Source organism: Silurus meridionalis, chromosome 12 (assembly GCF_014805685.1).
Source record: "Silurus meridionalis isolate SWU-2019-XX chromosome 12, ASM1480568v1, whole genome shotgun sequence".
In the NCBI taxonomy this organism is placed as follows: domain Eukaryota; kingdom Metazoa; phylum Chordata; class Actinopteri; order Siluriformes; family Siluridae; genus Silurus; species Silurus meridionalis.
The window spans coordinates 5438702-5552935 of NC_060895.1; the positions used below are offsets into that span (position 1 = coordinate 5438702).

The 114234-nt window shown below is 37.0% G+C and overlaps 6 protein-coding genes and 1 long non-coding RNA gene across 10 annotated transcripts; 4 read left to right on the forward strand and 3 right to left on the reverse strand.

Moving 5' to 3' along the window:
• Positions 1-11375: 11375 nt before the first annotated feature.
• diabloa (diablo, IAP-binding mitochondrial protein a) lies at positions 11376-13684 on the reverse strand. The gene is made up of 6 exons (XM_046863666.1): positions 13408-13684; positions 13003-13132; positions 12738-12863; positions 12485-12595; positions 12165-12261; positions 11376-12079 (listed from the first exon to the last, which is right to left on the reverse strand). Exons 1-6 carry the CDS (start codon positions 13533-13535, stop codon positions 11874-11876), a joined length of 798 nt encoding a protein of 265 aa, XP_046719622.1. The 5' UTR covers positions 13536-13684; the 3' UTR covers positions 11376-11873.
• A 9605-nt stretch (positions 13685-23289) lies between these two features.
• LOC124394834 (odorant receptor 131-2-like) lies at positions 23290-24546 on the reverse strand. Its single transcript, XM_046863313.1, has one exon. It carries the CDS (start codon positions 24544-24546, stop codon positions 23572-23574), a length of 975 nt encoding a protein of 324 aa, XP_046719269.1. The 3' UTR covers positions 23290-23571.
• A 14056-nt stretch (positions 24547-38602) lies between these two features.
• or95a1 (odorant receptor, family 95, subfamily A, member 1) lies at positions 38603-39553 on the forward strand. Its single transcript, XM_046863319.1, has one exon. The coding sequence runs from the start codon at positions 38603-38605 to the stop codon at positions 39551-39553; it is 951 nt and encodes a 316-aa protein (XP_046719275.1).
• Positions 39554-50481: 10928 nt separating this feature from the next.
• p4ha3 (prolyl 4-hydroxylase, alpha polypeptide III) lies at positions 50482-67535 on the forward strand. 4 transcript variants are annotated; one of them, XM_046862171.1, is made up of 14 exons: positions 50482-50670; positions 50822-50973; positions 53566-53789; positions 54305-54448; positions 54549-54600; positions 54811-54974; positions 55617-55793; positions 61204-61268; positions 61594-61753; positions 63690-63752; positions 64359-64427; positions 64639-64735; positions 65509-65618; positions 66931-67535. In XM_046862171.1, exons 1-13 carry the CDS (start codon positions 50495-50497, stop codon positions 65577-65579), a joined length of 1614 nt encoding a protein of 537 aa, XP_046718127.1. In that variant the 5' UTR covers positions 50482-50494; the 3' UTR covers positions 65580-65618; positions 66931-67535. The 4 variants fall into 4 exon arrangements, with proteins under 4 accessions (XP_046718127.1, XP_046718126.1, XP_046718128.1 ...); XM_046862170.1 differs by having other exon boundaries at positions 66947-67535; XM_046862172.1 differs by lacking the exon at positions 65509-65618 and having other exon boundaries at positions 66947-67535.
• A 2690-nt stretch (positions 67536-70225) lies between these two features.
• Positions 70226-94614, forward strand: c2cd3 (C2 domain containing 3 centriole elongation regulator). The gene is given in 34 exon segments (XM_046863308.1): positions 70226-70371; positions 73129-73398; positions 73633-73790; positions 76638-76828; positions 76992-77140; positions 77609-77744; positions 78440-78568; positions 79213-79360; positions 79652-79722; positions 79827-80030; positions 80135-80244; positions 80338-80456; positions 80550-80681; positions 80945-81406; positions 81535-81686; positions 81880-82123; positions 82634-82817; positions 84172-84355; positions 86371-86543; positions 87087-87222; positions 87467-87720; positions 88034-88114; positions 88193-88483; positions 88486-88812; positions 89954-90283; positions 90651-90777; positions 90868-90932; positions 91060-91259; positions 91572-91702; positions 92309-92452; positions 92578-92771; positions 92846-93632; positions 94065-94173; positions 94307-94614. Coding segments are annotated over 34 exon segments (6573 nt in total). The 5' UTR covers positions 70226-70319; the 3' UTR covers positions 94436-94614.
• Positions 94615-97971: 3357 nt separating this feature from the next.
• LOC124394991 lies at positions 97972-104288 on the forward strand. The gene is made up of 4 exons (XR_006927584.1): positions 97972-98098; positions 102080-102165; positions 102263-102414; positions 102467-104288. It is a non-coding gene; the product is annotated as an uncharacterized LOC124394991 (long non-coding RNA).
• On the reverse strand, positions 103351-113447 carry ywhag2 (3-monooxygenase/tryptophan 5-monooxygenase activation protein, gamma polypeptide 2). The gene is made up of 2 exons (XM_046863521.1): positions 113210-113447; positions 103351-105460 (listed from the first exon to the last, which is right to left on the reverse strand). Exons 1-2 carry the CDS (start codon positions 113294-113296, stop codon positions 104804-104806), a joined length of 744 nt encoding a protein of 247 aa, XP_046719477.1. The 5' UTR covers positions 113297-113447; the 3' UTR covers positions 103351-104803.
• Between the last annotated feature and the right edge of the window lie 787 nt (positions 113448-114234).

Below are 114234 nucleotides of genomic sequence, written 5' to 3' on the forward strand. Positions count from 1 at the left end.
TTCATGTTCAATCATTTTTAGCCAAACAATACTGCAAGCTGCCTATGATGCTTTTGTTGCTATACAATGTTAATCATTAGTAATTAATATTGTTGTTTATAATTACAATAGAATCTATAACACACATAAATCCTTGTCTGCTTGCCATGATTTTGGACTCTGCTGAGCTTGTCTTCTGAACAAAACCTGAAAACCACTGAACATGAAAACAGCACTTTCATTAAAGTGGATGAAAAGGTGACCAGTCTGTATCAGTGAGTTGGGTGCTGCTAAATAATTGTACTTATCTACACTGCCTCTTGTAACCATAGCAGTGGCACGAGATCTCAGTATGGGCGGGATTATTTCTGCTCAAGCGTTTGGAGCTCACCCTCGTGGCAAAAAAGTATTTAGTCAGCCACCAATTGTGCAAGTTCTCCCACTTAAAAAGATGAGAGGCCTGTAATTTTGATCATAGGTACACTTCAACTATGAGAGACAAAATGAGAAAAAAAATCCAGAAAATCACATTGTCTGATTTTTAAAGAATTTATTTACAAATTATGGCGGAAAATAAGTATTTGGTCACCTACAAAAAAGCAAGATTTCTGGCTCTCACATACCTGTAACTTCTTTGTCCTGCACTTGTTACCTGTATTAATGGCACCTGTTTGAACTCGTTATCAGTATAGAAGACGCCTGTCCACAACCTCAAACAGTCAGACTCCAAACGTCACTATGGCCAAGACCAAAGCTTGTCAAAGGACACCAGAAACAAAATTATAGACCTGCACCAGGCTGGGAAGACTGAATCTGCAATAGATAAGCAGCTTGGTGTGAAGAATTCAACTGTGGAAGCAATTATTAGAAAATGGAAGACATACAAGACCACTGATAATCTCCCTCGATCTGGGGCTCCACGCAAGGTCTCACCACATAGGTTCAAAATAATCACAAGAACGGTGAGCAAAAATCCCAGATCCACACGAGGGGACCTAGTGAATGACCTGCAGAGAGCTGGGACCAAAATAACAAGGGCTACCATCAGTAACACACTACGCTGCCAGGGACTCAAATCCTGCAGTGCCAGACGTGTCCCCCTGCTTAAACCAGTACACGTCCGGGCCCATCTGAAGTTTGCTAGAGAGCATTTGGATGATCCAGAAGAGGACTGGGAGAATGTCATATAGTCAGATGAAACCAAAATAGAACGTCTTGGTAAAAATTTAACTTGTCGTGTTTGGAGGAGAAAGAATGCTGAGTTGCATCCAAAGAACACCATACCTACTGTGAAGCATGGGGGTGGAAACATCTTGCTTTGGGGCTGTTTTTCTGCAAAGGGACCAGGACGACTGATCCGTGTAAAGGAAAGGATAAATGGGGCTATGTATCGTGAGATTTTGAGTGAAAACCTCTTTCCATCAGCAAGGGCATTGAAGATGAAACGTGGCTGGATCTTTTTAGCATGACAATGATCCCAAACACACTGCCCAGGCAACAAAGGAGTGGCTCGTAAGAAGCATTTCATGGTCCTGGAGTGGCCTAGCCAGTCTCCAGATCTCAACCCCATAGAACATCTTTGGAGGGAGTTGAAAATCCGTGTTGCCCAGCGACAGCCCCAAAACATCACTGCTCTAGAGGAGATCTGCATGGAGGAATGGGCCAAACTACCAGCAACAGTGTGTAAAAACCTTGTGTGTAAAAACCTTGAGACTTACAGAAAACGTTTGATCTCTGTCATTGCCAACAGAGGGTATACAACAAAGTATTGAGATGAACTTTTGTTATTGACCAAATACTTATTTTCCACCATAATTTGCAAATAAATTCTTTAAAAATCAGACAATGTGATTTTCTGGATTTTTTTTCTCTTTTTGTCTCTTATAGTTGAAGTGTACCTATGATGAAAAGTACAGGTCTCTCTCATCTTCTTAAGTGGGAGAACTTGCACAATTGGTTAGGACTTATGTTTTGCATCATAGGTAAATATATTCAAGAGGAACCCAGCACAAAGTGGAATGTCTAGAAAACATAAAGATTTGTCTGAGCATTTAACAATGTAGTGTATAGTATTAAATCCAGGTTATAGGAAATTCTTTCTCTTAGTATTCCACTAACTGATTATGGGACTTTAAGTAATACAGTAGGATTTAAGTGAGAATACCGTTAACAAGTTGCATTGCAATGAAGCTTGTAATGTTCAGTGCTGAGTGGAGACCATGGGGAACAATAAAGCACTATACAAACTTCAATCCACTCCTTGTAGTAGATATACACCATCTTTCAAGCATCTGCGATAAGATTGTCCAATAATACAAAAATTGGTAATTTTGGTCATCACTTATCACCATTTAATACAATCAGTCTATTTAATGCATTCCCGAAATCATTAATAGGGAGCTACACCACAAGCCCATGATTAAAAAATCTATAGATTCAAAAATTCTATAAACATTAATATATAAAATATTAGATACCAGCAACACCAGGATACCACTGCCTATATATCATACATGTGACACAATGAAATAAGCGATGGCAAATGCTTTTAATTTGAAAAACATTCTGAAAAAAATCTGAATCTGAAAAAAAAAATACTAAATACTAATAAACTATGCAGCAGAATGTTCTTAATATTTTCTTTAATTGCTTTTATTTTGGTGTTGTTTTGTATGTTAATTTTCAGTAGACTGTTTTGTGATGTTCAGGGTTGATTTTTTTTTCTCCCAAATTTTGATTGCCACCAATGTTGAGATTAATATGTAAACTTTTGATGTCTGTGTGCATTGAAGTTTGCTCAGAATTCTATTCTTTTTAATGTTTAAAACATTAAGTAATAATTGATTGCTGTTGTATCAGTGGTAGAAATGTATTAACCATTGATCACACATTCACAAGAGATTACATTTCCTTTCAGGTATTTATGTAACAACTAATGACAACAACCAAAGCAAAACTAAAATGAATATGTCAAGGTTCAAGAGCCCAACTGAAGCAATCACTGATTGCTATTATGGTGACTTAAAATTCAACAGCTAAAATCTCAATATGACAGATTAAGACACACCGGTTAGTAATAAGTGTAATAAGTAATAAGGTAACAGTAGTAAGTGTATTATAAATTGTAGAAATGGTGAAGTTAATTAAGAGGAGAATAGGAATGACAAGCCAAGCTAGCTAATATTGTAGATTGTAGGTTAGCTAGTTACATTTATCTCAGAAATTGTGGTAAACTTACTAATGTAAAACTACTACAAATTTATACACAAATTACAGAAATACAGACACACCAGTTAGAAATAAGTAAAGCTGGTACTGGTATGTTTGGAGTTATTTAATCATCCTCTGCTGATTTCTCAAGAGATTTATTGTTTTATTTTTAGTTGATTTTTAACTCTTGGTGTTTGTATGCAGCGAATTTAACTAACAAAAGTCTGTCAAGTTGTTGTATGTTTAAAAAATGGATTATTTGTTGTTGCGGAAGGGCTGGCCTGAGTATTCCAGAAACTGCTGAAGAGTAAAAAAAATAGCTGCAAACAAACAGCCACATTCTGCCAGTAACATGCTGGTTTAATTTATTATTTTTTTTATTTTTATTATTAAAACAGTAAAATCTCCTATAAAATAATGTTTTATGAGTAATTCTGTTTTTTTGGAGAAAGTATAAACAGTATACTGTGAATTGCAAAACTTTTGAGACGTAATTACAAATGTTTTGTTTGACCTCACCATTTTGTAGTGGTTGCTTTAGTTGGGCTTGTGATCCGTGACTATTTGCTGTTAGTTTTATGTATTATAACAGTTTTTTTTTTTTGTAAAAGTTAAGTCATATAACTATACACTTTTGAATTGATTTATTTGTTATAATTGGTATTTAAACTTTTATTTTCTGTTAAATCTAATTAGTTTCATAGTGTTTGTGGTAAGTATTACAATTGAACAAAAAAGCTTTGGGGACATTAACGAATATTAAAAGATTTCAAAAACGTTTGGGGGCACATCAAACTTTCATGCCGCAATGCATGTTGGATGCAAGAACAGTATAAAACTCCCAGCATGCATTGCAGAATGAATAAATTATGCAGCTGAATGTGCCTACTATGTGCTTTATTTGCTTGTGCTTTACTGGAGCTATTTTGTGTTTTGTGTTTTGTGTATTGTCTTGCACTGTCTTGTGTTGTCTTTTGCACTGTTTGCACCAGGTTGCACACATGCACTTTATGTGGCGAGGATCTTTCCACTAGTTCTTGGCCCTGTGTTTTTCTGTTTCTGTGACTATTGTTTTATGTTGTTTTATGCAGCACCTGGGTTCTGGAGGAACGTTGTTTAATTTCACTGTGTAGTGCATCAGCTATATATGGTTGAAATGACAATAAAAGCTTCTTGACTTGACTTGACTTGACTTGACTTGACTTGACTTCTCTGCTGAGATCATAAAAGATTTAATGTGTTTTATTTTCAGTTTATTTCATCATTGGCTTTGGTTGTAAGATGTGTTTCTCTGCTCTTGTTTCTCTTTCCTTTAGTGATTCTGCTTTTTCACAGGTCTTCATCACTAACGCTTAATCCTCATTTAATTAGTCAATTCATTATCCCAGAAACTTGTTACTTTAACACTGTAGTGTGTACACATAACACACTCTTCCTGACACAGTTAAACTCTAAATTATTTTTCCTGTTTGTTTTATGTATTTTTAAAAGGTGTGCTAAAATTCCTCACAACAGAGTTTTAGGCAGATTTTTTAATTCTGATTTTTAAAGAGTTATTCTGATTTTCGTTATTACTTTCAGTGCAATTTCAGTTTGAATATTAAATATGTCACAAAGATGTTTGTGAAATTATAGTATTTTTGATTAAAGAGAAGTACAGAAATATGGAAAAGGGATGTAGACGATTTATGTGCAATCCAGGTAGTTTATACTGTATATACTTTGAGTGTGTTTAAGGAAGCTATAACCACACGTTGTCTTTTCTATGTTGGACTGCCCGCTAGTGGTGAGATAAGATGGTGTAGGCAAGTGCCACAATTGGAAAAGAAATGTGGGCTCTTTATGAGGGTTAAACAGCACAAGAGGGGTCACCTCATCTGATATCAGTCTTCATATGTAAAGTCAAGTAATTTATTGCTCTTGGTTGAGAGAATTAAACCCCAACATGGTGTTCTGCTGTTGTAGCTCAGACACCACATGGTTCAAAGTGTGTAATCTCTAATTGCTGTATTTTTTTTTCAACTCCACAATTCTACAGAAAGATTATCTGATCTATCCTCTAGTTCATACCTTGGGTATGTACACAACTCCCAGCATACATTGCAGCATGAATAAACTATGCAGCTGAACATTCTTAATATTTTCTTTAATTTATTTTATTTTGGTGTTGTTTGGTTTGTTGTTCCTTTTCAGAAGAAGAAGTTTTATTTTTTCGATTTTTGATTGTTACCAATGTTAGATTTATATGCTGATTGAGCAAATAACAACACACACAGATATCAACAGAGTTAAGTGCTTGGAACATTTTAAAATACTTAATTGTTGTTGTATCTGTGGTGCAGTTGTATTGCCCATACATCCTACATCAGACTTTAAATAATTCATTTTTAAGGGAACACCTGAAAAAGACTAGAGTCACAAACACAATGTCATCCTTTGTTCTTTTTAGCTTTTCTTGCAACAATGAATGACAGGAACCAAAGAAAAACTAAATTTAAAATGTCAAGGTTCAAGAGCCTAACTTAAGCAATCACTGATTACTATTATGGTGACTTCAAATTCAACAGCTAAAATCTCAAAAGAGCTTTTCTACACAAATGACAGAAATAAAGACATAACGGTTAGTAATTAGTGAAGCTGGTAATGGTATGTTTGGTGTTGTTTAATCATTCTCTTCTGATTCCTCACGAGATTTTATTTTAAGTTGATTTTTGACTTTTGGTGTTCGTATGCAGTGTATTTAACATTATTCTGTCAAATTGCATTAGGACCAATTTTGCTGCCCCAGTAACATTTTTTAATAAATGTATTCATAAAAGAACAAGACAAAACATCTTTGTAAAATGGGTTGAAAGAAATAAGCACGCTCCTCCTTCAGCAGTATTTGTTCTTGCTTTATATTATGGATAAAACCTGCTCTGTATTTTAATTACTTAACCATTAAACTGAGTTGGCCATTTTAACACAGCAATACAAATAGTTTTGAGCAACTTCAACCTTCAACCTATTTGGACCCATCAAGAATCAGCGCATGAAACTCAACGATGACAACAAACAAACTTTCATGCTGCAATGCATGTTGGGTGCAAGAACAGTATAAAACTCCCAGCATGCATTGCAGCATGAATAAATTATGCTGCTGAATGTTTCTACTATGTGCTTTATTTGCTTTTATTATGGTTTGTTGTGACTTATCAGTAGATTTTTTTGGAATGTTCAGAGTTGATCTAGTTTTTATTTTCCATTTTTGTCACTGATGTTGACACTCATCCATTGATTTGATGTCTGTGTGTTTAAGTTCAGCCATAGTTCAAAGCTTTTATTATTGCATGCTGCATGTAGGACTATTTCATAATTAATTGCGGTAGTATCAGCAAAGCGTTTCAAGTGTATTAATAACATATTTTTAATTTAATTAAATACAAAATATAACCCATGTTTTTTTTTTTGGCTTTTCATGCTATTAAATCTATAACACAGCCATTAGGGAGGCACAAGCCAGTGCACTCTTAGTGCCGGTCCCAAGCCCGGATAAATGGGGAGGGTTGCGTTAGGAAGGACATTCAGCGCAAAACAGGAGCCAAATCAAATATGCGGATCACGCTTCAGAATTTCATACCGGATCGGTTGAGGCCCTGGTTACCAATGACCACCACAGGTTGGGCTACTGTTGGCCGAAGGAGGAGAAAGAGAGGAGAAAAAGGTTTATAGAGACAGCAGGTAAAGGAAAAGTGAATAAGAGTGCTGGTTAGGGTTGGTATTTTAAATGTTAGTACTATGCCCGGTAAAGGGAGAGAGGTAGCTGATATGATGGAGAGGAGAAAGGTAGAACATTGGAGGTGGTTTAAACTGTTCTTTCATGGTGGGGATGGAAAGAGAAATGGTGTAGGGGTGATTCTGAAGAAAGAGTACAGTAAGAGTGTAGGGGAGATGAAGAGAGATTCTGATAAAGTGACGAACGTTTAGATGGAAGTTGAAGGGATGATGATAAATGTCATCAGTGCTTATGCTCAACAAGTGGGCTGTGAGATGGAGAAGAAGGAAAAGTTCTGGGGTGAATTAGATGAAGTTGTAGATGGTGTACCTAGGAATGAAAGATTGGTGATTGGGGCAGATTTTAATGGGCATGTAGATAAAGGGAACAGAGGTGATGGTAGGTATGGCTTTAAGGAAAGGAATGTGGAAGGGCAGATAGTGGTAGATTTGATAAAAGGATGGAAATAGCAGTGGTGAACACTTATTTTAAGAAGAAGGAGGACCATAGGGTGACGTATAAGAGTGGAGGAAGGTGCACACAGGTGGGCTTTGTTCTATGTAGGAGATGCAACCTGAAGGAGATTGGAGACTGAAAGGTGTTGGCAGGGGATAGTGTAGCTAGACAGCATCGGATGGTGGTCTGTAGGATGGTTTTGGAGGTAAAGGAGAAGAGGAGAAGTGTGAAGACTGAACGAAGAATAAGATGGTGGAAACTGAAGGAGGAAGACTGTAGTGTGAGATTCTGGGAAGAGGTCAGACAGGGGCTCGGTGGTGGTGAAAGAGGCAGCTAGAAAGGTGCTTGGTGTGACCTGGAAATAGAAAGGAATACAAAGAGACGTGATGGTGGAATGAGGAAGTGCAGGAGAGCATAAGGAGAAAGAGGTTGGCAAAACAGAATTGGGATCGACAGAGTGATGTGAAAAGTAGGCACAAGGAGATGCAGCAGCAGGTAAAGAGGGATGTGACGAAAGCAAAGGAAAAGGCATATGAAGAGCTGTATGAGAAGTTGGACACTAAGGAAGGAGAAAAGGATTTGTACCGGGCATTGGCCAGGCAGAGGGACCGAGCTGGAAAGGATGTGCTGCAAGTTAGAGCAATAAAGGATGGAGATGAAAATGTGTTGACTAGTGAGGAGATTGTAATGAGAAAATGAAGGAATACTTTGAGCAGCTGATGAGAAAGAAAAAGAGAGAGAAGTGGGAAGGTTGGATGGTGTGGAGATGTGAAGCAGAAAGTGGATAGGATTAGTAACGAAGAAGTGAGATCAGCAATTAAGAGGATGAAGAGTGGAAAGTCATTTGGACCAGATGACATACCGGTAGAAGAATGGAGACGTTTAGGAGAGATGGCAGTGGAGTTTTTAACCAGATTGTTTAACAGGATTTTGGAAGGTGAGAGGATTCCTGAGGAATGGAGAAGGAGTGTGCTGGTACCAATCTTTAAGAAGAAGGAGGACCATAGGGTGACGTATAAGAGTGGAGGAAGGTGCACACAGGTGGGCTTTGTTCTATGTAGGAGATGCAACCTGAAGGAGATTGGAGACTGAAAGGTGTTGGCAGGGGATAGTGTAGCTAGACAGCATCGGATGGTGGTCTGTAGGATGGTTTTGGAGGTAAAGGAGAAGAGGAGAAGTGTGAAGACTGAACGAAGAATAAGATGGTGGAAACTGAAGGAGGAAGACTGTAGTGTGAGATTCTGGGAAGAGGTCAGACAGGGGCTCGGTGGTGGTGAAAGAGGCAGCTAGAAAGGTGCTTGGTGTGACCTGGAAATAGAAAGGAATACAAAGAGACGTGATGGTGGAATGAGGAAGTGCAGGAGAGCATAAGGAGAAAGAGGTTGGCAAAACAGAATTGGGATCGACAGAGTGATGTGAAAAGTAGGCACAAGGAGATGCAGCAGCAGGTAAAGAGGGATGTGACGAAAGCAAAGGAAAAGGCATATGAAGAGCTGTATGAGAAGTTGGACACTAAGGAAGGAGAAAAGGATTTGTACCGGGCATTGGCCAGGCAGAGGGACCGAGCTGGAAAGGATGTGCTGCAAGTTAGAGCAATAAAGGATGGAGATGAAAATGTGTTGACTAGTGAGGAGATTGTAATGAGAAAATGAAGGGAATACTTTGAGCAGCTGATGAGAAAGAAAAAAGAGAGAGAGAAGTGGGAAGGTTGGATGGTGTGGAGATGTGAAGCAGAAAGTGGATAGGACTAGTAACGAAGAAGTGAGATCAGCAATTAAGAGGATGAAGAGTGGAAAGTCATTTGGACCAGATGACATACCGGTAGAAGAATGGAGACGTTTAGGAGAGATGGCAGTGGAGTTTTTTAACCAGATTGTTTAACAGGATTTTGGAAGGTGAGAGGATTCCTGAGGAATGGAGAAGGAGTGTGCTGGTACCAATCTTTAAGAATAAGGGAGATGTGCAGACCTGCAGTAACTACAGGGGAATAAGGTTGATCAGTCACACCATGAAGTTATGGGAAAGAGTAGCGGAAGCCAGACTGAGAGAAGAGGTGACTATCTGTGAGCAACAGCATGGTTTCATGTCGAGGAAGAGCACCACAGATGCATTATTTGCTTTGAGCATGTTGATGGAAAGGGAATAGAGAAGGTCAGAAGCATACAACAGGGTGGTATTGTATGAGGAAGTCAGGTGTGTCAGAGAAGTATGTGAGGGTGGTGCAGGGCATGTATGAGGGCAGTGTGACGGCAGTGAAGTGTGCAGTAGGAACGACAGACTGGTTCAAGGTGAAGGTTAGACTGCATCAAGGATCGCTCTGAGCCCTTTCCTGTTTGCAGTGGTGATGGACAGGTTGACGGACGAGGTCAGACAGGAGTCTCTATAGACTATGATGTTTGCGGATTATATTGTGATTTGCGGTGAGAGTAGGGAGCAGGTTTAGAAGAGTCTGGAGAGGTGAAGGTACACGCTGGAGAGAAGGGGAATGAAAGTCAGTAAGACAGAGTACATGTGTGTGAATGAGAGGGAGGGCAGTGGAGTGAGTGGAGAAAAGTGGCAGGAGTGATTTGTGAAAAAAGAATGTCTGCAAGAATGAAAGGAAAAGTTTATAGGACTGTGGTGAGACCTGAGATGTTGTATGGTTTAGAGACAGTGGCATTGAGTAAAAGACAGAAGGTGGAGCTGGAGGTAGCAGAGCTGAAGATGTTGAGGTTTTCGTTGAGAGTAACGAGGATGGACAGGATTAGAAATGAGTTTATTAAAGGGACAGGGCATGTAGGACATTTTGGAGACAAGGTGAGGGAGGCGAAATTGAGATGGTTTGGACATGTGCAGAGGAGGGACATGAGGTATATCGGTAGGAGAATGCTGAGGATGGAGCCACCAGGAAGGAGGAAAAGAGAAAGGCCAAGGAGGCGGTTTATGGATGTGGTGAAGGAAGACATGCAGGTAGTTGGGGTGAAAGAGGCAGATGTAGAGGACAGAGTAGTGTGGAAATTGATGATCCGCCTAATGGGAGAAGCTTAAAGAAGATCATTAAATAACAGTATGTTGATAATGCCATTACTGTATATGAAAATCAGTTAAATTAACAGCCACAACAGCTAAAGACTTTGAGGTTATAGCAGTGCTTTTCCTATAATTTCATACAATTCATTCGTGAAATGTAATTTTTTTCCACATAAGTCCACATTTTGTTATAGTAAAAAAACCAAAACAAAAATAGTTAGAAAGAAAACAGACTGAAACTGTTGCCAAAATATGTAACACTGTTGTCTTAATGTTGACTTTATATTGACAGATCTTAATAGACCTTTACCTGGATATGTAACAGACACGAACATAACATTTACAACCCACAAAACATATTGGACTCACTGACAGTCTGATCACATTTTCGTTCTTAAGCTCATAAATACAAGACAAGCCATGTCTTCATGAACCTTACTTTTTGCACAGTGGCACTGTCATTCAAAAACAGGTTTGCAAATTTTAGTTTGAAAAAAGGGAAACAGTGCCATGGTTTACAAAGACACCGTACACAATCCACCTTCTTTTTTTTGGGAGAAACTGCAGAAACCATCGAAAAGCTACAATTGTTAAAACAGGTTTTTGTAAAATTTTCTCCCATTAACTGAATTTTGATGTTTGGTGTACCATATTAAAGGTAGAAGTCCAGCTATCAAATTCCTAGATCTGGTAAGCACTGACACTGGTCAAGGTTATGGTGAATCTGGTGACCATCACTAGGAACAAGGAAGGAAAACCTCATGGATGGGATGACAATTCATTACATAACCAACCTCATTTGTTCGTTCTTTATAATATAATTAAAAGTATGCTATGTATTCAAATTATTTAAACTGAGTTTGCATTTAAACACAGCAACACAAATAAGATAAGCAAATTCAACCTTCTTTGCAGCAGATGGTACTATATGTCTATTCACTAAAATATGACTCAATAATACAGTTGGTGCATTTATAAAAAAATAAGTTTTTATTTACATAAAATAAAGCAGCAATACGTACATTTTCGAAAGAATCGCAGATTAGTGTACATCATCCGGTCAATTTGATGGCTTCCATTTGAGAAATATGTAAGATGTAATTATAAGCTATGACATGCATTTCTTTTCCAAAAACAATATAGATATTATAGCACCACTTTTAACAAGATGACAGCAAAGCATGGTAGGAAGATATTAAAATGAATACCCATAATGCAACTTATGCATTAACAAAATTAGTCTGTAATTCAATGCCTTGAAATTATATTCCAATCCATTTCATATTCTAACCCAAAACAAATATAAATAATAATAAATCGCTGGTTCTCAGCTGTACTATATTTTCACAGCTGAAAGGCTCTGTGCTTGCACTGATGCTAGACAATAACTTAAATCAGTTGTTCACCAAAAAAAAAAAAAAAAACAATAATAATAATCATTATTTCTCAATCATTATGTGCTTTCTCAGTCCTCACGGAGGTACGCCTCTGGAACATCCTCCAGATCCTGTATGTTGATGCTTGATGCATACTCAGCCATTCTCTGAATCTCTTCGGCTTTCATTTCAGCCAGACTCTTCTGTGCTGCCAGCTGCAGTTTTCTCATTTCCTCTACCTTAGACTGTGCTGCTTCCACACTGCTCTTTAATGCATTGGATGCATGTTCTGCTCCTGAAATAAAATCATATAATAGTTGATTTAAACCATAACAATTAATGGGCAAGTCATTCAACCCCACATATGAACAAACGCATACCTGCATTGTAGGCAGCCTCTGCTGACATTTCACAGAGGCTGATAGCATTCATCCAGTTTGATTCAAAGCGTTTACAGTCATCCAGCCTGTCTCCAACCTGAAAAAAGAGAAACAGTGCTTGCTTTAAAAGCTTTTTCGTAAATCTGTGCATCAGTAAAAATTAAAGCATATTCTTTTTTGCTGCTGTTTGACTGTACATCACAGAATGATCCTTTACACTGAATTCCAAAGATCCGTTTTTTGTTATTTGTGCTAAAGAAACAAGTTATTTTATACCCTAATTAATAATAACACAATTATTAATTATTAACAAGAATTACCTCCACTCGTTGGCCAATGAGCACTTGCCAAATGCTGTCTTCCTCAGCAGGAGTGAGTTTTCCAATTGATGCCAAATAGCGCTTTTGTAGAGCGATGAGGGTGTGCAAAGCCTGGGAACAGGAGGAGATAACATTATTCACTATATATATATGTAGCTTGAAGTATCTCAATATCAGAAATCCAAGATTCCATTATGAGACAGCCAAAAACAACAAAGACACAATGGATGAGCCATTAAACACCAGCACACACCTTCGTATAAAGTGTGAGGGCATCTACAAGAGCCATGGTGGTTTGGGAAAGGTAGGTATTGGCGCTGTCTGTGACCAAGCAGGATGCCCGTCGAATCAAAGACTCATGCGAGAGGTTTTCTGCCTGCTGTAATAAAACCAACAACATAATGTGTATTGCCCTCAAAAGTCTTAGGAACACAATGAAAACAAGTTCATTCCACGTCTACTACAACAGCCGAGAAGAGATGGATTTGGAATTTAGACATTGTATAGTGACAGTATACCTGTAGGAAGGGAACAGTGGACAGTCCACTGCACACACTGAAGGACATAACGTTTGCCTGCATCATTTCTGAGAGGCGCAGAAGCCGCAGTACTGGTTTTCTGTTCATGAAAATCCCACTGGCTGTGGCTCTAGGAGTTAAAAGTTTACAATTCAACTTAATGTTCAAAAAATGGCCGATAACTCTACAAAACAACAGACTAGACAATAAAACAGTTACCGCCTATAGTCAAACCCCCATAACTTCGTATGTCCTATTACAGTAGTGTGCTGGTTTACATACTACAGTACGGCTATGATGTACAGTATACACGCACTGCACAAATCCGGCACATCATACAAATCCTCTGCGTTCGTCCACAAGTATAACATTCATTAAATACATCGTTTTATATACAGTATATACCTGACTAAATGAAAACACGCTGCAGCTTGACGGATGGCAGCCATGTTGGCTCGCGTCAGCAGGAAGTTGGTCCGGCTCTGAAAAAATCCCCTCGACACGCACAAACCGCAGTGTCCCAAAGCCTGCATTTCCGCGATTATAGCTGGTGATCCAAATCGATATAAATGCAGCCTATAAATATTTTATTTTGAATATTTTATCCCAAGCAGTAATTAAAGAAAGACTGAAACCTTTCGCTGTCTCCAGCTGAATCTGACAATGCAGGGGCTCGCGCATTTTATACGCCATGACCGATGCAGTTTATTGACCAAAGCAGTGTCCTATCAGAAATAATAAAGTTCAAGGAGAGACGTGCCGTGACGCACAGCCCCCACGAGCCCCCACAGCGCGTCAGCACAAACGCTGACCACCTCGGATTATTGTAAACACGCAGGGCCAAAGGCTGATCAACAAGTACCAAAAGAAAAAAAATCAACAGCAGGTCAGAACAAATGACAACAAAGATACGTGCAAATAATTCAAGGTAAAAAAAAAAAAAGTACAGGCACGATTGTAATCTCGTTTAGAAGTTATAAACATGTATACAATTTATAATTATTTAAAATGATCTGTTGTACTTGAATCATCATTTTTTTTTTATAATGCACTATAAAATAGTTTGACAAAAACAGTTTTGATCACGTTATATTCAGGTGAACAGGCTTGCAATGATCTTTGCAGAATAAAAACAGGCAAGGAGATACTCATGATACTTAAAGGGAAGTGATTTGAACCTCTAAAAAAGAACTAAATAAAAATCTAAGGAGTAAAATGTTTTCAGTTTCAATATTACTTATAAATAAATATCGCAAAAATAATACTTCGGTATAGTAAAAAAAAAAAATAATCCAGTTAGTTACCCACATGACTCAGGGAGTAGAATAGTTTTATTTATTTGTCACATATACATTACAGCACAGTGAAAATTTGTTCTTTGCATATCCCAGCTTGCTCAGAAGCTGGGGTCAGAGCGCAGGGTCTGCCATGATATGGCCCCCCTGGAGCACAGAGGGTTAAGGGCCTTGCTCAAGGGCCCAAGAGTGGCCAGTCTATGATCTAGTTCTCGTTACAGTGTATGACATTGTATAATGCGTCTGTATTTTTACTTTTACTATACCATATATTGTATTAGAATTTAATTGTGTCAGTATTACCAGTGTTGGGCAATAACGCGTTACTGTAACGCAGTTACTTTTGACAGTAACTAATACTGTAACGCATTACTTTTTAAATAAAGTAACTCCGTTACCGTATGGTGCGTTACCCGTTACTTTTTTAAATGAATTAATTTGGGCTGAAGTGTAGCCTACAGTCTGACCTGTTTACAGCAGAGACGAATTGTAGGATTGGTGGATGAACCACTGTAAACACGAAGAAGACGCACTGCGGGCGTGTCTCCGTTTATTCAGGTCTGTGCGGCAGTAATGGTGAGTCGAGGCGAGAGCAAGACGAGTTTCTCAAAGTGGAAATATGCTCATTATTTCACTTTAGTGAAAGAGTATAAAGACAAAAACCTTTAAGTCAAATGTAAGCTGTGTCTTTCTGGTTCGAAGCTCGTATCTACTGCGATAAACAGCAACTCCAATCTGTTGAAGCTCCTCCAGAAACTCCATGCCTCGACGAAGCTAGAAGCTAGAAGCTAACCCGGTGTTCTGTTCTACATTGTTGATAGTTTTCATACTTAAGCTGTGAAAGGAACATTTTTAAGAGCTCAACACAACAGCTTTTATGATGCAGAAGCCACTTTAGTTTTTGATTGTGAATATATTATTCAGCTTGTTTTGTTATTTATTTCAGAAATCCTTGTGATATATTCAGTTAGTGCAGGTCTGACTTAAATAAAATAGTGTTTAAAAATGACTGTTTTTAAGTCAGTTTTGTGTTTGTATAGGACATAACGCATAAAAGGGCATTAATGGGAACATTAAAGAACGTTCTTTAAAAAAGTAACTAAAAAGTTAATTTTAACAGTAACGCATTACTTTTTGGTGTAAGTAACCAACAAAGAGTTACTTTTTGAATGAAGTAACTGTAACTAGTTACTATTTTTTAGTAACTACACAACACTGGTTATTACTAATAGGTTTGCTTAGTATTGGGTTATTATGCATAATGCATAATCACTAGGCATGTCTGGAAAGAATTGCTTAACCATTTCTTTTTTACCTGTAGTACAAAATGTTCGCTCACTTCTTATGTGCGTCAATCTGTTGGATAGAAATTAGAGCTTCAAAACCTATTGTGGAAATGACATTACTTTGTCATCTTGGTGGGTGGGAGCTCAGTGGTTAAGGTGCTGGGTTACTAATTGGAAGGTCGGGGTATCACCAAGCTGCCACTCTTATGCCCCTGAGCAAGGGCCTTAAGTCTCTGTGCTCCAGGGGTATCATGGCTGACCCTGCACTCTGACCCCAGGTTCTGAACAATCTGGGATATGCGAACAAAAGCATTTCACTGTGTAATGTATATGTGACAAATAAAAGGCTATTCTATCTGGGACATGTAACTCAATAAGTGGTAGGCCTACTTTTAACATAAGCCTTTTCATTAGCTCAAATACTATCTTTGTCTGATAATATCTGTCATTATCAATCATTTCTAAGTGATTGAGTGGCTCAGCGGTCATTCGCATTGAAGAATAAGCAAAGTCAACAAGTCATTTTCTGTACTCTGTACTCTCTCATGCCTTTGTATTTCTGTTATAAACATTTCCTTTTGTTAACAGCAGACAGTCACTTCTGCTCTAATGCTGCTAGAATTTCTGTGGCTGGTATAAAGTACACAGTATCCTGTTTGCAGAAAAAAATAAAGGGTTTAAAAGTAAATAAATAAAGTTATTTTTATGTATATGAAGGGTATAACAATATTAGAAAAGCAAACCCTCCTAACTGAACTCTCAGAACAGCCCCAGTGGCACAAATTCCAAGTTGTTTGATTAATTCTCTTGAGATTCTGGATCATCTCAACACGATTGCTTTACAACTTTGATGCAGATTCGTCAACTGTACATTCATGCTGCATGCTGCAAAGCTTTGCATATTTATGAGTTATGAGATGCTTTTCTTCTCACCACAGTAGTGAACATATCCTCTGTGTTAGCTTGAAACAGTTTCATCATTTTTCTCTGAGCTCTTGCATTAATGAGATGTTCCCCCTTGCAAAACTGATACTCACTGGGCTCTTTTTGTTTTTTTGTGCAACATTGTCTGTAAATTGCAGTGGTCAAACCCACCCGGATTACATTTTTTCAACATCCTGAAGTTTTCCCCGTTAACTGCAGGTCTTTACCTGGATCTGCTTCATTCTACTGGCATATTTATTAGCTACTGCCATTTGATCAGCTAATAGTATCATTGCATGTAAGTGTAGTGTTTGATTTACATTCACCTCACACAGTACTGTATATGTAAGTATACAGTAGGTTTACTAGTCGGCGCTATACTTGGTTTTTGTCTTTTGTCTTGTCTTGTCTGTCTGCACTCTGTCTGTCTGTACTGTTCTTTTGTTTGCACTGTTTGCACCAGGCTGCACTCGATGCACTTTATGTTGTTTTGTTGTTTTTGTGTAGCACCAGGGTTCCGGAGGAACGTTGTTTCGTTTTTTACTGTGTACTGTGTACCACTGTGTATAGTAAAAATGACAATAAAAGCCACTTGACTTGACTTGACTTGACTTGTAGGTGTACAGGTGTTCCAAATATACTCAGTTACTGGCCAGTAAGTGTATGTTTAACCACTTTACATTTCATCAATAGATAAGTATGTTCCCTGTACATTGTTGTTCTCATCCGGATGAGTAGTGAGATTTTATTATCTTTGAAAACAGAACACACACACACACACACACACACACACGCACACACACACATGTGCACACACACACACGTGCACACACACAAACAAAACAAACATGATTGTGCAATAAAGCAGAGTTCAATTAATTATTAAAGGTAGATATTTACAGTGTGGACCAAAAGTCTACCTTTTTTTTTAGCTAAATGTCTTTTCTCATGCATAATTTTTATTATGTAGAATAGTCAGTGTTCTAATGCCTTTTTTGGACAATAATCTTATAATTTAACTGAATTTTATCAATTCATATTTTTGTTGTTTGCACTACTAGTTGAACATTTCATTGTAACTGTACTTCTACAATAATAGTGAAAATAAAGTCCTCACCTTTCCTAACCTGTACAGTATATTCTCTGAGACTGTAAGAAGAACGTATTTCAATCGTTTTCGTAGATGGATTGGGACACTGGCTCATTTTACATGAAGCCTGGCAAGCACATCATAGACGACATTGCTGCCAGACTGGTGAAACAAAACTGAAAAAAAAAAAAACACGTACAAAACAAAAAAATTGTTAATAATTTAAATTTACACAATGTATTGAAAAAAGCTTTTTGGACACATTGTATAATTTCACTGTTCAGAATTATTTTATTATAAAGTTTATTATATACACACTTGACAAAAGTCTTCCAATAGATGCTCTGATTCTGTCAGGGAAGACTGGTTTCACTAAAACTTGAAATTTGGTTTTATTTTGTGTGTTTATATATATATTTCCACACATAACATTTCAGCAAAAAAACATTGCATGGCAGTATGCATTGTATTGCAAATGTCTATGTTCATTAAAAAAATATTCAATATTATCATTCTTTTTAATTATTGATTCAACAACTGCACTGTTTGAACACCAGAGGTCCCCATTTGCATCCCATACAGTTAAATTGTGTGCGAGCCTGTGGTCCTGTTATCACATTTATTCATAAAAAATCTGTGCCATTACCTTTCATTAAATTGTCTGAAGTAATTAGCTCCAGATTACAACAACTAATGCACATGGTTAAGGTTTTAACATTTATGAAATAGTTTTTCAGGATTTTGGTAAACTTTGGAGTTTTACGTACGCCGTCAAAATCTCAGCATGCCAGTTTTGTTTTAGATTCTTATCATATATCAGCAAACATTTATAATCTTTTTTAGAAAAGTCTTCTTTGTAAGACATTAGACAGAAGATAAAATCTATACAACCCTGATACAATTTCAGGTTTTTATAATTTAAAAAATCTATTTATATTTAAATAAATCTCATCAACTAGTTTTTAGTTCCTATACATCCCTAACATAGTCTTTGACTGTTAACTGCAGACTTATGTAAAGGCTGAGGAAAGTCCAGCTCCCACTACCCATCCTCTGATTGAAAATCAGTTGGGTCTGTCTTCTCTTCATCGTGAATATTTTTAGCATACACTGCATTTGCAAAGCCACCAACATTGAGGAGGACTACAAACACCTCTCACACACTCTTCATCTTCTGCTGTCTTGCAAAAGGTACCTTAATGCCCTCATGCTTACACAATGTAACAATTTCTTCCAACAAGCATCACACTCCACAATACCCTAATACTGGACTTACATGTCATTTTTTTGGTCTTTTTATTTTTTGGTTGGTTTGTATAATTCTGCATAGTTTTATGTAGCACCTTCTGCTGAAAGAATGTTGTATTGTACTGTATCTCATTAACTGACACTCAGTGCTCCATCATAAGAAAGTGAAAGCAGATTTCTATAAATGTCTCCAAATTTTTTTTTAAATAATAAAAAAACAAATCTAAAATATCACGTGTGTATGAGTTTTCAGAACCATTGCAACAACTTAAAAATGAGCTCATGTGCCTCCTAATTCTCTTGATCATTGCTGAGATGTTTCTACACCTTGATTAGAGTTTACCTGTGGAATATGCTATTGATTGGACATGATTGATTAGAAGGCACACACCATTCTATAGAAGGCCACAAAGCTGACAATGCATATCAGAGCAAAAAACAAGATGGAAAAAGATTCTCTGGAATGAAGAAACCAAGATTGAACTGTTTGGCCTAATTTCTACACATTATGTCGTGTGGAAATCATACACTGCTCATTGCCTGCCTAAAACCATTCCAAAAGTGAAGCATGATGGTGGCAGCATGGAGTGTTTTTCTGCAGCAGGAACATGGCAACTCGTCAGGTTTCAGGAAAAGCTGAATGGAGCAAACTACAGAGACATCAATAAAAACAACCCTAAACACACAGCCAGGACAACACAGAGTGGCTTAGGGACAATTTTTAAATGTCCTAGAGTGGCTAATCAGAGCCCTGACTTGACCCATATTGAACATTTCTGGAGAGACATGAAACTGGTTGTTCAACGATGGTCCCCATTAAATCTGACCCAGCTTGAGAGGATTTGCCATGAAGAATGGCAGAAAATCCCCCAATCCAGTTATGAAAAGCTTGTTGCATAATACCCAAAAAGGTTTTGAGGGTGTAATTGTTGCCTTAGGTGCTTTAGCTAAGTACTGACTAAAGTGTCTGAATATGTACATGTGATATTTCAGTTTAAATAAATAAATAAGTTACAGACATTTCTAGAATTCAGTTTTCAGGGTACTAAGTGTAGTGTTGCTTGAGATCTCTGTCAATAGTATATACTGTGTGTATATATATATATATATATATATATATATATATATATACATTTACATTTACATTTACATTTGCGGCATTTAGCAGACGTCCTTATCCAGTGCGACGTACAAAAGTGCTAATGAGTAATGAATAAATCTACACTGGTACGCAAGATTACAAACATAATATAAATATAACTCAAATTCTACAAACTTGGAAAGTGCTAATTTAAGTGTTTCAGGAAGAGGTAGGTTTTCAGTCGTCGCTTGAAGATAGTCAGGGACTCCGCTGTACGGACATTCCACCACCTTGGTGCCAGAACAGAGAAGAGCCTTGAAGTGTCCTTACCTCTCATTCTGAGAGAAGGTGGTACCAGTCGAGCAGTGCTGAAGGATCTCAGACAGCGTGGTGCAGTGAGAGATGAAGAGGTCACTGAGGTAAGATGGTGCTGGTCCATTTTTGGCCTTGTAGGCAAGCATCAGTGTTTTGAATCTGATACATGCAGCTACTGGAAGCCAGTGAAGGGAGCGCAGCAGTGGTGTGGTGTGGGAGAACTTGGGCTGATTGAACACAAGTCGTGCAGCTGCGTTTTAGATCATTTGCAGTGGACAGTAGACGGATAGCGTTCAGGGGAAGACCTGCCAGCAGAAAGTTGCAGTAGTCAAGAGACTGAACAAGCACCTGGGCAGCCTGTGTGGACAGAAATGGTCGAATATATATATATATATATATATATATATATATATATATATATATATATATATATATATATATATAATAGCTACAAATATCAATCTGGTTTGGCACAAAGCCTACAAATGCCAGTTAGACAGCTAAAGAGGAATAAAAATATAACACAAAAATGATCTAAAGCACAAAATTCAATTAAGGAATGGATCAGAACAAGATGAAAATAATTACACATGGTAGAGTCAAAGTCCAGACCTAAATACATTCAAAATTTTCTAAATGACTAAAAGAGGATTTGGAGTATTTTTGCAAAGAAGAGTCGAATAAACCTGCCAAATAAAGTAATTAAGTTGATAAACTTCTATTTAAAAAGGGTACTAAAAAGAGCTACAATAAATGTGAAAAAGTGCTTTAACAAAGTATCAGAGTATCAAAGTATAGTGCTGTTTACACAACCAGGTTATTTGAAAATATTTCTTTTTCATTTTATTTCTAACCTTATGGTTTTTGCACATCTTTAACACTTATCCTTTACTCGGTGGTCCTGGACTCTTTATTATTAAATGTTGTTTTACACTAGCATTAGTTTCTGTTCATATCTGACACCTCTTATAAAAGACAAATATATTTAAAGGAGTAAAAATAAACACAAACACATCTTATTTTTTTATTTGTGTATGACTATTAAAAATTAGGCAAATTTGTTTAAAAAATATAAAAATACATTTAGTATTTAGTACATTTATGGGTTGTTTGCAAGGGTTAGCCAGTCACCGCTGACCCTAATTAACCTATACGTTTGCTCTTTATCAAAACTCTTTATGAAAATACACAAAAGTTTGTTACCTTTGCTGCTTATTAACTACACAAACTATATATAAAATGCATGAGAAAATATAGTATAATGTACTCAAGAAACCAATGACATTGATATATATATATATATATATATATATATATATATATATATATATATATATATATATATATATATATATATATATATAATTGTTTGATCATTCATTCATTCATTAAACCTTTTTACTGGTCATAGTGAAAGCATATCCCAGAAACACTAGACATGAGGCTAGAATACATCATGTATGGTTCACCACTACAACACAGGTCATCCTGTGGCCATGCTATTTAGAGTATACTTGCATTACATAGACAATGAGTTCTTTATATTTTTTTTATTTTATATTTATTATTTCACAGGTTTTTATATGTATTTTTCCTTTTTTGTTTTATTAGCAGCGTTTAATAAAAAAAAAAAAAATTCTATATTGCTAATCTCTATGAAAATAGAGATTATTGAGATTATTGGTTTTCCAACCAGCTGCTTTCCTAAAAACTTTCTTTCAGCTTCTACCATTAGGGGTCGCCACAGCAGATCATCCGCATGTTTGATCTGGCACGTTTTTACGCTGGATGCCCTTCCCTAACGCAACCCTCCCCATTTATCCGGGCTTGGGACCGGCACTAAGAGGGCACTGGCTTGTGCAACCCTAATGGCTGGGGTTGGTTCCCTGACCGGGGATCGAACCCGGGCCGCAGCAGTGAGCGCGCTGCATCCTAACCACTAGACCAGCTGCTTTCCTAAACAATAGGTGAAAGATTTAGTTGAACAAATCGTTTTAGATTTCAGATTTCAACTAATTATATAATGCTCCATAAATAGAATTGCAGGATTTTAGGTGTAACACCACGATCCAAATGGTCTACACATGCACTAAACATACAAAAATTATGCAAACACATGCTCATCAATCATTGGTTTGGGTACTGTTTTCTGGTTGGCTGGAAGCCTGGTTGCAAGAATTCCAGAGTTTTCATTAAATCAGGCACTGATACTGTATAAAGAGATAAAACCCAGTGCACGTGGCTATTAACTAATTGTATTTTTGATAAAACCCAAGTCACAGCTCTACAAAGACAAATATTGTGGCTCACACTCTTTGAGAGAAAAAAAAGTGTTCTTTATTTGTGATCCTGGAGGGATCCTTTTCACCATAGAAAAGCTTTGAAGGTAGGACATTTGGAGTGAGATAATATGTATATATATATCAGTTATACTATAATATACTATATTAATCAGTTGCATGAAGTTCTCAGGGAGGACAGCCATGCAAAATGTTGCATTTTTGTTAAGATATTGTAGAAATTGAGGGACAAGTACAATATAAACAGTTACATAGGGTTTCATTTTAGGCCCGTAACTATGAAAAGTGAAAGAAATTTGTTTTTACACTGCTTCAAGAGAAATTGTTTTGTGCTACCAGCACAAAATACAGTCTTGTCTAGTTTATTTTAAAGCTAAGCACAAAGCTAAGCACCAAACACCTTAACTAAACCTCTGGGAGTTTAATTATTGGTAATACAGTCAGTGTATTCAATTAATATTTTTTCAGACAAGAAAGTCTCATAGAACAAATTACAAAGGTTGATAGCCAATTACAATTGTAGTTCATGAGCATAAAAAAAAGATTTGTACCCACACACAGTAATATAGGCAAACAGTACAATGTATTAGAAGGCAGAATATATCACAGTACACCATGTAGCACTCCACATGTAACAATGGGATTAGACACATAACAAAATCACATTCACTATTAATCAGTGCTAAACTGAACCCTTTTGAGCGAATTAATTTGTTTGTACATTAAATTCGTAAGATTGAGCATTCTATGGTATTCAAGCAAACAACCAAAATCAGGCAAAATAACCAAAGGACCTGTGATATAGTCTTGTCTAACTCTCACCTTGTGTTACTCTTGACTTGATTATAAAGAAATGGCTAGATTAATTAATTTCATAATGTTTTATAGCCTTAAATTGCTAAAAGCCCTTTATGTTATCTATAATATAAAATTTCCTAATGTCTGTAAAACCAGACGATATCAAAGTGTGTGTGTGTGTGTTTGTGTGTATATATAAAGAAAATATATATTATGCTAATAACTTTTTCTTTTATTTATTATTACAATTTTTCTTTGGATTTGAGACTCTCTCAGATGAAACATGATTTTGTCTACATCTGACAAAGTACAATAGGGTAGCATAAAACTGTTCATCTCTTAGGCCGTAAACAAATGGACTGACTGCCCTAGCAATGACAGTGAACATTATAAAGTTAAAAAATCGTACTGACAAATATACCTGGATATCCAGCTCAATGATTAGTGCTTCAATATAGGGACAAATAATTTCAGTTGTACAGAGGGTAAGCTGAAGCATATGCAATGTGATGGTGCGCAGACCTTTGACTGCTAAGTTCTTGTTAACAGAGGCTGCTCGGGCAGAGATCATAATCATAACATAGCAAAATATCTCAACAAGTAAAACTAGTGTAAAACCAAAAAAATGTAGAATACCTCTTATTAAGCGGTGCGAGCTATCTGGCATCATGATTTCATAATGACAGAAGGTAAATTGAGACATGTATTCTTTCGAGGCAGTTGTAACAAGGATCAACAAATCCACAAATGGCTTAAGGAAACATGTGATCCAAATGATTAGAATAACTGTAAGGGTCCTGTGGACAGTAGAGATAGCACTATGTCTCAGTGGCATGCAAATGGCCACGTAACGTTCGACGCACATTGCAGTAATAGTTAGTGGTGTGCACGTTGTTAGTGTTTCCATGAGCATGCAAATGGGAATACAGAATGCCATGGGCATCAGTATATAGCTGTAAGAGAGAAATATTACAAAATCTGTCAGAATAAGAAAAATCAAATCTACAAATAAGGTATAGGCAAACAGTATATAGCGTGTTTCAGTTCTGAAAGATTGTTTTCTGAAAAAGGTTAGAATCATGAGGATGTTGATATAGATAAATGGCCACACAAAGATCTGGGTTAAAGCCATTGATACATTCAGCCGTAGTGAACCTGACTGGACCAGTTGCAAATGATGGCTGCTGTTACACTCCTCTGGACACATATCTAGGGAAAAACATGGCCATGTAATTACAACTGGCATGAAAATTGTACAAAAATTATTAAATAGTATAGACTATTTAATTATAATTTTAACTATAATTATATTATAGTTAAAATTATACAATCCCTATAATTTGTAGAGATTATAGAGATTATACAAATAATTATTAATCATAAGTGATACATTTTATACATTTAAAAAAAAAAATACAACAGATGATACCAGAAACATCTACTAATGCATGTGGATAAAGATGTGAATGCAGCTCATTTTTTAATGCATTACCTGCAGCTGTAATAAGGGTTTCCTGGATAAGGAACTCTGTGCAAAAACATATATATAGGTTTGACATACTCATTATAATATGCAATTACTGATCATTAATATGTAAGTTTGGGTAAACAGAAGGTGAGGGGGTGGGCAACGGTGAGGCTTGAAGCAGATGTATTTGCATACGATTATATGAAGCATGCAAAAAAGGAAAATTGTTGATAGTGTGTTTGTTATGAGCACTCTAAACTGATCAGTATGTAACTCACATGATTTGCTAGGTTTTAAATAATCACTGTCATGTTTTTAAACTTTAATTTAACTATACAGCTAAAATTATCTTGTATGCTGAAACTTTTGCCAACAATGACCCAGTAATTAATGATTTGGTTTTATAAATTTTTTTTAAAGCTCAAAAAAATCATTCACTCATTCATGTTTGCTAACATCTGTTTGCCAAAGAGAACACTATTCAGAGGCAGGCAAGGACGAAGTGGGCAAATCCGAGGAGGAAAGAGGGGCAAAAACAGTGGTCACTGGACACATGAAACATGCTTAACTCGAACGAAAGAGAGAGAGGGAGAGGAAAGGATATGGATTATTATGTGTCCTTGTTGTATGAATGTTGTATGAATATTTGCTATGGCAGCAGAACTAAAAGGGAGAACTAGAAGGTAACACAGACATGAGGTATCTCTGGGATAAAAGACGACCCACCACACCACCGTCAACAATCCTGAGTGAACGTGTGAGAGTGAGGTGACGACAGCATACAAATATCCCAGTTCACTGAACACACTACATCCATGATCTCTCCAGATCTGCTGCTTTACTTAAGAAGAATCTACTGATAAATTACTTAAATAAAATAAATATGTTTTCAGACTTGACTTAAACACTGAGACTGTGTCTGAGTCCCGAACACTAAATTGTATTTATTCTCTGTATGTATGTAATCAGTATTATGGTAAAAATATATATTTTTTCAAATTACTAATGATTGATTATTACTTTCTAATTTTTACTTAAAAATGTAACTGGGATTACCCATTAAGGAACTTCATAAAACAGTAACCCCATTATTCATTACTTTATATATCATCTGGCAGTTTATAGTTTAATTATAGTATAATTTCAATGCTTTATCTAAAGACAAAAGAGAAGTCACAGTTGTATAAGTAAGCATGCTTTAAATGAGTTGCCATTTGTATTAGTTAAATTAAAAAGCTTACAGAGTATTATGTTCCAACTAAATTTACATACATATAACTAACACCATGCCAGTCACATTGGAAGCATATAGTCTAGTAATAATGTAGAATTTATATGACTCTCTCTCTCTCTCTCTCTCTCTCTCTCTCTCTCTCTCTATATATATATATATATATATATATATATATATATATATATATATATGTTGCTGGCAAGAGTGGTCACAAAAGGTGAACACCTGTAAAGGACTTTTTTGTATGCTGTCGTCCCCTCACATTCACACGTTCACTCAGGTTTGTTGACGGTGGTGTGGTGGGTCGTCTCTTATTCCAAAGAACCCTCATGTCTGTATTACCTTCTGGTTCTCCCTTGTAGTTATGCTGCCATAGCGAGTCTTGCCAGAGTCCAAACTGCACAGTGACATTAACTTTCATACACCAATAAGGACACTTAATAATCCATATCCTTCTCTTCCTGTCACCCTCTCTCTCTCTCTCTCTCTCTCTCTCACTTTCTCTCTCTCTCGTCAAACATGCTCCTGAGGTTCCAGTGACCACTGTTCCTGCCCCTCTCCCCTCCGTGGATCTTCCCACTTCATCCAGGCCTGCCTCTGGATCGTGTTCTCTTCGACAGGAGGCCACTCTGTGCAGCTTGGGACGGTTTCTCATCAACACCTTGGGTGGTTACATGAAATTCCGGAGTAAGAACAGGCGCTTTGAGGATGGATTGGTCTGTAGTTAATGTCAACAGTCTGCTACACTGACTCAGAAATACAGTTCGCTTCTGATCATCATCACTGTACCCTACGACATTGTAGATCTGCTTCAAATGGACATTCGGTGCAACCCAGATGAGGATGGGTTCCCTCTTGAGTCTGGTTCCTCTCAAGGTTTCTTCCTAATGCCATCTCGGGGAGTTTTTCCTTGCCACAGTTGCTCAACAGGGACAAACTTACTTACAAAGAACATATTTACTTTTAATCACCACATAATCTGTGTAAAGCTGCTTTGAGACAATGTTCATTGTTAATAGCTCTATACAAATAAAAATGAATTGAATTGAATTGAAATGCCATATTTGTGTATATATTGTCCAGTCTTTTTTGTCCCAGTTGGATGCATTGTGTTTTGATTAAAAGGTCATTAGTTGCTTTTATTAAAGTACTTTATCCTGAGTGCCTGCAACACATATGTCCCTAAGTCTGTCCCCAATTTCTGACATTTCTTAACATCAAAGTAAAACAAAGCACACATCATTAGTTGCCTTAGGTTGTATAATGAAAATAAAAGTGAAAACACACACACACACACACACACACACACACACACACACACACACACACACCAATAGTTACATTTATTCTCTATTTACTTCTGCTAAAGGAGCTAAACTTTTTCATGACAAATTATATGACAAATTTGAATGCCAATGTTATTTGGTACGTTATTGCAACGAAGCTTAATAAGAATTAAATTTATTAGGGACTTCATGATTCTGGTTGAGAAGGTACACAGCATATCACACAAGACAAGGATCATAGTGTCAGGACCACTTCCCACATACTAGTGAGGAATTGAGAGGTTCAGTTGACTTTTTGCTTTAAATGAATAGGTACAATCATGGTGTCGAGAACACAAACTTCACTTTCTTGATAACTGGATTGTTTATTGGGAGCTTCTCAGGTTTTTCTGCCCTGATGGCCTGCACCCCAGCAGAATTGGAGCGCCAGTCCCATCAGACAACTTCTCCAGGATGCTACACACCATCTAACTGGTAAAACATCATGTAATTCACAATTATGATTGCTGTTTTACAACAAACCAAATCGTTACAAGTACACATATAGCCCATTTAATAGAAACCGTGTCTATTCCCCATATAGTAAGACTAAATGAATACAGTACAAGATCAAGAAATTAATCCAGCCATTAGGGTTGCACAAGCCAGTGCACTCTTAGTGCCGGTCCTAAACCCGGGTAAATGGGGAGGGTTGTGTTAGGAAGGACATCCAGCATAAAACATGTGCCAAATCAAATATGTGGATAACGAAAAAGAAATGACCACCACAGGTATTGTTAGCTAACAGGGTACCGGTGGAAAATGGGCTACTGTTGGCCGAAGGAGGAGAAGAAGAGGAGGAAGATGTTTATAGAGACAGCAGGGAAAAAAGAAGTGTATGAGAGTGGAGGTTCGGGTGGGTATTTCAAATGTTGCTACTATGACTGGTAAAGGGAAAGAGGTAGCTGATATGATGGAGAGGAGAAAGGTAGATATGTTGTGTGTTCAGGAGACCAAGTGGAAAGGGAGTAAGACCAGGAACATTAGAGGTGGGTTTAAACTGTTCTATAATAGTGTGGATGAAAAGAGAAGTGGTGTAGGGGTGATCCTAAAGGAAAAATACAGTAAGTGTGTAGTGGAGGTGAAGAAAGTTTCTGATAGGGTGATGATCGTGAAGATGAAAGTTGAAGGGATGATGATAAATGTCATCAGTGCTTATGCTCCACAAGTCAGCTGTGAGATGGAGGAGAAGGAAAAATTCTGGAGTGAGTTGGATGAAGTGGTAGAAGTTGTACCTGTGAGTGATAAGTGATTGGGGTGGATTTCAATGGGCATGTCGGTGAAGGGAACAGAGGTGATGAGGAGGTGATGGGTAGGTATGGCTTTAAGGAAAGGAATGTGGAAGGACAGATGGTGGTAAATTTTGCTAAAAGGATGGAAATGGCAGTGGCACTTATTTTAAGAAGAAGGAGGATCACAGGTTGATGTATAAGAGTGGAGGAAGGTGCACACAGGTGGACTATGTTCTATGTAGGAGATGCAACCTGAAGGAGATTGGAGACTGTAAGGTGTCGGCAGGGGACAGTGTAGCTAGACAGCATCGGATGGTGATCTGTAGGATGGTTTTGGAGTTGAAGAAGCAGAGGAGGAAAGTGAAGACTGAAAGAAGAATAAGATGGTGGAAACTGAAGGCGGAAGACTGTAGTGTGAGATTCAGGGAAGAGGTTAGAGAGGGGCTCGTGGTGGTGAGGAGGTGCTGGATGATTGGGCAACTACTGCAGAAGTGATAAAGGAGACAGCTAGAAAGGTACTTGGTGTGACATCTGGAAAGAGAATGAGGAAGTGCAGGAGAGCATAAAGAGAAGGAGGTTGGCAAAACAGAATTGGGATCGACAGAGAGATGAGAAAAGTAGGCAGGAGTACAAGGAGATGCGACAGCAGGTAAAGAGGGATATGGCGAAAGCCAAGGAAAAGGCATATGAGGAGCTGTATAAAAGTTACTAAGGAAGGAGAAAAGGATTTGTACCGATTGGCCAGGCAGAGGGACCGAGCTGGGAAGAATGTGCTGCAAGTTTAAGCAATAAAGGATGGAGATGGAAATGTGTTGACTAGTGAGGAGAGTGTGTTGAGAAGATGGAGTATTTTGAGCAGCTGATGAACGAGAAAAATGAGAGCGAGGGAAGGTTGGATGGTGTGGAGTTGGTGAAGCCAACCACAGGAAGTGGATAAAATTCCCATGAAGTTATGGGAAAGAGGAAGAGCACCACAGATGCATTATTTGCGTTGAGAATGTTGATGGAGAAGTATAGAGAAGTTTAGAAGGAGTAGCATTGTGTGTTTGTGGATTTAGAGAAAGCGTACAACAGGGTGCCAAGAGAGGAGTTGTGGTACTGTATGAGGTGTGTCAGAGAAGTATGTGAAGGTGGTGCAGGACATGTATGGAGACAGTGTGACAGCATTAAAGTGTGCAATAGGAACGACAGACTGGTTCAAGGTGGAGGTTGGACTGCATCAAGGATCGGCTCTGAGCCCTTTCCTGTTTGCAGTGGTGATGGACTGGTTGATAGACAAGGTCAGACAGGAGTCCCCATGGACTATGATGTTTGCGGATGATTTTGTTATTTGTGGTGAGAGTAGGGAGCAGGTGGAGAAGAGCCTGGGGAGGTGGAGGTACGTGCTGGAGGAAAGGGGAATGAAAGTCAGTAGGAGTAAGACAGAGTACATGTGTGTGAATGAGAGGGAGGGCAGTGGAGTGGTGCGGTTGCAGGGAGAAGAGGTGGTGGAGGTGGAGGAGTTCAGGTACCTGGGGTCAACAGTGCAAAGTAATGGAGAGTGTGTTAAAGAAGTGAAAAAAGAGTGCAGGCAGGGTGGAGTGGGTGGAGAAAAGTGGCAGGAGTGATTTGTGATAGAAGGGTATCTGCTAGAGTGAAAGGGAACGGTTATAGGACTGTGGTGAGACCTGCAATGTTGTATGGTTTAGAGACAGTGGCAGTGAGTAAAAGACATGAGGCGGAGCTGGAGGTAGCGGAGCTGAAGATGTTGAGGTTTTCGTTGGGAGTGACGAGGACGGACAGGATTAGAAATGAGTTTATTAGAGGGTCAGAGCATGTAGGACATTTTGGAGACAAGGTGAGGCAGGCGCGATTGAGATGGTTTGGACATGTTCAGAGGAGGGACATGGGGTAGGAGAATGCTGAGGATGGAGCCACCAGGAAGGAGGAAAAGAGGAAGACCAAGGAGGCGGTTTATGGATGTGGTGAGGGAAGACATGCAGGCAGTTGGGTTGAAAGAGGCAGATGTGGAGGACAGGGGGGTATGGAGACGGATGATCCACTGTGGCGACCCCTAATGGGAGAAGCCGAAAGAAGAGGAGAAGAACAAGATCAAGAAATTATCTTATTACAGTTAAAAAAGAAAATGTTGATTTTCTTCAAGACTTTGCTCATTTTCTTTTAGACCTCTTGGTCAATTTCGATTAAGTGCTGCTTGTAGGAAACTTTAATATTTACATAGATGATTTAAATTATGCCCTCAGACTAATTATAAATAATAATAATTTTAAGACTTATTAAACTCCATTGGGGTTAAACAAAAAACCACTAGACCAAATCATTGTTTTCATCACACACTAGATTTAATATTATGCCATGGAGCGGCACTGATATAGCTACTTTTCCTCAGTGTGATGATATCACAGATCATTACTTCATACTGTACACACTACTGTATACATACTGTAGAGCAGGTTAGCTGTGTCGCAACATTATTAACTTGGTAGTACTTTTGTTTTGAATACTAACGACAGAAAAACAAGTAGCTTATAAGACACATTACCCCTATCCGATTAAAAAGGTTAGAGAAAAAAGACCAGCACCATGGCTTAATAGTCATACTCATGCCCGTAAGAGAACAGCCAATAACCCGGAGAGAATATAGAGAAAAACTAAATGAAGTATTTAGTTTTGCATATAAAGACAGTATGCTCAGTTACAGACAGGTGCTAAACACTGCTAGGGTCAAACATCTAAACAAATTCACAGAAAACAACCGTAACAATCCCAGGTTCCTTTTTAGTACAGTGGCTAGATCAACAACAAATCAGATATCTGAAAAGAGTATTCCCATACAGTTTAGTAGTGAGGACTTTTTTTAATTTCGTCACAGAAACAAAATCATGGAGGTCCAACCTCTGACAGCATCTCGTAAACAAGTCTAAACTAAAGCTCCACAATTACATTTACAATGCTTTACAACAATAGGACAGGAAGAGCTTTGTGATCTGATCAACATGTCTGTTAGATCCCATTCCAACTACATTACTGAAAGGATTGTTACATACAGCTGGTGAGCCTCTTGTCAATATAATTAACTCCTTAGTATCTTTAGGTCATGTCCCTAAACCTCTCAAGTTGGCAGTTATTAAGCCCTTTAATAAGAAACCTAATTTGGATCCAAACAAACTATCAAATTACAGACCCATTTCAAACATTCTGTTTATGTCTACATTTTAGAAAATATTTTGTCTGCTCAGTTATGTTCCTTCTTACAAGAAAACAATATCTTTTAAGAGTTTCAGTCAGGTTTCAGGCCCCATTATAGCACAGAAACTGTTATAGTTAAAATCGCAAATGACTTGATTTCTATCTTCAGACCAAGGCTGCATCTCTCTGATAGTTTAACTAAATCTTATCGCTGCATTCGAAACTATAGCTTTGAATTTACTGACTGAGACATGTTTAGAAAGGCTGCAACCAACTGCAACCTCACCAACTTGGAGGGGTACACATCGTCAGGGACCAGCTACATCAGCAAGTGCATTAATGATGTCACCGTCTCTAAGAACATTATCTTATGCCCCAACCAGAACGCGTGGATAACTGGAGACTTGCATGCACTCCTGAAGACCCAAGACTATGTATTCAGGGCAGACGACAGGGTGGCCCTAAGAACAGTGAGGGCCAAACTGTCCCAGGCCATCAGAGAGGCAAAGTGTGAGTATCCACAAACCCTTTACCAACAGCAGTGACACATGGCATATGTGGCTGGGCATTGAAGCCATCACCAACTACAGGACATCATAACCTGCCTGTGACAGTGATGGTTCCCTTCTAGAACAGCTTCTACACCCGTTTTGAAGCGCAGAACGACGTGACAGCTCGGAAGACCCTTCCTTCCAACAACCAGGTGCTTTGTCTCTCCACTGCTGATGTGAGGAAAGCTTTAAGCATAATCAACCCAATCAAAGCTGCAGGACCACTCAACATTCCTGGCAGAGTGCTCAGAAGATGTGCAGACCAACTGGCAGATGTTCTCACCGACATCTTCAACATCTCTCTGAGCATCACTGCTGTCCCAAAGTGCTTTAAGACAACGACCATCGTCCCCGTCCCGAAGAAACCATCTGTGTCCTGCCTCAGTGACTACCGTCCCGTTGCACCCTCTCCTATCATCATGAAGTACTTCGAGAGGCTCGTCATGAGGCAAAACATCCTAGAGATGTACCAGCACTATTTAGATCCCACTTCATGTAGAGTTTGGACATTGGACTTCTTTGAACATTTAAAGCCTTTTAATTTTGTAAAGGTTTTGTATTTTTTATATGATATTTTATAACACTTATAATGACACTTTTGATATCACCCAAATGAGGATGGGTTCCCCTTTTGAGTCTGGTTCCTCTCAAGGTTTCTTCCTCATACCATCTAAGGGAGTTTTTCCTTGCCACAGTCAGTTGCTTAGGATTAATACACATAATTCACTTATATAAAATTTTATATCAAAATTTATATAAAATGTATTGTGTAAATATATATATATATATATATATATATATATATATATATATATATATATATATATATATATATATGTGTGTGTGTGTGTGTGTGTGTGTGTGTGTGTGTGTGTGTGTGTGTGTGTGTGTGTGTGTGTGTGTGTGTGTGTGTTTGTTTGTATTTTCCAAAATAATCTGTGTATTCTGTATAAAATAAATGCTATGTGGATAAATATTACATCAGCATGTTTACAAAATCTGTTCATTAGATATGTGGGGACATCTCCCTGTAGCCTAATCTAAACCAGAACTCATTAATGGAATTGTTTTTGCTTCCATATTGCTTTAGTTTAACTACCAAGGGAAACAGATGCTGATGCATTTGTTCTCATGTGACAAAGTGTATTTTCCATTTCACTTGTATTAATTAATATGTTTAATAATTTAGAACCTTCTTGTCTTTCAAAACTTATAATTAGACACATAGGATTTGAGAACTTTTTTTTTTATGTAATTAACAAATAAGAGCTGCAATGTCTTACCTTTAAGGCCTCAGAATGTGTATTGTCAAATAATGGCCTTCTTATGTAAGTAGATTCAATTACATGGACACTATTCTGGCTTTAGTGTCTATCAGTAGGTTCAATGCACTACAGCAAACTGATTATCGAATGCAACTTAGCTTGCTAGCCACATCAGTGACGCATGTCTGAAAGTAAATGAGGAAACGTGTCTTTTTTGTTTGCCATACAGAACAAACACCACTTAACCAAACCCCAAAAGATTCAGTTAATAATTAAGAAGTAGGGAACACAGGTTCATGCTACAATATAAGTCAAGTGAAGTTAAGTTTATTTCTATAGTGCTTTTCACAACAGACATTGTCTTAAAGCAGCTTTGATTTTAAACAGAATTTAACAGTTAAGGTGAATGATGTGTATTTATCCCTGATGAGCAGCCATGGCGACTGTGGCAAGGAAAAACTTTCTTAGATGATAGAAGGAATAAACCTTGAGAGGAACCAGACTCAAAAGGGAACCCATCCTCATTTGGGTGATATCAAGAGTGTGATTTTGTAAAACAATACAGAACACTGGAGACTGAGAACCAACATGACCGGAGTGTGAGATTATGAGTAACGTCCTTTCTACAGTCTCAAATATAATATAGAATTAAACTATCCTTTAGGCTATGTTTAACACCTATGCTCTTTTAAGGGTTAGTTTATCTTCCAGTTTTATTTGCTTAGAGAATTCCAAATCTTGTGACATCATGGCCATTTCAACGCCAGCATGGTATTCTCACCTGGCATATCCATGTCCACTAATGATTGATGCATATAATAAGACTGCAATATGTGTCCATTTAGTGCAGATTAGACTGGGCCACATGCCTGAATAACTTCTTCTACGCTTTGGGTGGTTTCATGGAATTCCGAAATGGGAGCGGGAGCTTGGAGAATGGATTTGGACTGTGGTTAAAGTCAGCGGTCTGCTACACTGACTCAGGACTACAATTTGCTTCTGATTACTGTACCCCGCAACATCATTTATCTGCAATAAATAGACATTCGGTGCAACCCAGATGAGGATGGGTTCCCTCTTGAGTCTGGTTCCTCTCAAGGTTTCTTCCTTCTGCCATTTTGGGGAGTTTTTTTACTTGCCACAGTTGCCACTGGCTTGCTCATCAGGGACAAACTTACACTTATAAATAACATCATATTCATTTTATCACTACTAAATCCTAATCCTTTTTCCTCATTTACATATACATTTATGGATTTTGACAGACGGCCGTATCCAGAGCTGCTAACAGAAGTACTTATAAAAACACCTTCATTCAAAGTCAAAGACTAACATCAGCTTAAATCGCGGTTGGGAGAAAAGCACCCCAGCAGATGCTTTGCTTTATTCTGCCTTCAGTTTTACTTCAGTAAGTGAAATGCATGTTCAGTTGGGTTGAGGTCTTTCTACATTCGAGAATATATCTTTGCCTTTGGATGCTTTCACTGTATATTTTGGTCATTAAACCATGAAGGTCAGTCCTATCAGTTTTATCAGCAGAAAATATAGCTCTATACAATTAATAATCCGTTTTCATAATTTTTCATATTTCTATTACATTAATAAACACCACTGATGTAGTTTCACTGGCAGCCACACATGCCCATGCCATAACACTGCCTCCACCATGCATTGTAGTATGCTGTAGATCATAAGCCATCCATTTCATTCTCCATACTATTCTTTTCCCATCATTTTAATACAGGTTATTCTCTTCAAATATCTTCTTTTAGAACTGGGCGGGATTTTTAGATGTTTTCTAGGTAACTTATTTTTGCATGTAATGGGCCAGATGTTGCTCTATGTTGAATTTTATTGAACTTTGTTCCAATTTAACATGAAAAGTGTGGTGATTGTTTACACAACAACTAAGCAGGTGTCATTAGTGTGTATCACTTTAGTGTTCAGTAAGACTATGTGGCTGATTTGGTAGAAGGATAAAATAAGAAGACACTGCCACTGGGCATCTAAGTGAGGTGTGAATTTATGCAATGCTTTATGGCCAAAAAAAGCCAAGACATAGTCTGCAGGACATGTGGGATTTGATATGGTGAGATATCCCCAAATGCCTCAAATGCGTGGGTAGAAAAAACATATTGCAAAATCTTTATACATTTGTTAATAAAAAATAAATATAAAATTGGCATTGTTGATTTAGTTTACAGTCTCCATCCTTGCTTGGTCCAAAACAACTCCAAACTATTAAGCTTCCACCACAATGTTTATTTGTAGGTGTGAGAGATCTTCTCTTAGCAGTCACTGAGAAGCTGCATACTGCTACAGATTTATAACAAAAGCTGCAATATGGTAGAGGAATACAATCAAGGAAATACAACCCTGATCAGAGACCCAACACAAATAAAAAACACAAGATATATTACACTATATTTATTTATTTTACAAAAAAAAAAATAAATAACTGGAGAAGCCACATAGGAAAAGCAAAGTACACCCCTTCTGATTCTATAGCAATTAAGAGCAGCCAGGTTCTGCTAATTAAATAACTTTGATTATTTGATCATCAGCAATTGTCCATCATTCTACAGGGACAATGATTATTCACAAGTGGAGAACAAGAGATTTGCCAATATTATAAGGAGTGGACGTCCAAAGGTTCACCCTAAGCGCAGACTGTGCAATGCTCAAGGAAAGTTACATCTGTCTCAACAAGCCTCAGTTAACATGTTAAATATTAAAGTGTTGGTGGTGAAGGGGTATTGATCTGGGCTCGTTTAGCTGCCAAATGACCTGGGCACCTTGGAATCACTGAGTTGTCCATGAACCAGTATACCAAACTATTCTAGAGTTAAATGGACAAATATATTTAAAACTGGGTCATGTAACAGGCAGTGATCCCTATAACACACACAAATCTACAGCTGAAGGGCTGAATCCAAGTTAATGAAAATGTCAACCATAACATTATCATTATATTTGTACATAAGCATAAAAAATATGAAAAGCAAAAATAATAAAAAGGAATTATGTAGAGAAAAATTTAATTGTGCTGCAATGTGAGAAGTATGGGCTTTTTCTTCATCCTGACAGAGCCATGGTCATGTAGTACTGTATTAATGGTGAATTGCACAATTCAGTACCTTTTGACAAGAGTAAGGTTGGTTGTGAGAGGTGTTTCTATATCCCATATCTTGTGTTTCCTTGTTGTGGGTTCTCTGATTTCCTTTCATATCTGTTTTTTCTACTCAAATATTTAGGCTCAGATGTTCAAATAAAGTGTGGGCTAAGATTTCGATTTGATTTTGATAAAATGTGTGCAATGCATTATGATGATGTATGAATGTATCTCAAGTCCATTTTGTTTCTGTAAAAGGCCCCAAATAGATGTATATATCAGATTACTGACTTTGTAGCCTCTATCAAAAATTAATCCCTGCACTACTCTCAACAAACGACAAAAACATTTTTTTTACAGTCTAATAGTGTATTTAGTATGCTTGAATTACTAAAGAACCCTAACACCAGTGAAAATAATATAATGAATTTCTGGACAAACTTTAGCGTGTTTACAAAATAAGGACATGATTAAGTAATTAGCAGTGTGAGGTGATGCCCCCTGTGGCCTAATCAGCACCAAAGCATTTTGCTCCTTTGTTTTTATTTTGCTTCAGTGTAATTACCAAAGGAAGCAGATAGTGAATTAGGTCTCTTGTGACCAAGTGTCCCACAGCCACATTTATATATCAATGCTTTCCCAAATAACATGTAATAAAACATTTTCTTGTGCTAGAGAATGTGTTTCATAATTCAGAACCTGCTTGGCTTCTTACAACATATAATTGGCCACATAGGATTTAAAAACATGTTTAACATGTTGACATGTTTAACTAACAAGTGCCAGTTACGTTACATTGCTGTTATTCTGGCTCCAGCATCACCAGGGTCAACTCACTACAAGAGAGCAAAGAGAGCAATCATAAAAAACTAATAAATAAGTTTTAAAGAGCAAACTGCTTTTAACCAAAAAGTTTCTATTAATAATCCAATAAGAAAAAAGATAACAGATATTCCAGAATCGAAGAATTTTAATGTTTAAATTGAAAAAACTACATTAAATGTTGGTCAATATTATACACCTGACCATTGTTCAATTGTGAACCTATCTTAAAATTTGTATTAACATATACAGTTAATTTTAAATCCAGAGCTACTCTTACTTAGATATGCACTGTATTAACTCATAACTACATACCACATTATTTGATGCAAGTTCCAGTGAGTGTCAATAGGTTTATGAGGCCTTTAAACCAATAAGGTGTATTATTACAAATATTAAATTATTCATTGGTGATCTCACTCTGGCTAAATATTTGTTTATTTCACAATTCAGCATTCATTCTTATTAATTACATTAATTTAACACATAATGCAAAGCTACATTTTACACACGATTTTGAAGACTGACATTTAAAAAACAGACATTTATTACATACAGTAGTAAGCAATTAAGGACAGAACCATGCCATACACTTTATATGCAAATTCTGGAATTGCGTGAACACGCTGTTAATTACAAAAGCGGTGTTTAGTGACCAATGTTTGCAAATCCCTAGAGAATAACCCTTTTCTCATATGACAAAGATGAAATGTATATAACTTCGCTCCCCTTCTCAAATTATCCTTTAATTGCTATCGGAGATCGTGGTGAGTATTTAAGAATGCAATTTTAATCAATCAAGAATTCATGCCATATTCTGTTTTATTCTGTCCCTTGTTAAAAGTGAAATACATGCAATACAAATAAAAATGATATGAATTTATTTATAAAATCTTTTCAACAGACAAATGTCATTTACTGACTTCGTTTTAGAACACTTAGGCTATTTGTCTTTTGGTATACCAGGTCTAAAGTACCTTATTTAAATAGGTTTTTATACACAGTTTATATTAACATAATTTCAAATGAATTTTAAATTTCAGCGTCTGCAAAGTTCTTGACGTTATGCAAAATTTGACTGAATTCCCAGGCAATGCCACATCCAGCGACACCACAGCTATAATCCTAAAGGTGTGTGTGGTGATCCCACTGTTTAGTGCCTTTCTCTACTTTATTCTGCTGATGCTGCATATATTTGCATCACATCGCCAATTCTTGGACAGCTCACGTTATATCCTGTTTGCCTACATGCTGGTCAATGACACACTGCAGTTACTCTCCTCTGTGTTGCTCTTTTTATTCATTATGGGAAATCTGAAGCTTGCCATCATCTACTGTGCACCACTGCTCTTTTTCTCTGTTGCCACCTTTCAGAATGGCCCACTAATTCTAGCTGCCATGTCACTAGAACGCTACGTGGCTATCTTCTACCCACTGCGTCGACCCATCTCTTGGAGGCCTGAAAGAATTTGGTTGATTGCTTTGAGCACGTGGGTAATCAGCTGTATCACTCCTTTAGTGGATTTCATCCTGATGCGCCCGAATCCGGCTTGGGATATCTACACCACTCAATTGTCCTGCAAATCCACTGTACTCAGTGGCTTGCCCATTCAAATTCTCTTCAAAGTAGTTGTGAATGTAGTCTTCTTAGCTGCTGTGGCCCTTATCATTCTTTTTACATACATTCGGATCCTTCTGGAGACTCGAAAGATGCGTGACGACCGGGCATCTGTAACCAGAGCGCTGCACACTGTGGTGTTGCATGGATTACAGCTGCTTTTGAGCATGATGGTCTTCACATTTCCCATTACTGAAAACTTTATTGTTCTGAATGTAAAATCAATGCAGGAACATATTCAATTTTTCAATTACTTCTGCTTTGTGCTGCTGCCACGCTTTCTCAGCCCACTCATTTATGGCTTCAGAGATGAGAGTCTGAGAGGTTATATGAAAAAAAGCATGCCTTGTTATAAGGCTCATATTGGGCCACATAAATTAGTAAAAATCACAAAATGAGCATTAAATGCAGGGAACAGAATGCAAGATATAATGTATTTGTTTTTTTTTTCTTCAGGCAGGCAGACACAGTATAAGCATATATATATATATATATATATATATATATATATATATATATATATATATATATATATATATATATAATGTTTAAACACAGATAAGTATATCTAATAATTTGTAATGGATAGGAGTATAATTTAAACTAACAAAATTTACTTTAACCGTGTTAGTAAGAATAATGTCATAATTAAAATGTTATATATGTATATATGTTATTCATCCAATGAATGTTTACTTCTGCTCTCAAGAATAAACTTTCTTAAGAAGTTTTATATGCCTACATGTCTGTAAAATTGTGTTTTTCATTAAAGCAATCTATGCAACAGCGCTGATTTTTTTTTAATAACAAGCATCAACAAGCAAGTAAAAAACCAACTGTGTATAAAGTTAACTGCTATGATCTTTGTAAAACATTACAAAATGTTTACTATTCAGTTTTCAGGTGACTATCTGAAAAAAAAAAACATTGAGCAGGGATTTACTTTGCTGCCCACCTTAACATATAATTTGCATTCATCTGTTTGCTTTTTTTTAACAACCAGATAACAGATGCTTACTCAATGCATGTATGTACAAATGTTATAATCTTGTACTATTCACCTTTTATCTAATTTGAAAACTTTAGCGTCCATCCACTCATTTCTACCTATCCAGATAGATCCAGAATACAGGGTACACAGGTGCTTGGTTATGTGTCTCCCTCCATTTCAATGTTTTTTTTTGCAATGGTAATATTTATAGTGTGGATTATATGCAACATTTATATCAATAATATGTTGATTGACATATCAAATACTAGGATTGCAGATTGTGATGTTGAAAAACCAATAGACGATACAGGTACAACAGAGAAATGATATTGACTTATCATAGCACTAATAAGACTGGCAGCTTATGTTCTGTTACTTACTAATAATTTAGCCTTAACTCTGTGTCCCGGCACACACATGCTTGTTTGCTGTTACTATATGAGTTCTAAAAATGAAGGCAAATATACAAATAATAACCGGTAAGATTTTGTTGTAAAAATTAATTGCCAAACATGCCACACTGTAAACATGTAAAAGACACAAAAATGTAATAAAAATTATTTAAGATACCATTCTTAGTGTATAATCTATCAGTTGTGTTCTACATATAGAGCCATATTGGAGTGCATTGCATAAGAGTTCACAAAAAAATCATCTAGTGGGTCAGTTTAGAAGTGCTGTATATCTGGCAACCCAGAACTAATAGGAGACTATTAATAATACTTATATTACTTAGTCCACCTAATTGTAAAATAAATTTTCACTTATTCAGTGGAGGACAGTTTATGGTACATGTATTTCAACTACATATTTCAGATATAAAATAAGTTTTTGTAATTTGTATTCGATAGGGTTGATGAAAATGGCTTCATATTTTCATACAAAACATTAAAGTATTTTGTATCAAAATACTTTAATGTTTTGTATTTTTGTAGTTTTAAAATACCGTAAAATACTTTGTAAGACGTCTACATGCTGACATAAAAATGCTCTGATTGGTGCCTACTCAGTAGTTTGCCAGACAGAACAGAAAATGTTTCCATATGGAAGAAGGTGGTGAAGGTAAGCAATTTTCAAGCTGCCAGCTTTCAAATAGAATAGTCCAATGAATGATAAATTAATATTTGATTGCCAAATATTGTATCCTCATTAAAGTAGCTGTTTAGTAGCATCATGATTTTGCATACCCTTGCATGACACATAATATATTATATTATATTTATGATTAACAATCCAGTTAACAATTATTTAGAAAGAAGTTGCTAAAAATGCAGGTGCCATCAGTTGTTTTCTTATGAATGACTTGTTTGTCATTAAGTCAGTGTTGCTGATGCAAAGTAGCCCTTCGTTACCAAACACCAAGTAACTAAATAAGAATAAAATTTTGAGCCATTTGCAAAGTATTAAACATTAAACTGTTAGTTATTTCAAAACTTCATCTGGGAGATTACAGGGATATTTGATCTGTTAAGTCAAGTCAAGTTTATTTCTATATTGCTTTTCACAACAGACATTGTCTCAAAGCAGCTTTACAGAATTTAACAGTTAAGGTGAATGATGTGTATTTATCCCTGATCAGCAGCCATGGCGACTGTGGCAAGGAAAAACTTACTTAGATGATATGAGGAAGAAACCTTGAGAGGAACCAGACTCAAAATGGGAACCCATCCTCATTTGGGTGAGTGTAATTATAAATGTTTAAACAATACAGAACACTGGAGAGTGAGAACTAACATGAGCACAGGGGTGTGAGATTATGAGTAATGTTCTTTCTACAGTCATATACATTCATTTGAGATTATGGAACCAGAAACTACTAAGCAACTCATAAAATAGCTCAACATTTGCGATCATCACAAATCCAACACCAGCTTCTCCATGCCAGAGCCTTTAAACACTCAAGGAGGTCCAATGTCCAAACTCCACATAAAGTGGGATCCAAATGGCACTGGTACGTCTCTAGATGGTTCGGGATGTTTGCAGGGTCGGCATTTACTTCTTTAAAGGTCCACGATCTTCGTAAAGTGGGAAGTGACTGGGGCTGGCGCAACCTCAGGATGCCTCGGGATGGGTAGATAAAGAGAAGCAATGGAGAGGAATTAGCGTAGCTGCTGTTCATAATATTAATAGCACAAGTTAATAATGTGCATGTGATCTAATGTACTGGAGCACAAGGTTATGATGTGTGATGTGTGTTATGTGTAGGACTCGCTAAAAAGATACGTCTTTAATCTGCACTTAAACTGGGAGAGTGTATCTGAGCCACAAACACTGTCAAGAAGACTATTCCAAAGTTTAGGAGCTAAATGTGAGAATGATCTACCGCCTTTAGTGGACTTTGATATTCAAGATAATACTAGGAGTTTTGAGATCTTAGGGAGCGTGACGGATTGTAGCGTGTTAAAAGACTGGAGAGATACATAAGAGCTAAACCATTTAGGGCTTTGTAAGTAAGTAGCAGTAGTTTGTGTTCGATTCGAAACTTAACAGGTAGCCAGTGTAGGGATGATAAAATTGGGGTTATATGGTCATATTTTCTCGACCTTGTGAGAACTCTGGCTTCTGCGTTCTGAACTAACTGAAGCTTGTTTATTAATGATCGAGGACAACCACCTAGTAATGCATTACAATAGGCCAATCTGGAGGTCATGAACGCATGGACGAGCTTCTCTGCATCAGATATAGACAGCATGTTTCTTAGCTTAGCAATATTTCTGATGTAGAAGAAGGCTGTTTTGTAATATGGTTGATATGATATTCAAAAGACAAGTTGCTCTCTAAAATAACTCACAGGGGCTTGACTGTTGAACTAGTAGTTACAGTACATCCTTCTAAAAGCAGGTTGAAATGCTGGAGCTTTTCTGTACTGGTTTTTGGGCCAATGAGCCTCATCTCTGTCATCAGTATTTAATAATAGAAAGTTATGAGTTGTCCAATCTTTTAATTCTTTGACAAACTATCCGAGGCAATTGAGCTGTATCGCCTGGTTTTGATGAGATGTATAGTTGGGTATCATCAGCATAACAGTGGAAGCTAATCTCATGCCTTCTAATAATATTTCACAGGGAATGTATATTGTGAAAAGCAGGAGTCCTAGAACTGAACCTTGTGGCACCCTATAATTTACTTGCATTAACCTGGATAACCTGGAAGCTAGGATTGAAACCAGCTTAATGCCTGTCCCTGAATGCCGATGTAATTTTGTAAGCGATCTATGAGAAGATCATGATCTTTAGTGTCGAATGCAGCACTAAGATCAAGTCAACAGAGAGATGTAGCCTTGGTCTGAAGCTAAAAACAGGTCATTAGTGATTTTACCTAGAGCAGTTTCTGTGCTATGATGGGGCCTAAAACCTGACTGAAACTCTTCAAAAATATTGTATTCTTGTAAGCAGGAACATAACTGGGCAGACACAATATTTTCAAAAATCTTAGCCATAAATGGGAGATTTGAAATGGGTCTGTAATTTGATAGTGTGTTTGGATCTAAATTAGGTTTCTTAATGAGGGGCTTAATAACTGCTAACTAGAGGGGTTTAGGGACGTGACCTAAAGATAGTGAGGAGTTAAAATTATTCAGAAGAGGCTCACCAGCTGTATGTAACACTTCTTTCATTAGTATAGTTAGAATGGGATCTAACAGACATGTTGTTGATTTAGCTTTGGTAATAACATCATACAGCTCTTCCTGTCCTGTACATGTAAAGCAGTGTAGTTGTGGAGGTTTAGGTGAGATTGGATCAGGAGATGATGTCCACCACCATCACCATAAAAGCCCAGCAGCGTCTCTATTTCCTGAGAAGGCTGAGGAAAGTTCATCTCCCTTCCCCCATCCTGACCATGTTCTACAGAGGGACGATTGAGAGCATCTTGAGCAGCTGAATCACTGCCTGGTTTGGGAACTGCACTGTCTCAGATTGAAGACCCTCCAGAGGATAGTGAGGACAGCTGAGAAGATCTTTGGAGTCTCTCTCCCCTCTATCATGGACATTTACACCATCCGCTGCATCCGCAAAACTCCACACACCCGTCACACATACTCTTCACCCTCCTGCCATCAGGGAAGCGGTCCTGAAGCATTCGGGCCGTCACATCCAGACTGTGCAACACAGAACTGAACTGAAACTCACACACACACACACACACACACACACACACACAATTGTGTGACTGATCTGTACAACCTGGACTCAAACACACAATCGTACTCATTTCACACATCCATGTTTTATGTGGCAAGGACATTTACTAGTCCTTAGCCCTGTGTTTTCTTTGATGTAGCTCTATGTTGTTGTATGTAGCACCAGGGTTCTGGAGGAACGTTGTTCAATTTCACTGTGTACTGTGTCAGCTATATATGGTTGAAATGACAATAAAAGCTTCTTGACTTGACTTGACTTGTCAGAGGTTGGACCTCCACAATTGTTTTTTTGAACACTTAAAATTTTTTAAGTAAAGAAATTCATAAAGTCCTCACTACTAAACTGTGATGGAATAAATTTTTTAGATACCCGATTTATTGTTAATTTAGCTACTGTACTGAAAAGGAACCTGGGATTGTTCAAGTTTGCTCAGGTGCAAAAATCAGGCAGGTTATTCAACTATGAGAGACAAAATGAGAATTTTTTTTTTTTCATTTTGTCTCTCATAGTTGAAGTGTATGATGAAAATTACAGGCCTCTCATCTTTTTAAGTGGGAGAACTTGCACAATTGGTGGCTGACTAAATACTTTTTTGCCCCACTGTACATGAATATTAAAATCTCCTACAAGCAGCACTTTATGAAAATTGATCAAGAGGTCTGAAAGAAAACAAGCAAACTCTTGAAGTAAATCAGCGTAGGGCCCTGGGGGTTTGTACACGGTGGCCAGAGCGAGAGATAGTAGAGCATTTTCTATGTATGTCTGAACTGATCTGTTAACTGGTTGCATATGTCAGATTTATTGCATGACTCGGCCCAGAGAAAAGCTTTTGCTATCAGATATTCTTTATGTAATCAAATGAGTCAGTGTAATGGTGAAGGAGATCAAATAGACCAATTAATGAAATTGTTGAAGAAATGTAATGCTCCCGTTTAAAATACAGAAGTGTGGTTGCTGTATTTTGTCGTTAATTTTGATACAATTACCCTTTTTGATACACAACCCTGGGCTTATTTTAATTACAGTGATAAAAGTCTTTATTTTTTTTATTTTGTACAAACATTTATTTGTTAAGACCACTAAATGATGTCATGTGATAATAAATAGAGGTCATGGGTTTCAACACCACTTACTCCATTTAATTCGCATGAAAAGAATTTGCTGCTACTGAGGTTGGCCAGCATGCATATAGCATAAAGATCATCATGACATGTCTGTGCGTGGTACCAGACAGATACCCTATACTGTGTGTATGTTTATATATATATATATATATATATATATATATATATATATATATATATATATATATATATACACATATATACCTGCTCATCAAAGAGTTTTCTTTATTTTCATGACTATGAAAATTGTAGATTCACTGAAGGCATCAAAACTATGAATTAACACATGTGGAATTATATACATAACAAAAAAGTGTGAAACAACTGAAAATATATCATATTGTAGGTTCTTCAAAGTAGCCACCTTTTGCTTAGATTACTGCTTTGCACACTCTTGGCATTCTCTTGATGCCTACTGTGAAGAACCTACAATATGACATATTTTCAGTTCACTTTTTGTTATGTATATAATTCCAAATGTGTTAATTCATAGTTTTGATGCCTTCAGTGTGACTCTACAATTTTCATATTCATGAAAATAAAGAAAACTCTTTGGATGAGCAGGTGTGTCCAAACTTTTGGTCTGTACTGTATATATATATATATATATATATATATACATACACATATATACCTGCTCATCAAAGAGTTTTCTTTATTTTCATGACTATGAAAATTGTAGATTCACTGAAGGCATCAAAACTATGAATTAACACATGTGGAATTATATACATAACAAAAAGTGTGAAACAACTGAAAATATATCATATTGTAGGTTCTTCAAAGTAGCCACCTTTGCTTAGATTACTGCTTTGCACACTCTTGGCATTCTCTTGATGCCTACTGTGAAGAACCTACAATATGACATATTTTCAGTTCACTTTTTGTTATGTATATAATTCCACATGTGTTAATTCATAGTTTTGATGCCTTCAGTGTGACTCTACAATTTTCATATTCATGAAAATAAAGAAAACTCTTTGGATGAGCAGGTGTCCAAACTTTTGGTCTGTACTGTATATATATATATATATATATATATATATATATATATATATATATATATATATATATATATATATATATATATAATTTTTTTTTTTTAAGTCTGGTTTCTCCCAGGGCTCGTGTTGTCTTTGAGTTTGCCACTGTTACTTCTGGATAATAGTTTCTGTAATGCATATTGTAATGCATATAGGCACCTGAACAATAATAATAAAGGTAAAAACAAGGGTAAGTGAATTAAGTTGTGTTTTAAAATAATTATTGTTGTTTTTTTTACAAAAGCCTTGATACTAGTATTCCAGAGATGGTGGAACCAATCTGAGCTTTAATGTAGCAGAGGAGCTGTTTTAGAAAAAAATATTTAAAAGAAAACCAGGAGAGGGAGTGTAACAATGACATGGTGTGGGAGATTAAATGATATCCAGAGGCAGATAAAGTAGTTCAGGCTTTAAAATGGTAGAGAATTAAACAACCACAAGAGTGGCATATTTTGTGGCAGTTCTGTACATGAAATTATTCTTCTGATTTATTAACATGAAATTAAATTAAATAAATGTGAAAAAAGAGTGAAAATGACTATACAACTACTATAATACAATTAATATCAGATGTTTGAGACACAACAATATTATCTGTTCTTTATGTATAATCTTGCCAAAATCTCAGTATTTTGCATAGGAGATCCTTTGAGCCATTATTTGAGGTGAAGGTCAAAGGTAAATCTAAAAGTTAAAGGTGAGCACTTTCCTCATCTTTATCTATCTAACCAGCAGGTTTTGTGGCAGTATAGATTTGGTCCCCTGCATGATTTTCACTATTTTGAATAGAGCTCCAGGCCCAACTGTACAGAAGCAACCTTAAAATGATGATACCACCAACATGGCTCACCATAATTTGACTAAGAAGGGTGGCAAAGTCTGCCTTTCAGGTCATCATAATTGTAGTTTCTCTATACCATCCGTGTCAAATCACGTCTTCATCAAGCTTGCTTTTATTATGCTGAAACCGAATTGTGCCTATTAGTTCCAGTGAGGGAAAATGTAATTGTGCAGTATGCAAAGACTTCATAAATTGTTGTGTTCGAGAACCACAAAGGAGTAAAATAGTCCACTAATCTTTGGCCATATAGAGTATAACTGATTGCAGTTACAGCGGGTCATATATTGTCAAGCCCTCTATATTCACTTTGCTCATGATTATTCTTTTAAATAATTTTTTATAAAAATGTCTTCTGAAAAATCGAAAGTGTTTCACTAGTGCTTACTAGTCGGGTCACATATTATGATGAATGTTAACAAAAGGTGTTGACTCCTGTGCAAAGCATTCTTTACACACCCCACAGATTAACATTTTATTTAATGTTAAAGAGGGTGTTTTAGTTAATGTTTCTATATTTTCTTTTTTTAATCTTTCTGGGAATTACATATTTTTGACAGGAGATGTCAAACTCCTTCAGACAGTAATGGTGAAACAAATACCAATGGCTATGAATATAATCTCACATTCTGTCATTAGCAGTGTTTACATGCATCCTAATAATCTGTTAATAATCAAACTGATTGGTCAATTGGAATGAAACACCTTCAGTTAAACACTTCAGTTGAAATAGAGAACACTACTTTAGGCCAATTTCAACAAAAGCCCTATCAGTTTAAAAGACACATGCACACACTTAAAGATAGATAAGGACCTGTGATTAATCAATTTAACAGCTATAGTATGTTTACAAAAAGCTTTTAAGCCTAAACAGGGTATACAAAAAAACCCTGCACTAAATGGTTCTTTTGTCTGTCCTTTTGAACTTTGATTGGACACTGTGTGCTTAGCTTGTAGTTTCTTCTCTAAAAGCAGTTGGGGGAGGTTAATAGTTCTCATAGCTAAAATATTTATTTTAATCTGTAATATAAAATTGTCTAAATTATTCATACTAATTGCGTTTCTGACTGAGTCTGTAAAAGCACATCATGACTAAAGCAGGCTAAAAAACATACAATCTCAAATGTACATAAAATCTTGTGTAAGCACCTGACAGCTGTCACTGATTGGGTTTTTAAATCTGCCATGCTGTGCTCGATATGGCTGATTAGTTTTGTAGCATTTCAAAATTTGTGTTCCTGAATAATCCTCAAGCAATCTGATATGCATGTAAAATATTGAAGCTTACATTGTTTATTTTTATATCTTTGAAAGGGGGTGTTTAGATCTGGTACTCCATACCACTGTTGTTCCTGTTATTTTCAAGTCACAAGCTCTGTTAGAAAAAAAAGAAAAACATGGATGATTTTTTTGTTTTGCTTTGACAGAAATAATTTAAAACGAAAAGCAGGATTAAATATTTAAGCGCTGAACACACTGAGCACTCTCCCATGCTAAAAATGTTGATGATAGCATTTATACTATACTGCACTTTATACTTAACAATCTAGGCTTGAGGATAAAATTAAGACACATTACATGTGCCATGCGACATATAAATAAAAATCTAATTTAAGATACGCATAAACAGTTTATTAGAACTGAATCTGTCTGGCCAAAAGCTTTGTATGCAAACATAACCAATGATTGACAATCATGCTTTAATTATAATGTAAGACTTTCATTTGAAGGTAAGGACAAGGTAAGCAAAACACTTAATCTTAGTCATGCCTCATGTTTTATTCATTACTTCTTAAAAATCTTTTTTCAGCCTGCAATTTTGCCGGTTTCAGCAGTGGTCACAGAGTCTTTGCAAGATGAACCTTTTAATGTCCAATAGGTCTATATATTTTGCCAGGCTGTCCTTATTATTATAAGAATTGCTTTGAAAAAATACAAATGAAAGTTATGCATAGGGTCTTTGTCACCTTGACACCTTGATGATTTGTAGTATTGATTGTAAAATAATGATGAAATGAGCCTTGTGCATAACAAATCTGAAAGGCATCTTATTCAGAGTAGCTCTAACCATGTGATTATTAAAAACAACTAAAATATTGTGAGATTTAAATAATTACTTAGAGGGGGAACTGTCTTACAACACTGATGGGTTTAGACTGGGATGGGCAAACCTTTTGATTTGAGGCCACATAAAGTTCTGTTCTCTTGCATTTCTTATAGAGTCTTTGTTACAGAGTTTACTTTGCAATTTTTTTTTATTTCCCTCTGGGATGAATCACGTGATCTATATTTGCTTGCTGTCGATATTCAGGATCGTTGTAAATTATTCTTGTCAATGCAATAGCACTGAGGATGGATTTGGACTGTAATTTATATCAACAGTGTATTACAACGGCTCAGGACTTCACTGAACCGCACGCCTCGACAATGATGAAACTAAAATAAATGGACATTCAGTGAGACACCTGGATGAGAATGGGTTTTCTTTTAAATCTGCTTCCTCTCAAAGTTTTTTTCTCATGCCATCTCAGGGAGTTTTTCCTTGCCACAGTCACCACTGGCTCACTCATCAGGAATAAACATAGAATTATAAGGAACAAAGTTACAGGCACTGAACGTATACATTATTTTATACAAACTTATAACCTCTTTATCTCTGTGAAGCTGCTTGAAGACTATTTCCAGTGTTAAAACCTCTATAAAATGAAGTGAAATTGAATGCATCAGTGAATTAGTTGATTAATATAGCCCTTCTAATTCTCAGGCCACAGCGCCATCTATTGGATTTTTCAGTTGCGCCCCCTGGTTTAGATCATGTACGTGTTGATGTATGTCTTCCATATGGGAATGTTGTTCCTTCTAATATTATTGCCATGTGTCATGGAAAAATAATGTCATGGGCATTGCATTGCGATTTCTGCTCAATTTAAATGCAACAAAAGATGACAAACTTTATTCCACTTCTCATGTATTTTGTTTTAAAGTAAACAGTGTTATGTGTAGCAGAAGTGCACTTTAACTATGAAATGAATTAATGATTAAACGTTTAACAGCAAATATAGACGGTCTGCATACTAGATCTGCATAAGTATGGCTCAGCACTCACGCACGAGGCGGAGAGTCACTGGAAAGTGTGTGTGTGTGTGTGTGTGTGTGTGTGTGTGTGTGTTCCCTTATTTCGGGTGAGGTCTGCTCTCTAAAATGTGGTGTTTCCAGTTGTTCTCACTGTGGCTTATCCTTCATGTGTCCCCTTCTCTCGGGGAGGTTTACACCTCAATGAGGAGCGTAAAACAAGCGATTTCATCAGAAAGACACCTCGTAGATCATTTAGGAAAATATCTTGATCAGGAAACTCAAAGACTTGAAATTATTAAAAGGTAAGTGAACGTGTTTGGGGCAATGGTTACGTTTTACACATGATTATAAGACTCAGTATTGTTTGTATGGTTGTATGTTATAGTGTTTTTTTTTACTTAAATTGAAATTAGAAAACATTATAAAGGTCAGCATATTTCCCAAACTTTTCAGGTTCTACACAAAGGTTTCTGCATTTCACCATGGGACACTCAATGTAACAGCTTCCATAGACAATCCTTTGGCTGCATTTACACTTGTCAAGAGATTGCAGGATGAATGGTTGAACATAATCCACAGCAACAAAGCTGAAGAAAACCTCAAAGGTATTTTGTCTACAAGGAATGTTTTTTTAGTGCATGCCATCATCATGTCATCAAATCAGATTCAGAGTACTTTATTTTTTCACAGGGAAATGATTAGGTTGCAGTTGCTCATAGTACAATTTTAAGTAAAATAATGTAAAATCAAATTTATGACACATAAAATAAAATATACTTATTAAGTGATATATTAAGTATATGCTCTACAATCAATGAATTTCCAATGGTGTAGTAGAAACGGCTGAATTTTTTTTCAAAGGCTATAAAGGAAGATTGCAAAACACTATTTACAAGATTTTATCTATAATTTTTTGTTAGCTAAATTCAAATATAATTTACATATGGTATAGTCAGTTTGCTTCAATCCAGCTATACAAGCCAGTGCACTCGGTCCCAAGCCCAGATAAATGGGGAGGGTTGGGTTGGGAAGGGCATTAAGCGTAAAACGGGTGCCAAATCAAATATGTGGATCACAAACCAGAATTTCATACCTGATCGGTCGAGGCCCGGGTTACCAACGACCACCACAGGTATCGTTAGCCAACAGGGTACCGGTGGAAATTGGGCTACTGTTAGCCGAAGGAGGAGAAGGAGAGGAGGAAAATGTTTACAGAGACGGCAGGTAAAGAAGAAGTGTAGGAGAGTGGAGGTTAGGGTGGGTACTTTAAATGTTGGTACTATGCCTGGTAAAGGGAGAGAGGTAGCTGATATGATGGAGAGGAGAAAGGTAGATATGATGTGTGTTCAGGAGACCAAGTGGAAAGGGAGTAAGGCCAGAAACATTGGAGGTGGGTTTAAACTGTTCTTTCATGGTGTGGATGGAAAGAGAAATAGTGTAGGAGTGATCCTTAAGGAAGAGTACAGTAAGAGTGTAGAAGAGAGTTTCTGATAACGTAAAGCTGAAAGTTGAAGGCGTGATGATAAATGTCATCATTGCTTATGCTCAACGAGTGGGTTGTGAATTGAGAAGAAAGGAAAATTCTGGAGTGAGTTAGATGGAGTGGTAGAAGGTGTAGCTAGGAATGAAAGATCAGTGATTGGGGCATGTAGATGAAGGGAACACAGGTAAAAAGGAGGTGATGGGTAGGCAGTGGTAAATACTTATTTTAAGAGGAAGGATGATCATAGGGTGACGTATAAGAGTAGAGGAAGGTGCACTATGTTCTATGCAGGAAATGCAACCTAAAAAAGATTGGGGACTGTAAGGTGTTGGCAGGGGACAGTGTAGCTAGACAGCATTGGATGGTGGTCTGTAGGGTGGCTTTGGAGGTGAAGAATAAGAACAGGAGAGTAAGGACTGAAAAAGAATGAGCTGATGGAAACTAAAGGAGGAAGGCTGTAGCCAGGCAGAGGGACCGAGCTGGGAAGGATGTGCTGCAAGTTTGAGCAATAAAGAATGCCGATGAAAATGTGTTGACTTGTGAAGAGAGGGTGTTAAGAAGATGGAGGGAGTATTTTGATAAGCTGATGGATGAGAAAAATGAGAGAGAGAAGGTTGCATTATGTGAAGCAGGAAGTGGATAGGATTAGTAATGAGAAAGAATGAGAGCAGCGATTAAGAGTGTGGAAAATCGATTGGACCAGATAACATACCAGCGTGGAGATGTTTAGGAGAGATGGCAGTGGAGTTTTTAACCAGGTTGTTGATTTTGGAAGGTGAGAGGATGCCTGAGGAATTGAGAAGAAGCTGGTACCAATTTTTTGAGAATAAGTGAGATGTGCAGACCTGCAGTAACTACAGGGGAATAAAGTTGATCAGTCACACCATGTTATGAAGATGGATGAGTTTACTTACCTGGGGCCAACAGTGCAAAGTAATGGAGAGTGTGTTAGAGAAGTGAAGAAAAGAGTGCAGGCAGGGTGGAGTGGGTGGAGATGAGTGGCAGGAGTGATTTGTGATAGAAGGGTATCTGCAAGAGTGAAAGGGAAAGTTTATAGGACTGTGGTGATGCCTGAGATGTTGTATGGTTTAGAGACAGTGGCATTGAGTAAAAGACAGGTGGTGGAGCTGGAGGTAGCAGAGCTGAAGATGTTGAGGTTTTCATTGGGAGTGATGACAATGGACTGGATTAGAAATAAGTTTACTAGAGGGACAGCGCATGTAGGACGTTTTATAGACAAGGTGAGGAAGGCGAGATTGAGATGTTTTGGACATGTGCAGAGGAGGGACATGGGGTGTATTCATCCTCAGCATTCTCCTACTGATAAAGGTATATATTATCTTCTCTTATATCTGTAGGAGAATGCTAAAAATGGAGCCACCAGGAAGGAGAAAAAGAGGAAGGCCAAGGAGGAGGTTTATGGATGTGGTGATGGAAGACACGCAGGTAGTTTAGTTGGTTTGAAAGAGGCAGATGTGGAGGACAGGAGGGTATGAAGACGCATGATCCGCTGTGGCGACCCCTAATGGAAGAAGCGGAAAGAAGAAGAAAAAGATTAGTCAGTTTGCTTTATGGAGAAGTGTGATTTTAATTTAACATAATTTAACATAATTTAACATAAGTGTCACAAACTTTTATTGTTAACCTTTAGTAACATTAAAAAATAGTCAATTTAAACCTGACTGTCTAATAGTTTACCATTTTTGCCTTTTAGCCCTGAGAAGTTCTTATGAGACGATAGAAAGCAGTTTGCCGAAGCTAGAAGACGTGCATGGGGCAGCACAGGGGCTGATGAGACTCCAGGATGTATATGCCCTTCAAGTGCAAGGAATGGTGAAAGGTCATTTCCAGCAGATCAGCAATGGAAACATACTTGAGATTTACAAACCATCTGTAAGCATCCCTCTCTCTGGGGATGACTGCTTCCTTGTTGGAAAGGTAGGCTATATAAATAGTATGGCAGCTGCTTTGGATTCCTTTATTGCTGCTGTTTTTTATTAGATATAATATGATCATATATAATATAAATTATTATACTTATAAAGGGGAGTGTAGATTGGAGACAGGTGTGGGTGATTAGTAGGAGGGAGAGGGTGAGCGAGTGTGCTGAGTGCAGGAGGGAGGCGTGGCTGGTGGTTCTCTGACATTAACAATCATGTGGATATAATGGGAGCTCAGAGGCTATGGTGCAAAAAATAAGTGCACAAGATTACCTAAAGTTACAAGTGCAGGACATGAGCATCAGCATGAAAAACAATCAGTATATGTTATTATAAGATATACAAAAAACATACATTTATGTATAATTGGAGAATAATCAAGCTTAAATAGGATAGTAATGTTTAAAATGTTGAAGCTATAGGTTTGTGTACTTAGGCTACTTAAGATTAATAACCATCCCCCTTTCAGGGCCCCCAATTTTGGCAGTAGTTTTATATAGTTCTCTTTTCCAGGTAGCCTATAATGAAAAAGATTATTATCATGCTGTACAATGGCTTGAGGAGGCAGTACACCATTTTCGAGATGTTCAAAGGAGGCCAGAAAACAAGGGCAAATTGGAAGATGCTCTGGATTACTTAGCATTCTCTCACTACAAGGTAAATTGTTTTAGTTAATTATGGCTAAAATTTCAGTAAACTGTTTCTATCGATTCAATTCCAGGATTACATTATTAACTCATTGTGTAAATGGCTTCAGACAGGAAACATCTCCTCTGCCCTCAATTTGTCCTTGGAACTGCTGCATTATGGTAAACCTATTCTGTAAAGGAATACTCATAGCATGTCATGAATTTTAGCAATATTTAACACAGTTTGCGGTTTGCTGTTTTTAATCATGCAATTAGGAGAGCATTCTGTATCTCACAAACGTCAGGTCTAATTCTGAAGTAAAGCTCACCACACATTTTATTGCCCTGCCATTGTCTGTATGTACAATGTAATGTAATTTTCTCTTAAAGATCCATCAAACAGCAGAATGCTGCTTAATGTGGAGAAGTATAACACACTTCTAATTAAAAGTTTGGCCAGTCTAAGTCGAGAGTCAGGATTAAAGAGACCCAACACCACCTACCTGAGAACAAGAGACACATATGAAAAGCTCTGCCAAACCCAGGGATCTCAGGTAGGATTATAATGTGCTATATGATTATTAATGGTTTCTTTCAGTATGTTTATTACATTTCTATTCAATTTCCTAACATAGGATATTTTTCAATCTACATTTAATTATGGATACAGGTTGAAAAATATTTTTGAAAAAAAAACAAAAACAATGAACAGAAAAAAAAAGACAATTTTTTTATCTTTAACTTTGATTTCCCTATTATATTTGCACGCAGAGAGGAATCAAATTAAGGGGGAAAATCTACATCAACATACTTCATTTCATGAGGCTATCAAACCTATGATTATAATCATTTGTGGTTTTTCCCCATATGCCTTTCCTTTGTCAAGAGAGTGGTCCAATATATCTGCACTGTCAGGAAGTCAGCCAGAAAGCTTGGAAAGATTATGAGGAAAAACACGCTTTTTCTGCAGTATAAATGTAACGGTTACATTTGGGTGGACTTAATCACTTGCAAAGTTTTCACTGGCATGTTGTATTCCAGTATATTGTCATTGATAAAATATGCCCTGTATGTTTTATGGAAAGCATATTTCGTTATAGCACATTGAAAACATGAAGAAACAGAGATGTTAATAGGCACTAGTTTTCTATTTAAAAAAACCCTAATAATGCTTAGATGTGTTTCTTTGTGTACAGCTGAATCATTATGAAAATCCAAGACTTTATTGTGACTATTTCACCAATGGCAGTCCTGGCCTGCTCCTGCAACCCATGAAACGTGAGATAGTGAGCCTGCAGCCTTATGTTGTTCTGTTTCATGACTTTGTGACTGGAGCAGAGGCCCAATACATCAGGGAGTCTGCAATGCCAGCTGTGAGTGATTTACATATACTTTTTAAAAGGGTGGCGTGTGTGTGTGTGTGTGTGTATATGTGTATATATATATATATATATTAGGGCTGACAATCAATTAAAATATTTAATAGTGATTAATCACATGATTGTCATGAGTTAACTCATGTTAAGTGCAACTTATTTGCACATTTTTATCTGCTCTAAATGTACCTTAAATTAACTCTTTTTTTTTTTAGTTTTTAATACTCTAATCAACATGCCCATAGACGAATATGGAGGCTGTAAGCAAATGGATGTTTATTATTGGTGAAACCATACTCAGCATAGAGCATAAAGACAAAATAAATGTTTTAAAGTAATGATGGTGTTTTAAACGATGTAAATCATCAAGACACCAAACTGAGCTTTTGCTATGTTTCCACACGGATGGTTTTAATTGCCGGATGTGTGCACCATGAAAACTTTGGTGCTTGATTTGAGACTTGGTGCATCAGTGAAACAAATGTTTAGTGATTAAAAATTATTGTTTGCAGGAGTTTATATTTTTTCATTATCTTAGTAAATAAAGGACATCGTGAATGAAAGTGTGTTGCATTTAAGGTTTTAATTTTGGCTTTTTTATTTTTATTTATTTATTGTGGGAGCGCGTATGGGTCGAGGAAAAGAACGCCACGACAGGACATTTTCAGGATCAACAAAAATTCTTTATTTTATGGTTTTATTCTGTGCTCAGTGCCTCAGTCACATGTTCTCTGGCGTCCACACACACACACACATACATCCTCACGCTCCTCCTTAAATGCCCCCTCTGATCACTGCAGGAGAGAGAACAATCATTAGTCAGAATTCCCTTCAGGTGAGGCATTCTCTGTCTACCTGCTCTTGGCCTCGCCCTCCATTCACAAACCGGCGCTCGGCCCCGCCCCCGCTGCCACATTTATATTTGTAATTTAAACATTATTCACATGTTAATAAAATTTGAGCTGTTAAAATGAATTCGCGTTAACACATTAACTCATTCATTTTGACAGACCTAATAAATATATATATATATATATATATATATATATATATATATATATATATATATATATATATATATATAAAAATATATAAATACAAAGTAAAAAGTTAATTTTCTGTTTGTGAAATCTTAACATTAAAAACTCAACCTCAACTAAAAATTCGGATTTACTTCATAGAGAATATGACTCTTGTGGTATTATGGTGTATGTGGGATGAATTTTTCAGGGTTATGAATCACTGAGTTGGAAAGCACATAAGTAGAAATCTGCTCTCCTTAAAAGAGCCGTCATCTGCTGTCATCTGAATAAGCTCTTTTCAGTTGATTTCCTCACATCTGATGAATTAATCATAGCCGGAAAGATAAGCAGTGCCAAGAATACCATCACTTATTCCACTTTTTTTTGGTAGATTAAACAGCAGTTTGTTTTTCCATCATCACACTTTAGGGGATAAAATCCCAATGTCCTCGCGAGCTGTAAAATCTTAGCATATTGTTGCATCTGCTGAAAATACTGTGTAACAGAAATCTGAAAGACTTGATCTCGTCTATTCATTTTGTAATTTACAGAATAATTATGGTTTTGTTGATTATAGTTGCTCTGGTTTTAATCACTGTAGAACCCATCATGTGGAGGTGTGAAGGAAGACTCTGGAGACAGTCAGGATTTTAACTGAGCTAATTTATTCAGTCTTTGGTTTTTTTTTGTTTTGTTTAACAAAAACAACAAAAAACACAAAACAATGTATCAATAAGAATGAGACAAGAGAATTATTATGTGTTACCTGCCAGTTCAACCCGCCTCCACAACGTCCACCACCACACCCCTGATATCACATAACCCCACCACCAGACGCCAACTGGCTTGCAGCTACCTTGTGAGAAACAAGACACCACCACCACCATCTGTAAGCCCATTCTTTGGACCACATCAATTTTTTTAATAGTTCAGGTGCTGATGAAGCATCCTTCAAAGTGTTGGAGCCAGTGGAGCATGCATGATTGGAACAGAAGGGAACAAGGCAAATGGAACAAAATGGCCCCCATTTATTTACCTTACACACTCACCCAGTTTAAGTGCAGATTAAAAACATATCTTTTTAGCAAAGCCTACACATAACGTACGTCTCACATCATAACCTCGTGCTCCAGAACATCTGATCACATGCACATTATCAACTTGTGCTGTTAATATCATGAACAGCAGCTACGCTAATTTCTCTCCACTGCTTCTCTTTTTTTTCCCCATCCCGAGACACCCTGAGGTTTGGCAAGCTCCAGTCACCTCCCACCTCGTGATGATTACGGACCTTTGAAGAAGTAGATGCCGAACTCACAAACATCCCGAACCATCTAGAGACGTATCAGTGCCATTTGGATCCCGCTACATTTGTGAAGTTTTGACATTGGACCTCCTGGAGTGTTTAAAGGCTCTGGCATGGAGAAGCTGATGCTGGATCTGTGATGATCACAAAAGCTCATAAAACTAGGAGCTACTAACCATATAGACTGTATAGAACTGAAAGAACATTACTTATAATCTTATACTCCAGTACTCATGTTAGTTCTCACTCTCCAGTGTTCTGTACTGTTGAAAGATTTATGATCAAACTCTTGATGTCACCCAAATGAGGATGAGGTTCGCCTTTTGAGTCTGGTTCCTCTCAAGGTTTCTTCCTCATTACATCTAAGAGAGTTTTTCCCTGCCACAGTCGCCACGGCTGCTCATCAGGGACAAATGCACACCATTCACCTTGACTGTTGATTTCTGTAAAGCTGCTTTGAGACAATGTCTGTTGTGAAAAGCGCTATAGAAATAAACTTGACTTGACTTGACTTACATAAATATCGGGCAATGCATGTGTCAATGACTGCTATGCAGTCCAGGCCAAACGTAATCCAGTCATTTGTTTAGTTAAAACACATGCCAAAATATCAGACATAATGCAGGTAAACTTTTTAAAACCTTTGTCAAATACACAAAACAGTGTTTTCAGCTTTTGCTTCAATTTAAGGCACCATGGGATGGCCCTGTTGTGGGTTTCTTTTTAAAATTGAAGACTGTTAATGGTGAGTGTGATCTAGAAAAGGCTAAATCAGATACATTTCTGGATCCTGATGCAGCATTAGAGCTCTACAGATCAATTGTTTGTTTTCCTGTTAGCTGGGTAATGACACTCAGACACAAATTATATAATATCTATTTTCCTTTTGCCTGTATATTAGTAAAATTGTGGAAGTTTTAAGTCTTGTTACCCCCAAATTAAAATAGAAAAGCTTACTGTCACAGTTGCTAAACAATTACTAATTCATGTTTAATTAAAGAGAAAGCTTTTAAAAATGGATTCTCTTACAAAGCAGCTTTATAGAAATCCAGATAAAAATTTAAAATGTGTCCTTAATGAGCAAATCAAAAGGCGATAATGGCAGAGAAGTGCTCTTTAAGATTGAGAAGAAACCTTCAGAAGAACTGGATTTTAAAGGGAACCCATCTTCATCTGGCTTCATCTGAGTTTTAATTTTACATCTGTCAAATCAAAGTGAAGTTACTGACTGGCCAATGATGACGTTCCATAAAGGAGTCTAGAGTATAAATTGTTTTTGGCAAGTGCAGTCAATAGGCTGTCCATCCATTGAATGACATCAGCTGCAATCTTTAGGGGGAATGTGATACCATCTACAGCATTCTCATGGTAACTTTTAGAATATCATTACAGGCCATTTTGTGCAGCCACAAGTGATCTTTAATTAAAGGAGGCCTTATGGCAGCCAGCCACTCCACAGACCTCAAATCTGAGTAAACATGTAGCATTTAATGGTATATGTTCAGTTGTTAATGGTTTAGATGTTAGTCAGATTTTTTTGCATAATATTTAAAATTTTGTCTCTCTCCCTCTGTATGTATAAAATAATCGATAGCAGCAGCCCTAATATATATATATATATATATATATATATATATATATATATATATATATATATATATATATATATATATATATATTAGGGCTGTTGCTATCGATTATTTAGTAATCTAGTATTCTAATGAATAAAATAATAGAGAGAAAAAATAAGACAGGTCTCTTAAAACAAGTAATTGTGGTCTTTCTTTTTATAAAAAATTTAGATTTTTATTGCTTAAATTGCATACAAGAATATTGGTGAAAACTAAATCCATTTAGTGCATTTAATTGCCATATTACATAAAAATACAAATACAGTGCATTTAAAAAGTCCCTCCACAGTGTCCGTGTAGAGTACGTTATGGGAAACTATTAGTTTAATGAAACTTATCATTTTTCTCAGCTATGTATTTATTTATTAAGTCTCACACAGTATTGTGATGCGGTATTCTGGCCTCTGGAAAAGCTGCTTAAAATTTTTCTTGAACTAAATATTTATCGCCAGCTTTAAAAACGTGCTCCACTCCCTACTCTACATGGACACTGCGGAGGGACTTTTTAAACACACTGTATATAAACAAAAATATAAAAATCTATTCCAAAAAAAGAAACGTAACCGCACTGTGCTGTGTTTTCTTTATGTTTTAGTTTTAAATGATCCCAAACATTGGAACGTTTTCTTTGGCCTGTATCTTCTCCTTGCCCTTCTGTGATTTCTTACTGTTACCCATTTTTTTATTCATCCTTCTGTGTTACCTGTCCAGAATCAAACACCTTTAGCAATATTTAGAGCCTCAAGTGTGTTTGGAAATGATGCAACAAGGTTTGCACACCTGGACTGGGGTATTTTCTGTCATTGCTCATGGCAAATCCTCTCAAGCTGGTGCAGGTTGGATGGGGACCGTTGGTGGACAGCCAATTTCTCTCTTCAAAGTCTTAGATGGATATTCAATAAGGTTCAGGGTGCTGGTTGGCCACTTTAGGACATTCACAAAGTTGTCCTTAAGCCACTTCTGTGTTCTCTTGGCTTTGTGCTTAGATTAGTTGTCCTGTAAGACCCTGAACCTTTGGCCAAGGCTGAGGTCCTGAGCGCTGTTTTTATCCAGGATCTCTGCACTTTACTCAATTCAGCTTTCCCTTAACCTGACCAGTTGCCAAGTCCTTGCTGCAGGAAAACACCCCCACAGCATGATGATGCTGACACCATTCACTTTTTTCAGGCATATGATGTGCGTTGCCTCCAGACAAACCGTTTAGAATTTTTAGCAAACTCTAAGCTGGCTTTTATGGGTCTCTGTGGAGTCAAGTGTTTTTGCAAAAGCGTCTGAATACTTGTGATGTGCACATGTGATATTTCAGTTTTTTTTTTACTTTGTCATTATGGGTTACTGACTGTAGATTAATCAGAAAAAAGATGTAGTGAACTGAGTGTTAATACTTAATACTGAATACTGAATATATAAGTATTTGTTTTTGCTTCCTTTGTTTTTGCTTCCTTAAGCTAAAGAGGTCTGTAGTGGCTTCAGCTATGAACCAGTCGACTGCTGACTATCGCATTAGCAAGAGGTAATAAATTAATTTGTAAGGCCTTTCACAATTTTCTATGCAGGGCCTTGCATCTTCCCTGCGATGATACTGCTACTGCAGAACATACAGTACATTACATACTTTCAACATAGCAGACTTATGACACGTAGAAAATATATACTCTTTTACTCCACTACATTGACAATTAACCCATAGTTATAAATAATCATACTTTACAAATATTTTAAACACTAGAAACACCTCCACTGTTCATTTTGTTTGTGTAAATATATCTGGGGAATTTAATGTTCAAGTGTACCACTAAGTGAGTTTTTATAGGTTGTATGCTTTTGTTATTCTTTAGTGCATGGCTGAAGGCCTCAGCACATCCCACTGTTAGCAAGGTGGACCATCGTATCAATTTGCTAACAGGCCTGAATATGCAGCTTCCCTACAGTGAACATATGCAAGTGGTCAACTATGGTATTGGGGGACACTACGAACCTCATTTTGATCATGCCACAGTAAGTAATTTCTTTACTTTAAAAATAAAATAATTATATATATATATATATATATATATATATATATATATATATATATATATATATATATATATATATATATATATATAATAAGCAAAGAAAGTCATATTTGATTTAATTCGATTTAATTCAGTTCAGTACAATTTTAATGTATAGTGCTTTTAACAACAGACATTGTTCCAAGATTATAGATTATAAATACATATTTAAAATTTTTCAATGTATAAATCAGTCCCTATAAGATAAGAAATAACTCCTTGAGATGGTTTGAGGAAGAAACCTTGAGAGGAAACAGACTCAAAAGGGATTCCATCCTCATCTGGATGACACCAAACATCAATTCATTATATAGTGGTTCCATCATTGTTTAGGTTATCAACTGTTCACTGAAGGGCACTTAAATATAAAACTGTTGACTGAGACTGTGTAACAAATACTAATTGGAAGGCAGTTCCATAACTGTGGGGCTTTGTTAGAAAAGCTCTGCCCACTGCTGTAGTCATCACTATTTGAGGTATCAACAAATTTGATCAATGTAGGCATGAGAAATTATAATCAACCTAAATTTTGCTCAGGTACTGCAGCGCAAAACCATTCAGTGATTTTTGTGTTAGCGGTAGTATTTTATAATCAGTGTAAAATTTGATTAGGAGTCAACTTAAAGTGGATAAGACAGGAGTCATGTTCTCATATTTTCTGGTTCTGGTAAGGACTCTTGCTGCTGCATTCAAGATTAAATAAGTTTAATTATGCATTTATTAGAACATGCAGACAGAACAGAATTACTATAATCTAACCTACACTATCAGTTAAAAGTTTAAACACACCTTCTCCTTTAGTGGTTTTTCTTCAATTTTATTATTTTTTAACATTGTACATTAATACTAAGGACATCCAAACTACAAAACACATATGGATTTATGTAGTAAATTTAAAATTGTTAAACAACCCAGAGTATGTATTTCAGATTGTCTAAAGTAGCTACCTTTAGCTACATTTAGATGACAGCATGGCACATTCATGGCATTCTCTCATCAGATTCATGAGGTGGTCAAATGAAATGGTTTTTGATTCACAGGTTTGTATAGAGGGTGAACGGACAGTTCCTTAATTTAATTCAGCTTCATTTGTATAATGAACATTGTCACAAAGCAGATTTACAAAGATAAATAGATTAATTTTAGATTAATTTACATTTTGCAGTGACATGCCATTCCATCTGGTTTACACTTGGGTCCGTGATTCGTTTTCCAACAGAGCAATGACCCCAAACACACATCTAGAAGGAGAGTGATGGAGTGCGGCATGACCTCTCCTCTGTTTTGTCATAGTTTTAGTATCTTCAGTATTGATTTATTGATTTACAATTTTGAAAATAATAAAAACAAAGAAAAGACATTCAATCAGAAGGTGTGTCCAAACTTTTGAGTAGTACTGTAGATGTAACAAAAGTATGAACTAGTTTTTTCTGCATCACGTATTGACTTCATATTTCTTATTTAAGCAATAGTTTGATCAGTTATTTTACTATTGACTCATATAATAGCGCACTCTTTTTTTTTTTTTTTTTATATTACCACTTAGTCCTGACTAAAGCAAAATGTTTCTTAATTTATTTCAGTTAGACTTTAGTAAAATAGCTTGATTGGTTTCAAAATAACATTTAAAACCCTGTGAACATGTTGTTTTACAAGGCCAAGAGAGCAGAACAATGTAAACAGCTTTTGGCTTTTTGTGCAATATTTTCTATTAGATAATTATTTTAAAAGATAATGATTTCTTAGGAGATTGAACAGGTTTTATTAACAATTAGTGGAAGAAAAAAGCCGGAAAGTCCAGGAGACACATTCTGATGCAATAGAAATTAAACTTGCTCTGAGAACCCTTTTTTTTCTTCTTTTCATTACCATGGCAGTCAAAATCCAGCCCATTGTACAGACTTAACTCTGGAAACCGAATGGCTACATTTATGATATATGTAAGTAAGTCACTTCTGTCCTGGCAAAACTTGAGTAACTGTTCTTTTGTGTATGCCATAACAGTAGTGGAATTACACCGATCAGTCATAACATTACGACCACCGATCAGACATAACATAATGACCACCGGCTGAATATTGTGATGTTCCCCTTTTGCTGCTAAAACAGTTCTGACTCATTAGGCATTAACAGCATTAACGTCTTTGGTAATTTGAGCTACAGTAGCTCGTCTGTTGGATTGGACCACATGGACCAGCCTTTGCTCCCCACATGCATCAATGACCTTGTCGCTGGTTCACCACTGTTCCTTCCTTGGACCACTTTTGATAGATACTGACCACTGCAGACCAGAAACACCCCACAAGAGCTGCAGCTTTGGAGATGCTCTGACCAGACGTCTAGCCATCACAATTTGACAAAATGTTCACTTGCTGCATTATATATCCCACCACAGGTGCCATGATTAAGAGATAATCAGTTATTCACTTCACCGGTCATAATGTTAAATTGTTATTATGTTATGTTTGGTCGTGTTTTTGTCATCTATGTACAAAATAATGTGTGTGTTTATTATGAATGAGTGAGTTTATTGAATTGTACTACAGCTCAGCGCTGTGGAGGCAGGAGGATTCACAGCCTTCATCTATGCCAACTTCAGCATTCCTGTAATCGAGGTACAGCATGAAATATTTCACAGACATAGATTTAAAAGGCAAGTCATTATACAAATTTATAGCAAATTTATGTCTCACTCACTGAAGAGATTCTTCATTGATGAACTTTCATCACCTAAAGATTTACACCTAACTTAATCTTGAGGGAATATATTTTTAGTTTATTGTTTGTAAAGAAAAAATTAAATACTACATGCTTTTTCATTCCCAGAATAGTGCCGTCTTTTGGTGGAACCTCCACAGAAATGGCCAAGGAAATGGTGATACACTGCATGCAGGCTGTCCAGTCCTTGCTGGTGATAAATGGGGTAAGGAGTAGAATGGTGTATTTCACCTCCATACTGATGTCTTATTTTTAATTCTATGCCCTTATACGGTTATTACTATATAAATAGGACACATCTGTGTTCTGTTAGTGGGTTATACAAAGATACTTCTAAGCCTGTGCATAAATTGCATAAGAATTTTGGTTGGGCTCAAATCCCTAGTCTTCTAGTCTTTCCCAAAGTTAAAGGAAAACCTATTATTCCACTATTACTTTTATTCCACTACAACACAAACGAAGTTATACCAAGAAATCAATTAAAGTACATTAAATAAAATGTATGCTTTCCCAGCATAGCTGTACACAATGTGCCGTTAAATGTAGAATTTGTCGAATAATCTGAAATATTAAATTTAGACCATCTTCTTGCATTTCTTTACTGTCTGGCATACCGTTTTCTTTTTTTACTTCATCTAGTCCACATTTCAACAAAGAATGTTCTATGTGCTTCTATGCACTCATTTTTAAAATAATAATAGTTGATCTGCAATAAAATCAAAGCATGGATTTTTTCAAATCCTGTAGTTCAAATCCTGAAGCTGTCTAAATCTGCAGTCAGCTACTATAGATGATCCTTATGCCAGTAATAAAGGCCCAAACTTCAGTCATAGATCCTTGACTTATTATTTAAACAACCAAAAATATAAGAAAGAAAAGAAATATAAAATACATTACATTTGACAACAAACAGTACACAGATACTTTAATCAACAATAAATGGGTAAGACGATGATGATGATAAACTCTTTCTCTCAGTGGCCAATAAATGGGTGCATGAATACGGGCAGGAGTTTCGTCAGCGGTGTGGTCTCAACCCTCATGAGTGACCAGAGACATGGACCATCAGGAACCTGCAGCCTTTTTATGTGAGTGAAGGAGAAAAAAGAGGACTGGCCAGACGGTATAAAAATATGGACAATGGAGGAGTAGATGTGAAAGTTCTGGGAGAGTTGGCTGGAGTGGACTGGACTTTCAGTCTGTGTTGGGGAAGCATTTGGCCATCAGTCAACAGTGCCCAAAAAGAGGCAGCAAATTATTTCCAGTTTACTCTGCCAAGCCATGTGGACTTATATTAAATTATTTGACAAAATGCAACATGTTAAATATTGCAGCAACATTTTTTTTTCATGAATTGTTACTTGCTACATTTTAGTTACTCAGGTGGAGGTTTGCACACTCATACCAGTTAAAGTCTGTTTACAACGAAATCCAAATAAATAAATGCATTGTAATTCATGTGTACAGCTTAATGTAGTATGTTAAGCATGCACTTATGAAATACAACAGTTCTTGCTAGAAAAATGCTGGACCATGTTTTATGAGTGCATCTGTATTCTACAAGGAGTCATTCATTTGAATATTTTGGTACTGTTGTGATGCTCCTGGAAATCTGTCTGCTGTATTACTGTATTATTCTGAGAGTTTGCAGCATGTTTATGCACATCATTGAGGGCTAGAGACTTTAGGACAGTATATTTTTTACATTATATAAGTGATGGTGGGATTTGGCGGTGCTGATTGGGGAAGCATGAACATGCACACAAACCACTCTGAGAGGCCTCTGCTTTAGGAATGCCATGTTTACCATGCTGTATTTGGCACGTTTATAGTAGAGATTATTCACTATTCATTATGATTTACAGGTCAAAACATATTCTCAATGTGTGTGTCCCTAAAAAAGGATATACAGAGTGTTTAAAAAGGTATTGATAGAAGTTTTTTGTACACTTTTTTACAGTAATTTATTAGGTCATTTTTTTTTTCTGGACATCAACTTTTAACAAACAGTAAGCTTTCATAACAAGGCAAAAACAAGATTTTATATTTTGCAAGTTTATTACAAATCAAAAACTGAAAGCTCTCATTTAGATAACCATTCAGATTGATTTTTAAAAGCCCTCTGGCAACAACTACGTCTTTTGAGTTTTCTTGGATAAGTCTGAAAAAAGGTTTGCACAACTTTATTTGGGTGTGTCTCCCATACATCTTGTTAAATCCTTTTAAGCTCAGATTGAATGGGGAACATCTGTGAACTGACATCTTCAGCTCTCTCCACAAACTTTTTCTAGGGTTTCAAGCTCCGGCCACCCAAGGACATTCAGCCACATTTCCTGAAGCCAATCCAGCATTGCATTGGCTGTATGCATGGTTTCTGATGTGCTGAAATTTTGATTCCAGTTATTTCTTGTTACAGTTTTGGATGCTTGCCCTTACATTTTCCCGTCTCTGTGGACGACATATAGAACTCTTACAGTGGGAAACTAGAAGCAAGAAAGAAATTCTGGGTGTTGATTTTGGGTAGGTATGAAAGTTTGATTGTTTTCACTCCGTGATCTGGCATTGGTTACATCATTTTGAAGAAGTAAAGTACAGTTCCATATGCCTGGTACATACATGTTTTTACCAAATGATACGTGTTTATTTTGCATCTGTTTAAAAAATAATTTGTTGGACCGGGGGTTTACAAGGCTGCATTTACTGTTTAGAGCAAGAACAGCCATGCTGCCATGTCATACTCCAACTTTAAATTGCACACTGATGGTCTTTCTGTATTGTACAATTTGTAGTAAAAGTTTTTTTTACCAAATAAAAGGTTAAACGTCACTAAAATTGTATGAGTTTGTTGAGCTTATGTAATCTATACCAATTTCTTTGTGTATTACTGTGTGTGATTTCGTCTAATTGTGGTGCATGCTGGTCTTCCTTGCTCCACTAGGTCTTTTACCTGAGCTTTGTATTTTGTTTTATTGTTGTTACTGTTTTAAATCTTTTTCCATTTTGCTACAAAAGTGCATACTCATTTATTTTATCACCACGTTATCTGTGTAAAGCTGCTCTGAGACAATGTTCATTGTTAAAAGTGCTATACAAATAAAAATGAATTGAATTGAATACTCATGATCAGGGTGATACAAAATTCATAATTGTGAGGGAAAGTCCCCTTTGTGGCTACTGTGTCCCTATAACAAGATAACAATCATACATTATGTAAGTAGAATATCTACTAAATCACTTAAAGACGGTGAAAATATAGCAACGCGAGCCCACACATAGCAACAGTCTTAATCGTTCCTAGTTTGTAAACAATCTGACCATACGAAATCAAATTAGGAATTGTTTGGAGATAAGCAGCAACATGTTCATTGTTCTTGGAATGGCATATACTCACACCTGATTTCTCAAGAACACCAAACTCCCAATCATTCTGTTTTAACAGTTTGTCTGTTTTAAAAGTCACACTTTTTAGTACAAAATATTTCATTAATAACACTTTGCTTATTTTTACTTTTTTAAATAATTGTGGAAGTAGGAAGGGGGTATTGATTTTCCCCACCTGCTTGGTTTACTTTTTCAGTAAAATAGAGGCTACATATTAAAAGCTGTTATTTTCTCACCTTGTCTTTTTATTTGTTCTGTACTGAAGGCAAGATTGTTATTTAAGCTCTTACAAATATAATAAATAATATATTACATAGAATATATGAAGTAGAAGTACAAACCCGATTCCAAAAAAGTTGGGACACTGTACAAATTGTGAATAAAAAAGGAATGCAATATTTTACAAATCTCATAAACTTGTATTTTATTCACAACAGAATATAGCTAACATATCAAATGTTGAAAGTGAGACATTTTAAAATGTCATGCCAAATATTGGCTCATTTTGGATTTCATGAGAGCTACACATTCCAAAAAAGTTGGGACAGGTAGCAATAAGAGGCTGGAAAAGTTAAATGTACATATAAGGAACAGCTGGAGGACCAATTTGCAACTTATTAGGTCAATTGGCAACATGAATGGGTATAAAAAGAGCCTCTCAGAGTGGCAGTGTCTCTCAGAAGTCAAGATGGGCAGAGGATCACCAATTCCCCCAATGCTGCAGCGAAAAATAGTGGAGCAATATCAGAAAGGAGTTTCTCAGAGAAAAATTGCAAAGAGTTTGAAGTTATCATCATCTACAGTGCATAATATCATCCAAAGATTCAGAGAATCTCTGTGCGTGAAGGTCAAGGCCGGAAAACCATACTGAATGCCTGTGATCTTCGGGCCCTCAGACGGCACTGCATCACATACAGGAATTCTACTGTAATGGAAATCACAACATGGGTTCAGGAATACTTCCAGAAAACCTTGTCGGTGAACACAATCCACCGTGCCATTCGCCGTTGCCGGCTAAAACTCTATAGGTCAAAAAAGAAGTAATATCTAAACATGATACAGAAGCGCAGGCATTTTCTCTGGAACAAGGCTCATTTAAAATGGACTGTGGCAAAGTGGAAAACTGTTCTGTGGTCAGACGAATCAAAATTTTAAGTTCTTTTTGGAAAACTGGGACGCCATGTCATCCGGACTAAAGAGGATAAGGACAACCCAAGTTGTTATCAGCGCTCAGTTCAGAAGCCTGCATCTCTGATGGTATGGGGTTGCATGAGTGCGTGTTGCATGGGCAGCTTACACATCTGGAAAGGCACCATCAATGCTGAAAGGTATATCCAAGTTCTATAACAACAGATGCTCCCATCCAGACGTCGTCTCTTTCAGGGAAGACCTTGCATTTTCCAACATGACAATGCCAGACCACATACTGCATCATGGCTGCGTAGAAGAAGGATCTGGGTACTGAAATGGCCAGCCTGCAGTCCAGATCTTTCACCCATAGAAAACATTTGGCGCATCATAAAGAGGAAGATGCGACAAAGAAGACCTAAGACAGTTGAGCAACTAGAAGCCTGTATTAGACAAGAATGGGACAACATTCCTATTCCTAAACTTGAGCAACTTGTCTCCTCAGTCCCCAGACATTTGCAGACTGTTATAAAAAGAAGAGGGGATGCCACACAGTGGTAAACATGGCCTTGTCCCAAATTTTTTGAGATGTGTTGATGCCATGAAATTTAAAATCAACGTATTTTTCCCTTAAAATTATACATTTTCTCAGTTTAAACATTTAATATGTCATCTATTTTGTATTCTAAATAAAATATTGAAATTTGAAACTTCCACATCATTGCATTCCTTTTTTATTCACAATTTGTACAGTGTCCCAACTTTTTTTGGAATCAGGTTTGTAGATGGCATGTGATTGTGGGTTTTTTCTCATTTGGATAGAGTTAGTTAGGTCATGCCGTAATGTTGGGGGAGGAAGCCTGGAGCTCAGTCAGCATTCCAGTTCATCCCGAATCTGTTTATTGTGGTTGAGGTGATGGCTCTGTGCTGGACACTTAAACTTGAATCAAGTGTATTATTTGTAGCATAGATGATGGAACATTTAAAACGATCGATATGTACATTAAAAATCAATCAGACATACATATTATTGTGTAATACATGAATAAAAATTCAGTATTCAATGTTAAAGTGAAGATGTTTATTCTGTACTGGTTTTGGTTTAGTGTTAATTCCCGCTCCTGCCTCTAAGTGGCGGTAACGAGAGAGAACGGATTGTCTCCCACCGACAGTAGAATAAGTAGAAAGCGGTAGTTTCGTTGCTGAGTTGCATTATGTAAACAGAATTGGTCAAAGGAGTATGATAACCTGAAACTTAATATTTATAAACTGAAGAAGGGATGAAGAACAAAAGATTAAAACCCACTAAGTCTGCAGGGAAAAGAAAGAAAGGTAGGTCAGAGCGGCGCAGGGATGAAGAGAAACTGAGCTTTGTTGACAGTTGATCGTTAAACCGTTTACCATCCAAATATTAACAAACCGAATCAGACTCCGGATAAATCTGAACTTTATATCAAATCCAGGCTTCTGTAACATTATAGTGCATTATGTTAGTTTAGTGACATTGCTGACCCCAGACCAAAAGAGGCTGATCTGCTAGATTATCAAAAGAAATGCAAAAATTAATTAATATTTGAAATAATAATGCTGCATCCATGTGTTTAAGCATAGCAAGATAAACAGCAAATTAGAAACATGTATACTAGCATTTTAGCTTTTATTTGACTTTCCCGTTCGGCACATTGATGCAGAAGTGTGAGTCTGTGACAGCTGATAGCGACTCACACTGAGCTGCACTTCAACAGGAGAATCAAATGAATAAGATCGATATACTGTACCTCACAAAGCTTTATATACACACACACACACACACACGTTGCCGATGTACCGAATCAGTAAATCCTACCATCCCTAATGTGTGTGTGTGTGTGTGTGTGTCTGTCTGTCTGTCTGTCTGTTTATAAAGTGTGTGTGTGTGTGTGTGTGTGTGTGTGTATAGTACCAGTCAAAGTTTGAATAATCTCAAAAACTTGTAAAAATGTATCCTCAAGTGCAGCAAATAAGATATATATATATATATATATATATATATATATATATATATATATATATATATATATATATAAAATAGCAATATATATATACACACACACACATTAGGGATGGTAAGATTTACTGGTTTGCTACGTCAGCAAAAAAGTTCGGATATGATGCATCGAATTTTAAAAAATATGCATTGGGTACAAGTTGTCATTTGTATAGTTTTGTATTGTTTTTACCAATTTATTTATAAATTGTGTGAAATTGGTGTGTGTGTGTGTGTGTGTGTGTGTGTGTGTGTGTGTGTGTTTTACATTTAATATTTGATTTTCTAAAGGTATGATTTTTATCACAAGATAAAATATAAAGATAAATTGATCAGTCTTTTAATAGAATGATATTAATCATCTATTAAAATGATCATGATCCTACAACCTTCTTTTCAATGACTTCAAAATAATCGCACAAATAAGGCCAAAGGTGCTGCGTCAGGTTAGAATCAGGAGTTTCTTCTATCATTTATTACTCTTAAATGATAAATAATCCTTTATGACATCACCTCAGTTAAAGGTAACCAAATCAATAAGTTCTAGTTTAACTACAATCCAACCAGACTAGTTAGGTTGTAACTGTTGCGAGCTACACACATTATAATAAACTTCTTCTTCTTTTGGCATTTCCCATCTCCTCCATCTTCTTCTTCTTTCAGTCCTCACTCTCTTCCTCTTCTTCTTCACCTCCAAAACCATCCTACAGATCACCATCCTTCAGGTTCTCCTACATAGAACATAGTCCACCTGTGTGCACTTTCCTCCACTCTTATACATCACACTACAATCCTCCTTCTTAAAATAACTATTTACCACTGCCATTTCCATCCTTTTAGCAAAATCTACCACCATCTGCCCTTCCACATTCTCTCCTTAAAGGCCATACCTACCCATCACCTCCTCATCACCTCTGTTCCCAACATGTCCATTTAAATCTGCCCCAATCACCAATTTTTCATTTCTAGGTACACCTTCTACCACTTAATCCAACTCACTTCAGATTTTTTTCTTCTCCTTCATCTCACAGCCCACTTGTGGAGCATAAGCACTGATGACATTGATCATCACACCTTCTATTTCCAGCTTCACGATCATCACCCTATCAGAAACTCTCTTCACCTCCACTATACTCTTACTGTACTTCAGAATCACCCCTACACCATTTTTCTTTCCATCCACACCATGAAAGAACAGTTTAAACCCACCTCTGACATCACCAAACCCCACCTCTCCTCTCTGAGTGTATATGTAAAGGCTCTTCTCCAGGCGATGAGCGCACTCCGAGTCCCGACCAGGTTCATTGACCGTGACATGAAATAGTATTGAACCGGTTTGTGCAAATGAGCGGTAAATAAATAAATAAATGAAAAATATTAATTTATTGATTTATTAATTTTGTGTGGACAAAACCGTGTGCCGCCTAACCGGAAAGATGCCTCCCTAGATGCTACCCATGTCTCCTAAATTCACCACCGTCAAGTGGCTATCAAAACAAGTTCATAACAGAGCGCACGCTCTACTCTGATTCAAGGCTTGAATCCACTTAAATAAAAACAAACGTCTGGTTTTGCAAAATGTATTTGAGTAAAAAGTTAAATATTTGACTTTGAAATGTAGTCACGTTAAAGTAAAAGTCTCCCCAAACGGAAATAGTTAAGTAAAGTACAGATACGTGAAAAAACTACTTAAGTACAGTAACAAATTCGTTATTGTCCACCACTGAGTTTAATAATAATAAAGAAAATGCACTCAAATATACATATATACAGTATGTGTATATAATAGCATATGCACAATGTCCTACTGACTTGTAGCTGCAAATGAATAAATAAAAGTACACTAGGTGGATACATATACTGTATATACACACAGTAGAGGAGCTGTGGACTTTTATTTTTTTTAGTAAACAACAAAAAAATCTTTCAATTAGTTGTCTTTCAATTACATTATTCATGGGTTGTTGCATAAGTAAGTACACCACCAACTACAGCGTAAATTCTTCTGCTGTTTCTGTATTTTGCAATAGTCTACTGAATACACTTTTTTTTTCCTTTGCCAGTTATCAGTGATGTGTCCCCTTCGACAAGCCTTCCTCCTCTCGTGGAGGGTCATGTGCGATGTTTCCTCAGAGTCACGGTAAGCAGAGTGCTGTGGACCGTAGCTAAACCACCACCACTGACCCTGATCCGATTACGATGGTGGGGTGAGACAACCAGTGGCACTGTGTTTTGTCCACGAGATGGATCCCTAGATAGGGAAAAAGATGTGAAATCCACAACAAGATTTCCAGTTCGTTGTGGCCCAAAGCAGTTTACTTCATATCTAACAGGTAATATCGTCCAAATGAATATCTATGCAACACTGAATGCTGAAAGATGTATACTTTTTAGGCAGTATTGTTTGTAATATTAGTAATAAGATATTTGTAATACAGTTTAATACAGCTGATTAAACATACAGCACAAATAGTTTTTTCTTTTTTTTTACTACAATTAGCTTTTTCTGATTTAGTTCTGTTTTCTGTTCACTTGGGCATTACTTTTATGTGACATGTTTTTCACAGATATGGGCTCACTGGTGATGGATGTGCTTACAAAGCCTGATCACTTACCCATAGCACGAGTTCAAATACCAGGGATTGCTAAATTGTCTCTATCTCATTCTATTAATGGATCTTTTACACTTGTGTCTCCAATGTCTGAAAAACTTGGTGAGCTACAGGTGGGTAACATATCAGATCATCTCTACTTCATACACTATCAGGTCAAACCATGTGGAGACCTGAACAGGTGCTTGTTGAATATCCCATTTTAGAACCACATAAATGAATATGGAGTCAGTCTCCTCTTTCTATTCTAATATGGATTCAGTCTCCTCCACTCTTCTAGGAAGGCTTTCCACTAGAGCAGAGGTTCTTTAATTTTTTTTCTGCCATTTAGAGGGGGGGGGATTTTGAGTGGTAGCTCTGTGGTTAAGGTGCTGATCTACTGATCATAAGGTAGGGGGTTCAAGCCCTTTATCGCTAAGATGCCACTCTTGGGCCCTTGAGCAAGGCCCTTTACCTTTTGTGTACCAGGGGCACCATATCATGGCTGACCCTGCACTCTGACCCCAGCTTCCAAGCAAGTTGAAATATTAAGTTCTAAATCAATAACATTAAATAACATCAAGTTCAAAAATAAAGAAAAAAAAATGTAGTTGTGTTACCTAGCTTTATGAGCTAGGACCCAAATGAGGATGGGTTCCCCCTTTTGAGTCTGGTTCCTCTCAAGGTTTCTTCCTCATAACATCTAAAGGGAGTTTTTCCTTGCCAAAGTCGCCATAGCTGCTCATCAGGGATAAACACACACCATTCACCTTAACTGTTGATTTCTGTAAAGCTGCTTTGAGGCAATGTCTGTTGTGAAAAGCGCTATATACAGTGAGGAAAATAAGTATTTGAACACCCTGCTATTTTGCAAGTTCTCCCACTTAGAAATCATGGAGGGGTCTGAAATTGTCATCGTAGGTGCATGTCCACTGTGAGAGACGTAATCTAAAAAAAAAAAATCCAGAAATCACAATATATGATTTTTAAACTATTTATTTGTATGATACAGCTGCAAATAAGTATTTAAACACCTGTCTATCAGCTAGAATTCTGACCCTCAAAGACCTGTTAGTCTGCCTTTAAAATGTCCACCTCCACTACATTTATTATCCTAAATTAGATGCACCTGTTTGAGGCCGTTAGCTGCATAAAGACACCTGTCCACCCCATACAATCAGTAAGAATCCAACTACTAACATGGCCAAGACCAAAGAGCTGTCCAAAGACACTAGAGACAAAATTGTACACCTCCACAAGGCTGGAAAGGGCTACGGGAAATTGCCAAGCAACTTGGTGAAAAAGGTCCACTGTTGGAGCAATCATTAGAAAATGGAAGAAGCTAAACATGACTGTCAATCTCCCTCGGACTGGGGCTCCATGCAAGATCTCACCGTGGGGTCTCAATGATCCTAAGGAAGGTGAGAAATCAGCCCAGAACTACACAGGAGGAGCTGGTCAATGACCTGAAAAGAGCTGGGACCACCGTTTCCAAGGTTACTGTTGGTAATACACTAAGACGTCATGGTTTGAAATCATGCATGGCACGGAAGGTTCCCCTGCTTAAACCAGCACATGTCCAGGCACGTCTTAAGTTTGCCAATGACCATTTGGATGATCCAGAGGAGTCATGGGAGAAAGTCATGTGGTCAGATGAGACCAAAATAGAACTTTTGGGTCATAATTCCACTAAATGTGTTTGGAGGAAGAAGAATGATGAGTACCATCCCAAGAACACCATCCCTACTGTGAAGCATGGGGGTGGTAGCATCATGCTTTGGGGGTGTTTTTCTGCACATGGGACAGGGCGACTGCACTGTATTAAGGAGAGGATGACCGGGGCCATGTATTGCGAGATTTTGGGGAACAACCTCCTTCCCTCAGTTAGAGCATTGAAGATGGGTCGAGGCTGGGTCTTCCAACATGACAATGACCAAGCACACAGCCAGGATAACCAAGGAGTGGCTCTGTAAGAAGCATATCAAGGTTCTGGCATGGCCTAGCCAGTCTCCAGACCTAAACCCAATAGAGAATCTTTGGAGGGAGCTCAAACTCCGTGTTTCTCAGCGACAGGCCAGAAACCTGACTGATCTAGAGAAGATCTGTGTGGAGGAGTGGGCCAAAATCCCTCCTGCAGTGTGTGCAAACCTGGTGAAAAACTACAGGAAACGTTTGACCTCTGTAATTGCAAACAAAGGCTACTGTACCAAATATTAACATTGACTTTCTCAGGTGTTCAAATACTTATTTGCAGCTGTATTATACAAATAAATAGTTAAAAAATTATATATTGTGATTTCTGTATTTTTTTTTTTAGATTATGTCTCTCACAGTGGACATGCACCTACGATGACAATTTCAGACCCCTCCATGATTTCTAAGTGGGAGAACTTGCAAAATAGCAGGGTGTTCAAATACTTATTTTCCTCACTGTAAATAAACTTGACTTGACTAACTAATGTTGATTACATTTACTTATAAATAAATAAATTGTTTGTTTGTAGTTGGTTTGAGTGTATCAACTTTATTTTTAATAGAGAATAACATGAATGAAGATTAATAAAGAATAGAAAAATACATTTTATAAATCCTGCTGTTCGTTGAACCCCACCTGTCATGCCTTTATTCCCCACTAGAGGGGTGCGCTCCACACTTTTAAAAACCACTGCACTAAAGTTTGAAATGAGTCCATTCTGATATAAGAACATTAGTCTGGTCAGGCTCTAGGAGATAAAGCCTAGCACAATTAGACAATAAGACAATTGTTCACTTCTGATTTTGTGTAGAGTGCAGGTGAAAGCTCAAAGGGGTATCCTGGCTAGTTATACACATACATTTGGCCATATAGTGTATTATTATTATTATTATTTATTTTTTTTTTAACATGTAAATGATTCATAATTACTGAGTGCCTTTGGCCAAAATTAGCAGATTACAATGCCTGTATTGTAAAGTGTTTTTACTTTCTTTTCTCACAATAGGCCACACTGGTATTAGAGCCACTGACTGAAACCTATGAAAGCAGTAGCTCAGTACCAACTGTAGACATGAGCAATGGCACAGCAGCTTCTACTCTGGGACTCATATCGGACCAAAACATGCTGCTTCCACCTCCATCAAAAATCAGTGGAAATGAGTCTGAGCCTGGGGACAGTTCCAGAAGCACACCGATGTGTGTTTTACTTTCTTTTTGAATATTGTTTTGAGCACAATAATGTTTTAAGCTTAAATCAACATCATTTACATTTGTCTTTTTCACTTTAAGTACAAAAATAACCTTGCATTTCTTTAATTCAATTGTTTAACTTTTTTTTTGCTATGTTTTTTTATATTAGAGGAAAGGACCACCTATACTTTCAAGAGGGAAAACCACATTCTACTCGATTTAATGCTGAAGCAGGAGCTTCAGTAAAAGGAATATTGCAGGAGAAAATTGATAAGCCAGATGCACATCTTCCCTCAGCATCAGTGGACCTGCTTTCTGGTAGGCTTTAAAAGCAAGATATATGTACATATGCATGTATGTATGTGTGTGTGTGTGTGTGTGTGTGTGTGTGTGTGTGTGTGTGTGTGTGTGTGTGTGTGTGTGTGTGTGTGTGTGTGTATATATATATATATATATATATATATATATATATATATATATATATATATATATATATATATATATATATATATATATATATATATATATGTATATGTGTGTGTGTGTATATATATATATATATATGTGTGTGTGTGTATATATATATATATATATATATATATATATATATATATATATATATATATATATATATATATATATGTACATACGTATATGTATATGTACATATATACACACACATACGTACATATATACATACATACATACATTGCATTCCATACATTAAAAATAAAGTTAATTTCTAATTTTAATACATTTAATGACCTCTGTTTTGTTCCCTCCTAGTTCTTCTTGAGCGTGGTAGCAAGCTTAGAAATGCCATGGTGGTTTCTGCTTTGCAGTCTGATATTGATTCTAACATGGGCCTAAAGGAAACACCCCTGCACTTACCACCAGATAACCCTGGAGCTCGTCCTTTACTGTATGCCTACATGTTTTTAACATGTTTACGTTATGGAATGCCCTCCAGAATTATTGACATTTTTTTAGAAAAATGTTGAGCAAGTTTATTAATACAAATGTATTCTTTTTTGTGATACCTACCTTGCAAAGAATATGCATTCTTTTTCCAATGCATAAGAAGGCTAGAGTTCTCCATTTAGTATTTTTTTTTAACCATTTCTGTGGTGATTTGGATGAATGTTTGGCTTATCGCTCCTGAGCCAGACACAAAACTGTTTTATTAAACTTTTCTTTTTTTTAAATACATTTTTTAAACTGTTGTGTTTTATATTCTTTACATGTTTTGTTCAGGTCAGCAAAAATCTGCTAAATGTTTTTTGGATGATGATGAAGAGTTTTTAAATGGAAAAATCTCTTCATCATTGAGATTTAAGACGTATTTTATATCCACATATTTAAATAATTGCTATTTAAAAAAAAAAAAAAAATATATATATATATATATATATATATATATATATATATATATATATATATATATAAATTTATAAAATACTAATATTAGTAATATTTAGTTGTTTGAACAGATTCTTTAGATTTTTGTTTTTATTGTTTATTTTCTATTTGTTTTTTTAAACTGACAATAATTCTGGAGTGCAATCAGACTATGGCTACTCCCTGTAAGATTAAAGTGTTTCTTTTTTTATTTTTAAGGCCCCAAATTCTATCATCAGCGCAGTCGATGCATGATACCCTCCACTCAGATATTCAGAACTTGTCTCAGGACCATGAACTCCTCAGACCAGACACACATGCCACAGCTGTGGATCACCTTCTGGGAAGGTAATGAAAATGCCATTTCTTTTCTATTATGGAATATTCTTAGCCACGTTGTCATGTACTGCATCTGTAGCACATCTGCAATTATCATAAACAGTACCAACATTTTTTGTTGTAAAACAGGCTTTATAAGCTTGCTTTTAATGAAAGCCCAACAGCCCTTGAACTCTCTCTTTATATAATATTACACTATTCCTCTAATCAAAAGACCAACAAACAGTTAAGAATAAAATGAATATTAATTATTATGATTATTAAGTTTTTGTAATATCTTGATGTGATCAGACCTACACAACTACTCTGTAAGGTACTTCTAAATCTTTTCTCTGAAATTACACATTTTGTTTGTTAGGGAATTACTATTATCCTTTAGAAAGATGATTTTCTAATGGCTTGTACTGTTCCAACAAATGCTGTTCGACTTGTTAAGAAGGAGTTATGAGTATTACTATGAGTGGATTACAGCAGAGAAATTGTTGAGGTTGTGAGGTAGAAAACAGTGGGATTGGAAAATATTTGTACTTTTGTTTCTTTATTTATATGTTAGTTATATGTTAAATTATAAATTTTATTATTTTTCATACTTTTGGATATGGGTTTGAGGTAAGACACAAACATGTGATACATTGTAAATTCTCTGTTTTCAGTGTTCATGGATCTGTTCTTGCCTTGTGGGATGGAGAAGGTTCTTTTCCAGGCTCTCTCTCTGGTTGCAGCAGTGTACTTATGGACAGTGAGATCAGTGATCCCCAATTTGACCAGAGTCTACTGGAGAATCTGTTCTACAAGGCTTCAGTAAGTTCTGTGTAGGCAGTGGTAGCCTGCTGGTTAAGACACTGGCAGTAGCTACTAAACTGTCTAAACATTTTAAATCTCAGCATCACCAAGCTGCTTTAAACAAGGCCTTTAACCATCCACTGCTCAGATATATATCCTGACTAAATTGCTAGTTGCTTTAGATAAAAATGTCTGATAGCCAGATTAGTAGGTTTTATTTTCTGCTTATAGAGTCATGCATTATGCACATATTATGAAAATGTTTTTAATTCAGGACCGCTTTGTTTTATGTGGGTTTTCTGGTTTCAGGTAAATGATGACTGTTTGGGTGCAGAAGATGAAGAGCATGAGCAACAAAAAACCTTAGAAACAAATGCCAGGTGATCATTTAGATAAACGTTCATTCACAGCATCCATTTGCTAATCCCACTTCTGTCTTTCTTTTACTTGGAGTTTGTTAATTTTTTTCTGTGCTCCTTTGAAGGCTAGATTTGGATGTCATGCAACCCAGAGGACAAAAGAATTTATTTCCTGGGCTAAGTGTGGATAGGATTTCACTTCTTGGAAGCATCAATGTAGCTAGAGTTATAGTCATTCAGTTATCAATCCCCATGGACAATACCTCAAATATGTTAAAGAAACACCCAGGGAAAGGAAGACCACCACTACCTCTTGTACCTAAAAAATGGTATGGCTCAAAGCATTTTTTAAAAATGTCTTACATAGTATGTAGTGATACAAATAATTACCTTTATGTACTTGAACCAGTCTTTTATTGTATCCCTTTTCCAGCTCATATTTTGTTGAATATCTCTTTCCATTATCATCTGCTAATACTGATAATGGGAAAGCACTTCCTGTAGAGGTCACACGTGTAGTCTCCAATAAAGTTGTGGGTGGAGGTAAGTGTTTTAAATACATGAGTTATTACCAGAGTGGTGTGTAGATGATTAAATAGTACAAAGAATATATATTTTTCATTTTCTTTATTCCAGTGGTAAAATTTCAGCACCGGAGTGTGTTTTCAGTGCACTTCAGTGGCCCTAATATCAAACAATGGTGGGACACAAACTTAAGCTTTACAATCTACTTGAGGAAGAGTCAACAAAAGAAAGTAATTATGAGTATCTGTAATCTTTCAATGTTTCTAGAGTAAATTATGTCAACTGGTCCAATAGTCTCACTGGAGTCTCTCTTTCTACTTTAGCCTGTTCCAATAGGAACAGCTCTATTTCCCCTACGCACATTGCTTCAGAGTGAACGATTGAGTGTCACCACTTCACTTCCTGTCCAAAGACTTGACGGAGACTTCACCAGTCAGGGCATTGGGCCTCTTAAGGTAGCAAACAGTTTTGTTATTATTATGTAGGACCTTAAAATAATCTGTTCCTAGTAGTTTAGTTTTGCAAAATATTTTTACTGATATAAAGATTTTTTTCAGTCACTGTCTCCATAACTTTATACACTGCCTCTGTAGATTTGTTAAGCTAGTATGAATTATTGTTAAATGATTTGCACTTTTTACGTTATCTATTTTCTTCAACTGATGATATTGCACTGTATATGTGTACATAGGTAAAGCTAATTCTTTATTCCCCTTAGGTCTCATTTGAACTAGCTGCAAACAAGAAAGATCTTGCTTCCAATAGCAGGTTAGGGAAAACACCAGCAAGTGCACGCACATCTCCCTTGAAAGCAGACATCTCTATTGGACAATCGGATGATGGAGACACTTCAGATTTTTTGCAAGTTAATAAGAGTGCTCACAAGAGAGTCACTACATCCATGCCAATTCCTTCATCCTCGAACATCCTAATGCCAGAGCTCAAGTCTGTTTCACCACAGAGAACCCAAAACTTTCTTCATGATCCCGCTCAATGCACAGAGATGGAAGAGAGTGATATTTTGTTCCACACCTTGCTCATGGTGCCTGATGGGAAAGATTTCAAGTGTGCACCTTTTCAACCAAATGTCTACTTAAACTGTAAACTCTTTGGATCTGAAGAGACGACTCGGTCTGTGGTCAGCTGGGGTCAGACGCACCCAGCATTTAGCTTGATTCAAGTAAGTGCACTATGGTATATCCTTCATTTTCCAGAAAGAAAGAAAATTATACATTTATTTGGAAGTGTAGATGGTGCATCCGTTTGCTGATATGTGTGCAAATGTGTGTATGTGGGTTTGTTTTGCAGGTGGCACCGGTGCCTCTCACATCCAAACTACTCGAGAGGATGAGGAATAATGTGATGGTCATAGAGGTTTGGCTCAGAGCAAGTTCTACAAATAATGATAAACTTCTCGGGCTGGTCAAACTCCCTCTACACCAATTTTATATGTCATTCAGGTTGGCCCAGAATTTTTTTTTTATGGCAATAAGCTTAAAAGTCTGTAAAAAATGTCTGTAGCATATGGGCTATAACTACTGCATTTTATCTCTTCCATTGCTCTGATTGTACTTTTAGGGCATTTCTTTATAGGTTTTCTTTTCATTGTATCACTGAAATAAACAGTATTTTGTATTTTTTTTTTTTAAACAGAGACCCCAAGGTTTGCCAGTTGCTTCTGCGGGCACAGTATCCAGTGGTGGCAGTGGACAGTTATATGCCTGTAGTGGACATTTTTAGTGGTGGAACACGTGGAAGCCTGAGGGTGTTTTTGGCCATGGGGACGTCACAGCAGATCAGTGCTCTACAGCGTATGAGAGAGGAAGAACTGAGTCCTGTGTCTCAGCAGTCCAGACCAGTCCACTTGCTAGACCACAGACCCACAGAAGATGTAAAGGTCTGTTTTCTTTAATTGTTTATAATCATGCATGGTCCAGAGGATGAGTGATTTTAGGTATTCATGTAAGATCCTAATACACACCCTTATGATACCAGCGGCAATGCACTGTAAATTCTGAATTGGTCAGGATTGTGATTCGTCATTACTGGTTTAACTTACAATAATGAAACAATCACTAATCGTAATGTTTTTTTCACATGAAACCAAATATTTCACTTACAGTTGAATTATTTCCTCAAGCAAGAACCTCTGCTTGGCCTATTTAGGAACTTTGAATGAAACCTTCACAAACATGGTTAGAGGATGTATTGTGTGCAAAGCTTTACCAGGAAAACTTTAAAGAATTTAAATGTCAGTTTTTCTTGGCCACTGCATAATGTGCTATTTTATAGTAATACATATTGATATTCTATGATGGGTATTTCAAAACATTTGAAGGTTGACTAAATAAAAGAAATAGCAAACCCCATAACAGTGCAACAAATTGTACACTTTTTCTTTGTTTAGGTAAACGTTCCTTCCTCTGCTGAGGTTAAAGATGAACATGTGTTTTTAGTGCGGATTGAGAGAGTAAAAGGATTAACTCCACTGCAGTCTACTGTCTGGGGAGAAGCCGATTGTTATATTCAGTACTCATTTCCCCATCAAGAAGAGGACTGGCAGGACGTCGACCCAAATATTGTGGAAAGCAGTAAGCATCTGTATCTTGCTTTAGTTAAACAAATATTCTAATGTGTGCTGATCATGTACACTCACCGGCCACTTTATTAGGTACACCTGTCCAACTGCTCGTTAACGCAAATTTTTAATCAGCCAATCACATGGCAGCAACTCAATGCATTTAGGCATGTAGACATGGTCAAGACGATCTGCTGCAGTTCAAACCGAGCGTCAGAATGGCGAAGAAAGGTTATTTTAGTGACTTTGAACGTGGCATGGTTGTGGCATGGTCTGAGCATTTCAGAAACTGCTGATCTACTTGGATTTTCACGCACAACCATCTCTAGGGTTTACAGAGAATGGTCCGAAAAAAAGAAAATATCCAGTGAGCGACAGTTCTGTGGGCGCAAATGCCTTGTTGATGCCAGAGGTCAGAGGAGAATGGCCAGACTGGTTCGAGCTGATAGAAAGGCAACAGTAACTCAAATAACCACTCGTTACAACCGAGGTATGCAGAAAAGCATCTCTGAACGAACAACATGTCGAACCTTGAGGCGGATGGGCTACAGCAGCAGAAGACCACACCGGGTGCCACTCCTGACAGATAAAACAGGAAACTGAGGCTACAATTTGCACAGGCTCACCAAAATCGGACAATAGAGGATTGGAAAAACGTTGCCTGGTCTGATGAGTCTCGATTTCTGCTGCGACATTCCGATGGTAGGGTCAGAATTTGGTGTCAACAACATGAAAGCATGGATCCATCCATCAACGGTTCAGGCTGGTGGTGGTGGTGTAATGGTATGGGGGATATTTTCTTGGCACACTTTGGGCCCATTAGTAGCAATTGAGCATCGTGTCAACACCACAGCCTACCTGAGTATTGTTGCTGACCATGTCCATCCCTTTATGACCACAGTGTACCCATCTTCTGATGGCTACTTCCAGCAGGATAACGCGCCATGTCATAAAGCGCAAATCATCTCAGACTGGTTTCTTGAACATGACAATCAGTTCACTGTACTCAAATGGCCTCCACAGTCACCAGACCTCAATCCAATAGAGCACCTTTAGGATGTGGTGGAACGGGAGATTCGCATCATGTGTGCCGACAAATCTGCAGCAACTGCGTGATGCTATCATGTCAATATGGACCAAAATCTCTGAGGAATGTTTCCAGTACCTTGTTGAATCTATGCCACGAAGGATTAAGGCAGTTCTGAAGGCAAAGGGGTCCAACCCGGTACTAGTAAGGTGTACCTAATAAAGTGGCCGGTGAGTGTATGTCAGTCTTGTAGAGGTTGTACCCAGAATTAAGGTCAATTTTAATTTATTTATAGAGTTTTATTTTCTATTAGAAAACATGTTTATTTATTCATACTTAGATGTGGATTTGAAGTCTTACCGTACTGCTACTACACTGTGTATGCCTGATCCCGCTTTTGGTCACTGTGAGACGCACATTCTCGTGGCACCTACTGGTGTTCCAGTGCAGAGACTCTTGCTCAGCTCTCTGGCCGGTCAGGGATTCAGCAATGGAGGAGGAATCCAGTTTGAAGTATGGTGCAGGTAAAGAGATGTTCCTTCCCACTTTGTTCAAATAATAGCTGTGGAATTATATAATAATAATAATAATAATAATAATAATGATAATGATAATAATGAAAATAATATTATTAATAATATAAAAAATTAAACATTTTAAGTAAAATAATTTCACATTATATGTTGGTTATTGCTATTGGTATTATTTAATTTCAACACATTGGATTATCCCTTTGCAAATCATTCAAATACAAGTAATAAAAAAGGAAGCCCATATATATATGTACACACACACACACACACACACACACACACACACACAGTATATAGGTAGATAGATAGACAAGGATGGGCTTCCTTTTGAGTCTGGTCCTACTTAAGGCCCTGACTTGTTTAGTGTAGATACTGTATATTAACAATTTCTATCAAGATTTCTGTTAATCTGTTTGTGAATGTCCATGTTGAAAGCGCTATAAAGAATAACATTTAAATGGTTTTCAATGCATTTCAAACCACCTCAACCTTCAGTGCATTTCAAACCACCTCAACCTTCCTGTCAGCTTAAAACAGTCTGAACAATCTCCACTGACCTCAGTCAACAGGTCTTTCTGCCTGCAGAGTTGCTGCTTAATGTGTGTTTTTTGTATGAACTTTATAGCCTGTGTTGCATTAAAATTCCAGATCAGCAGTTTCTAAAATGTTCAAACCAGCCTGTTAAGTAATCACTCTCCATAATGTCTAATATTTGGCTGATACATGTATTGTTTATACTTTATGTTCTATATGTCTGAAAATATCTCAGTTGAAATATTAGTATGAAGAAAGATCTCAGGTGGAATGCTGGATTGCTCTAGTCATCAACACACCTGATAAACGTTTCAGAGACAAAAGTTAGATCATCTTTGTTCACAGCAGTGTTTGGGTATGATAACGTTATAGAAAGTGTAGTTTCCAAAATGGACTGATTAAATACAATATTGAAAAGCTTGAGGAAACATGGCTTATATTGTTTCACAAGAAAAACCATGGCCACTTTACTAACAAGACAAACACTGACCAGGATCAGAGGAGGAAAGATTCTTATTACATATGGCAAAAGAAGCTGCTTTAAGTTTTATTATTATTATTATTATTATTATTATTATTACTATTATTATTGGGGAATGGGGGAAAATGTGTGAGTTTAACTATGTGTGTCACGCTTGGATCAAGAGCCGGAGACCAGAATACAGTCAATAAGCGTTGCCTTAGTATACGAGACAGGAGCTTCAGCAGAAGCACAAACCGGAAAACGGGTAGAATCCGTAACATGGGAAATCCAGGGATGATCTCTAGTGCGAACTGTAGATCGGACGGTGACTAAATGGGAACGAGGGGCCTTATAAAGGGGAGAGTAGATTGGAGACAGGTGAAGGTGATTAGTAGGAAGGCGAGGCTGTGCGAGTGTGCTGAGTGCAGGAGGGAGGCGTGGCTGGTGGTTCCCAGACAATGTGAATGTTTTTGCCAGATGGGCTGGTTTGAATTTTTCAGAATCTCTCACACAACAGTCTGTGTTTACACAAAATGGTGTGAAAAAGGTCTGTAGACTGAAAAATGTTGGTGATGACAGAGATCAGAGGAGAATGGCCAGACTGGTTTGTGCTGACCATGGTATGATCTGTGGTTACTTCAATGAGCACTCTACAGTACTCTACTTTACTGTTACTGTGGTGAACAGAAAACTCAGAGAACACAACGAACCTTTTGTCAAAAAAATCGCAGTGAGCATTAATTGAAGCTACTAACACATAGCTGCATAATTTTGTCCATTTGTATGTATACTTAGCGTAAACTTATGGTGTGTTAATTCGTATAGCAAACAGTCTAAATTACAATTTGCTGTGTATAAGCAGAGAAAAAACTGCAAGATAACTCTTTGCTTACTTCTTTGCTTACTATAGAAAAAAATACCAGTGAGTGGTCATTTCATTTAATAACCAATAGCTTCAATTTACTAAACAAACAAACATGGTGGTTCTGTTCTTATGACACTTTTACAGGTATTATTACCCAAATGTTCGTGAGCAACTGGTAGCCAAAGGACTGCTGCCCATGGCCAAGCTGTGTGCCATGGTGACAATGCAGAAGCAAGGCCAAACTGAAGCACAGCACTTCTGTCTTCCACTTGTCCCACAGTCTGACAAGCCATCTGATGTCCAGACACAGCCTTCAGGTACTCTTCAACACATTCATTAATATACACTCCTGTGTAGACATTTACTCAGCCTGTTTAAATCATGGACTTCAGGATCTCTCAAATCTCAATTTTCTTTACTTTGAATTATTAGGTTCACCAAAATAAATAGACTTAGAGATGTACAGTGTTTATAGCACTTTACTCCAGCAGCGTTAGAATAATGATTTATTTGTCTTGTGCATTAGTTGCTTGTACAGTCCAAATTTGAAAATAAATGGGACGCTGTGTAAATTATAAATAAAAACTAAATGCACCGATGCAAATCTAATGATTTTCTTGCTTTATAATATACCTGTAAATGTCATTACAATAGCCTATTACATCAGCATGTGAGATCATACACTTTATACTATGGATAGGTTGGTTTAAAAAAAACTTTTCAAGTTTACTTTACAGTAATTTACACATGAAAATACATTTTCTTTCCAATTGATTTAATAAAAACATTCATAAGATGCATACGCATATTTTTTAATAGAATCTCTAACCTTGTAAAATATGAGTTGCATTTGCTTTTAGGTTTGCTTGATGTGAGTGTTCAGTACAAGACCCGGCAGATGAGAAGTAATAGTTTAAAGGGTGATATTGTGCCTTCACGTGTGGTGAATCTGGTTGTGCAGGTGCACAGAGCCACTGGCCTGCAGGCCGCAGCACGGTGAGTTATTTGCCTTGAGCTCTATGAGGTTACTAAGTCCTTATTACACCCTCACCGAAGCATTATAACTCTTAATTACAAGAATATATGTTTCTCGGAATTAGTAATGTGGATAAAAGTTAATGGCAGATAGTATGAATATCAGGATGTTTTACTTTGTTTTTAAATACCATTGTTCAGATTTTTCCTGATAAAATTCCAGGCTGTATTCCCCACAGTCCATCAGATTTGTTTCTCCACACAGGGCCATTGGATTGCAGTACTACTCAGAAGTCGGAGTTAATGCCTTCATCACTTTGCAGCTCTCATTCCTGCCGGAGAAGGAGAGCAGGAGTACACGTGTAGCAGCCAGGAGCTTTTGCCCAGAGTTTAAGCACCACTCTGAGATCTGCTGTCAGCTGCTTGTACAGAGGGACAGTGGAGAGAGTGTGAGTCTAGCTGAGGTGCTACAAGATGCTTTGGCCATTTTCACAGTTTATAATAAAGATACACGGAAAGGTGAGTAAATTCAGGACAGCAACAACAACTGCGAGTGGTTAATCATATCCATTGACCTAGTTGTCACTTGTAAATAATCATTGTAATATTAATGCTACTACACTACCCCTACATCATTCATTACACTTAAAGAACACATAAAATCATTTTTGGTGAGTTCTGAATGTTTAATTGTTAATTGCAGCTAGTAAATTTTCCAGCCTTCTCTTTTCTACAATTGATATTGATAAGAATTTTTTTCAGCTCATGACCTGGAAACTAATAAAAAATGTTCATGAATATCATTGATTTTTAAACGAATCTTTTAATACAGTGATGAATGCATCAAGTTCTGAAGACAGCATTTTGGGATCAGTGAAAATTCGGCTAGGTGAACTCCTTTATAAAAGAACAGGTGAGTAATGTGCTGAGTAAGGAACATTAATCTTTAATCTTTAACCATAACAGTAGTAAAACCTGTTGGCTCTTTTAGGTATATCAGGCTGGTATGGTCTGTCCCTCCCTCCAAGTGCGTCTTCACATCACAGCCTAACCTCAGTCGGAGGACTTGAGCTCTCTATCAACTTCAGTCATCGCACAGACCGGGAGCGTGTCCTCAGTTCAGCACGGCTCTTGGGTTGGGAAATCGAGAGAGACAGCGAGGAAGATGGGGAGGATGAAGAGAAAGGGGGCACTTTAGAAAAAGTCTGCACTATGACATTTTCTATTATTATGCCAAGAGCCTGGCTACCTGTCCATTTTTTGTTACTCCCAGGTCACACAGAGCTCAGAGATCTACCTATTGTTACTATAGATACAAACTGTATGATCAGGAGGCCTTCTGCTCTGAGCTAAGACATCCAGCATTGGAAGATGGTGAAGAGAGTGAGGGCATGGCTACAGTGAAATTCACAGGCACAAAAACTATAGAGCTGAGAGGGGGCCAGCCACTGCTTTGGTACCTGAGAGAGGAGAGGCTAGAAATGCAACTCTGGGTATCCTTTGGTAAAGAGAAGCGAATGCGCCCTCACAAGTTGGATCGCCTGGTGGGGTCTGCCTTTATAGAGCTTTCAGCCCTCACAACAACTTCAAAGCACAAGCAGACAATCAGTGGTATGGTAAAATTTACAATTATGGTTTGCACTTAGTGTATTCTTACACCTATTTTATCACATGCCTACTGTAGAGGTGAACTTTTTTTTTTTATTTAATTAGTAGCTTGAAAAAATACGTAAACTGATATTACAATAATAATAATTGTTTTTGTTGCTACGTGTATATTTCATTTATCTTTAACTGAGCATTTAATACAGGTATAATTGGGTGAATTATAAAACCATAATAAGTAGATAAATCATTACTGTTACTTTGGGTGGATATTGAATATTTCTTGCTACTTAGGAAAAGAAAGGGATTCATCCAATTAATTATATCCACAGTGGAGTAATTTATTTTTAGGGTAAACTTCAATTTTAGATATAAATGTTTTTGTCCTATTGTTAAAATAGAGAGACCTTTAGTGCTTGTGCTCATAAAAGCAGCAGTTGAAGGGTGGTAGAATTGTCCATTTGAGTTGTAATGGGAATGGAGAAGGCTTTAAGCTTCCACTCATTAGGCATAAAGTAGTCATGGCAAAAATCTCATATATCAGAAAAGGCATTATTACTTAAACCATTTCAACATTGTGCATTCTACTACAATCTGGGACACAAAACCATGAAGTGCAGGTCCTATTGGATCTGGAGCTGTGCGGTCCAATGATTTTAACAATGAAGTCAACTCATTAAGAAAATGTGCATTATTTAATAAAATAAAAGCCATTTAATATATTTTTTTAATTGTTAACACAAAAGTTCTCAAAAATATTATAAAAGCCAGGGGGGGTCTTTTTTTTCCCCCCACTAAATACTAAACAAATAAATATCTTGCACAGTGTAGGAAGGCTTTTTCTTGTCTACAGTTGGGGCATGGAAATGTCTTGTCCTGGCCCAGTAAACCTGAAACAGCAGAGACTATGAATGACTATAACAGGCTTGGAAGCGTGACTCAAAGCAGCTCAAAACAACTTTTTATGGCATGATTCAGTAATCATATTTTATAGTTTCATGAATATGCTATGCACTTTATTTTCCATGGCTTACATAGTTATAGGCACTCCTCTTCATGTATTGGCACATGTATAGAACAAATACAGATTTTCTTTATTTAGTATAATAGTCTTAGTATAATATTTGTGTTTTCTATGTCTCTGTAGGTGTTTATTCTCTTTTTAAGCCTTCGGCTGCTGACCTGGGTGGAGCTGCTGTTAGAGCACACATCACTGTGACAGCAGGATCCATTACTCACAAATGCTCGGCCCCACCATTTATGGAGGAGGAGATTCAGCTGAGCAGTTCAGGAGAGGAAGAGGAGAATAGAAGACACTCATCACTACAATTTCCCACTCCAGACATCCAGTCGAGTCAGTGTGGTCTGTCTAATAGACAACAAAATAAATCAGGGCTGAACTCTTCTGTGATCACCAATGACAACATCTTTACTGCAATTGTCAGCGTAGAGCGAGCGATGCACCTTAGTTTGAAAGGTGAGCTATTGCCTTTTATCCCCAGATTACCCATAACAATTGTTTAGTTAAAAGAATTATGGGACTGGAAAGAGGGAAATGGTATCCCCTTCAATTCAAAGACAATCTATTCAGGCTTCCAAATAGGCCAATCTTTTCTTATGAGAGTGCACAAGTGTGCACCACCTAGGCAGCCTCCTTTTATTGGGTGCTGGATCAACATATTTTCAGTGCATTCAGAAAGTAATTAGATCCTCTTCACTCTTTCAGTTTTGTTATGTATGTAGTATCGAGCTGCAACATAACAAAATTGGAAAAAGTGAAGTTGGTCTGAATACATTCTGAATGTTGTGTTTTTTTATTTTTTTATTTCCATGTTGCTCTCTAGCTGAAAGGAGCAACAGCCTCCCAAGCTGCTGGGTGTCTTATGTAACAGCTGATGAACCTGCTACAGTGAGCACAGATGCAGTACAGGACAGTGAGTGCCCTGTGTGGGATCATCAGCATGAGTGCAGGTAAACTATAACAGTACACATGCAGAAACAGACATCAACTGAATCAACTAACTGTATGATGCATGGCTAATCAACTTACATTTTTCTCAGGCTGTCAAAGGAGTTGCTTCTAGATCCACAGCAGTGTCTGGTGTTCAAAGTCTGGAACAAAGGAGGTATAACCTGTGCTCAGAAATTCTGAACTTATTTACTTTTTCTGTGTTTTCAAAGAAAAAGTTCACTTAAATTAAAATTTCAATATTTACAGTTATGGTTCCTTTTTCTCTGTATCCCATTGAACAGAAATAGAGCGTGTGATAGGCTTTGCCTCAGTGGACCTGTCCCCTCTTCTGTCTGGGTTTCAGTCTGTGTGTGGCTGGTACAACATTACAGACCTAAGTGGACAGTGTCAAGGCCAGATCAAAGTGTCTGTATCTCCTCTAAAGAGTGTTCAGGAGCTCCGTGCCCAGAGACAAGCTGTCTGTGAGAACACAGAATCCAGTGTATGTATGTTACTCAAAATATTTTTAATGTACCTTGCAAACTGAAAGAATTTTTGGGTAAGAATGCTTTAAAATGAAAGGTATGCTTTATAATTAAAGGTGACGAGTGGAGCGCTGAATGAGCAGTAAGAAACAGCGCACTGATTAGTCTCATCAGCTGCAGGTGTTTCTTACTGCTCGTTCCGTCCGGCTCCACCTTCCACTCACTCACTCGTCTTTCACACACAATCGAAATAACTAAGAGGTACTTTGTTAATAAGGATATGTGATGCTATTGGTAGATATAAAGACATATTCCTGTCTCTGTTTCAGCATCTCTTCAGGGCCATGCCACTATGCTATCAAACCAGAGCTGTGTACAACAGTTTTCCCAGTCACATCAGCCGTTTCCCTGAGCAGAGGATCAGCACTCCTGAACAGGAGGAACGAAGGCTTTTTACAAGGCACGAATCTAAAAAAGAAATTGGTTATTTTTTTAAGATGACTTATATAAAATGAAAGTTGATACGAGTCATTAATAAAACTATGATATTTTATATTGTTACTTGTAGCAGTAGTAATAGTAGTAGTTACTGTCATGTTTCTGTTTTAGAGGTGCATTTTGTAATTCTGTATACAGTAACGTAAAATATTCATAATAACAATATAATGTATTATAATATAGTAATGAATATAATATATGAATACATTTTAAGATGTGACCATGGAGTGGATATTGATAGGTTTGCTAGCAATTTAATTCTGATTAAATTTGAATTAAATGTAGGCTAACTGGCTTAAATATTTGAATTATTGTATGTAATTTTTGCATTTGATTTTTAAGGTGCTTCTAGCTTAAAGATTGCAATTTTTTGAATTATTTTATTTTTAAAGGGCTTCTGGAGGCTTCTGTGTTTTAGCCATTTTTATTTTATTTTTTTACCTTAAGCATGTCCTCTTTTAAAGAGATATTTTGACTTGAATAGCCTGAAGATATTGTGAGAAGCTTATTTGCACCAAGATAAGGTATTAACACTGTTACGTTGATTTATTAACTTTGTTATTTTCAGGTCTAGCCTGGTTGATCATCATGATGAGCACATGAACAATGTTCGCCAGTTCCATACGACGCTGCAGGAGAAGGAGAGTTCCATGCTGAATAACTGTGCTGCAGACATGCATCCCTCCAGCTCTGCACTCTTTTCAGCCCTCAGGTATCTGCTATCTTTCTGTTCTGGTTATAAATTATTTATGATTAATAATTTAGATGACTTATGACAAATATTTTCCTAGTTTATGCTTAAGACGATTTTGTTAATCTGGTTATATGGTCTTTCAGGAAAAATCTCAGTGAGCTGGACGATATCCGAATGTACTTCAGCTGCAAGTTGTCCACGCCTGTGTTCTCTGTACTGGGAGAGCAGAGTCAAAAAGCTGTGAACAGAGAAGTGCACAGGGATACAGAAATAGATACACAACAGCTTCTGCTCAAATCCAACCAACTTGTCGGGGAGGTCAACAACATCATTAAAAGTAAGCCTTTTATCAAAGATACAACTTTTTTCTAAAACTGTACATTATAAAAATATTTGTTCATGCTTTTACAGATCTAAATGAACACGAAAACAAAGAATCCTCCATAAACACACAAAGGAATCCTTCCACACCAGCCGAGTCTGAAGTGTGTCGTTTTTCAAATGTGGAATGTTCAACACTAACAGGGTCAGAGAACTGTGAGGCAGAGAACTTCAATAAAAAAGCCTCAGAAGCAAAGCTAGAGGACATCTCACCCCTCAGTCCTCTTAATGAAGCTAATCATACGAATGAGAAACTTCACCAGGACTTTCTCTTGAGTGAGGATGGGGAGAAAGGAGAAGAAGATGTGGATGAAGAAGATAACGACGAGTTTGAGGAGACACTGATAGAGCCTCGGCCGCTCAATGACATCACTTCAGCCACAGACAGGACGAGCCCCTGGACTACCGTGCTGTCTGAAACTGATCTTGGCTCTTCAGAGAGTTTTGAGGCAAGGGATCAGCCTGAAGATGGCATACACCAAAAAAATAGAGACCCTTCAGTATCTCCACCGGGTACTATCCATAAACCACAGAGAACTGTAGATGATTTTGATTCGGCTTCTGGGTCTGAATCATCTGAGAATGCAGAGGGAGATGCAGAAGAAGATACAGTAGCTGTGCATAATATTTGTGTGGAGTGTGAGGATGAAGAGGATTTTTTAAACGAGATTTCCACAAAAGACACCAGGGAGAAGACTTATCAAGATCAGCATGACACTACGTCAGATACAGACGATTACTCACCGATTTCCTCTAGCTCTGGCTCTAGAACAAATGCAAACAGCGGAAGTGAAGAGAATGAAAGTAAAGCGAAACTGTATCCTTTTTGCTTGTAATACTGACTGAAATCTTTCCCATGGGACTACATGTTTTATAGTCATGAAGATGTGCATCAAGTGAATGTGTTTATCTTTGTATATGTCTGAATCATGGTGGTGATTTAGAACTTGCTAAACTAACCCTACTATTGAAAAGGTTCAGAATACACTGAAGGCTGGATATATGATGCAGGATGAAACCACCAGGGTAAATACACCATGTGTATTTGTTATAGGTCACGTCCTTAATATTAGGACCTTAATGGCAAATATAATTGCTATGTAAAAAAAATCTGGACCTCTGGGCTCTCTGTTTTAGAGCATAAACTTAATAATATTGCTGTCTGTTTTTTGATTCCTAAAGTCAACCCCCAGAACAAAGAAGTGCTATAATTTGCCTTCTGCTTACACCTTAACCAACATTCATCTAGCTGTGATGCTGTAGAGATTCCAAACTTCTTTCTCCCATCGCATCACTTGGAGGCATCCATGAGAGTACTGCGCTTAGCTCCTGTTTTCCCCTCGACTTCCACTGATCCTGTAAGTGCTGCTGTGTTTCTTCTCTATTAAACACTTTGCCCAAGCTGATGCATGCCTTTAAAAAAGATTTTACATTGGACATGTTGGAATTGTAAGCTGCATGCATGTGGTGTTTTTTTTTTTTTTTTTTTAGGGTTCTGGAAAATCTGAGTCTACATATAACAGATCGACTCGGCCCAAGCCCAGTGTTCCTCCACCATCAGCAAAGAGAGAAGAAACAAAACGAATTGCAAAAATCTTTGCTTCACATTTTACACAGTGAAATGAACAGTTTTTTAGGTTTCGTTGATGTATTACTTCAGGCATTTGTATAATATATGGATTCTTTAAATGATCTTAATTATGTAAATGAGATATTGAATAATGTGGGGAACAAAGATATATTTTGCTTGTAATAGTATTTATTTTTATCTGAATAAAGACAGTTCTTTTTCAATTCAATTCATTTTTATTTGTATAGCGCTTTTAACAATGAACATTGTCTCAAAGCAGCTTTACACAGATAATGTGGTGATTAAAAGTGAATATGTTCTTTATAAGTAAGTTTGTCCCTGATGAGCGAGCTAGTGGTGACTGTGGTAAGGAAAAACTCTCTGAGATGGCATAAGGAAGAAACCTTAAGAGGAACCAGACTCAAGAGGGAACCCATCCTCATCTGGGTTGCACCGAATGTCCTCTTGTTGCAGATATACGATGTTGCGGGTACAGTGATGATGATCAGAGGTAAAAGTAGTCCTGAGTCGGTGTAGGAGACTGTTGACGTTAACTACAGTCCAATCCATCCTCAAAGCGAGCTTTTTCCAAGTGTGTTTATTTAATTAGGTACATGTAATTAGTTGAAATATTGTTAGTCATATTCCGGGTGAATAAATGGTAAATGCTTGCATGCTATTTAGTTCTGTTTCCACTATGGCAGTCTGCAGCAGGCTGTAGTGTAGCAGAGAGCTGAAAGGCATTTAGCTTTTGGCTGACAGATGGGAAAATTGCCTAATTTGAGTTGCAGGGAACAATGACTGTCACTGACAGGCATGTAACTGAAGTCTTATCCAAGGGCAAACCAGCGAACAATATCTCCACTCTCCTCCTTTCTGTGTCTTTATAGCTGCTCTAATTGTTGTTTGATCAAGGACCTGAACCCCTGGCTGAACTTTACCCTCATGGGGTGAGACCAGTGTATGTCAGTATCATTGTGGGATTCTGATCAGCGAAAAAGTATATGTGACTGACCAGTGGGATATACAACTACATTTGGAGAATGTGATCCTCATGATCACATCCTTTTCAAAGGACCATGTTTGTCGTCATCTGAACCATTAATGAATCTGACAAAGAATTGAGCATTTTAAAGATAATGTAAATTGCTAAAATGTATTTAATTTGATTCTGTATTTTATACACTTAATGTTAAAACTCATCAGTTTTTGTTTACTGCTTTTATTAACACACAGAGTAGCTTTTCCAAAAAGCTATACTGGGATTTAAAGACAACAGTGGAAAGGAAATAAGCAGAAACAAAAGGGAAGTCTTAATATATAATACAAACCCCCCCACAAGAAATATATGGGCCATGGTCTGTAGTTTAATCTCCATTGTAATCTTTTTCTTGAAATTGGGATTCAGTTTGTGGCCATATTTTCTTAAATTTTCGTGAATGCTTTATATTATTTTTGTGCATTAAAGTCATCCACAGATCAGCACCAGCATAGTGGTTAAGACGAAGCAGATATGGTGGTTTAATAGAATAACCCATTAATGGAATCATGGAACTAGGTAGTATGATAGATGGAGATGCGCTATAGAACATATTCCTCACATCGGATGACATCTGGTCACTTGGAAAAACATCTTCCTTTCTCCAGTTTCTGTTTGTTTGCATTTGAAGGTCTTGCACTTTCTCCATCTGGATGAGGTGAGCATGGTAGTGCTTCTGAATGCTTTGTAAAGATTCCACAAAATCTACCAGCAAGATTTGACCCGCCATAAACTTCTCCCCAAGAATCTAAAATGGTAGAAACATACGTTTAGGTATTTTTTTTTTATCATAAATATTAAATTATATATAAAATATGAAACAAGTACCTCTGATTCTTCCTTAAGATGAGCAAGCTTTTTTTTTAAAAGCCGACAAGCTGCCTTTAGGTTCAGCTGCCCATTTAATCTGTCTGTATGATTTACATTTAGAAACATTATTATAAGAATGACTGTAAGCAATTCTGGAAGTGTGCTCATTAAATATTTAATATCTTGGAAAAATGATCACTTACCCAACTTCTTCCGTTTGTGTCTTATTGAGGTACTAAGTTGGCGTAGATGCTGATACCTTTCTGCTAATAGCACTTTGTTGTATTTTAGATATGGCTGAAAAGATAAATTTTCCTCTGCAAGCTTGTGGTTTGAGGCACGCAAATCCTCTTTCTGCCACTGAAGCTCTTGAAACTGAAGGCAAAAATGCAGAATAAAGGCATATAACATGACTGGCAGATTTTTGTCTGCAGATTAAGTGTAGGAGATACAAATTCAATTACAAATAGAACACATTCACCAGGTTGAGATATATATTTTTATTATTTTTATTTAAACATTTATTATTTTTTCATTTAAACATTCTTTAAGCCTTAAACATTTAAAGCCTACCTTTGGGTTATTCCTGGCAGTGTGTTGCAGAGTCTCATCATCTCCCAACAGATCCCAGAGCTGCTTGTTTTTTAAATATTTGAGGCACTCTGTATGATTTTTGTGGTCCATCCACATGCAATGCATTTGTATCCTAATACAAAAAAGTGAATATGCTGTTACACACTAGGAGGATGCAAGCTTTCTGAAGCTCACCTGAAGCTCGTGTGTTAGGGTTGCACATTAACATGCTTGTTGTCTGCCAGAGTTTCAACCTTGCTATGGTTTTGGGTTTCCACACCGAGAAGCATCCACGTTTACCTGCCATTCATTTTCCATTTTAAAGGCGCAATACTATTGCGAAGTTCTGCATCTATTTCAATTTGAAGATGTTGCTTCGATGATAAAGGAGAAATTGCAGGGAAATGAGCGTGATTAGCTTTTAGTGGGATCTTGTGTTATTAAAAATCTATTTTTTATTATCTTCAGTCAGCCAAATGTGTTTTTCAGCAGACTTACAACACTCACTATATTAACACCATATTAATACTGGCTTTTTGCTCTCAGTTCTTGTGACTTGAGAAAGAGGAAATCATGTTGACAATAATTATTTAATTGCTGGGTTAATTGCTGCCAATTGGTCAGCTACAAATTCTAAATACATCTCTTTATTATTGCAAATCAGAAATGACCAATTAGTTATTATTTATAAATAAAAAATATATTTAAAATTTTTTTATTTATTATTAGATATTATATATACGATTGTACTTCACACATCCTTTTTGTTGTCACTATTATACTTCATTTTCCTCTACGCACACCAGTATTTTAATGTATATGCCCAATGCCATCAACACTAAACACATCCTCTTATTCTTTCTACAAAATAAAGCAGTTCACACTAATTACTAATAGATCATTATTAGAATCATGGTTTTATAAAGATAAAAAAGGGTCAATAGTCAGTGGCATACACATTTCTATATTGTACATTTTTTTAGGGTTGTATTTGTGTTTTGTCATCTTACAGTGTAGGATGTGCATGTTCACAGCAGAGGTTACTGTAGCAACAGTTGCCATGCAACAAGGTGATCTCACTGTTGCCTAGTATCTGGTGCAATTCCTTTCAGCTGATACACATTCATTATGGTTTACATTCTATTATTTTTTGTTATTTAATGTCCTGTGTGCTTATTTAATGGCAGTGTGTCTGCGATGCAATTATTTTAATGCACTTCAGTCTGCAAAACTCTTTCTATGTAGTCATTTTTTGCATTTTGTTGCAATCAGGTTTGCACCCAATTCCACAGTAAGTATTTTTTTATTGTTTTTATTACATTTAATTGATATTTTAGAAAATTATTTCAATGGGCAATACGTTTCTGACATTAGAAAATGGCACATTTCTAAATAAAGATCATGCACACCCCAACTTCACAGTTTTGGAATTTTAGAAATGACTGAAATTCCATTTCAAGGCTATAAAGCCCACCTCAGTGGAATGTTGCAGTGATGGTTGACCTTGTGCAAGTTTCTCGCATCTCCACACATGATCTATGGATCTTATCCAAGGAGACCCCTGAGCTCTTGTTTACATTTTTTTTAATTAGTTTGTTTGTATTGTTTTTTAACTTCTCGCTGATTGCTCGGTTTGGCCAGGCAGCCAGTTCCTCAAAGAATTTTGGTTGTTCTAAAAACTTCTTCTTTTGTTCCCTTGGGAACTTTCAATGCAGAAGAATTTTTGTCGCCTTCCCCAGACCTGTGCACTGACACAATCCAGTCGCTAAGATCCGCAATTCTCTTGGTTCTTTTTCACTGTTTTCAGTTGTTATGGTGTATATAGACTGACGTCTTCCTTTCCAAATCATGTATAATCAAGTTAATGTGCCTCAGGTGGACTCCAATCAATGTGTAGAAACAACCATATTTTGACAAATTGAATTAAGTTCAAGTTCAAATTTTATTTGCACATACACATACATAGAGTACGACATGCAGTGAAATGCTTTATACAACTGTCCAACATTTAAACATGAAAAAAGAAATACAAAATAAAGTAAATAAATAAAAAAGTAAAAGAATAGACAAATATATGTATCACCATGTGCTGTAGATGTCCTGCAGGTCAGGGAGCTTGGTGCGGAAGTCACGTTCAGCTGACTGCACCACCCTCTGGAGGGTTTATCCGTCCTGCATGGTGCTGTTCCTGAACCAGGAAGTGATGCCACCCGTAAGAACGCTCTCATTGCAACGGTGCAAGTGTAAAAGGTCCTTAGCCCCTGAGAGTGTAGTTTAAGTCCCTTAAGCATCTTAGATGGGACAGGGCCTTCTTCACCAGGGTGTTCTTCCAGGGCCTTCTTCACAGGGCCTTCTTCACCATGGTGTTGATGTGACAGGACCAAGACAGGTCCTGTGTAATGTGAACACCTAGGTACCAGAAATTGTCTAATCTCACCACTGGGGTCCCGTTGATGTTTAGCGGTTGGTATGACAGCTCCTGTTTAATGCTGAAGTCCACTATCAACTCCTTAGTTTTGTTGAAGTTCAGGAGAAGATGGTTCTCCTGGCACCATCTCTCCAGGCCTTTACCTGTAGGTAGGCTGTCTCGTCAGTCGTTGGAGATCAGGCCCACCACAACAGTGTCGTCAGCAAACCTGATGATGGTGGTGGAGTTGGAATTGGCCACACAGTCATGTGTGTACAGTGAGAACAGCAGGGGGTTCAAAACACAACCCTGAGGAGCTCCAGTGCTGAGGGTGAGGGCAGATGAGGTGTGTTTGCCCACTCAGTAGGCTTGTGGTCTGCTTGTCAGAAAGTTGGCGATCCATTGACACAGCGACAGTCCCAGGACCTCCAACTTAGATGTAAGCGTGAAAGGAATTATGGTGTTGAACGCTGAACTGTATTCCACAAACTTTCTTTCTTCCTTTAAAAAAATGGACACAATGTAGTGAGCTCATATCACCTCGACTAGAGTTGTGTGGATTTTACTTTTTTTGGTCGTTTAAGCCTGATACAGAGTTCACATTGCCTCTGCTCACATCTGCTCGTCATTACCTACTGGATCCCTTTAAAATCCACTAAATGGCAGAGGTAAAGTTTCAAAATAGCCCCTTGGAAAAAGCAATTACTACCATTGTTAAAATGATGTGAATTATGAGGCTCGGGTGGTTAAAATCTTGCAAACAATATTAAACTTCACACTAGTTTGTTCTATGATCTTAGGTTAGGATTATACTCCACCAATGTTCTGATGTTCCCAATACCAGTGTCCCAGATAGGTACATCTAACAACCATTTTGAAGGAGATGTAGCTTAGCTACAGATGTGTCTAAACCAGCCTGCAGTGTAAAGAATATAAGCCAGCTATTAGCACTAGGCCTTTAGAGTTGAGAATGTCTCTTCTGACATTGCTTGCCCTATTACCCAAAATTCCCTGTTAAGACCATATCCTGATTAATCAATGTCTTACAGTAAGGTATGTATCTAGAACTAAAAAGTATCAGTTGTCATTAAATGCACCACTTAGACCCTAACCTCCCAGGTTTCCAGGCACGGCCTGACCTGCAAATACAGTAGAGTCTCCAGATATGATCATTATTACTGCAGTATGTTTGTGGCTGCTCAGCTTAACCCTGGACCAACTGAGATTTAGTAAAGCACCAAACTGCGGTGTGAGTATTGTGACAAATAATATATTCATTTTAATTTAAGTTAATTTAATTTGAACAGAACACTGGTGTAATATCAGAAAGGGTTAAGAATATATTCACATTGTTAAGAGGACATCTGGTTTATATACAGTATTTCTTCATGAGAAATTATTTGAACACATGTTCAGTCTTCATTATTATTAAAAATTGGCTTTGCGAAATATGTATTATAAATATGGCTATACTGTACATGGGTTTGCGTATTCTAGCCACGGGTTTTTTTTTTTTTTTTTTTTTTTTTTTTGTATGCGCATGCGCACTAAACTTATATCAGAACGCCACCTAGTGGTTGTAACTGGTATGTGTTGTATTACCATGGGAAATTTTGTTTCACATTGATAATTACATTTTACTCTTTAAGTATCAAAGAAAGTTTAAAATCCCAAATATTAAACCTTTAAGAAAATATTTTAATTGTAACCATCTTAAATAAAAAATGTACGCTATCTGCAGGACAGAAATAGCCTACAATAAAACCTGTCAAATATGTTAACGAAAAAGAGTCAATAAATGTGCAAATTAAGTGCATACTCGTTCACACTTGGAAAATCACTGAGATAGACTGCAGTGCACTATTAATGATGTACTAAAGTTGTACTAAATTCACAGAATAAACGGACAGATATACACAAATGTTCATAGTCTACTCAACACAGAAGAAAGACCGAGCCACTAGAGGGTGCTGCAGCGTGTATTTTGTGACAGACTGATCACACTTGTTCTAGACCCTGCAAGCAAATGTGGAATTACAGTTCAACTAAAGCAACAGAATTCCAATAATTAAATAATTTTTAATAATAAAAAAATGCTATTAAAGTGAATTTGAGCCTGTTCAATTAAATAATTCAGCACATATCTATAGAACATATCGATCGCTTTTCCTCATTTCAGAAAGACTCCACATTAAAAAGAATGTGCAGCCTCCTGCTTTCTGAATGAATGAGTAAAAACCCAGGCCTAGTCATAAACACACCCACCCACACACACACAAAGAAAGAAAAAAGAAAGGCTTGAATTGTCACATTGCAGAACAGTGAAAATCGTTTTTTCTTCACATGTCCCAGCTCGTTAGGAATCTGGGGTCAGAGAACAGGGTCAGTCATGGGGTGATACACCCCAGGAGCAAGAGGGTTAGAAGCTTTGTTTAAGTGGCAGCTTGGCTGACCCCCTGACTGTGATGACCAATGAGACACCACTACACAAGCCAAGTGAAGTGTGAGGCCCAGATTGGCTTAACCAGTGTAGCACTATGCCTGCATTTTTTGTAGGTCCCTCTTGTGCCACCAAAACAGCTCCGATCTTGTCAAACCCTGGACTCCACAAAACCTCCACATGGTATGCTGTGCCCCAAGATATTAGTGCTTAAAGCGCAAAATGTAGTCTCCCTGGATCTGACTTGATCGTCCATTACATCCAATAAAATCTAGATCTGACTGTGGAATGAAAACTATCCTTCTGAAAGAGGCCACAGCTATTAGGAAATACCGACTCTATGAAGGAGCATATTTGGTGTGCTATGGGGTGTACATGGTTTATTTAGGAATGTTATGTCAATTGACCATCCACATTAATACCAGGACCTAAGGTTTCAAAGCAAAACATTCCCAGAGCATCCCAGTTTCCCTTCTTCCCATGGAAACTCCTGGGTTCATCTTTTTCTGAGGTAAGTAACGCAAATGCACCTAGTCATCCGAATGATGTCAGAAAATATGATTTGTCTTTCATTGCTCCAGGATTTACGTCTGAATCTGTTTTTTTAGCGATGGACAGGCCTCAGCATGGTACACTGACTGATCTGCAGTGACGCCCCATACGCAGCAAACTACAAAACCCCGTGTCTATCATAGCCAGCTTCAACTTTTTCATCGATTTTCTTGCATTACACTACATTTCAAAAATCTGTTTAAATACAGTAAGTGACGTACTGACTCTGTATTTTAATGTTCTCGCTCTTGCTTTATTAGCCAGCAGGTTGTTCTGGGTTTCTACATGTGTCAATGGGAAATGCTTCTCCAGCTCTGGCAACAGGCTATCCATTGGCTGACCTGAAAGCTCAGACGGTCGGCTATTGGCTGGCAGTACAGGCTCATTTAAAGAGAGAGATTCTTTCCTGCACAGCTGGTTGTGTTCCTGCAGGAGGCTGCAACTCGGTACTCTACACTTTATTCTTCTTCTTCCTTTGATTTGAGATAATGAATAGCTTGTGTTGAGTTGTGCAAAAGAATGTAATTTTCTGGCTACAGTGAATAATGTTGTGTTGTGAATCGTTATATTAATGACAAGCACATTGATAAGTGCAAATGGAGGCAGTAATCAGCACATATACATATTAAATATTGCACTTCATCTGCTAATTTGTATCACCTATGCTAACTAGGTGATTGTATCTGTTGAGTCTTACATATAAGATGAAAATCCCCCATATTGTCTGACTGTTTAGTCTGCAGCACTGTCAGAGTCTAATACATGATCAGTGATAAACCAGCTAAGATTGAGGGTATTATTTCTTGGTTCCAGTGGAAAACCAGTGTTATTGGGCTACAAAAAAGGCACAGGCATTGATATTGATAAAGCTAGATGATCACTCTCTCATTATTAATTTCTAGTACCCTTGATTTACAGTTTTAAATATCTACTTTTAAATGAAAATGGGTGCTACATTTACTTACTGTTAATTGTGATTGTCTATATGCAGTTTTGTCTTCTGTTGTTTTTTTTGTTTTTTTTAAACAGGATCCATTCTCCTTAAATAAGGTTTCCAGCATCTATTTTTTTAACCCAAAAATGACACTGACAGCTTTTATTCAGAGAAAAGTCCCTCACTTCACATGACCAACATAAGAGGCAATGCATCTAATGACCACTTTATTTATTTATGTTTTTTCATGTCTCATAATTTTGGCTCTTGTGCAGCTGCTACATAATTATTCACATTCAAGATAAGTGTCACCCAGGAGACAGCTAAAAGTTAAAAAAGAAAAGAAAAATAAATATATATGAATGAAAAAATAAAATGAATACTGCCAAATACAATTTATGGTCCATGTTCTGATTGTGTCACAGAAACATTGATTCTGATACTCCACTGTAGCTCAAACCATACATGTTGCATTGTGCATAACATGACAAAAAGCACTCATATATCGCTGAGAGAGGAAACATTGTTAAACAATGGCATGATATAGTTTCCGGAGGAAAAACACGTGCACAGTTAAGTGATCAGTAGTGTTTTTCGAATTTCATTCTAGCTAAAGAAATAAAATGTAGTTCATGTCACAACAGCAACGCCCATAACAGATCAATTTATTCATAACAATCACAATTTTTAAATTAGCAAATCAAAAAAAAAGATAAATAAGAAGTCATCAATATGAAGCATGTTTTACTTCTCAATCATAGGAATACATAACATCCAAGATATAAGTTAATAAAGTCAAGCTATTTTATAAATACATCACCAGCATGCACAATATTGAATTATTGATATCATCGTTATTTTACACTGACAAAACAGTATAGTGCAAAAATAAATTAACACAGAAGTAAACCACAAACTTTGAAGCTGCAATATTTTTCTTATTTTCTTCTTCTTTTTTTTTTTTTTTTTTTTTTTAAGTTTCTGCCTCTATTCACGTGTGACCTTTCCAAAATAGCCTATGGTTCCAGTAATGTCAGAATATGATGGCCTTGTTCTGGTGCTGTATATTTGATTATTTTGTAAGTCAAAACATTAGAGTAATAAATATAATATGCCATGTTTATATTACTGCAGCTGCTAAACACAAATTTGCCTTTTATGTTAATTTTTTTGCGACTAATACTGGAACCACTTTAAGGATATTTTGCAGACATTAAATTCAGGGTTTTTTTGTATGGTTTTTTTTGTTAGTTTTTAAGCTGACCCTCTTTTTTCAAATGCTTTTCTACTACCCAGAAACATAAATGTGCAGCATCTCTTTATCTCTTTAGAACTACATCAGTCCATATGCCAGTGCGTGGCTGCAATTCCAATCCAACGACGACCCTTTCCTGACTGATTGACTGACATTTTCAGTGGTTTGGCATACGTCATAGAGAACCGAGACAAAGGAGGCTCATTCAGCTATTATAGATTACTGTTTATCCTCAAACTAAGACCTCAGCCCCCACCCCTTTTTAACTGCCCTCAATATTTTTATCTTTTGAATTCATGGAAAAATAAAGAACTGCCACTGCAGAGGAAACCATGGCGAAAGCTGCTTGCCAAAGTCCACCAGCCGTATTTCTTAAATCATTTTTCTGCACAGAGAAAGATCTACCACTTAGTTGTTGCCCTCGCCGCCCTCGTCATCCTGCTGATCGCTCGTCCACAGTGTCAAGTTGTCTCGCAGCAGCTGCATGATGAGCGTGGAGTCTTTGTAGGAGTCCTCGTTGAGGGTGTCGAGCTCAGCTATGGCATCATCAAATGCTGTCTTGGCCAGGTGACATGCCTGCTCCGGTGCATTCTGGATCTCATAGTAGAAAACAGAGTAGTTGAGTGCCAGGCCTAAGCGGATGGGGTGTGTGGGCTGCATGTGTTCCTTGCTGATCTCGTGCGCCTCATTGTATGCCTTTTCGGAAGACTCGACCACTGTGGATCGCTTTTCGCCTGTAGCCACCTCTGCCAGGTAGCGGTAGTAGTCACCCTTCATCTTTAGGTAGAACACCTTGCTTTCATGCTGTGCCTCGCTGCAGTTCTTAATCAGATAGTTATCAAGCAAGCCGAGCACATCTTGGCACACGGCCTCGAGCTCCTTCTCAATCTTCTCACGATAAGCTCGCACCATCTCAATCTTCTTTTCATTGCCATCAGCCGAGGTCTTCTGCTCAATGCTAGAGATCACTCTCCAGGAGGAGCGGCGGGCACCAACCACATTCTTATACGCCACTGAAAGGAGGTTTCGCTCCTCATTAGACAAAGCCTCGTTGAGCTCTGTTACCTACAACACAACAAGAAAATGCCGGGTTTGAATGAAATAATCAGGGAAATGCTAATACCCATATCAATTCTTCTTGTTCGGTCTTTGCTACAGCCTGTGTTGTCTCTTATAACTACACTTTCACTCTGCATGTGTTTAATTTCATGTTGCTCTACTGAAATTAAAAACTCATTCAAGTGTTCAGGGGCACATTAATAAACTTTCCAGTCAGTATAACAAACACAGCTTTGCAAACATTAAGATAATTTCACTCAGCAAAGTTATCTTGTATAACCATGCTATCCTGGGCAGGGTTGCAGGGAATCTGGAGCTCGTCTCAGCACCACAGAGAATTGAGAAGATGTGATTTAATAAAGCATAATCTGCACAAATAAGATTCATTATGAACCTGAATTCATCATTCGGATGTTGGTTAATATACAGCAGAACATATTTTACTTGAGCATATTAGCTTCAGGTTCCTACAGTCGGTTTTAGAAAATACAACAAAACTTTATAAACATCATCAAAAATTATGAGAATGAAAAAAATGATTTAAAACATTTTGCAGAAAATTCTGCATTAAGCCAAATACATCAATTGCTTTTTAATTATATTTAGATTTTTAGCCTATCACCATGGTATTCATTCATCATGTTGGTAAAGACCAGCAGCATGGGAATGGGAATATGGGAATTAAAAATGCTTGGATCTAAAAGCACAGTTATACTTCCAACCAATTCTGCATTTCAGAACAGTCACTTATCAAACCAAAGCGATTAAACTGTCTGCCCACCTCCACTTTGTTTGGTCATTGGGGGCTATGACGGTGTTTCATACCCCCTCAAACAATCCGTAATCAAGTATTCTAGCGATGTTTCTATCGATTAATCGGATAAGATGTCCTTTTTCGTTATTAAAAGCAATACTAAATGAGGGAGAAAATAAAACTGGTCTCTTAAAATGTAAATTAAAAAGTAATTTATTTTTCTTTTTAGAAAAATGTACATTTTTATTGCTTAAATTGCACACAAGAATATTGGTGAAAACTAAACCCGTTTAGTGCATTTAATATCCATATTACATCAAAATACAAGTACAATGCGTTTAAAAAGTCCCTCCACAGTGGAGTACGTTATGGGAAACTATTCATTTAATGAAACTCATTATTATTCTCACTCATTTATGTATTAAATCTCACAGTATTGCGATGTGGTTTTCTTGTCTCCGGAAAAGCTGCTTAAAATTTTCCATGAACTAAATCCATGTTTTTATCGCCAGCTTTAAAAACATGCCCCACTCTCTTCTCTACACGGCCACTGCGGAGGGATTTTCTGAATGCACTGTATACATATATAAATATATAACTTTAAAAACAGTCATTTAGAAACTTTCTGGCCTTTTCTTTGGCCTGAATCTTCTTCTCACGCCTCCTTTTTTTCTCCATTTCTAAATTTTTCATTCTGCAGTGGCTTCTGTATTTAATTTTCCAAAGGGCTCCAGAGTTAAGCAGGTGGTACGTCAGTAATAATGGCCCGTGGGAAACACAGTGCTCCGTGTTTAGCTAAATGGACTAACCTACTATAAAAATTAATTCGGCTCTAAAAATTTAACCAAATGTAACCAAATTATTGGAGGTACCCGAGGAATCATTACAGCCCTAATGTAGATTTAAAACTCTTAGTAAATAAACATTTTCCATGATTTTAAATTGTGATTTAATACAAAAGATTTATTGAGTTGTTTATCTCAATTAAGTCATTTAATTATTTTATTTTACAGCCATTAGTTTTAAATTGTAATATAAGACAAAATGCAGAAGTTCTGAAAATATTCAGATTCGCTTGAGTGTTAAAAAATGTAAATAAATGTCTGTTTATTTCCAAGATGAGCTCAGATGAAGCCATAGTAAAAATGCCAATAGAAAAGAAAATCACATATCCCTCCTAACTGTTTGATGGATGCACCCATTCTTCTGTCTCGTAACTTTTTAAAACATTATATAAAACCTGTAAACCTTGAGTTATATAAAATGCTGATGATATATATATTTTAAAAAACATTTATTTATTATTAAAACATATTATTAAAACATAAATTCTCTAATAAAGAAATATTACTTTTCTTACAAATCAGAGCTTTTTCCAGCTAGATTTTCTATGATATTCACTGCAGTTACTCTTAGTGCAAATGCTTTTTTAAAATATTTGCTCTGAGAATGTTAGAAAAGCCACTTGTTTAATCTGCATTGAGATCTTTACAGTAGTACCAATGTCCAATGCAGTTCTAAATATACCATTATTAAGACATTTTATTTTAACTGGGATGATCATTTTTATTTGGTGTTCAGGAAAAACCTGTTATTTTTCTGAAAACATAACATTTGTATCTGATGAGAGCTCCTTGCATGTAATCTCAGGAGCTGTTATCGGATACAAATTTTAATTCAGTTTGATTACTGCAAACATTTACAAACAGCTTTACTAAAAATGTATAACTGTCACCAATTACTAGATTAATGTGAGGCAGACAGCACCAAGCCATAAAGCCTTGGTTGCATAACAGTTATAATCACACTGGGCTCCCTGAATGTGACTGCACAGGCGAAAAGATGAGCGAGAGCTAATGCCGTTTCCAGTTTCCATGGCAATCATCTCCTTTTGTACAATTGAGAATCTCTAGCTGCTGCTCTGTAAAGCTGCAGAAAACTACTACATGAGGAGCTAAACTGATGAGTGACATGCTGGGGTGTGTGTGTGTGGGTGTGGGTGTGTGTGTGTGTGTGTGTGTGTGTGTGTGTGTGTGTGAGAGAGAGAGAAAGAGAGAGAGAGAGAGACAGACAGACAGACATACATACAGACAGACAAAATGTTCTCATGAAAAGTCCAGCACAGCTGCACTGTAAGTTAAGATGACTGGTACATGATGGGTCACCTGTTGCACTGGCCTTTTCCCTGACCTTTCTCTAAACCCTGCACTATATTCTATTTCCCCTACTGATTTTAAACTGCAGTGTCATATACAAATGTTTTTAATTAAATAATATCATTAATTGTTCTGCATCTCAGAGCAAAATCAATTTTCATCCACTGTTAATAAAGAATACTCATAAAACCATGCAATAAAAATTATCAGAGATGTGTGAGGTGTTTCTGTGGCTCCTCTGTTTTTGGTTGATGTTATGTTTATATAGTCATATGCATAAATCTCCAAAACATCAATTCAAAGGAGAACCGCATGAAGCATGAATCATACAAGCTTCTTCACCCAATGCAGGTCAATCAATGGATGATTGTTGTGATTGTCTCTTGGGAAAAAGGCATTGTGCTCATGCAAAAACAGTAAGCAATTTGCAAGTGACTAAAGGGATTTTTAGTTTGGGCCTGATGCCATTTTACAGTTAAGCTTTTTAGATGCCCCTCAATAAGCACCCAAGTAGGGCTGAAATGATTCCTTGAGTAACTCGATTAATTACAATACAAAAATGCATCAAGGCAAATTATTTGCCTCAATGCTTCGTTTAGACCATTTAACTACACACAGAGTATTGTTTTCCCAATAGACCATTATTACTGACACACCACCCACTTAACGCTGGAGTGCTCTGGACAGGTAACACAGAAGAAGCTGAAGGGGCAGCGAGGGGTGAGGAGAAAATTCAGGCCAAAGAAAACTCCAAATCCAAATTATTAAAACAATTGGTTCTATCCAATGTGCACAAACCACTAAATAAAAGTGATAATGAAAATTGCAGACATAGTTTAAATAATGAGAGAAAAAACAATACTAATGACACAGCTCAAATCCACCCTCTAGACTATGCAATGATGCAGCATTCAGCAGCACAACTGCATCTGAACTGAGCTTGTTGTAATAAGACACAGAAATATATGTATTGTGCATCGCTGAGAATCACAGAATACAAACTGACTTCTGCATAATTTGAATAATTAGAATGATTAATCAGATAACAGACTAGTTATGCCCAAGGCTATTAAAAGTATAATCAATCGATCAGGCAATCAACAAATTCGATTGTTCTTAAACAATCAGTCATGTGATGATGCTTTAAGTGCATTTACTATAGTGAATATAGTAAAACAAATAAGCATAATACACAAAACGTCCATGGATACATATAGTTTAGGACAGAACTCCCTCATCAGCTATGATCGCTTCTGGGGTGATTGGAGGTCAAAACCACTTTATATATCTTATGGAAAGATGTTCACTAGATTTTGGAGTGTGCTGAGGGAGAGTTGTGCTCATTTAGCCACAAGGGCAGTATTAGTGAATTAGTAGATTAAGGTTTGTTATCCTAGTTCAAGTGAAGGGAAAAATGTAATACTACATCATATTCAATATGCATGTCTCCAACCTCCAAATGCCTGGAAAAGCAGGTGTCCTAATGCATTTGTCCATATAATGTATGTCTAACATTTTGGACAGTGACTCAGTGATTCATCTTCACTTCATTTTTGATTTTACCTTTTAACAGGCCGATTCCCTATTTTGTTTTTCCCAAATCCTATTTGGGACTTTTAATATATATCTAGAGAGTGATATACAGGCCATGTACACCCCACACTGTGCACTACATATAGCGCATGTCATAATATATTTAACCATAATCTTAACATAAGTATCAGTTTTACACATTTAAACAAAACTACCCTTAAAATTACTTACATTATAAAAACAACCATATTTTATAAAGTTATGTTTACAAAGCCTCCATTGTCTGACACCAGGAGGTCTGTCATTTTAAAACCAAACTACAAATGTTTATCTACCATTTCCAATATATTTTTAAATACTTTATGGCATATGTTTGGGGTTCCCACACTATCATTAACACAAGATTAAGAGACTTTCAATGATCTTTTAAAGCACTATTTATTTTATATCAAGCACCTATCAAATTTATACCTCATCATATATAGCGTCATGAAAGACCACTTACAGTACTTAACATTTCACTTACACATAACATTTACATTAAACATTTCAGAGTAATAATAATGTTTTAAATGTGTAGGTTTTATAAATGTAGACCATTTTGAGCAGTTGTGTTCAAAGGAATTTAATTAAATACACATGATACACATGCTTTCCTCCTGTAAAAAATAGTAATAAGACATCAACTTGGCGTGACTTTAATGCATCAAAAGCAGTGGTATTATAAGAACAAATTCAGTATGCATTATATACAAGCATGCAGACTATAAACTCAAAGCGTGCATTACGTTTAGATTTTAGGCTCTTCTGCTTGACTGTATATAATATGCTTTATTAATATGTTGTTCATTCTTTTTCTTAATAATAAGGACATTCCTTTCAGAGACAGCAAGTCTCACAGCTCAAATGTCCAACCCCTACTCAGTACGAAATCAAGGGGAAATACCACAAAGAAAACACTCACAATAGACAAAAAAGTCCACAAAACAAATATTCTAGTAGTGAGGAGGACATGATTATTGCTATAAGTTTAGATATCTGGTAGGCATTTCATTGTTTCCATTTAGACTTTTAAACATTTACTGACAAGATTAAAGCAGCCATTAGTCCTATAAATTGCAAGGTTTGGCATCCATTATTGGTGTTTGTTTGTCTAGCACATCCCATAGTTTCTTGTTCATATTAAGATTTGAGGAATTTAGAGGACAAGCCATCACCTAGAACTCATTTTGCTCTTGCTTTGACGAGTCTGAGTTACGCAGCCCCATTAACAGCAATTTTATACTACTGTTGCTCCACATGTGCCGTAGTTAGCCCTGGGTACTAATGACCCTCTTGCCAGTTTACCTGTCCTTACATGGACCACCTTCGTTGGATACTGACCACTGCATACAAAAAAACAGCCCATTAACTTCAAACAACACTGCTGAAGAACTCAGCCAATCCTAGCACAGGGAAAAGATATAATCAAAGCCAAAGAGGCAGATTATAGGTTAAAAAATTATTATTGCACTTTGGAAATCTTTCTACTCAGCATCTACTTAACTCTGTACTGCTTGACCTACATCTTGACACTTGTCACAGTGTGAACAAATTATTTTGATTAAATATAAAATGACCACAGTAGTAATTCACAATTTAAACCCCCGTTTCCCAAAATACTGCTACAACAGACGACAGAATGTCTGGGCAGATCATGTTTTCATTAGTGATACTGTTGTTATTTCAATAAAAATATATTTGATTACAATTTAATTGCGATTTACTTAAAAAAAAAAAAAAAATTACATTTGATCTTTATTCAGCATACGCATGCTAATTATGGCTAATCATGCTTATGACTGTGTGCGGCATGTTTCTTTGTGATTTGAGCCACAGGGTTGGACATGGTTGAACACGTATGCTTACGAGAAATGAATCAATCAGAATTGAATTGAAAAGAATGACAAAATAAATTCAGTGATATTGATAGACAACAAAAGCAAATATTATTGAGCTGAATACAGTGCAGATGTACTGTGTCTTAAACATACAACAATATTTGCTTTGTCATCAAAGCTTTTATTTATAATCATGGAGACGTGCTAAATGAAAACGTTTAAGAAAGCAGAACGAACACACCATGACTAAAAAACATGATGTCAACTGTAAGGTAGAGGTAGGGAGGGCCTCTGCGCTGTGTGTCTGTCAGTGACGCCTCCTCAGTGTGTGTGTGTGTGTGTGTGTGTGTGTGTGTGTGTGCGCCATGAAAAGATTCAACTGAAAATCTGTGTCTTTGCCTTTTTTTTGGACTGAACAAAACCGGCACAAGACCCTGAGAGATGTGGATCAAATCGTCTGTATTCTTCTAAAAAGCCCTGAATTGAAAATATGGTTTAATGAAATTAAAAGTGTTTAATCCTGCTGCTGGTTATAATTAATAAAGTTGTGTACAGATTATAAAATATATTATTTATAGAATAGAATGAGAAAGATATAAGAATTTACTGATCATATACTGAGTGAATGTAAGTAAGTGCATGAATGAAGAGACAGCGATGCTGGGCCCCACTGCAATATGACAGCGATGGAAGCTTCGAGAAGGATTTCTACTGCCTCTGATGGTGATTAAGAGGGGAAATGCACATTTTTGGAAAAATAAAACACACACACACACACACACACACACACACACACACACACACAACCTTAGTGAGGATTGTTGGTATGACCATATCAATTTAGTCCTGATATTACAAATGAAAGAAAAGTGTTACATATATGTATCTTTTCTCTTCTGGTCCAGATGTGGAGATTTTAACTTTAAGACAGTAATGAATGAATGACTGATTACATGATTGAATGAATGAGCTGTGGTCAGGTGACACACACAGTAAAATCTGTTTTATACGAAGAAACATATTGTACTTTTTTAAGGAGTTGGGGAATATTGGGTTAGATCTTGGGTAGCAGTGTTCCTTCATTCATTTGACTGTAAGCTAGAAGACAGAAGGCACCGCCCAAGCAGCAGATATAATACAGCCTGTTATAATACAGCCTGTTATAATACAGCCTGTTATAATACAGCCTACACCCAGCCCTTTTCACTGCTCACATAATAAGATGAAAAGGTTTATATGGTTATTAAATGCATTATCTTATAGCCTGGATCTCAACGGCTGTGATTTCTGTCCATTCTGTATCACATTGTAAGTAGATGTCCTTACAGCTTTTCTAGGCGACATAGACATTTCTGGTAAACTGAAAGAAACGCAAAGACAGAAAGGAAGGACAGAAATGGCCGATTTAATCGCTATCAGAAATCAGACTTACCGATTTCATGGCTGCTGCCATATCGTCGTATCTCTCCGCCTGTTCAGCTAGTCGAGCTTTTTGAACCAGCTGTTCACGGTCAACCATGTTTAATGTTTCGGTTTGTTTATTTTACGATATAAATGGAATATTAAATGTGCTTTTTGGGTCTCTTTTCTCTCGTCTCTGTAATTGGGTAAAGAAGCACCGCTCTGCAGCTGTTCCTCTCCGTCTGCGCTCGTGCCTACGGGGGCCCCTTTAGCCCCTCCCTTCTCCTCTCACCAGTCACCTCCCACCACCCCCTCCCCACCCCTCCACCCGGCTGGTTCTGCCATCTCGCGCGCTCTGCGGCTTTACGTCAGCGTCTAAACCTGGCGCGCGCTTCGCGCGTGATGTAACACTCCTTAAATGGGGGCCAAAGAGCAATTAAATCAATGCGCGTTTTAACCAATCAGAGCTCTTTATAAACCTACATATAATCTGCTTCTATCCATGAGATTCCCGTTAGTGATGGGAAGATCTGATTATTTTAGTGACTTGGTTCTTTGAATCTGGTTCATCAATCTGAACGAATCTTTTGTGAGTCATTTAGTCCATTTGGTTCCTTTAAACAGAAATAATATAAAATGTTATATTTCCAAAAAAGCAGATCCCCTGACACGTCTGCGTACACGAACTTTGACAATAGTTCCAATAATAAAAATATGACAATGCAGCTAAGGACAAATTGTGATAAACAGAATGAGTAGCTCACCTCTCATATCTTCTGGTCCATGTCATTAGTAATTTTGTCACGTGTCTCCCATACCTATTGTAACAATAATGTCAAGATTCAGACCAAAAGAAAAGTATCAATTGCACTGTGTATGGGAATTACGTGATAAAATACCAGATTACTTGGACCGGGAGACTGATGAGATGAACTACTCAATTCTGTTCCTGTGTAAAGCACTAAATAATGTATATGGGAGTCATGTGATAAAACAATCAACGTACTGGAATCGTCGAGAGGTGAACTACTCAATTCTGTTTCTGTACAGATTTTA

Bases quoted from the DNA above. Each gene is read 5' to 3' on its own strand.
- diabloa (XM_046863666.1), bottom strand. From the start codon at position 13,535: ATGCAGGCTTTGGGACACTGCGGTTTGTGCGTGTCGAGGGGATTTTTT. The intron at 12,596-12,737 runs GTGTGTGCTGGT...TCCTGTTCCCAG, and splicing joins CCCTCACACTTTATACGAAG to GCTTTGCACACCCTCATCGC. The intron at 12,262-12,484 runs GTAATTCTTGTT...CTCTTTTTTCAG, and splicing joins TCATTGGCCAACGAGTGGAG to GTTGGAGACAGGCTGGATGA.
- LOC124394834 (XM_046863313.1), bottom strand. From the start codon at position 24,546: ATGTGTCCAGAGGAGTGTAACAGCAGCCATCATTTGCAACTGGTCCAG.
- or95a1 (XM_046863319.1), top strand. From the start codon at position 38,603: ATGCAAAATTTGACTGAATTCCCAGGCAATGCCACATCCAGCGACACC.
- p4ha3 (XM_046862171.1), top strand. From the start codon at position 50,495: ATGTGGTGTTTCCAGTTGTTCTCACTGTGGCTTATCCTTCATGTGTCC. The intron at 63,753-64,358 runs GTAAGTAAGTCA...ATTGTACTACAG, and splicing joins TGGCTACATTTATGATATAT to CTCAGCGCTGTGGAGGCAGG. The intron at 64,736-65,508 runs GTAAGGAGTAGA...TCTTTCTCTCAG, and splicing joins CCTTGCTGGTGATAAATGGG to TGGCCAATAAATGGGTGCAT.
- ywhag2 (XM_046863521.1), bottom strand. From the start codon at position 113,296: ATGGTTGACCGTGAACAGCTGGTTCAAAAAGCTCGACTAGCTGAACAG. The intron at 105,461-113,209 runs GTAAGTCTGATT...GTTGTGTTGTAG, and splicing joins TGGCAGCAGCCATGAAATCG to GTAACAGAGCTCAACGAGGC.